The sequence below is a fragment of the Copadichromis virginalis genome, linkage group LG18 (genome assembly GCF_057382275.1).
Source record: "Copadichromis virginalis isolate Kocher_CV1m ecotype Utaka linkage group LG18, C_Virginalis_male_GT1.1, whole genome shotgun sequence".
In the NCBI taxonomy this organism is placed as follows: domain Eukaryota; kingdom Metazoa; phylum Chordata; class Actinopteri; order Cichliformes; family Cichlidae; genus Copadichromis; species Copadichromis virginalis.
The window spans coordinates 14,504,944-14,631,174 of record NC_140635.1 but is presented as its reverse complement, the minus strand read 5'-3'; the positions used below and the strand labels follow the sequence as shown (position 1 = coordinate 14,631,174).

Below are 126,231 nucleotides of genomic sequence, written 5' to 3'. Positions count from 1 at the left end.
AGTCCCGTCAAAACGGGAGCTGCGCTTCCACGGTGAGTCCGCTGGATCCATTACTGGTCGCGTCGTTCTGTCAGGGCTCTGTGTGCGGGCAGGCAGAGATGAGGATCCAAATGCAGGACTCAAACACAGAATTGAAACTCAAAAAACCTCAGCTTTATTGCTGGCAGAAAAACAAACATGGAGTGAGGATGGAACACTGAGACCAAGGACACACAGGCATAATTCTGAGGGTACGACGCGACACTGAGCATGGGAAAACACAGGGCTTATATACACAGGGTAGTAACGGGGGAATCGGCAACAGGAGGGAGACACAGCTGGGAGAGATCAGGGCTAACGAGACGGGGGAGCTAAGCTGCACACACTAACATAAGACAAAGACTTTCACAATAAAACAGGAAACATGAATTACAAAACAAGCATGCAGACTTTACACTGAGAGACAGACAGAATGACACATGGAATCTGAACTAAACTAAACGTGAGATATAACTGAGAACAAATCCTTAAGCACAGATAAACAGAAACAAGAAATAATCATCATCATCATCACTACGAGAAGAAAACAATCCATGAAGCAGAAATAAACCAAAACATAATAAACTCAAAATACTGGGTCCAACGGACCCAGAACCGTGACAGTTGGACTATTGCGAGACTAGGCATTCGGAAAATAGGAAGACAGGAAAAACTCAATAACTAAAAGATCAAAATGAAATCATAACCTAGTAATAAAAAGTAATATCCAATCTGAAACTACAATGTCAAGCATGTTTCATGTTTTTTTCCTATTTTCAACCCATATTGCTTTGAATTTCCTGTCCTTACACTTCACTTTTTCCTTTTATAACTTCCCCATTTTGTTTGCACATTCTCCAGATTTCCATTTCACCAATGCATGCAGTTATGTAGAGGCCAATGTAGGAACCAAAGATAAAGGACAAAGATGATAAGCAGTGTTGGGTAAGTTACTTTAAATTAGTAACTTAGTTACATTACTAGTTACTTCTATCAAAAGTAACTCAGTTACTTCAAGTTACTCGTTGCTTTCAGAGTAACTAGTTACTAGGGAAAGTAACTTTGGTTTTACTCAGAATTCTCTTGTTAATGTGTTGGTTCCGTAACTGGATACCCAGCAAGTTTGCCAGTCTTCTAGCTTGCTTACTTGCCACAAGTGCATTGTGCCACCTACCAATAGAAAGGAAAAAAATAATGTGCACATTTCCACAAGAGAAATCCCACGCCTGGACCGTCTTTGACCGCCGCATGATTCTAGCCTGTTTTTTACATCCAACACAAAAACTGCAGTTGAGGTGCTTTCGATTGTACTCAGAACTCGGAAATTCTGCCTTCTGAATAGGAAGATGTAGGTAACACCAGACTGCAGATGAGCTGCTTATAGGGCTGGACTGGAACAAAAAAAAATCGTCCAGGGGAATATGACTAGAGACCGGCCCACCATTATAGGAAAAATCATAAAGCCTTTGAATGAAAACAAACGCTGTTGTGACAGTGATGTTCACTATTCTGATGGTATATATGTATATATGTAGCAATCTATCAATCGTTTGATGTAAGACTCAGATAATTATTTTTTTTAAAAGCTAGACATTTTAAATGAGAATAAGAAAGAAAAGTATTTCCTTGTGCCCCCCTTTCCCTGTTAATGCCCTACATGGACCCCTGGCAACACTTTGCTAGATCCGCCCCTGCACCGTTACCAGATGTCAGCTACATAGAAAAGGATCCTGGTGTTATTTGTCTCTCAGAAACAGTTCATAACTTCCCTTCAACTCATTCATGTCACCTAAAAGGTAAACCTGTTTCTCCATCACCTGTTCAGCTCTGATGATTCAGTAAGGACATCTCCTGGTTTCATCTTCATGTTTCCGTCTCACCAGATAACCAAACCATATCATGACCAGCAGCTTTACAGCTGTGGCTCCAGCAAACATCAGCTGTACTAGAAATTAATATTAAATAAATTCTAACATCAGCTGATCAAGCTTAAATGTGCTGCTGTTGTTTAGCGCGGTTTCCTCTTTCTGGCGCAAAGTGGGCGATAAACAGACAAGAGAGAAAAGCCGATACGCTGATCACTGATCAGTTTTATGATTGAAGTAGAAACAGGAGAGGAGAGAATGAGAGAATAAGAGGCAGCTGTGCAGCGTAAACACAGAATAAATCCAGCTTTGTGTCTTTTTCATTGTAGCTGAAGTCCGGGACAAACTGTTCCTTTTCACCTCAATACGAAACACGTAATATTTTCTCTGAATACGAGACGATTCTGTTTTTTACGGGACGGTTGGCAACTCTAATAATTAACCTTATGAACAAAATAAAGTTCAACATCAGTAACATTATAGCACCCACCCAGCTGTATAGAAACTCTGTCATGCTAGCTAGCATGCAGTACGAAAAAGTCAGCACAACGAAAATAAACTCCAACTAAACTTGGTTTATATCTGACCCAGATGGACTGCAGGTCATAACTTCTTACCTGAAGTTCAGTTCACCTGATACTCTCGGACCAGCGCCCGCTTCGGGTCTCTCCTCTTGCCTCCCCTTTCTTTCATCCACCTGCTGGCCTCCACCACTTGCTAATGTTATTGAATCTGTGGAAGCTCCGCGATAGCCACCGCAAGAAGTAACGAATAACGAGCCTATCTAAATCCCAGTAACGAGTAACGCGTTCCTGATTTTGGCATAATAACTAGTTACCGTGCTCGTTACCACAATAATAACGTAGTTACTGTAACGCGTTACTTAATAAGGCGTTAGTCCCAACTCTGGTCCCTGACCACCGAGAATCCACACGTTAACTTTTATTGAGTGGGAAAAAGTTAGCGTTCATCCTCCAGCTTCACTGTTTATAATATGCTAACATAGCTGTGTCGCTAGTGATCACAAAGAACATCGTTATATACCAGCTAGCCAAACTTCAGTAACCCTACAAACGTCACTGTTGTTTAGTTTTCTGTCTTCATTTACAGTGTGGCAAAAAAGTATTTAGTCAGCCACCAATTGTGCAAGTTCCCCCACCTAAAATGATGACAGAGGTCAGTAATTTGCACCAGAGGTACACTTCAACTGTGAGAGACAGAATGTGAAAAAAAAATCCATGAATCCACATGGTAGGATTTGTAAAGAATTTATTCGTAAATTAGGGTGGAAAATAAGTATTCGGTCAATAACAAAAATACAACTCAATACTTTGTAACATAACCTTTGTTGGCAATAACAGAGGTCAAATGTTTACTATAGGTCTTTACCAGGTTTGCACACACAGTAGCTGGTATTTTGGCCCATTCCTGCATGCAGATCTTCTCGAGAGCAGTGATGTTTTGGGGCTGTCGCCGAGCAACACGGACTTTCAACTCCCGCCACAGATTTTCTATGGGGTTGAGGTCTGGAGACTGGCTAGGCCACTCCAGGACTTTCAAATGCTTCTTACGGAGCCACTCCTTTGTTGCCCGGGCGGTGTGTTTTGGATCATTGTCATGTTGGAAGACCCAGCCTCGTTTCATCTTCAAAGTTCTCACTGATGGAAGGAGGTTTTGGCTCAAAATCTCACGATACATGGCCCCATTCATTCTGTCCTTAACACGGATCAGTCGTCCTGTCCCCTTGGCAGAAAAACAGCCCCATAGCATGATGTTTCCACCCCCATGCTTCACAGTAGATATGGTGTTTTTGGGATGCAACTCAGTATTCTTCTTCCTCCAAACGCGACGAGTTGAGTTTATACCAAAAAGTTCTACTTTGGTTTCATCTGACCACATGACATTCTCCCAATCCTCTGCTGTATCATCCATGTGCTCTCTGGCAAACTTCAGACGGGCCTGGACATGCACTGGCTTCAGCAGCGGAACACGTCTGGCACTGCGGGATTTGATTCCCTGCCATTGTAGTGTGTTACTGATGGTGACCTTTGTTACTTTGGTCCCAGCTCTCTGCAGGTCATTCACCAGGTCCCCCCGTGTGGTTCTGGGATCTTTGCTCACCGTTCTCATGATCATTTTGACCCCACGGGATGAGATCTTGCGTGGAGCCCTAGATCGAGGGAGATTATCAGTGGTCTTGTATGTCTTCCATTTTCTGATGATTGCTCCCACAGTTGATTTTTTCACACCAAGCTGCTTGCCTATTGTAGATTCACTCGTCCCAGTCTGGTGCAGGTATACAATACTTTTCCTGGTGTCCTTCGAAAGCTCTTTGGTCTTGGCCATGGCGGAGTTTGGAGTCTGACTGTTTGAGGCTGTGGACAGGTGTCTTTTATACAGATGATGAGTTCAAACAGGTGCCATTCATACAGGTAACGAGTGGGGGACAGAAAAGCTTCTTACAGAAGACGTTACAGGTCTGTGAGAGCCAGAGATTTTCCTTGTTTGAGGTGACCAAATACTTATTTTCCACCCTGATTTACGAATAAATTCTTTACAAATCCTACCATGTGAATTCATGGATTTTTTTTCACATTCTGTCTCTCACAGTTGAAGTGTACCTCTGGTGCAAATTACTGACCTCTGTCATCATTTTAAATGGGGGAACTTGCACAATCGGTGGCTGACTAAATACTTTTTTGCCCCACTGAATGTCGGAAGTGATAGCTGTACATTTTAAAAGTTTCTGAAATCCCTCAGTCAGGACATGCTATATTGTATTTAGATGGAAGCTACCGTGCTAACTCCCTGCTAACTTCTAACTCCATTAAATGTCAAAATGTCATGAAAATTCCGTTTTCATGGATGCCTGGATGTTAAACTTAATTGTTACACCTGGTAGAACAGCCACACTGATCATTTTATAACAAATGAAAGGATTTAGACCAAGCCTATTCAAATGGCGGCCCGCGGGCCAAATGCGGCCCAGAAGCAACCTGCAAGTGGCCCTGCCTGTGGTCCTGGCAGAAACACAGAGAAAACGCAAAAAATTAATTCATTAATTAATTTTAAAAAATTAAAAATTCCTACAGCGTAGTGTAGACCATGAATGCAACACTCCTAGTAGCCTAGCAATATTTAACCCACAATGCACCGTGATGTAAACATATTAAACAATCATCGTAATATATGATGCGACAACAGCATGTCTTTCTCACTCCAGAAGCGCAAAATTGACAATGAAAACTGTCGGTTTAACCCTGCCTGGACTGACAAATACTTATTCATTTTACCGAGTTTAATAATCTTACAACCGGAGTTGTACTACCATGGTGAGGGTCCTGTACAGCCCAAGATAGAGCTGCAGCATCTTCCCTTCGTGTTTGCTTCTTGGCGAAGAAGAAAAGGCCTTTCACAGATTCTGAAACAATGAAAGACTGCATGCTGGCCGTGGTGGATGCGGTGAAAAGTGAGTGTGACATCTGCTATTAAAAACGTACCCCTGTAGGACAGTTCAAATATTCTTAGAATTGAAGTTCTGGCGTCAGACGAGTTTGAAATGCTGTTAGATGACCTGAAGAAAACTGATGTAATGTCTATAGCAGGAGATCACAGACAGAACTGATAATGCACAGTTGTGCGTATATGTCCGTTTTTTGGATGGGAAATTGCTCGGTTTACTACCGTTAGAGGGACACACAGCTGGCGAAATGATGTTTGAGAAGATTTAAGCTCTTTTTGAGGAAAATGGTCTGGATATGAAGCGTGTCTGTATACTTGTGACCGATGGGGCTCCATCCATGGCAGGAAAAGTGAGTGGTCAGCGAAATATTTATTTTAATTTGAAAGGAAATTATCAAAATGTTTTTTGTTATTATTATTATTATTTCAAATGTGCAAAAAATAGTTTAGTTATAGCTCCCTTTTTTTTAAATGGACCTTTTGGTGTGCATTTGTGAGAGGTCACCACCAGATTTACAGGGGAAAAGGAATAAAAAAAATACTTGTTTTTCAGTACAGTTGTGTGGGTTTGAAATTGATCATGATCTGCTGCTTACTGGCTGCAAAAAAAATATCTGGCCCAGATAAAGTCCTCGGTTTGAAAATCTGGCCCAACTAACTTCGTAGTTGAATAGGCATGATTTAGACAGTTTTTAACTCTCAGTTTTCCACAGTGATTGCTTGACTTATGGACCTGCAGCGGAGTTTGGGCCCAGACACGCAGTGTTGCCAACTCCTCAGTAAGGAAAATCGCTATTGGTTGTCCTAAAAGTCGCTAGAAGTCGCTAAATGACGTCATCGCCTAATTTGCATAATTGGTCATGCTAATCTAATTGTAACCTATGTTGTTGGAGAGCGAAATAACATCGTGGAAGAGACATAAAGTGAGTAAAAAATGTCCTAAATGCATTTAGAGTTTATTTAGAACTACAAATTAAATTTCTTTTAGCAATTGCTGTTTTTTTAATGTCACAATTCCAACCCTGCTCCTTTACCCGGGCTTGGACCGGCAAAAGTGACCCGAAATAGGCACTCTGGTGGAGTTACTTTGTGTGTGTGTGTGTCTTTATAAGTAGTTTTAAACCTTGTGGTCCACAAAACAGCATAAGAGTAAAAGAGTAAAAGAAGAACTGACTGCGTTACAGCACCCGCTGCTTGTTGAGAGTAAAAGCGATACGCACTTTCACGTCTTTTTTTAGCGACTTTTTTTTAGAAGAAAAGTCACTAAGGGGTCTGAAAACTCGCTAAATATAGCGACAAAGTCGCTAAGTTGGCAATACTGCAAACATGGCTAATGACGTCAGACTTAAAGACCGGATTAGAACAGGTTCTATAGACACAGAGACAACCATTCAAACTCACGTTCACACCAATGGGCAATTTAGATTTACCAATTAACCTAACCCCACTAACTGCTTGTCTTTGGACTATGGGAGAAAGGATGGAACTCAGGACCTTCATACTGTGAGGAAACTGTGCCACCGTCCATATACAATGTTTTAAATATTTACATTCAGAAAATAAAGTGTAGGAATGTTTAGCTGATTTAGAGTTTAGAAATGTGTTAACATAGAATGTAGAACTATTGTAGAGACACTGACCTTAATATAATAAAGGCCTCATTGTGTTGTGAACTTAGGAGTAGATTGTAGGAGACCCCTCCCCCACTTGAACTGTGAAAGTAAAACAGAGAGGAGTTAATGCTGAGTGGAAATTCCCCAGAGGATGTTTGGGTGGGGGTCTCAACATTTGTAACTGGATAACTGTGGTCTGGAAGGGAGATGGGTTTTATGACCTAGGGAGTCACCTACACCCACAGTGTTTTAACTGTCACGCACACTCACTCATGTGCATACACACATCCACACGCACACTCACTCATGTGCACACACATACACACAGGTATGCGTACACAGTCACACACGAGCACTCACATAGACACGCGGGAACGCGCACATGTAGGCATTCATGTGCTTGTGCACATAGACACAGACAGAGTTTGCAGCACACCGTGGGGGGTTTTATGATAGGGTCGCCCCTACAAAACTGTGTTTCACAGACAAAGGAGTGAAGATTTGGAGAGGGACACACCGGCCTCGTCTTCCCTTCTAGAAGATGCATGCTTAAATGAAGATGAGTAAAGATGAGTAAAAGATGAGTAAAGAAGATGAGTAAAGATGAGTAAAAGATGAATAAAGGTTTTGTGAAATGACTACTGAGTCCGGTGCCGTCTCTGGATGCTCGAGGAATAAAAAGAACCGGGGTAAAACTGATTTCGTAACAAAAGCAAATTTAATCAATTTTCACAGTCATAACATACATATTTGGTTAAACATTCTCCTGTGTTGTTTCAAATATGCTTTTAGCCATTTACTGCCACCTCAGCTCAAATTTTCATAACATACTAGGAATCACATGGGCCATGCAAATGAGCCCAAAATATTTAAATTACATACTGATTAAATCTCCAGTGTTCTCTTCTGCTGCATTCTCTGCCAGTATACTGGTGTCAGCTTGCTCAGGCTGTGACACCCTACTACTGAAGAAGAGCGGGTTATCGAAAGTGTTAGGGGCGGGTAACTGATGACCAAATTTCTTGAAGAAGAAGACAGCAGTGACTGCCACCACTGCAATCCCAGTAATGACTAACACAACTGCAGTGGTTATATAGACACGCTGATGATGAGGTAATCCAGTTTCTGTACAGAGTGAAAAAGTAGATGGTAATCAGCTAAAAAACATTTGTAATAATTTGAAACAAGATATGTAAAATAAATAGTTAAAAGAGGTGTTTCTTACTCGATGATGGTGATGGCTTTGGTAGCGATACTACAAAAGGGAAAAAAAGAACAATCAAATAAGACACTTTATCACAAAGTAACTCTACTTCATTTAAAAATAAAAGTAAATTGCTATGGCGTAAACAGGTATTTGCATTTGTAACACGGTAACAAGAGTTATTCCTTTTGGATTCATATGACTGTGTCATGTCTGTTGTGAACATCTTACTAGAGATTCATATCATTACAGAAAAGAAAAAGAGAAAACACTTTTATAAATAAAGATTATTTTACCTTTTTGTATCTTGCAGATGTAAGGTCTTTGAACCCACATGCCAATATCTGTCCATGTCCCATCTGATGTACTAATCTCTCCTCTGCGGGGTAATCTGCTGCCATTAACAGGTTGACCTTCAGCCCAGTTAGTGTAACTAATGACTGTTTTATCCAACCAGAGCCATTCCTCTGCAGGCAAATAGACAAAAACAACAGTGTACATCATTTAAAAAAAATATTTATTTTGAACTGAAAATTTGGTTTAAAAACAAATGATCAAAAAATATGTTACTATTGTTATTATTATTATTATTTACCATAAAAATAAATAATGACTCACCTTTGTGTTGTTTTTTAAACAGGCCAATCCAGAAAGATGTGTAGCCATCTTGAAAAGTTCTCAGGTTAATTTCTAGAAATTTTTGCTCAGAGGAATCTTCAATGCTGGCAAGCATTCCACCTTAACAAAACAAATCAGTTGTTAATGAAACTACAGCAATTTATTGCATAAAAGTATCTTTCAGATAAGTCGCCTACCATGTGCTACACAGCTGGTAGATGCTTCTTGCCAGCGCTTTTGCTCTGTAATAAAAATATAACAATAACCCCTGAATGGTACCCAGATATAGTTCTTGTTTTCTATTGTTGCCTCTGGGTCTAGAGGACAAACTCCTGGAAAAAGAGTTGACTCTGTTGGCAGCACATCTGTGAATGAGACAATGATGTCAATGAGATCAATGAATTACATCTTTTAAAACTCTTAAATGTATTGTTTTGACAACAAACGTGTGTGTGTGTGTGTGTGTGTGTGTGTGTGTGTGTGTGTGTGTGTGTGTGTGAGAGAGAGAGAGAGAGAGAGAGAGAGAGAGAGAGAGAGAGAAATTTTACGGACATCAGTACCTGTGATCTGTAATTTAAGCTTCTCAACAGTGATTCAAGTTTAAATGAAACAGACATGCCAGTCATTACAGGGTTATAGGGTATCTATTAGCCAGTGTTTGGTCGTACCTGTCGACTTCATGCAAACACTCATTAGTGTCTCATTACAGTGAGTGGTTTTCCATTTTCCATCCACATCCATGTATACACAACTTCTGTCCTTGCTTGGTTCATTTTTACCCCATCGACTGAATATTAAATGCCATCCATCAACATAGCGGAAAGAGCCATTGATCTGAAAGAAAAGATTAATGAGACAGCAGTTACCAATCAAGAAAACTAGCAGAACCATAGGAACCCTCTCATCTGTAATCCAGTTTTGAGATCCCTTCCCACACGCCTTAACGCCCTCTCACATCTTGGGTCATTTGATCTGAGTAACTCAAATGATAGGGTGGCGTAAGATCTAACAGTGGGTTCACCGGAAACCTTGGCTGATTGTGACCCACACCTGTTTTTATCTATTTTATTCGGCTTTTAGGAATATTTCCCTTAGTAAGCATAGCTGCACAGAGGATATAACAGTTGAACGGAGTTGACTCAAACTAACATGATAATCTATACTGCTCAAAAAACAGGTAGTCCAGCTCCTCCAGGATGGCAAATCAAAATGTACCATTGCCAGAAGGTTTGCTGTGTCTCCCAGCAGAGTCTCAAGAGCATTGAAGAGATTCCAGGAGACAGTTACTCTGGAAGAGGTGGACAGGTCTTTAGAAGGTCCTTAACTCATCAGCAGGATCAGTATCTGCTCCTTTAGCTAAGACAGCCGGAGCTAGGTAAAATGATGGAGTTTAAAGTAACAGTTTAAGAGTTTACATAAGAAGTGCTGCTGCTCAACATGCCTTCCTCACACAGAGCATCTCCCTGCTGGATTAGGGAGGCTGCACTGATCATGCCCTGGGTAAGGTAGGCACTTTAGTAAAACAGTGAAACTTTCCACAATGCTTATTTAATGACTGCTGCATTTAAAAGTGTTTATTTTTAATGCAGCATAATGTGCAACTGCTTCTTTATATGACCTTTATTGGCATCTTTGTAATCAAGTTAGCAAGTGCTACACAGCAACTTCAAATGTGTTTACGTGGTGCTGGCAGACGTATTATGAAAAGCAATAGCTAGATTTAACTGAAATGGATGGATGATTAATCTCAGTTCACAAATAACCGAATGATTGGATAAATAACTAGGCCAGTATATTTATCCATCAACGAAGATTTCATTTTCATAATTACAGATTATTTCGTTAGATAAAATCTTTGTTGAAATAATTTTTTGTGCACATAAGTAGATTTTTGATTGAATTTGCAGTCAGAAGTTTCGAAGTGGTTGGCCCTATTATTGAGTTATGAACTTTTTATATGTCTTCAAAAGTTTACCTGCGCTTTGTGTAATCCAAACCAAAGAGGAGCCTTGAGATTCAGCGCCAGGAGCTCAACATAAGCTTGCGTCCACTCATTCCTCAGGCTAGCTAGGAGGGCATCGTCATTTTTACAGTACTCTGCAGCTTTATCCCAATTCATTTGTTGAGGAACAACCTTAATGGAGTCATTGAGTATTTTGATGTAGTTAGTAGAAATTGTTGGTTCTGGAGAATCTGGTTGAGATGTGTCTGTTTAGGATGAGAATAGAAACTATTTTATTTTTTTTACATAATAAAACCCTCTGAATCATTCTTAAAAAGTTATTATAGCTATTTCCAGTGATGAATCATACCCTTGATCATAGATATTATTGTTATTATATATTATATATAGATATTAATTACAGGAATGAAATGTCAAAGCAAATTTTTAGTTGTTTTAGAAAAGCTAGAGAGAGTGTGATGGAGCTGCAGCTGAAGTTGGGTGGCAACAGGCCTGGGGTTAGAAATGGACTCACCAAGATTTCGATGACAGATAAATCCATTGGTGTCATTGCATGACTTTTGAATCCATTTCCCAATACCAATTAAAGGCTTGGTATTGATCACAAAACAGTTTTTCTGTGGAAACAGAGTTGGGTCAACAGAGAATAATGATACGTGATGATACAGGGAACTGTGTCAGGGAACACGGGGCATTCTTGGATCTTTAAAATTGACTTACCTTTTGTTTATAATACCAATACCAATGCTGCAACGTAAACACAAAGATTTTAATTATTTGTAAATACAAAAATATAAAGTTATGGATTATTTCAATGTGTCTGACCCTCCACAATAGGTAATATAGACTGTATCTACATGGTGCAAGTTCACTGCTCAAAAAATTAATGGAACACTTTTTAACCAAAGTATAGCATCGAGTCAGCTAAAGTTCTGGGATAGCAGAGCAGGTTGTTAATCAGTGTCAGCAACTTTGGGGTTAATGAAATTATCAACAGGTGCACTAGAGGGGCAAAAGTGAGACAACCTCCAAAACAGGAATGGTTTTACAGGTGGAGGACACTGACATTTTCCCCCTGCTCCTCTTTTCCGAGTGTTTCTTCACTAGTTTGGCCTTTGGCTAGAGTTAGTGTCACTGCTGGTAGCATGAGGCCATACCTGGATCCTACAGATGTTGCACAGGTAATCCAGCTCCTCCAGGATGGCACATCAATATGTACCATTGCCAGAAGGTTTGCTGTGTTTCCCAGCACAGTCTCAAGAGCATAGAAGAGATTCCAGGAGACCGGAAGTTACTCTGGAAGAGCTGGACAGGCCTGTAGAAGGTCCTGAACTCATCAGCAGGACCAGTATCTGCTCCTTTGTTCAAGGAGGAACAGGATGAGCACTGTCAGAGCCCAGCAAGTCATCTCCAGCAGGGCACTGGTGTAAATGTCTCTGACCAAACAATCAGAAGCAGAATTCGTAAGAGTAGCCTGAGATCACTACATCATGTAGGGTGGCCTGTGCTCACTGTCCAACTTCATTGAATTTGATTGGTATTTGCCATAAAATACCATAATGTTAAATCGTTCAGCATGACTAGTTTGGTTGTGGCTCTGTGACAGTCTGGAGAGGCATATCCATGGCAGGATGCAAAGACTTTTATAGGTTTGGCAATGGCACCAGTGTTGCCAACTTGGCGACTTTGGCGATATATTTAGCGAGTTTTCAGACCCTCTTTTCTAAAAAGCGACTAGTGACAAATCTGGCGACTTTTGCTGGTGTTTTTAGGAAGACTTATGACCACTTTGTGACGTGAAAGCACGTATCGCTCTTACTCTCAACAAGCAGCGGGTGCTGCCATGGGCACCTCGCCCGTGCCAAAGCGCTCACAGGCAGCAGATCATCCTCACACAGCAGTGTCCCCCAGCTGGTGTCAGAGCAGATGTTAACCCCTACGCGTCCAAACTGCAATGAATCGCGCATGAGCGAAGCCACTGCTCCAGCCCTGACTGTAACACAGTCAGTTCTTCTTTTACTTTTACTTTTTGTGGATCACAAGGTTTAAAACTACTTAAAAACACACACACACACACACACACACACAAAATAACTCCACCAGAGTGCGTATTTCAGGTCACTTTTGCCAGTTCCAAGCCCAGATAAAGTAGGTGGGCTGGAATTGTGACCAAAAAAAAACTATAATTACTAAAAGAATTGAATGTGTAGTTCTAAATATATTCTAAATGCATTTAGGGTGTTTTTTACTCACTTAATGTTCTGATGTCTCAAATCTGGTGGGAGACACCTGAAACACTATCAGTCGTGTCATTAGAAACATGCCCCAATATCATCAAGCATGTATACAAACATGCGGGGGCCATACAAGCTACTGAGTCATCTCTGTTCTTTTCCTCCTAGATCTTAGTGTGATACTGGTAAAAATATTAGAAATATGGTATCTAACCACATGCTTACTCTGGATAGCATTACCTTGGCCTCCAGAGACACTGTGATGAATCTTAAGAGTTGTTTTGACCAGGATATTAAACAGATATGTAAGACTGCTTTCTGGGACTCTCCACTGAAAAACTAGTTCATGCATTTATTACTCCTAGGCTTGACTACTGTAGTTTTTTTATTGTCAGGATGTCCTAAAAACTCCCTGAAAAACATTCAGTTGGTCCAAAATGCTGAAGCATGAATACTGACAGGGACTACAAAGAGAAAGCACATTTCTTTTATATTTGGTTCTCTTCACTGGCTCCCTTCTAAATCCAGAATTGAATTTAAAATCTTTCTCATCACATACAAGGTCTTAAATAATGAGCCCCCATCTTAGGTTAATGACCTATGGTACTGTATCACCCCATTTGAATTTGGCCACTCTCTAGGTTGACCATTTTCATTTTTGTCAAGCCAGGTGGCATCTGTTCGTTCCTGACACATTACCCAGTCTATATAGCTACAGATTTTCAGCATGATTTTTTTTACTCACTGAGAACAGATTATTATTTTCCCACTTACATCATTACCCAAATTGATGTATGACTTTGGTTGTCCATCAGTCCAGTAAGTTCTCCACTGTGACTGAAATAAACCAATCCACAAGTCTGTAGTAGGCGCATCAGCCATTTGAGACAGTAGAAACACTGAAAATGTAGACAAAGATTTATGGTTAAGATATTTTCTTGCAAATAAAAGTGCACCGTGGTATCAGCTCTAACTTGTGGGTATGCCAAAACTGCACAACAAAAGAAATTCAGTGGTAGTATCATAAATGGACCGCAAAAGACGAGAAGGTAACAAAATCGAAATACTTATTTGAGTGAAAAGAAAATGAAACAAACCTTCCACCTGTCTTGAAGTAATAGACACCAAGTTTCCACCCTTTTGTTTGCATTTTTCCCTTGCATCATGCCATGTTAAATTCTGATTGTCAATGATGCTGTAACACTAAAATTGAAAGATGAAAAAGATCAATATAGTGTTCCAAGCACTAAGAACATATTGCTTCAACAGTAAATAATAGAAAGATTAAAAGACATGAAAAGACATCTGACCTTAGAGTTACATTTTTTCCAGGGGTGTGGACATCCACCTTTTGGGGACACTGTAGGCACTGCGGCGGTGGTGTTTGCAGGTGTTGAGCTGCTGCGCTTACAAATGGACGCATACTCAAGCCCACAGCTGGAGTCATGCCAGAATCCTGCAGGCCAGGTCAGCAGATTAAATTAATAACATTATTGACTTGAATGAATAATTAAAAAAATCAACTTCAATCAATTTTGATATCACACACTCATTTTATCTTTTGTAGCATGTCGTCTTGAGTAGTTTCTTTTTCTACATACTTTTTACTTTTACTCCCTACATTCTTAAACAAATATCTGTATTCTACTTCTTACATTTTCAAAACAGACTCATTACTATTGCTTTAACGCTTTAGGGTCAAGTTATTATTTTGTCCCTGCGAGCCTCAAAACATCAAACCGATTTGAAGCAGAAGTCAATCCTGTTCATGTGTTTATCACCAGAGGATGACTCGTAAAAAGAGATGACGTGTGCCAAAGTCAGGGGTTAAAGGCGGGATGGTGTTTTTCTTTTTTTTTTTGTCATAACACCACAACAACTGCAGGTGTCCGTACGTTGCGGTTTAGGTACTTTAGCATCATAGCTAGTGCTACAATAGAGGAATGAGCATAATGGGAGTGACTTTTTTTTAAGTGGCAGGTAATTTCAAATTTCAAATGTTTCTATCAGCTCAGCAAACATCAGCAAACACACAAACTGTTTGTGTGCAGTTTTTTACACAGTGTGTTGCAAGCTAAAGGTCCAGCTGCTGTGATGAATTTAAAGTAAAACAGTGTGTGACTGTGACTACATTTCACTTTTTTTTAACTTTTACTTGAGTACGAAGTTGAATGTTTACTTCAACTCAACTTATATTTTCTAATAGTAGTATTTCTAGGATGTCTGTACTTTTGCTGTTCTTTGATATGTGTGTATGGGCTGTAAAGGATACGTATTACTGTGATAAAACTAGGGTGCCAGTAAAACTGAAGGGATAGTTGTGACAGGATGGCCTGAGTGCTATCACTGGGTGATACCACTTGTATGTATTTCAGTGAAACTGAATCGTATTTCGGTACACTCACCATTGTGATATGTCATGAAAGCACAGTTCTCATCAAAGTTCTTGAAGTCAGGTTGATTTTCCTGCCAACTTTGAAACAACAACTGAGAACCATCCATCCACCTTAATGTAACACAAAAAATAAATTTGTTTAAATATATCTGTAAAAGATTTGTGACAATAATACCAAGACAGTGGCATACTGGGTTCATTAAAGATACTCTTATCCTTCTTCTTTTTGGTCACACTTTTGTTGTTTTTAGCTGTAATAACTGAGTAAAATTGGTGGGAAAGATTACAAACAGGAAACTCCAAAATTTTACAAATACAGACAAAGCTTCGCAAATAGAAATGCAAATAGATCTGCATTTGCAGTTAGAGCTTAAAGTATTTGGACAATAAGACACATTTAATTTCCCCTTTGTGTATCAGAACAGTAGATTTTAAATCAAACACTCAAGATATGACTGACTGAAATTAAAACTGGTATACTTATCTGACATGCTGCCTTGCACTAAGTACTTTTTAACTTGCTGTTACATAAATTTAAGTTAATTGTAAATTGCATTTACGTTTTTGTCACTAAATTCATACTCACTGAAATGTTCCATCAAGATCTACAGATAGGCCAATCCAAGAATTCTGATAACCTGTTGAAATCTGCACAAAAACATGGATACATAGGAAAAAACTGTCGGTGTCTGGATGTTTAAGTTTTTGCAATTATAACTTAAATACCCATTGCCTTGGTAAATGTTTTACAAATGCCATTGCTCACCTGTTTCCATAAAAATATCCTTTCTGCTTCACTGTTGATAGATACCAGGTCACCATGCCTCTGTCTGCAGAACATACGAGCGTCCTCCATGGCCATCGCCTTTTTGTTAATGTAATACTGAGCCCCATTCCATTCTAGCCACCCATCAGATGTCGTGTTATATTCTGAGAATAGATAAGAAATGCGCAATCTATTTCAGTAAATGTGCAAATAGTATGACCCTCTTTTTCAAAAATTTCAAAGAAAACGTTATAAAAACATGTTTGGAAACTGCTGTAAATGTGTTAGATAAGCAAGTCTTAAAAAAATAACTTTTTTCATGACAAGCTCATGTTTTTCCAGCTGTTCACAGTGAGGCTTTAAAATTATGAACAACAACTGCATGTTTTCCATCTTTTCCTCAAACTACACAATCCAATCTTCCTTTCTTCACTGTGAGGTTTATGCTCATACAGTATCAATGAGATCTGGTTGTGGCAGATGGCCCCGCCTCCCTGAGCCTGGTGCTGCCGGAGGTTTCTTCCTGTTAAAAGGGAGTTTTTCCTTCCCACTGTCGCCAAAGTGCTTGCTCATAGGGCCTCATATGATTGCTGGGTTTTTCTCTGTATGTATTATTGTAGGGTCAACCTTACAATATAAAGCACCGTGAGGCAACTATTGTTGTGATTTGGTGCTGTATAAATAAAATTGAATTGATAAACAAATAAACAGTTCAACTATGAAAAAACAGTTCAGTCTAATTCAACTGATCCTTGCACCGTCAGATACAGAGAAAAATAAAGGATGGTCAGCCATTAAATCCTTTCAATGGGCTTCACACACTCATAGAACTGACTTTCTATTTACTATTACTATTCTCACAGGTTTTTATCTTGTTTTGTTTTTTGAAATCATTATTCCATTATCTTTTGAGATTTCAGAAGAGCAAGTCTAGGTTCTGTAACATATTTTGGATTTGTTGTTGGATTATGAATGGTAAACGGCCTGTATTTGTATAGCACTTTATATAAAAAACGCATTTCATATGAGTTCATAAACATTCATACATTCATATATTCATTGTACATGTGTCCTAGCAGACACAGCTATGGTATCAATTTCAAAAATCAAAAGTGTTTTCTTGAGTTATCGCATTCACAAACACAACACCCATCCATCCCATCTGCCTGCCCAGTGGGGGTCACAGCAGTACCCCATCAGCCTTTAACAGCTTAGTGGTAAAAACAAAACAAAACACAATAATATTATTCAGCCTATTATTATTATACTTATTATATTATACTAGTTTCAAATATTTGCCACGAAGAAAATCAGCATCCATGAGACATCAGTTTCCCTGTCAGCATAGTATGAATAATGGTCTCAGCCTGGTAATCCCAATAGAAAGTCAACAGTCATGTAAAGATGCTGTATGGCAGTATGGTCAAATTCCTCAACGCACTGGTGCACTTACCAGGGGTGACAGGGTCTGGAGCCGGCTTTGGGGTGACTCCTGTGAAGGAATAAAAACAGAATAGTGTTGAGTTACTAGTGACCAGCTTGACATTGTGAGAATACATACAATAATCTTCTGGTCCAAAAAAAAATGCTACAAAAGAATTGTATAACTGTGACCATGCTGTACCTGCGTGGATCTGACAAATCCAGTTATTGTACTTCTCACAGTGCACATCACTCCAAAACAAAGTTTTCTCCCAATAATTGGGTTTTATTTCAGCACATGATTCGGCGTTATTTTCATTGTTTGGCTCTCCATCACTCCACTCTTGAAAGTTTACCTTTATACAAAAATAAGATAATTATGAATAGTAGTAGTAGTATTTGTAGCAGTAGTAATAGCAGCTGTAACATCAGTAATATTAATAATCATCATCTTGATCGTTATCATCATTTAGGCTACATAAACCATTGTAGAGAGTTAAAAACTGTAAACTCACCGGGGATCCATCGCTCCATACATAACCTGTGTCTGGGTCAGGAGCACTAAGTCCAATCCAGTATTGATTATGCCTATAATGGACAAATGTATGTTCCAAATGTTTATACTTGTGTAATTTCTTTTTCTTGCTCAAAGACCTTTTATTTACTTATTTTGTGTAAATATTTTGTAAAAACATGTTTCCTTTTTTCTATCAGTGATTATGCTAATACGCAACTCATTGCTTGAAAATGATAAGAATCTATGACTGCCACTAATGTGTGACTTAGGCTGGAGGTGTACTTTACGAAAGATTTTTATCTTATGTAGCTCTGATTGTAGACCAGATAACACCATACCATGAAAATTGCCTTGGTAGTAAATCAGCACTGCTGTGAATGCTGACTAGGTCTCCTCCAATGGCTCTGCAGTAATCTCTAGCCTCGTACCAGGTCTTTCTCTTTTCTGAAGCCTCTGGAAAGATCTATAAACAAAATATAAGAAACTGAGTTGTGATCTGAAGCTTAATAATATTTGTACATTCAGAACTACATGCTAAACATGGGCCGTCATCTCTGTTTTTATGTCATCCTTGTTATGAATAAGATCAACAGAATAATCATATCCTTCTACAACAGAAAGGATTATGAGTATGGAAGTGACAGAAACCCATGTGCAGAAATGATCAGAAATCACTAACAAAAAGGAAAGTCAAGTTGTTGGCAAAAAGTCACAACTGTCACAGATATTATGAAATTGATGGGACACACACTCAAAACAAAATTAACATGTTTTTCCTCTGCTTATTCAGCAAGAGTTTTTTGGTTGTTTTTTTTTTTTTTGGCCAGTTTTGAAGTTAGCTCTGCAATCCAAACGGTGATGTTGCAGCTAAGCTAAGAGGAATACCATCTATATTTACATTCTGGGATGTTATCACAAGTAGAAGCCTCTTGTCATGTGTCAATGCATACTTTCTTTTGCATAAATGATGCAAATGACAAGTGTAGTTTGGTTGGAATGAAATCTTTCCTACATAAAACTGATCACAAGGTTGTGAGGCTTTTCTTTATTTGTTTGGTTTTTTGGGGCTTATAGCAGCACAATGCATTCTGGTTTCAATAATTTTTCGGAGTAAAATAACATCGGACATGTCTTTACCCGTTTATTCTTTTAACAAAACCAGTTAATATTGGTCCTCTGCTACTGCCTTGAATCAGGAGGAGCTCAGGGTAACTTACTTGTTTATAGTGCTACTATACTGCTGCTCTTGGTAACTCTACTGTTTGTAAAGGGCTTGTGAAAAATAGAGACTGCAGAATACTTAAGTCATGTACCACTGTGGCAGCCACAGTACCTTATAACAGATGCCTCTGGATTGCATCTTAATCCATCCATCTGTGCAGTTAGGCGTGGCAGTGGTTGGTGGAGCTGGGGTTAAAGCTTCCCCCTCTGCCAGGTGTTTACAGATGTATTTTTCCTTATTGGTACAGGGCAACACATCCCAAAGGCCAGCAGAATGCCCAGTTGCCATAGCAACACAACCCTGCACGTTACCTTGTGTTATAAAAGAAATTGTTAGCTGTCATTTGTGAAGTCATCTCCCAACTATAGTTTACATAGCGATTCACATTTTGCATTACCTGGCATATGAGTGTTCCAGTGAGTATATCTTGCATAGGCATTGTTGGTCCACATAAAATATTCTCTGTTTTTCAGGTTTGAGAGACCTATCCAGAAGTGTTTCTCTGGCCTCAGCCCCACCAAGCTTACAAGGAAAGCATTATCCACCCTGGAAATATTTACACAAGTCACATTAGAGGCTGCCTGATGCAAAATTACATATACTTTTTTTTTTATGAAAACTATTTTACCCAGTTGAAACGTCAGCTAAGTAAGAGTTTGAGCTCTTGCAGTCATCGTTGGCTTCATGAAACGTCTTTGTCTCAGTCCCTAGAAAGTAGCAGTAGGATCCATGTCTTTTCCAACCCTGCATTGCAGAGAAACAAGTTGGAGAACTATTCAAGCCTGTCGTTAAATGTTGTCTTTCTGTCTTTTTGTGATAGCAAGGAGTAAAACACCAGAATGCAGAATCACACTGCATCAGTGTGACTACTTGTTTACTCTACAGGAATGTTTTTTTTTCCTAAAAATGCAATGACTAAATAAGATGTTCTCTTAATCTTTTTACTATAAACAGCACCCAAATACAATGTTTCATTAGGCATCATACCTTATGTGTATGCTGCTTTCCTAGATATTTCATGGACCACAGACACAAAATTAAATTTAGACATTGTGCCATTTGAAATATACAACAGCCTTTACAAAACAGAAACAGATAACAGAATGTGTGCATTCGACCAACCAGATGCAGACATTCTTTGGAAAATATATGAAAGGTTCACATACAGTTTTGCAGCCTGCGTTCAGCTCCACTTCATCTCCAGAGGGTTCAGAGTCACTTGTCTTCATGCAGATAAAGCCATGTTTCTCATCACACACACGGTCAGCCCAGTTTCCATTCTGCAAGAATGAAAAGAGCAAAATATATGTGGAAACTGAAATTAACAAGAGATAGACAGGCTACGGTGCATATCATAAAACAAAGACCTAATTTTCCTGGATATTAATGAACCTTCCTGGCATCCAGTGTTCTTTAACAGAACTGCATAGTTTTACAGAAAAAAGCTGGCGTGTCACATTCATTAATAATCTCTCCCACACTGTGCACCTTACCTCCCCTCTGATCAGAACACAGTCTTCTTGTTCAGAGGTGACAGTTGGTTCCCGAGAGTCCCAGCTAGTGTAACTCACAGGAGAATGATCACTCCAAACAAACAGCCTCTCTCTGTTCCTATCGTTTAGTCCAATCCAGAGTTCATCAGTGGATGCTGCAGACAGAAAATAACATTAATTGTTGTATAATCTTCTTGATAAATTCTGCTCATTTGCTACTCTTTAGATGTTACTTTTGCACTTAAGTTTTAGACTGCTGCTAATCGTCTGCCAGAATTGCTGGACTTGTAAACAAACTTCATCATATGTGAGATGTGCAGTGATACAGGGATCAGTCAACAGAAAGTGACTGAATGCTTATGAAGTGACAAAATCAAAAACCTAGTTTTGTGTCCAAAATAGCAGGATTCCCAAAGTGACCGACTAATGAACGGTCATTATTCTAAAGAGGTAGTCTGCATGGTAGGTCTGAAGTGACTGTTAGCTGTGGTGAGAGCCCTGGATTTTCTGAAGGTGGTGGACGGCTATACATTTCCAAGAATAGATTGCTCACAATTGTATTATGTGTGTAGCTATAAAATAAGATATTCATTAATATCTGTGTTTGAGTGTGTTTTTAACTTTTCAGTGTGATGTTCAAATTAGACATTTTAACAATTAAGGAGAGACAACTTCTAATGACTTAATTACAAGCTGAACACTTCCTGTAACTTTAACAGTTAACTTGATATTTATGTGGGATTTGCATCTTTCAGTTAAATGGACTGAAGTGAATTTAGGGCTGAAGTATAAAGGAGCATAAATTTGTTCAATATTCAATCACCTGACTTCTTGTGACTTTAGTTTTATGAGGTTAAATGTGTTCTCAGAAATGGACTATCTGATATAATCATGTTAAATCGAAAATAGAATTGAATTTAAAATCCTTCTCATTATGTACCAGGTCTTGAATAATCTGGCACCATCTTGTCTTACTGACCTTATCACCCTATTAGAGCACTTCGCTCTCAGCCTGCTGGCTTACTTGTGGCTCCTACAGTAAAGTTAAACTTCATTCAGCTTCCAAGCCCCCTCGACTATGGTTCAGAGAGGTAACTGTTGCTGTGATTTGCGGTATATAAATTACATAAAACTAAATTGTTGGTCTTTTTCTTAGATCAACATGTTTGTTTGTCTAGGATTCACACTGTATATGACAAATAACATTGTTATGATTTCACAACTTTGCAACTTGGAAAAAACTTGCGTTCGGCATTGGTATGTGATCATTGTTAAGGTTTGGGGTGTAGGGTTAGGGTTTGGTGTGTGGTGTGATGGTGTTTCCACATCACAACATTATGACATCACTGCAATGTGATTGATAACTTGCAATGTTGAAACTGGACAAACATTACTTTTGTTGATCCAGGAACATACCAACACAATCATATTAGATCGTGCCTCAAAAATATTTCAGTTACTCACCAGCAATTGCATAAAAATTGCATAAATATGAAAAGTGTAGGGTGAAGATTATGTTAAAGGAATGCAAATGGTGCTCAGAAGTTTTTATTGCCATACCATATCCAAGTTGAGAGATGATGAAGCTTTGGTCCTCTACATTACGAATAGTTACTAGGTCTCCTCCTTCTTTACGGCAAGCTTTCTGAGCATCAGACCATTTTTTTGTTTCATTACGATAAAGGTAAAAGCAGTGGCCATTGTAGGGGATCCAGGGTGCTGTACAAAATCCACTCTCGGGAGCTATGAACCAAAAGAACAAAAGAAGAAGATCAAAGAAATAGAGTCAATCAAGTTTTTTAAGAGAAGGGTAGAGAAGGGATTTTTTTCTATACCTTCAGTAGGTGCATCCAAAGGTCCTTCACTGTAGCAGATGTATCCCAGTTTCTTGTTGCATTTTGAACTTTGCCAAGAAAGCTGAACAGCGCCATCAATAATTCCACACTTATATCCTGGATTAGAAACTGGATGTCCTACGGAGCAGTGATGGTAAATGAAACTTGTCACTTATGAGATGAGACTCGGCAACTTTCAATTCACAGGATTCTCAAGATATTTAGAAGCATGGTGTGTATTGTGTATGAGCATTTTAGTTTTCGTGGAAATAAAATAGAAGCCTATGATTTCTACCCAAGAGTGATAAGGTTATGTGACACACAACGCCACCACAATAATTTAGCGGTTGTTGAAATTGCTGAACAATAAGAGGTTCTCTGATTATTGCTATATCTGCAGTGTGACTGGCACGCCTGCGTGGAAGACATTTTATAAAAAATAGGGAAAAAAATATTGACTTGCTGACAGATAACATTTCTTATATCAATAAAAAAAGATGACAAACATGATCAAGATGACTTGCTGAAATATTTTAACAACAGTAATGTAAATTATCATCAGAATGGTAACACAAGCTCCTGAAACTTGAAAGAAAACTTACCTGAGTCCCAATTCAGATATGCATAAGGATTCCCATTAGACCACTTCCACACATAATCTAAATGCTGGAAGATCAGTCCAACCCAGAGCTTGTACTCCTGTCCCCAATTTGTCCCTAATAGTGCTGTCAGTAGAGTTTAACAGACAAAAGAGACAGAGAAAACAAAAGTTTACAAGTATAATACTCAAAACATAATCATCAGCTGGAGCAGTGTCTACAGTCTACAGACCACAACAACTTTAATGTTTCAAGTTTTAGCTATTTGTAAAACTCTCTCAGCTTAAATGAATTGTTTTGTTTTCAATATATTCAGTGTAGTGTGGAGACTTTTCTCCTTACCTGAAATATAAGCCTGCTCATGAGGATTGCTGATACTGAGCAGGGAGGCACTCTGCTGTTTGCAGCTGGCATCAGCCTGATCCCAGGTCAGCGCTGACTGTGTGTTCAGCTGATAAGATGCTCCTGTTGTAGGGTCTTTGTTCCAGGTTTCTTTGGCTGTGACACAAACACAGTTAAGGTATTATAGTGTTACACTGAACTTGTACCTCAAGATGGCGTTCCTCAACATTTAAATTTGGATGTCCAGGTTCTGCTTATTACTCTGAAAACCTGTATTAGAATTTGTTGTGTACTTACAGTTAGTTGGGCAGTAACCCCAGAGTTCATGATCATATTTTGTTTCAACCGCACACCATTTACGGTTCCCTGGAGACTCAAATGCAGTGCACTCCGAATACCAATTGCTTTTGTAAAAGAAAGGAAACATGCACGGCCTCCCAGCTGCATTTCCTTCAATGGTGTAAAGTTCTGAAGGACCAAAATAAGGAAAACATATAAGAAAAGAACAAAGAATAGCTTGAATAGTTTAAGCAAAATGATACTTTTATCATTTATCAACATCTTGTAATCATTTGACACACTATCTTTGCATTACAACTGTTTTGGAACTAAATATGAAAATCTACAAATTTATTATGCCACTAATATTATTTCCATAAAAGTTATTATGAATTACTTTACAATGTATTTGTTTTTTTGTTTTCACTTACCTGTATATGTTCTTGTGCAAGCACCACTGGAAGTCCCAGAAATTGTAAGGTGGCTACTGGGTACAACTTTATTTGAGAGCACGGCTGTGTTATCGGCAGTGAGGTCAATGTAAAGTTCTTGGCCTTTGAGAGCGATCACAGTTTCATTCATGCATTCCCACTTTTGGAGCTCACTGGTTTCATCACAATCATACAGGTTTACTTCACTGCCCACAGTTTTTCCCTGAACACCCAGGCACTTGTTCTTATTCTGAACCAAAAGTCGATCCCCAGATGTCCAGCGAATGTCATTGCAGTGGTTATTTAATTTTACCAAACAAAAACCAGTGGCCCTGTTAATTAGTTGAAATTGGGAATCTGTAGAGAAAAAAATATTGAAAAACAGTACTGTTGGAGATGTAAAAAAACAAAGAAAATCTTCATCCATTTATCATACTTGCTTCAACTGATTTTTATATTTATAATTGCGGAAAGTTTACTTAAAGAACAGTTTTTATGATAAAATCACGAATAACTCATTGTAGAATTGTAAAAAAAACCAAACATAAATACAGGAAATGATGGAGGACACAACAATCTTACATTTAGTGCAGACAGGCAGGACGCACGATAGTCTGTTAAAAGCCTTAGCAAAAAATACAAGAAATAGTTGATTACCATCTGAAGCCAAACAAAGAAATGTTTGGATGAGAAGCACAAAGACTGTAGAAGTTATCCTCATTGTTAGTATTCCCATTCCTGTATCTTATATTTTCATATAAGCTAGTTGCACAGAAGCAAAACACAGGGTGTGAATGATTGTCAACCATGACTCTTTATATCATCCTGTCTTGGGTCATCATGATGAGTGATGTTTTACAAGAAAAAGGAGGGGAGGGTTACTGTGAATTTTGCCTCACTGACTTGTATACTGATTTTCTAGCTTATCCAAAGAAACAAAAATGTAGACATTTTCCCTGTAGTCAAGAGAAGTAGGACGGAGGGAGATTTAACTCAAAAAAATGTATGATTTAGTAAAAAGAAGTTGAATTAAGTTAATTGTTGTTAGCAAACAGAGTTTTAAAGGGGGGGTGGGGGAGTAAAATAAAGTATTCATATATAGCTGTATAGCTGGATTAAAAGGGATCATATTTAGTACCAGCGGAATGAGCCACTGCTCAGACTGTGAACCTTTGGTTTTGTATTTTTTGTTTTTTTCTCTGCTAATTTTTGCCATGCTAGAGTAAGGAATCAAGAAGATTGGGATTTCCACTCATAAGTGCATCTTATGATCCAGTTGTGCTTATCCTCAGATCTTGTTTTTCCCCATTCAGCTGACTCTTCAGGACCTTGATTTAGCGCTTTGATTTAATTCAACATTGTGATTTACCAATTGTGTTAGAAGGATACAGGGATTCAAATTGTGATTTAAGCACAGCAAAACATGATCCACAGCTGCTATGATTGGCAACTCCAAGCATAGGGTAATAATTGCAAAAATTAAGCTTTCATTATTCTGACGGTCAGAATTTGTTAAAGTGGAAAATTATGAAGTTTTTTTTTTAAAATATCACTCTAAATTATGTTTGTTTGTTTGTTTGTTTGTTTGTTTGTTTGTTTGTTTGTTTGTTTGTTTGTTTGTTTGTTTGTTTGTTTGTTTAATCTAGAATTTATGTTCGTACTTAGTTTTTTCACTGAATTCGCCACAAGCTCTGATCACCAAGTTCTGCATTGGTGATGTTAAGGCTTATATGTTTAATGCAGTTATCAAAATACCTGCTTAATAAAACTGTTTCAACATTTAAAATGTCTGATAATAGAAAACCCTTTGAGCTAGCTATATTTTTTATATAGTCCTACGTTTCCCTGAATCTACATGCATAAGAAGTATAGAGGCCAACAAAGGATGACACACATAGGAAGTTTCAAAACAGCTCTGGTTTTCTGTTGTAATAACCACAACTGTATGTAATGTCAAGACTAATGATGCATAATGATGCATAATGATGCAATAAAAAAAAATCAAAATGGCTTGAATGAGCATGATAATAAAACACACGTAAAAAAAGATATATGATATATGAATCTCTTCAGCTGCAAATAGTTTGTCATGTAAGGATGTGAAACTGCCTGGATTTAGACTTTCAATTAGGTCTTTTTCTCCTATGCCTTATAAGGCACCCGTATGACGATAAGTTTAAATGGGTGAACTACTGTATGTAAAAACACTGTGAAATTGTTAGAAAATCCTCTGCTCACACTGTTAGAAAAAACATCTTAAAAAAACAGTAATATTCCAGCAGCTGGGGCGCCAAAATAATACCGTAAAATAACAGAAAATAACTCATAAAAATATGGTTTTTTCCAGTAATGAAAATACAATTTGTTGCCCTAATTTTACATGGGATTTTGCCTTTTTCAAGTGCTTTTAAACATTAAATTAGGAACAATTTAATGTGATTAAACAATGAAATTACCTATAAACAAGGTCAATGAATGCGGCAATATGAATAATAATACTTAAATGTACAGTTAACAGTTGGTTTAAATAATAATGGATTGCATTCATATTGCACTTTTTGAGACCCTCAAAGTGCTTTACAATTCCACTTTATAATTCCCCTCTGGCCATCACCTGTAGGTGGTAGGTGAAGTGCCTTGCCCAAGGACACAACGACCGAGACTGTCCGAGCCGGGGCTCGAACCGGCAACCTGCTGATTACAAGGCAAACTGCCAACTCTTGAGCCACGATCGCCCTAAATAGCAATAATTATTATTATTATTTGATGTAAAAAAAGTTTATAAGACTCATTTTTTATATTTTTCCACATTTTTTACATTTGAATTTAACAGTTCAACCTTTCAAATAACGGAAAAATATTTGTGAAATTATGATACATTTGTGAATGTATTTTAACAATCTAAATATGCATATGTACAGACAAATACATTTAAAAAACAAGAAAATTATGTTTTATTACATTACAGTGATTTTACCTTAATTTACATTTGAAATGTGAAATCACAGTCTATTGATGTAAATTTAATGATATTCTAGAAGAACAGTACAAAACTGTAAAATACACAGTAAAATACTTTTATATTAGGATTTTCTTTTACAGTGCACAGTTCTTTTACCTTTTTTTTCCTGTTTAGCAACCCTACTCTCATGATCAGAAGTGACGTACTATGCATTTGATCATGTCAGAGTTGACTGTAAATAGAATGACTTGCTGCACTGATTAATTGTTCTTCAAAAAGAGGAAGCTCTTATTTCTGACTGATACTGTGTCATGAGCCGATGTTCTCACAATTACTGGACCCAGAAACAGACTCAAAACAAATTAAGCAGCAAACTATATACAAAGTTTAGTTCATGTATGTCTCCAAAAGTTGATTCTGTTCATCTGGACGTAGCGTTTTGTGGGAGAAACGTTTCGTCATCATCCAAGTGACTTCTTCAGTCTCAGCTGACTGCAGGTTTCCCCAATCTTATAAACAGTACATTTGCATAATGACTGAAACTAGCACCACTGAAGGAACAATGGACTGGGAGGTCAGTTCCTTAATTATAATTATGCAAATTCTCATGACCATTGATCAACAACCACTGACCAAAACCCACTGATCAAAGACCATGAGTACCATTCACAGAGAGTTGGGGAATGGCTGCAATCACAGCATTGTAAGATGGCGAAAGATGTACCCTTAGGCCCCCTCCTCGATTCAGAGATGGTCTTTCCCTTTCCACGTAAATGGCCTCCTTGACTCCATGCTCAAACCAGCGTTCCTCCCTGTCCAGGATGTGTACATCCTCATCATTGAAAGAGTGTCCACTGGCCTGTAGGTGTAAATAGACTGCAGAGTCCTGGCCTGACGAGGTAGCTCTTCTGTGTTGTGCCATCCGCTTCGCCAGAGGTTGTTTGGTTTCCCCGATGTATAAATCCTGGCAATCCTCCTGGCACTTAACAGCGCACACTATGTTACTCTGTTTGTGTCGGGGACCCGATCCTTGGGGTGGACCAATTTTTGGCGCAGCATGTTTTGGGGTTTAAAAGCCACAGGGCCCAGGCCCCTGGTGTTTCTTGTATGAGAAAACAATAGCAAACTATGAAAGTGAAATTTAAATTCAGGCCAGAGGAAACGGAGCAAATATGGAGGTCAGTGCCGAGAGAAGCCATGATTGGGACTGTGGGAAAACTGCAACAGAAGAGGAAACAATTACTTAACTGTGGGAGAATCTAGAGGGATGAACTGACAGAGAGTGTTATCCAGCATGCAGGGCAGGCAGGAGGACAGGCAGGTGAACAGGCAGGTAGTATTTCCAGCGAGCAGGACGGAGACCTGAGCACAAGGGAGTAGAATTAAACCCGAGCAAAAAACCAAAATGGGTACAGAGCAGTTAGTTACCACTAAGAGTGACTGAACAGACTGGCGTTGAGCAGCAGACCATGCTGCCTGAAGTATTCCTCCTGTGATTGCCTGTCGATGGAATTCAGGTGTGACGCTGGTGGCCCTGGCCCAGGGCGTAGCCAAAGAGCGATCCCGAAACACTCCCCGCATGATTGCTCCCACGGACCATGACCTCCTCTTCCTTACACACTGCTGAGTTTGTCCTGGTGTATTATCAGGGGTGGACAGCCTCCGTCCCATCAGCTCTCCGTCAGAGATGATCACAGATGATCTGCAGCACTGTTTTTCTGAGTCTGTCCTGAATCTGGACACTTGCAGTTTTCATACATGGAAATCAAATGTGTGATAAGCTGCAGGATTAAAACACAATGCATGCAATAACAATGAATGTATGCTCCTTCCTCCGGCTTGGCATACAGTCCCAGAGTGGTGGACAAAGCATCTCCTTGGTAAATCCTGCATGATGACTTGTGCTATAGGCTTGAAGTTGGCCAGTGTTGTTCACCATATCCCTGTTGATCTTATATAGTTTTAGGCATTCCAGGATCCATGCGTGAGGCAATTCACTTCAATTCAATTTCTTGTAGTCAATTCAGGTGGTGCACGGGTCTTACAGTCTCAAGCGAGTGATCTTTTTACCTGTAGCTGGTATTTTGCCCCTCTGGTGTTTTTGCCTTTTCCTTATCTACCCCACTCATGTATTGATCCATGTACAGGCGTGACAGCATCGTCCATGTGGTACTGAGGGAGGTTATTGGTTGATAGTTGGATGGGATAGGTCCCTTCTGTGGAATCCTTGGGGATCAGGCCCATTTGGCCTTCAGTTAGCTGTTCTGGGTGTGTCTCATTCATTAGCATCTGGTTAATGAACATTTAATGAAACATTTTTCATTAATTACATTTAATATCTCACTTCAGCTGTCTCTTGCGAGCTCAACATGCAAGTTGTGTAAGGAGAAAAAAGGAGAAATCACAACTCTAAATAACAGCAGCATGGAGCATAATGACTGATTTTGAACCAAAATAGCGTTCATCATTTAATTTACATTGTACATATCATTGACTTGTTGTCAATCATTACTTCACAGATAAAATTCAAAAATTAAGGAAAAATTAGTGCTTGGATGAATTTGTTTTTAAATTTTTTTTACAAAGATAAGATAGATGTTCAAGTTGAAGCTGACATTCACATACACGTGAAGAATGAGTCCCAGCCTCTTCAAAACAATGACAAATAGTAGGACCTGTACCCATGGCGGGTAGGAAGGCTTACACAATAGAACCTGAGCCTTTGTTCGCTCTGTAAAGAATACACAAAGCGCATACGTGAAAAAAAGAGGGAGAATTCATGAGGAGCATGTATTCTTGCTTTTTTTTTTTTTTTTTTTAACTAAAGGGCAGCTACACTAATGCTTTCTCATGAAACTGGTGGTGAAATGTTTTGTTCAGTTTTGTACAGTGACTGTAACTATTTCCTTTAAGGTATACTGACAGACAAAGACTAACAAAATCCAACGATAAATGAGAAGTGGAAACCAGGTTGGCAGAAGCATGAGAGCCTAGAGCAGGGGTGGGCAACTCCGGCCTTGAGGGCCTTTAGATCTCACCCTGGGTCAACACACCTGAATCAAATGATTAGGCCAATTATATTATATTATATTATCCATCCATTCGCTTCCGCTTATCCTTTTCAGGGTCGCGGGGGGCGCTGGAGCCTATCCCAGCTGTCATAGGGCGAAAGGCGGGGTACACCCTGGACAGGTCGCCAGTCTGTCGCAGGGCCAACACACAGGGACAGACAACCATTCACACTCACATTCACTCGCACATTCACACCTAGTGGCAATTTGGATTATCCAATTAACCTATCCCCACAAGCTGCATGTCTTTGGACGGTGGGAGGAAGCCGGAGTACCCGGAGAGAACCCACGCAAACACGGGGAGAACATGCAAACTCCACACAGAAAGACCCCGGCCTGATGGTGGAATTGAACTCAGGACCTTCTTGCTGTGCGGCAACAGTGCTAACCACCGTGCCACCGTGCTGCCTCTATATTATATTATATTATGTTATATTATAAATAGAATTAATCAAAAACTAAGCCATCTGTGACATGACATGGCATGGCAAAGACATATTAAAAATAAATAAAAGAAACAAATACATTAAACTAGTAACACTGTCATGAACAGAAGTAGGCAAAGATCTCTTGTGAGATTGAGAGAAAAGAATGCTGTGGCAAGTTAGAACACTGTGTCCATCTTGAATGAAGCAACACAATATCCTGTTTAGGGATGGAAACAGTCAGATGTTTGCTCTTAAATTCTTCCCAAACGTCTGTCATAGCATTTTCAGTTCCTGTTTTGCTATCAATCTTTCTAGCACAACATTGTGATAATATATGAAGCTTTGCTACCACAGTAAGAAAACCCCTGATATATATATATAATTGGAACAATCACTGCAGTTTTTCAAATCTCAAATATATCAGAGTTCATAAAAACATCTTTTCATGTATCTCTTTTCTGGCATCTATTCCCTTTCTCAAATACCCAGATTAAGCAATGGTTTTAACAGCACAAACAGGGTTTCGGCATTTAGAAACTACCGTATTTTCTGGACTATAAGGCACACTTTAGTATTCTCAAAAATCGACAGTGCACCTTAACGTAACCCGGTCATAGATTACATATTGTTATAATTACACAAAATGTGTTCTTCTCCAAGCCTTGTAGTTATATTCATTATCAGTTAGAGCATCTCCTCATTTTTTCTTCTTCTTCTTTGGTGCAACCGTATAAATACAGTTGTCGTGTTCAAATTCTTGGGCTGCATCCTCCTGAAGACCCGGCCTGCGCGGTCTACGTGAGCCGGGTCCTCAGAAGGTCGGGTAGGCCGGAAGTAAATGGCTGTGAAATTGGACAGTCTAGCCTTCTGATTAGCGTCACCACTGTCTCGAGGGAGTTTAATAAACTCAGCCGTCTGCTCCTTGCTATCTAAAATATAACAGGACACTGGTGTAAATTCTCGACCATCTCACACTTCTGTTTAATCAGTTTTCTGTTTGACGTTTACTCAGCTGAGTGAAAACCAAGGAGGAACCCACCTGGGGGATTAATAAAGTTTTATTTTATCTAATCTAATCTAATAACTTTAATCTCAGCCAAACCGATTTACTCACAAATGAAATAAAACACTGAAAAAAGCCAAACAATGACAATTTTAGTTTATCTAAGTGACATATATTACGTTTAACCTGAGTAGCGAAAGACTGCAGTGATCTGAAAATGACGTGCCTGGAGTTGTGCCATTCTCAGCGGCTCTAGTAACCCTCGAGCTCCTGGCTAGCTATCAAGCTGGTGGATAACGGACGTCTCCGAATACGTCGGAGCACTTTTGCAAATATGTGAGAGCTTGATAAACCAAGCAGATATTTGAAGTTTACACAGCTACATTCTCGCCTGAAAATATGCTAAAAGTTTGTTTTGTGACCTGGAAAGAGTAATAAGAGTAATATTAAAAGCTTAGTAGCGGCCGCCATTGTTGAAAACTGGAATTGGCTGGGCCTTGCTATGAATTCTGGGACATGGTGAGCCATGAAGGATATACACGACCCATCCTTCAAATGATGGAAAAGGAAAAGGAGGATACTGTCATGGTCCGGAGTCTGTGACTCCGTGTTTATGTTTAGTTTATTAGTATTCTGTGGTTTTGGTTACCTTGGGTGTTTGTACTCTTCTGTTTCATGGTTCATGTTCCTATGTTCTGTGTCCCCCAGTCTGTGTTAAGTTGGTGTGTTATGTCATTGCGTGTATGTGTTTCCTGTTTTATTGTGAAGGTCTGCGTCCTATGTGAGTGTTTTCAGTTTGCCTCCCTAGTCTCGTCACGTTAATCACTCCCAGCTGTGTTCCCCACCTGTGTGTAATCTCCGTGTGTAATCTCCCTGTGTTCTCTGAGTGTATTTAAGTTGTGTCTTCTGTCATAGTAGTTGCTGGTTTGTCTGTGTTGTTTCCCCTCGTCTCCCTGCGTCTCTCCGTATGTATTTCCTCGGACCTCCCTGCATCTTCGTTTCTGGCTTGTTTTGCTAGTTTTACCCAGTTTAGGTTTCCGGTTTCATGTTCACCCACCATTGCTGTTTGTACCCACTCCTGTAAATAAATACTCACCTGCACCAGAGCTGCCGCCTTTTGGGTCCTTTCTCCAACTCCACACGGCTTGCAGCGGCAAACCGTGACAGATACATTTGTTGGCTGCATTTAGAGGAGTCTACGAATTTGGACAGCCTTTGTCGCGTCACTGTGATGTAATCGGCCTACAAATGCGGCCTCAGGAGGATGCATTCCATGAATTTAGACACCCCCAGTGTACCCCTTTGGCCTCTCCCGTTTTCTACAATTCCCCCGTGGGAGAGGTTGGTGTAATTTCTTTCCCAACACTGTAAAGCGATCATATAATGTATATTTATCCACCCTGATGCTTCTGATTGTGATTTTAGTTCAATTATTGTCATCATTGTGCCTGTTTTTGTTAGATGCTATAAATGTGTAGTATGTGTGTGTCATAAATGTGTTTTAGGCGCCGTTAACACTAGCATTAATATATAATTCTGGCTAGCTTGGAAGTTGTGATGGGTTGAGCTAACCCTCTCCCCCACTGTTGTATTTGGTCATAGGAGCTGGAGCAGGCAAGTTATTTACTTGGAGGTCTTTCTTTCTTTTACCTTTCTTTGTCAGACACAACGCAGGAACACATCGGTTACACACCGTATGTATCAATTCTGGTTGTGCTTACTGACCTCGAACTGATTTTGTGTGGTACACGGTGCTCAAAAATCTCTCAAAAAATGTTTTAGTACAACTTTGGTGAGCTACGAAGCTGCACCGCTTGATGGATTGTCGGAGCATTATGGCTACCGTTGTCAGAAGCTTTGCGGAGTAAACAGAGTTCAAACTCTGCTTAAGGTCCCAAAGTCAAACAAACACTGCGGCATCACTTAGACTTAAAATCTGCCTAAATTCTTTCATCTTTAATAAAAGGATCACCGTTGCTGCTTCACCAGGTGTAACAATTAAGTTTAACATCCAGGCATCCATGAAAACAGAATTTATTAAATTTAATGGAGTTCGAAGTTAGCAGGAAGTTAGCTTGTTAGTTTCCACCTAATCAGTGATGCTGCAGTGTTGGTTTGACTTTAAGTGGACTGAGTTTAGGACCCAGATTACTCCCAGATTTATGAGCGCCTTAGTCCAACAAATACGGCAATAATGACGGCCCGCTTGCATGTTCTACAAAAAATTTGCTTTGTAGTGTATCTGACGGGGAAACACCAAACCAGTTCCACATCACTGAAGTGGCACCATTTTTACAAACTAATGCTGGTTCATCCGCTTCACTCAACGATCTGCTTTCTCCCTTCTCATTCTCCGTTGCCGCCATGCTTGTTTGGCCATGTGCGTATGAAAACAAAGGCACTGCACATGCGCGTTTTACCCATATTCTATTGCGATATTTCATTTTCTTATCGTTGCCTAACATTGTAGCGGTATTACCGTGAACGGTATAATATGGCCCAGCCCTACCTCGAACCAACCTGAGTAAGAGTCAACTACAACCAGGTGATGTTGACCATTCCACTCAAAGATGTCAGTGGCGACGGTTGACCAGGGTAACTCCGGCACTGGATGTAGCTTGAGTGGCTCCTTCTGTTGATGTGGCCTGGTGCTGTTGCACACTGGACACACAGTTGTTTCTTGCTCTATATCTTCAGTCATTGTGGGCCAAAACACGATACCACGGGCCCTTTTGCAAAGACTTTGGGATCACTGTCTTCGGGCCTTTCATGACAATGCCATCTTCTAGGGTGAGTTCATCTCGATATGGGTGGTATTGACGAATTTCTGTGGGCAGCTGAGTTTGTCTGCAAGGCCACTCATTGTGACATTTCTCAGTTTCTGTAGCTCTGGATCAGAGGCAGTGTGTTCCTTCAGCTGGGTCAGCCTAGAAGAAGAGATTTGTTGGATCGACATGATCTCGTAGTCTGCTGTTTCATCACTGTGCTGACCTGTCAAGGTTGTGGGAGCACGGGACAAAGTGTCGGCGAGGTACATCTGTGAGCCTTTTTTGTACACCATCTGAAAGTTGTACTTTCATACATGCAGTATGAAAGTCTGAGCATCAGTCTGAGCAGTCTGAGCATCATGCGCTGCAGTTTGGCTGGAGCTGAGTGTATGGGCTTGTTCAGGATAGTGACTAACGGCTGGTGATCGGTTTCGATTTGGATTTGCTTTCCATAGATGTAATCATTGAACTTGGAACATGCAAATACAACTGCAAGAAGTTCCTTCTCGATCTGCGCATAGCGCATTTCGGTCTGTGTCAGAGTACGAGAGGAGTAGGCGATTGGGGCGCCTTCCTGGAGGCATGCAGCCCCGAGTCCATACTCCGAGGCATCACACGTTAGCGTGACGGGTTTCTGGACGTTGTAGTAGCTGAGAGTGGGTGGACTGGTTAGGCTCTGTTTTAAAGCATCGAATGCATCCTGATGCTGCTTCAGCCAGCACCACTGAATGTCTTTTCACGTTAGCTCCCGAAGTGGGGCTGAGAGCTCACTGAAATTAGGAATGAACATTCCTAGGTAATTAATCATCCCTAAGAAGCGTTGGAGACCTGTGACATTTTCAGGTGTGAGCATCTCCTTAATTGCTTTAGTCTTTGCTGGGTCAGGCTTTAAGCCCTTGCTTGTGAAGACATGACCAACATAACAGACTTCTTTGAGAAGGAATTTGCACTTTAGGGGGTTGAGTCTCAGCTTGACTTCCCTTGCACAGTCAAGTACCTTTCTGAGATTCTGTTCATGCTCTTTCATATCTCTTCCGCCGATGATTATGTCGTCGACGATGACAGCACAGGGGTATCCAGCAAAGATCTGCTCCATTGCACGCTGGAACACTTCGCTGGCTGAGTTTATTCCATACGGCATTCTGAGAAAGCGGAATCTGCCAAATGGAGAGCTTAAAGTCATGAGCATGGATGATTTGTGTTCAAGCATTACCTGCCAAAAGGAGCATTTTGCATCCGGGACAGAAAAGACTTTGGAGTTAGCCATTTGGGCGGCTACCTCCTCTATAGTATGCATAGGGTGATGCGGGCATTTCAGCGCTTTGTTTAGATCTCTTGGATCGATGCAGAGTCTGATGTCATCTGAATTTTTTTTGGTGGGTTGCCACCATAGACAACACCCATTCTGTTGGCTCGGTGACAGGGGTGATCACACCCAACTTGACCATGCGGGTTAATTCTGCTTTAACCTTGTCTTGCATTGGAACTGGTATTTTACGTGCAGGCTTTACTACTGGTGTGACTTCTCGGTCTATTTTCATGGAATAGGTAACCAGAAGCTTACTAAGTTTATCTTCGAAGAGATCTGAATACTCTAAGAAGATCTTTTCTGAAAAGGTGCTTTCCACATCCATGGCTACATGGTGGACTTCTTTGTTCAATGTGATTAATTGTAAGCGGAGTGAGCCTGGTAAGCCAAGTAGGGGTTGTACGTCCCATTTCACTACGAAGAACTGCAGAGGGTATTCCTTGCCTGCAGAGTGGCATGAGAGTGTTGCTGTGCCAGCGGTTTGATTTCCTCACCTCCATATGCCACCAGTTTAGTTTTCTGTGATGGCAGGAGTTTTTCATCTTGTCTCAGATGTTCAAAAAGGTCAGCTGGCATGACATTACATTTGGCGCCAGTGTCCACCTTGAGCTCTATGGGTTTTCCATTAATATACACTGTGGTGAAAATTTCATTCTTGTATGGAAAGCAGGGATTTATAGTGTCTATATTAATTCCAATCACATAGAACATTTCCTCATCGCTGCTAGGCGCTTGCATCTCAGTGTGGTTAATGGGTCTCTTTTTGAATTGCCGTGTGTGTGATGACTTGCAGTATTTCTGGAAGTGATTCCATTTTTGGCACTTATGGCATTGCTGGCCATATTTATTATTATTAACCTTTATTTAACCAGGAAAAGTCCCATTGAGATTAAGAACCTCTTTTTCAAGGGAGTCCTGGCCAAGAAGCGACAACATGTTGAAATTATTATGCTGGGCATTTGTCTCTTTTTGCACAGTTTCCGAAATTTGCGCTTGAGAAATTTGCGCTTGAGACATTCCGGGTCTTCTCTCGATTCTGCTTCTCTCACCAATTGTCCTTGTTCTCCTTCCCCCGCGTGCACAGCGGGTGCATAAACGAAGGCGCGCTCCCGCTCGATGGCTTCAGAGCTGGCCAGGTTTAGCAGGATGAACGCTCTAGTTCGAGCATCCTTATGCTATGAATATGTCGTATTCCTGCTCGAAAACACGCCACTTCTCGGCGATGTTTCCACTGAACACCAATGGTTCTGGTCTACGGAATCCGTCTGACATGGTCATTGATGCTTAATCCGGTTGTTCAGTGATGACGCGACGGATCCTACTTCCGGGTCTAAAGTAGTCTGCGTTTAATATGGCTTTTGTGTTGTTAACATGTTTAATGTTATGTATTTTCTTCTATTTGATCTCAAAAAGCTCCTAAAACAGTCAGTGATCACTGTTGACCTCTCTCGGCTTTTATTACCGCTAATCATTTATTTAAGCTCAGTTTTTAAAACCTTAGGATGTAACTACAGCCCAGCCCATGCAGCAGTATATGAATGACTAACCTCGTATTGTGGATGGATTATCTCAGTTGTTCTCCTGGCTGAAGTTTGGTCCTTTTACAGCATCCTGCCATGCGATTACATTTGTTCCTGACCACCGAGAACACTCACGGTAACTTTTATCGAGTGGAAAAAAAGTTAGCTTGTTTATATTATGCTAACGTAGCTGTGTCGCTAGCGGTCACGCAGCACATCATTATATACCAGCTAGCCCAACTTCAGTAACCCTACAAACGTCACTGCTGTTTAGTTTTCTGTCTTCATTTATGCTGGAAGTGATAACAGAGCTGTACGTTTTAATTTGTTTCCAAAACCCCGCAGTCAGGACATGCTATATTGTATTTAGATAGAAGCTAGCGAGCTAACTCCCTGCTAACTTCTAACTCCTTTAAATGTCATAAATTCCGTTTTCATGGATGCCTGGATGTTAAACTCAATTGTTACACCTGAGCAGAACGCTGATCATTTTATTAAAGATGAAAGACTTTAGACAGTTTTTCAACTCTCAGTAATGCCATATGATCGTTTGATATATGGACCTGCGGAGTTTAGACCCAGACACGGCTAGTGACGTCAGACTGAACAACCGGATAGCCTTTCCTGCGATAGCCGAGCAACGCTAGCTGGTTACTTGCTTGCTTCATCTGCAAAGTGCTGAGAAAACTTTGGCCTTACCACTCTGTCAGCAGGGCTGTAGCACACGACCAAACCACAACTTCTGACACCATGTTTGATGTTCAGCAATGACTCTGGATTCGATTCGTGATTACTAGCAAGCTTTGTTTTACTACGTAACTGAGCAGACATTACATGTAAGCAACTCCACACCCGGGGCGGGGGGGGGGGGGGGGGGGGGGGGGTAGGAAAATCACTATTGGTTGTCCTAAAAGTCGCTAGAAGTCGCTAAATGATGTCATCGCCTAATTTGCATACTTGGTTATGCTAATGTAATTGTAACCTACGTTGTTGGAGAGAGAAATAACATCGTGGAAGAGACATAAAGTGAGTAAAAGACATCCTAAATGCATTTAGAGTTTATTTAGAACTACAAATTAAATTTCTATTAGCAATTATTGTTTTTTTTAATGTCACAATTCCAACCCTGCGTCGTCATAAATAAGTCTCCAATAACACCAGAAAAAGTCACCAGATTTGTCGCTAGTCGCTTTTTAGAAAAAAAGTCGCTAAGTTGGTAACACTGGGGGGGGGGTCTCACCTTCGCGCTGTATCGCTGCATGCGTGCGCAGCGTACTACTCGGAACAGGTATATGAAAGCGGCATTAACGAACAATATTAGTCAGATGTTCTACAATGACTGAAAGGCACAGACTGTCATGGAACGCTGTGCGGCAGGCAGGAGTAGGACCCAAAATGCAGGACTCACAGGCACGAGGGAATAAACTCAAAAGGCAGCTTTATTGCGTAACAGAAGATGGTAGGCGATACAAAACTAGACTGGGGAAAAACTAACATACGCAGAGACACAGGGAGATCCACACAACATGAGGGACGACGTCACGCTGAACAGAGGGAGACGCAGACAGAAATACACAGAGGGTTAACGAGGGGAGTGGGAACACACGGGGAACACAGGTGACACTGATAATCATAACGAGACAGGCGGGGTGAACTGAACACTGACGGGAGAGGTGAAACAGGAAGTACAGAGGAGAGAGAGCACGAGTAGAACACCAACGTAACGGGCAGGGGAGACACGGAATAAACACGAAAGGGGACGAGGGCTCATAAATACATAGAGGGCACACAGGGGGAAGAGAGAGCACGGGGAGAACTTAGACATAATGGGCAGGGGAAGCATGGAATAAAACATAAGGAGAGACGAGGGCTCACAGATACACAGAGGGGCACACAGGGAGACATGAAGGGCAAGGGATCAAAACTAGAAGCCATAAAATAAAATCACACACAAGTACAATAATACGAAAATCACAAAGAACTAAAAACGCTGGGTCAGGAGACCCAGGACCGTGACAGTACCCCCCCCTCAAGGGCTGGCTCCAGACAGCCCAAACACAGAAAAACAAAACCAAACAGAAAACAACCCAGGGCGGGCGGCGGGGGCCCAGGACGGAGGGCTCGGAACAGAAAACAAAAGAAGAGCACAGCAAACACCGGAGCCCAAGAAAATAACTCAAACACAGAGCAGTTCAGGGGGCCGACCATGCGCAAGGCAACGGCGGAGACGTGAAAACAGTTCAGGAGGCCGGCCGTGCGCAAGGCAACGGCGGAGACGTGAAAACAGTTCAGGAGGCCGGCCGTGCGCAAGGCAACGGCGGCGGCGAAGGAGACGACGGAGCAGTTCAGGAGGCCGACCGCGCGGGAGGCGGCGGCGACGATGACAGCGCTGGTCCGGGGGCCGGCCGTGCGGAAGGCGACGGCGGCCACTCAGGCGATGACGGTGCAGTTCAGGGGGCCGGCCGCGCGGAAGGCAGCGGCGGCGGCTCTCCAGTGTCAGGCGCACCGGCCGAGGCCCGGAGGGCACAGGACCAGGCGAAGCACAGGCTGAGGAGGCTGCAGCAGACGAAGACTCTGAGGAGGCTGCAGCAGACGAAGACTCTGAGGAGGCTGCAGCAGACGAAGACTCTGAGGAGGCTGCAGCAGACGAAGACTCTGAGGCCGGGCCAGGCGGAGCTGCAGAGGCTGAGGCCGGACCAGGCGGAGCTGCAGAGGCTGAGGCCGGACCAGGCGGAGCTGCAGAGGCTGAGGCCGGACCAGGCGGAGCTGCAGAGGCTGGCCCAGGCGATGACGAAGCGGTCGCAGATGGCGGCTGGACAGGCTCCTCGGGCCCTCCAGCTGATGCGGCGTGAGGCTGAACGGGCCCCTCGGACCCTCCAGCGGAGACAGGAGGCTGAACGGGCCCCTCGGACCCTCCAGCGGAGACAGGAGGCTGAACGGGCCCCTCGGACCCTCCAGCGGAGACAGGAGGCTGAACGGGCCCCTCGGACCCTCCAGCGGAGACAGGAGGCTGAACGGGCCCCTCGGACCCTCCAGCGGAGACAGGAGGCTGAACGGGCCCCTCGGACCCTCCAGCGGAGACAGGAGGCTGAACGGGCCTCTCGGACCCTCCAGCGGAGACAGGAGGCTGAACGGGCCTCTCGGACCCTCCAGCGGGGACGAGGAGGTGCTGGCCGGGCTCACTGGAACCCCCAGCGGATGAGGCAGATGGCGGCGTGGGAGCCACGGAGTCCTGGATGAGCTCATCCGAGCTTCCAGCAGGAGCTGATGTAGAGCCAGAGAGGTTTGGGACCCCTGGCTGAATGTTAAGCCGAACAGAAGACCGTATTGCTATCGGGGACTGGGCCAATGGTTCAGGTGCGAGCTGAGCTACTGGGGGGGCGGATGAGAGTGGGAGCTGAGCTACTGATGGTGGTGAAGTAGATAACTGCACGGGGAACTGAACTGAGGGCGTCTGCACTGGCACAGGGGACTGAACTGATGTCTGTAGTAACGGTGGTGGTGAGAGTGGAGTAGGTGGTGGAGTTAATGACTTCACAGGGGAATGAACTAGAGGTAGTGATGGTTGTGGTGCTGGTGGTTGAGTGGGAGACTGCACTGGAGACTGCACTGGAGACTGCACTGGAGACTGCACTGGAGACTGCACTGGAGACTGCACTGGAGACTGCACTGAGGGTGGCTGCGAGGGAGCTAACTGAGCTATGAAGGGCTGCGAGGGAGCTAACTGAGCTGTCGATAAGGCCGATGATTCCTCTACCAACTGAGCTATTGACTGGGCTAAGGATTGAAATAAGGTTTGTAGTAAGTCAGGCTGTGGATGTGACTGTGCTATGGGAAGCGAGGCTGAATGTGGTGGAGGTGGCGACTGAGCTTCGGGCCGGGCGGCTGACAGAGCTTCGGGCCGGGCGGCTGACAGAGCTTCGGGCCGGGCGGCTGACAGAGCTTCGGGCCGGGCGGCTAACAGAGCTTCGGGCGAAAATGGTGGTGGTGGAGTTGGTGTCTGGGCTACAGGCGGCTTCTGAAAAACAGCGGACTCAGGAGCAGAATATTGTCCGAGTTGGTCCGACTTGGAAGTGGCATGGAAGAAACAGTTAGTGTCACTCACCACCGGAGTTTGCTCAGAAACGTTAGGGCGGCGGCGGCGTGAGCGCCGTTTTCGCCGAGAGGGGGGAGGAGATGAGCCGGGCCGCGAATCCTCCAGCGGACCGGGCTGAACGTCCTCCGACCCCTCACACTGGAGAGGCAGCTCCGGGCGGACGCCTACGGTGGAAACAAGGAAGTCCCGGATGTGGGGGTGCAGCGCGCCGAACAGCCACGGGAGTCCGGACACCATCCGCTGTAGACGGGCGGCTACGACCTCCCGGTGTTCGTCTCCTGGCAGCGCCTCCCACTCCTGACAGTGGTACTCCACCGTATAGATCAAATCCTCCCGGAGCTCAGCGGAGGGGTTGTGAGTTGCTGGGTCCATTACTGGTGACGTCGTACTGTCATGGAACGCTGTGCGGCAGGCAGGAGTAGGACCCAAAATGCAGGACTCACAGGCACGAGGGAATAAACTCAAAAGGCAGCTTTATTGCGTAACAGAAGATGGTAGGCGATACAAAACTAGACTGGGGAAAAACTAACATACGCAGAGACACAGGGAGATCCACACAACATGAGGGACGACGTCACGCTGAACAGAGGGAGACGCAGACAGAAATACACAGAGGGTTAACGAGGGGAGTGGGAACACACGGGGAACACAGGTGACACTGATAATCATAACGAGACAGGCGGGGTGAACTGAACACTGACGGGAGAGGTGAAACAGGAAGTACAGAGGAGAGAGAGCACGAGTAGAACACCAACGTAACGGGCAGGGGAGACACGGAATAAACACGAAAGGGGACGAGGGCTCATAAATACATAGAGGGCACACAGGGGGAAGAGAGAGCACGGGGAGAACTTAGACATAATGGGCAGGGGAAGCATGGAATAAAACATAAGGAGAGACGAGGGCTCACAGATACACAGAGGGGCACACAGGGAGACATGAAGGGCAAGGGATCAAAACTAGAAGCCATAAAATAAAATCACACACAAGTACAATAATACGAAAATCACAAAGAACTAAAAACGCTGGGTCAGGAGACCCAGGACCGTGACACAGACAGTTATTTTTGCAGGTTTTTCGACTGTAATTTTAAATCCGAATTTACTTGACAGGTTAGGCACAAAATTTGGGATTTAGTCTGCATTTGGTCTTATTCAATGTCAGGCACAAAAGCATTAGTTTATTGTGTGTGTGTTTGTCTGTTTTTCCAATAACCTGTCCAATCTGTACCCCACTGTCATCCAATGCTAACATTCACACCTACTGTCAGTTTAGAATCACCAGTTAACCTAACTTCATGCATGCCTTTGGGTTGTGGGAGGAAACCTCTCAGACACATGCGAACACCACACAGAAAGCCCTGACTTTACACCCATGAACTACTTGCAAGAGGCAAGAGGTACTAAGTACTAATCACCAACACCATGCTGTTTCATATGTAGATCAAATCTGTTAGTCCAAAGTGTGCCTGAGAAAAAACAAATTACACGGTAACGCTAACACAAATTTTGCTTTTGAAAACTAGAAAGATAGCAACTAAACATACTAAATACACATTAATTGTTTATTGCCAAGTTTAATGTTTATTCAATACCAACAGGCAGTACATTTATGTATTTCAAGACTACAAGCAATGAACAGCTACTAGTGGATCTAAGCACCACATGTAATAATTATATACATTCAATCACAGGGATAAAGAAAAACAAATTGTTATGGGGAAATGTTTTTATGCTTCGCTTCATAATAATAGTGTTCATATTTTACACTGTGCAGCCCAGCTTCTAAACAGTAAACTGTAAGCCATATAAGCCATATGATAAGACCACATGAGATTAACACACAAAGCTGAGTTTTGCAGAATTTGACTCACAAACAACACCCACACACGAACATGAAAAACAGGAACTGCTATGCTTGTTAAATAAAGGAAACGCCTGCGACTCGGTGTGAGTCTCTCTGTTGAGCTCTCACCCGTGCACGTTAAAAATCTCTCCAAGTGTCTAAGTGTTGTTTCTTCACCTGAGTGTTTGATAATTGTTGATATCCTTGACACAAATCAAATAATAATCCTATTCATACAGACATCCTAGAGCTTAAATTGGTCTGTAATGAGGTTGCCACCTCCACTGAAACTCACAGTTAGTGACTTACTGTTAAATAATTGCATGTATTTACTGCATATAGTAAACAACCAAATAATAAATCATCAAAGTGTAATGCATCAGTTTGGAACACAGTAAAGTTTATATCCTAATAGACCCTACCTAAAATCACAAAGTTAAAACTGGTTCAGGGTTTTCTGCATTCTCTATTAGTTTATTGGTGTCAAGCACATCAGGTTGCGATCGTTCACCATTGAAGTACAGTGGATTTTCAAATGTGGGGAAGGGACCAGGAGACTTCTTGTAGAGGAAAAATGCAATGACTACCAGTGTGGAAGTGATCGTAATCACCAGTACAACTACCACAGTAGTGTGGACACGAGTTTGATGAGCTTGATCTCCATTAGATCCTGCAGGTTTAAGCAAGTAAGTTCAGATTTTAAAACATGATTTAAATTTTCACAAATTTTCACTAAATTTTTCACATTATTAGTAGTAGTATTGTTATATAATTAAACAACACAGAGCCATATAAAGACAGAACTTACCATCTTTTGATCCTGAAGTTTGAGGCATCACTAGTGGCAAAAAAACAAAGGAAAAGAAAGAAAGAAATGGTAAAAATGCAAACATATAGGTTTATTAGCTCTCTCTTTCCTGTAAACCATAAAACTTTAGCATTAATGTAAAGTAAGATGTAAGATATCCAATGGTAGATGGCATCTGTGTGGTGTACTAACAAGCTGCTTAGTAACACATGTAATGAGTATTATTAATTATAAATTATTATAGTTGTGCATTTGTTAACATTTTCCTTCAATAAATAATTGGATATAATTACTTCACATTGACACAATTATTTTACCTTTGGCTGTTTTACAGATATATGGTCTGTCGTGCCATCTGCGACCCGAGTTCCAAGTCCCATCTGAGGTTTGGATTGCTCCAAAATCAGAATCCGGCTCATCTGGAGCCCAGTTAGTGAAGTCCAAAATAGTTCTATCCAACCAAAGCCATGTCCCTAGAGACAAACAGAAATGTATTCCTTTTTTCACTTTGCTAACTTACCAATACCCCACTGAATGTGGCTACACAGTTGCTGACAAGAAAGACATGATAAATAGTACTGATTTAGTGGTGATTTGAGGTTATAGTTTGTTTCTTCAATTAAGTCAATAAATTGTTAATATGGTTTCATTAAATAGTTTTTCTATAAACACTAAAAGATTACACTTATTGTGGCCATACCTTTATGAGTTTTAAACAGACCAATCCAGAAAGAGTTGTGTCTGTCTTTGAAATTTGTCACAAAGCCTTTGATGAATTCTTGCTCGGAGGGATCTTCAATGCTAGCCAACACTCCACCTTAAAAACAAAAATCGACTGGTTGTGACAATGTTGAAAACACATATTAGGCTTAATCTTAACACCACATATTTACTGTATAGTGATTCTAAAATTATTCAGCATGTATCTTACCATGCCTTACACAGCTGCTAGCTGCATCTGCCCATTCAATTTCATCTTGGATAAACAAATAACAATAACCCCTATACGGCAGCCATGTGTAGCTCTGTTGGTACTCTAGATCTGTATCTTCAGGACAATTTCCAGGAAATATTGTAGACTCAGTTGGTGCCACTTCTGTGAAGAATAGAAGCAATAATGCTCAATGAATCACAAAATGTTTTACTGTGACTTGGTGAAACGGTTATCTCCTGGGATCAAAATGTTCTGCGATGTCTGTTACTGTAAATTAATGTAAATAATAAAAGAAGAACACTTGAGCTGACCAACAGCCAGCTAAGGAAAAAAGGCCCTCTGAAATAGCTCTTATTTAATGGACAGTAATGGGTCTCAAACACTCACAGGCCATCAAAGTTCTGTTCTCGTTACTCTCACATGATCAGAACACAGAGCACTGAAAATCCTGCCTCTTACTTTTAACTACATCCTTCTAAAGACATTAATAAGCAGAGATTGCTTGACATTGGCCAGTTACCTAGCAGTTGCCAATTTAGTGATATCTAATATAGACGTTAAGACGTATAATCAAGATGCCAAAGATGTAGGAAAAATCATTAACTTGTTAAAACATACCTGTAGACTGCATACAGGCACTTTTTATGGTCACATTGCAGAAAGCGGTCCTCCATTTTCCATCCACATCTACATACACACAAGGTTTGTCCCTGCTTGGTTCAAATTCAGCCCAGCCGGCATTGTTCAGATGCCAACCATCAATATATTTAAAATAACCTCCAGTCTGAAAATAAACATGGATCAGATGTTGTCAAATCAATAGTTTTGTGGGGGATGTTTTCTGTCTGTCATACCTTGTTAAAACTGCTTCTGCCAATATGTGTTATATAGATTACAAATTTTGATTTTATTAAGAAGTCAGCAATCTTGGGTCATATGCCATTTGTCATGATTTTCCAAAATAAGTCATTTAATAACTTTATCACATCTTATTTCATACATAACCAAGAACCCTGTATAACTCTTATTTTCAGGTGTCCTGTATGTTTAATCATTTTATAGTACTTTTTATAGTTTTTATAGTAATTTTGGATAGTTGCAGCCTTGTACCTGCTGTTTGTTAAGTCCAATCCAAAGAGGACTATTGAGTTTTATAGCCAGTAACTCAACATATGCCTGTGTCCAGTCATTTCGCAGGCTGGCCAAGTTGGCTTTCTCAGCGTTACAACGTTTCTGGGCATCATCCCAGGTCAGATTTTGAGTATTAATCTTGATGCTGTCATTTCCCAGAGTCTCATAGATATTATAATCTATGGTTTCAGGTGGTGCTTTAATGTTTGGATCTGTTAAGAGCAAAAATAAAATTAGACATGAGATTAATTCACATTTTTTGCACCACTGCAAACATTATAACTGTCAACAGGACTTTTTATTTATTTTGTTGTGCATTATTTGCAAATTTGTTCCCCATAGCAGGCCAAACACATTGATATGAGTGAACTACCACTGGAATGCAGTTGTACAACAACAATTTAACTTCTTAACATCCACCAGATCTCCAACGACCTCATTATGGGTTAGAGCTGGGTTTACATCAACCTCTCTATAACATTTTCACCTGTTTGCTCAAATGTAAATATAATAATAGAATTAAGGCTTATGTTTGAAATGAAGCTCTTTTTGAATTTGGATCAAATGCTACTTAACACTACCCCTAAATGGTGAGACTGCAGGAGAACAAAATATTTTATGAACTATGTTTAGCCTCTGAAAATGTCTACTCCAAAGAGATGAACTCACCAAGATTCTGTTGACATATATATCCATTGGTGTCATTGCAAGACCTTGTTGTCCATTTACCAATCCCAAAAACAGGATTTCCATTCATTACAACACATTCATCCTGGGTAAGAATGGTAAGTGAACATGATTTTAAAATCTATTTTTTTAAAATGCGCAATTAATTAAGATTACTTGTTGCATACAAACAGTGGTGACATGCTTAAATTAATATGGAAAATCATTACCTCATTCCATCTTTTATAAAAGCTGCCAGGATGACGATGAAGTCTCTGCAATCAAAATGATCATTATTAATATTTCATTAACATTTCTATTCCTGGGAGAAGAAAAACTTTTGGTTGGAGTTTGACATTGACCTCTGACCAAGCCCAGCATCACTGGACACATCTCTAACCACACCTACCTGTCAAATCACAACGCATAGCTCAAACTATGTTTACCTCATTCCATCTCGGATACACCATCCCAAAAGGTTGTTCACGTCTCTAAAATCAAAATTTGCTAGTGTAAATATTTCTTTAAAATGTCAGTGAAAACTCAAAAGCTGGTCAAAGCTTGACACTAAATTCTGTGTAGTTCAATTAAATCATAGCATCACTGAATATATATCTGTAACTCGACAAGAAATGCGCATTGGCGACTGCTGCTGTGATTTGGTGCTATATAAATGAAATTTAATTTAATTTAATTGAAAATGTGAAATCATGATACAAAAGCAAGCTGTAAAATGACAATACAGCTACTGATAGTTGTACAAAGGATTAGCTTCACATTACACCTGTATGAGATTGAATGAACTCACAGAATAGCCCCAGTTGGTGTATTGCCTTTTTTTCCCATCGGTCCAGAAAAATCCCTCTTGGCTTATAGCATTCAAACCAATCCACAGGTCTGTAGATGCTGTATGAACCATTCTGGTGATCAAAAATGCTGAAAATTGAAGATACAGACACAAGATATTAAATGTAGGTTTCTGGTTTCTTTTCCATTTTTGGTAAAGTATTCACATCTTCATAAGCTGTATGATATGTTTAACTCTTTCCTCCATAATGACCTCCCCTGTGCCCTTAATGAGGAGTTTTGAAACCTTAATATACACCAATAAAAATGTGGTTTGACAACCATTTGAATGGGCTTTAGGTTTTTCCAAACTTAGCCCTAGAAATATGTAGCGCTAAGTACAGACAGAGATCAACCACACTAACTTCAGAAGCACACCCAGTAATTTTGTTCTGGAAGCAGACCTAAAATATAACAGAAACCATTGAGTCCAGAAAAGAGAAACGAGGGATACACCTAGTAGGTATTTAAGGGGGAAAGAGTTAAAGTTTAAATCCAAATCTGAATAAAACACAATTAGAACTCACCTTGCACACTTCTTGTAGGTATAGAGACTAAATTGCCTCCCACCTCAGTGCATTTTGACCGTGCATATTCCCAGGTGATCTGCCTTTCGTTAAAGATGTTGTAACACTGCAGAAAAGAAATGTAATTATTATTATGATAAGACTTAGGTGAAACATTTCACCACTGAAACCTGTGTATTTTAGATGATCTCATTTATAATTAGTACTGAATGAAGTACACAGATGGAGGGGTCAAAATTTGCTGACTTTTTTTAATGCCACTCCACATTCGACAAACTTCTTTCTGCTTCCTTCATTCTCCTTCATTCGTGTTTTATTTAGTTATTTATTACATTTTAAAGAATCAACTTGACATTTGAAGCCAAATAAAGGCTCAATGTAAAATTTGATGGTGGGCCTCTGCTGTAATGTTGTCATTTTAAAAACTTCTCTGAAATAAAGGTTTAAAAGTCTGACCTTTGTGCCAAATTTCATCCATCTTTTTGGGCAGCCACCTGTTGGAGCAACTGTTGGGGCTGCAGTGGTGTTGGTTGGCAACATCCTTCCTCGCTTGCAAATAAATGAAAGCTCTCTTCCACAATTAGAAGTCCTCCAGAAGCCTATAAGATCAACAAAGAATTCATTAGGAACATTATCCTAATCCATTAATCAATTATTTTAATCCAGACATCGTGTCTAGATTTGATCATTTTTCAATTCAAGCGTTCAGCGCATTTTTACTCACCCATGTGATAAGACATAAAAACACAGTTTTGATCAAAGCCACTAGTGCTGGGTTGATCTTCATCCCATCTTCGAAATGACACTGGAGTACCATCCATCCACCTTAATGTAGAGAATTATGGTTAAATTTTTAATTGTATCATATGAAAATATTCATCATTTGATGTTAGACTTTTTTGTATTATGGTGTCACTATTTCTATTCCATAATAAATAAACAAACATGTGACCACATGGATTTAGTTCACTGATGGCTAAAAAAGAAAAATCTTCTTTAGATCAAATGACAGGTCTTTTGAACTGATATCTGAAACTTAACCAGTAAAAAAAAGGAAATGTACCTCATTACAAATCTAATAGGAAATGCACTTCTTATCAATGATCATGAGTTGGCCTAAAAGCTCCCTTTTCCCCTTATGGCATTAATGATTACTCACCAAGCTGACCCATCAAGATCCACAGACAAACCTATATAATAACGCCCATAGCTTCTGGATATCTGTAGACACACACATAAATATGCACAATTATCTCTAGTGTGTGTCACATTCTAATGTTTTCAGCCTGCTCTAATGTATTAATAAAACAAAACAAAAAAGTACAAATTAAATACATAGATATTTACCTGTTTCCATAAGAAAACATTTTCCTCTTTACTGGTTATAGATACTAGGTCACTGTGCCTCTGCTGACAGAAGTGACGAGCATCTTCCATGGGCATTGACATTCTGTTAATATAATACTGATTCCCTCTCCGCTCCAGCCAACCATCCGAAGTGGTATTGAATTCTGTAAAAGTTTAGAAATACATTGATAGACTTGTCAGTGTTCTACCGTATCTTTTGGTCAGATCCGTTTGTCCAAGGAGACCCAACCTTAAAAAAGAGCAACTAAAACACCTGGTGGCCACATCAGACTTTTGAAGAGGGCTGAAGGTACACAATGAATAAAAAGGTATAAAATGTAAAATCTATCCCATTGATATTCAGATCATCCCAAATATTTTTCAACTAAAATTTATTTTTATTCATTAATTTCTTCAGTGATGTCATTATCAGAGGTGGAGCAAGTAAAGTACAAGCATTCTTTACCCAAGTAGAAGTACAGATATATTTGTTTAATTAAAAAAAGTACTAATTCAATACTAATTCAAGTTCATTACACACTCACTCAATTCTACCACCTATTTTTTATGCAAAGGTAACTGAACCTTGTCCTGTATTAATGTCATTCTAAAATAATATTATTATTACATGAGAACACAAATGTTATTCCAATCTAAATCTAAACCTAATGAATGAACTTTGCTTAAATCTTTTATGTAGGACACAAGTAGTTAAAAAACATTTTTTAAAATAACCATTTTCAGTTGTCCACATCGTAGAGCGTGACTTTGCCTCCACACCGCCACCAAATAATTTTTAATGTGTTCTCCAGTAGATTTTCTTAATGTGCAGGGTTTGATCACTTCATCACTTTGTGGATTTACAAAACTGAATTCAACATGATGTATGCAGATGTTTCACAGCTATACTAACAGTATACTGTATATTGTCCTTATACTAGACCTTTAAAGATGGTAAAAAGGTGGATGCTTAATCTAAGCATCACATGCTTAAATGCAAATTAATATACTACATTTACATAACACTGATCATGAGCACCACAATATGAAAATGGATAGAAATTATCAAAACACATCATATACAAATCCAATATGTAAAAATGCTGATGATTACATGCAATCAGTTTATGAGGTGTCACTAAGCAGTCCTTATCTTTAAATATAACCTCTCTTTTTCCTCCTTAGTTTTTTTCTATATTGGTCTCATGCTCTATAAAAAATACTGTTTATAATTTATAGTATAAGTTTGTTTATTTGAAAGGTAACAATGAAAATGATTTATCAGACTGCTTTGGGAAATTGCAAGTTTGAGCTACAATGCAAAACCACCAAAAAGGATGAAGCTGTACTCGGGCAAATCCGCAATCCAGGTTTTGTAGTGCATATGTGTTATTCACCCAGGTTATGTTCAAGGTTAATTCATGTGAACTTACCCACCACAGTATTATTCGAAGGTAGTTTTGGAGTCACTCCTGCAAGAACACAGACAGAAGTCCATTTTATTCAAAGGAAAGGAAAGCAACAGTAAACATGTGGTGGCACTCTGTAGTCTACACTGCGGTATACTGTAATGCAGTCATTATTTTTAGTCCGAAATGTGTTTCAACAATAGTGACAATTTCTCCAATCATATACACTGAAATCATGGCAAGAAGAGATTACATAATATTGTGAATATTAACAATAATCTCTTCACCCCTGAAGACAGAAAAGAACATGCATATGAAAGTTAGTTAAAAAATGTTCCAGCAGTGAGACTGGTCAGCATTCAGTCAACTATACCTGCACGGATCTGACACAACCAGTCATTGTAACTGTCACAGTTCAAATCATTCCAGGAACCTTCTTCATCCCAGTTATGTATCACAAACTCAGCACAAGATTCTGCATTGTTGAAATTGTTTGGTTCTCCTTCCTGCCAGTGCTGGAAATCTAGCTGTTAACAATAAGAAACAACAATATTATGTTGAGTTATTGTAAATATTTTATTAAAATAACATTTAATGATTTAATGACCAAAAACAAAAGAACAACAAGAACAGAATGCCATTAACTTACTGGGCTTCCATCAGTCCAGGCATAACCAGTGGTTGTTTCAGGAATGTGAAGTCCAATCCAGGCTTTTCCACCTCTGCTGTACAAAAAAGGAAACGACACTCTCACTGTCTTCTAAAGTACTAAAACAAACATTTTAGCTACATTTGCAGTTAGCTGATGGTGTCAGTCTCATCAGAGACGCTAAAACATGTCCATATGTTTTCACCCTACAGGCAAGATGTGGTACTTCAGGTGATGAAAGTCGAAAATATGGTGCATCTGAATTTGCTACTGCATAGAACAGCAGTCCCCAACCCCCGGGCCTCGGACCGGTACCGGTCCGTGAGAGTTGAGGCTCAGGTGTGAAATGTATGGTTTTCAGCGTTATTTTGTTATCGTTTTTATCGTTAACTCAGTTTTCCTGGGTCTTTTCACGTGTGTTATGAATAAATCTTCTTTTTTTCGGTACCGGTACTAGTTGTATTTTGTTGTATTTGCCGGTCCGTGAAAATATTGTCGGGCATAAACCGGTCCGTAGCGCAAAAATGGTTGGGGACCGCTGGCATAGAACACAGGTCAGATAAGTAGGTGTGAAATGTACTACTATATGAATGCTTTTTTTCAGTAGGTTAAAACACCAACATGGTGTGTTGTGTGAATGTGAAACATATTTGCCAGCATGCTGAATATTTTTAAACAGGATTATTTCACATAGATGATCATTGTCTAGAGTTTGATCTTATGTTAGGATAAACTAATGGTTGTATGATTTAGACTGGAAAATAATTGACAGAAGATATTATAAACAGTAGTTGTTATTGTAGACTAAGTCATGCTGTACCTGAACAGTCGTAGCTCAGCAGAACTGTGGATGCTAAGCAGATCTCCTCCAATGGCCCTGCAGTAATCCCTGGCCTCAAACCAAGTCTTTTCTTCTGAGCGAGGACCTGTAAAAAACTTCAAACGCAAGACAACAACTCTGTAAATTTCTCAACCGCAGATAGTTCATGCAATTGAAGGTAATTGAATTTAATTTAATTTTGTGAGCACAACACTGAATGGAGTCCTGAGGAATAAGGAGAAATAGAATGCAAAACACGAAGAACAAGTCCCTATCGTGATGAATGAAGAGATTCTTAAAACTGACAGGTTGCTAGTGTATCATAGGACTAACACACAGAGACCCAGTTACACTCACATTCACACTTATAGCATATTTTGGCTGACATCGCATTGCTGTAAAGTGCCAGTGCTAAATACTCCACAATAGACAAAGTTTCTTTGAGTTCACTCAAGGCTGACCGAAGGTTGTACCTTAGCGCACATAGCTCTCGTTCCCACTCGAGTCCAACCCTCTGGACATTTAGGAGGAGCTACAGTTGGTGGTGGAGCAGTTGGAACCATCCCCTCTGCCATGTACTTGCAGATATATTTTTCTTTGTTGGTGCAGGGAAGCAGGTCCCAAAGTCCAGCCAAAACCCCAGTTGTCATGGCAACACAACCATGCTGGTAACCTTGGGGCATTGAGGAAAGCAATAGTCATGTGCAACTTATTGGGCTGCAGTTTATTCCTGATATTTAAGTACAGAAATTCAGATGCTTCCATACCTGGCATTTGACTATTCCAGTGAGTGAACCTTACTGTGGGTGAGTTGGTCCACTCAAAAACATCAATATTCTTTTGATTTGAGAGCCCTATCCAAAAGTGTTTCTCTGGTCTCAACCCCACCAAGCTGACAAGGAAGGCATTATCCACCCTGCAAAAATGTATACAATTCATGGATTTCTTGTCATTTTTAATATACCGTGCAGCACATGCATCTGCATGCATGTTTGTGGATTTCCCAAAGAAGTCGTTATGTGATTTATAACAAAGATGAACTGGTTGTTTTCTTACCCATTTGAAACATCAGCTAAGTATGAGTTTGAACTCTTGCAGTCTTCACTAGCTTGACTGAAAGTCTTTGTCTCAGTGCCTACAAAGTAGCAGTAGGAGCCATGTTTTTTCCATCCCTATAGGAGAGTAAATACATCACAACTGAGGAGTACATTAAAATTTCATTTATCTATTGTTAATCTGTTTTTTAGAATGTACTACTGATTTCACAAAGTGAAATTTGAACCTTAATCATGCTTTGTTATTACTCACGGCTTTACATCCGATGTCTATATCTGGTTCATTTCCAGTGCTTTCAGTGGAACTTTGCTTCATACAGATAAAGCCATGTTGCTCATCACATGACCGATCTGCCCAGTTCCCGTTCTGCAAGAACAAAAGCATTGTAAACACTTGCAGATTTGTGGGCTGGATTGCTGAATCAATAAAATTCAAATATTTAAAGCACTGTAATTACAGTTACTCCAAGGTTCTTTGGTATATTTCTCAGAATGCTAAGCACTCAAAGTGCTTATATTTGCAGTAAAACACTATCACATCCAAAAAGCCTGTAACTTGCCCAAAACCTTTAAATCATGAAAGGTTTTAAAGTTTAGATATTTCGTAAGAATGACACATGGCTATAGAAGTAAATGCATTGCCTTCTAATTCTAAAGGAGTCTTGTCGTGTTTTCTCTCACAGTGAATCTACTTTACCAGTCTACCACACCTAAGATACTGATTTCATAACATTCAACTTTGTAAACCAGTGTGGAAACTATGAAGAAAAATGTCGGAAGAAAATATTCTGCAGCTCACAACTAAGTTAAAACGGTAGAAAAATATGTAAAATATCAGTATTGTAAAACATGTACTCTAGAAACAGCACAAAAAATACAGTTTAATATTTCTTGCAAAACTTTTTCTTGAAGATCAATACATCAAGGGTAGTGGATTATGCTTCCTCCATGCATGATTTGTCTAGCTAAACACATATAGATGAATAAATATGCACAAGGTCTTACCTCTCCCCTGATGAGAACACAGTCATCTCCATCAGTGGAGAGTCCTGGTTTTCCATATTCCCAGCTGGTGAAGGACACATGAGACTGGTCACTCCAATCAAACAGTCCCTCTGTCCTAATGTCATTCAGTCCAATCCAAAGCTCATCAGTGGATGCTACAGAAAAATAATGGACCAAATATCAGCCAGAAGCTCAAATTTCCCCATTGCACTGAAAATTACTTGTACAGTTCATAGACTGGTAAAGAGCGACAGGCATTGTCTAAATCGTACTTTAACATATGAAAAAATCAACAGCTCACACATGCGTGGAAATATTTGACATAGACTCGCAGCAAGCTAGAGCTGAATGAATGACATGATCTCTATTGTCACTCCTAAATGTACAGTCATGCTGCCAGTTATTATGTGTAAAGTGTGCATGTCATTCTCATCTGTTAAGGCTTTCTTAATAATTAGTCTTTTATACAAAATTCAGTATTTTTTTATTATTTGCCAGAGTAAAAACAATTATGATATAGGGATGAATACAGCACTCTCTCAGTGATATTACAAAGTGAAACTGTTATTCATATATTGTTATTCATATATCACTGGCTGTTTATGTATTAGTAAACATTTTGGTTTTAATTAAAGACAAACTTGAATAAACTCAGTAGGTGTAAATAGAAACTGGATTAGGTGGAATACACATTTTGATTAGGTTTAGGTGAGATAGACAGTTTAGTTAGAGTTTAAAAAAACACGATTTAAATTAAATGCAAATAAAAATGTTGTGACCTAGCCTGTGTACTTTTTTTAAACCACAAAATATCCCTAAAGTTTACCATATCCTGCCACAACAATAAAGAGTTTAATGATGCTATTAGTGAATTACAAACTGGAAACTGATGTGTTCAATCTCAGCACATGTGCACCTTGTCAAATGTATGAAATATATTTGCTGTTGGGAATCTGTTTTATATTAACATTATTTCTTGGAGATATGATTGCCACATACCGTATCCAAGCTGAGAGATCACAAAGCTTTGATCCTCCACATTTCGGACGGTCGCTAAGTCGCCGCCTTCTGCACGACAAGCTTTCTGAGCGCCAGACCATGTTTGAGCATTACGCTGAAGATGAAAACAGTGGCCATTGTAGGGAATCCAAGGTGTTGAGCAAAATCCTTGTTCAACTGATGATGAAAAGAACAAATATATAAGAACTTCACTTCTGATGTCCCCCAAGAAACTACTGCAATCTAGAGAAATATTCAAATCGCGGTAAAACAGAATCGAATTTTTTTATATACTTTGTGGAGGTGCTGGTGGGACCCCATCTTTGTAGCAGATGTAGCCCATTTTCTTGGTACAGGATGAACTTTGCCAAGAGTGCTCTCCAGCAGTGTCAAGAATTGCACAGTTGTGTCCTGGATTAGGAAGTGGATTCCCTAAATCAAGATAATAATGATGATGGTTAACACTCACACATTACCCAATCATGCACAATAAGAATTTTAGGAGTACTTTAAATCTTTGAGTAATTTGTAACAATATTGGTAGTATTTAGCATTTAGAAAAACTAACAAAAGACGGATAGAAAATGAAAATACTGTATTAGTTGTTAAAAAGATAAAAATGTGTAATAATTAGCCGAAACTTGGAGACATGAATGAATATTTAGTTGTTGGTTTTTTTAGGTTTAGACTGTTGTACTTCTTACGTACATGAATTCTTGAAAAACCTTTTACCCTAAGAGTCTAGTTGTCACAGGAGTTAGGCTAACAGATTATATTTGCTTAACACTGTAATTTTCTGCAACTTTTCAGTTAATTTCCAGATCGCTCAGATGTTTTGAGGATTATTGCTGAAAGGAACTTCGTCCTTGCAGGGAGGACTTACCAGAATCCCATCGCAGATAACGGAAAGGTTTGCCATCAGTCCACTGCCAACCATGTTCTGGGTCCAAAACTAACCCAATCCAAAGTTTTTTTCTCCCTGCTCCCAATAATGCTGTGTGTTCAAGTGTTTACGAGACAGCGGGACGAAAAAAGAAAAGCACTTATTTTTCTTTCCTGAATTAAAATATCAGCTTTACAAAAGTCAGTTGGTAGGAATAACACAGATAAATACTAAAATATAGTGCAGGTTCATGCAACATCAAAAGTATTTGTAATCCAAAATCTTGATTATTTCATTTAAAATTCAAAAAGCTGCATCTGTTTGAGCTCTGGCAAATATCCACCAGGTGGCACCTCACCTGAGATCAAAGCTTGCTCACTGGGCTCCACAATACTGACCAAGGAGGCAGCCTGCTGTTTACAGCTGGTATCAGCTTGTCCCCAAGTCAGAGATGACTGTATGTTCAGCTGGTAATATGCTCCTGTTATGAGATTTTTTCTCCAGTGATCTGTGGCTGTATTTTGACAGAAAAAAAATTAATTCAAATAATTCTTACATTTTCACTCCAGTGATGTTGAAATTTGACAAACTCACAAGTGGTTGGGCAGTATCCCCACTGTTCACGTTCAAATTTTGTTTCAACTGCACACCATGGTCGCTTTGTTGAGGAGTCAAATGTAGTGCAGTCTCCATACCACCGGTCTTTGTAAAGGAAGGGAAACATGCAGATCTTTCCTAATGCATTTCCCTCAATGGTAAATAACTCTGGAGGTGAAAAGAAAAGGCTTCAGGTTGGGTCAAGTGGCTATAGACAAATGCACACTTACACATAAAAGCATATGTTTTATACTATACCTCTGTATGTTCTTGTACAAGCACCGCTTGAGGTCCCTGTAATTGTGAACTGGTTATTTGGTCCTGTTGTTTTTGAGAGAGCAATTGTTTCATCAGCTTTCATCTCAATGAATAAATTATTATTTTTGAGGGCAAGCAGAGTTCCATTCCTGCATTCCCACTTTTGCAGGTCGCTCTTGTCATCACAGTCATACAGGCTCACTTCACTTCCTATACTTTTGCCCTGAGCTCCCAGGCATTTTTTAGTTGTGGTAACATAAAGCCGGTCATCAGTCGTCCAGCGTAGGTCAAGGCAGCGGCTAACCCTTTTCAGCAAACAAAAACCAGTGGCTTTGTTCATGAGTGAAAACGGGGAATCTGCAAAGGGGAAAGTTAAAAAAAAAGATCAGCCTGTTGCACAAAGTTTATTCCAGTATGGATTCAAACAAGCCTTTAATGAAAGCCGTGTTTGAATCAATAAACATCCTAATATATAAATATATTTCCCAAACAATTGTGGGGTTTCTCAAGGCTTGGTCATGACAAATCGTTAAATCAAATGTTTGAGCTTATACTGTACCATTTGTTGTTGAGCATTGGCATGTTGTGATGAAGAGGCCAAAGACTGCTAGAGATATTCTTGGGAGCATCATTCCTCCAATCAGTCTCAGAGCAGCAGACAATGTCCATGCATTGCAAGCAGAGGACTTATGTGCCTGAACATGAAAAGGAGGCAACCTTAATATCTCTGACATGACTTTGTTTCCCCCCCTTCATTGAGAAAGTCTCATGTTTCACATTGGCACATTTCAACATTTTGCTACTGGTACGTGGGTGGACAGGAAGGAAGGAAGGGCAACATACACAAAAGCACACAAACACACACTCTTTCTGTTAGACTCCAGACACGGCAAAAAGCTGTCCCATTCACTTCCCCTCCATAGGAAGAATGAAATGTGTAAGACAATTTGCTAAACATGTTTCATGAATCAGCATTAGTGATCCAGAGAAACAGTAATTCACAAGCTTTGATGCAGTACATATGGATTTATAGTGTTGCCTTTGACATCTTCCTTATGATTAAGTAAGGGTCAGAATCACAAAGTTCCTCACAGTACTACAGTACCATAATACTGTAACAATGTTATCAGGATAAAGGCATTCAGCAATATTCTACACAGCCCAAAATTGTCTACTATCACACTCAGTGATATATTTGTTACGAATTAAGAATATTGCTCTGAAGAGGCAAAGGCAGGAAATGTGCTTCTATTTATTTGTACACATATATTAAATTCATAATGAATTTTCTGTGTAGAGTTTGCATGTTCACTGCAAGGCTGCGTGGAGTCTCTCCAGGTTTTCTGGCTTTTAAGCCAACAAGTAACGTACCCAATGGCATGTTAGCTTATCTTGTGATTCTAAATTGGCTGTAGGTGCAAATGTGTGCAAGTGAATGGTTACCCTGTGTCTCACCCAATGAAGCTGAGGTGACTGATGCTACCAATGCTATAATTCATGATGTTATGACAGATCCGGGGGGGGGGGCTGTGTGCATCCTGAGTGTAGTAACATAATGTCCTGCTTTACGGAGTAGGCATTCAGATGTTTTTCTTTTTGTTTGGTTTGTTGTGTTTTGTTTCCAGTTCTTCCTTAATATCTATCACTGCATTTTGTATTTTCACTTCCCCTTTGGTTATTCTCCTTTTTGTGGTGGCACATTGTGCTGAAGTATGAACCTTTGTTACCACGATGATGTTTTTATGATGCCTGGATGAAGCTGCTACACTAATAAAGCTCGAGCTTTTGTTAAGCAAAAAATAAAATTATACTTTTTTCAACATATTTAGAAACAAAACTATTATTGTAGGGTAAATCAAAAGAAATACCTTCAAGAATATAAACACAAATGCTTTGCAACAAGGTGCAAACTATTGTTTACACAAAAAGCCCAGATTAGACACAAAAATATCTAAAATAGAGTGCACAGTTCTGAAAAAAAAATCTTTGGAGAAATGAAAGTAAGATAAATTTGGATGATGGGAAAAGAAAAATGCAAAGAAAGAGAAAAACATTAACGATCCGAAAAATTATCCGACAAACATGGTGAAGGCAGTGTTATGGTATCAGCATGTTTGGCTACCAGTGGGACTGGGTCACTGGTGTTTATTGATGATATTAATGCTATTGATGATAGAAGCATCCGGATGAACTCTCTGCTCAGATTTAGCCAAATCCTGGAAAACTGATCGGACAGAGCTTCACAAATGGATAAAGTAAAGCTGTTGGTTATTTAAGATGTTCTTAAATAACCAAGTCAGTCAGCTGATCTAAACCCAACAGAGCATGCTTCTCACAAGCAAGCAGCAACTAATGGTGGCTGCTTTAAAGGCCTGGCAGAGCATTATTAGGGAATAATTACATGTGATGTACAAGGGTAAAAGGTGTGTTATTTCAATTGCTATCCAAGTATAAAAAACAATCCTTATATCCTTATATTAGTTTGTCCAAATTTTCCTGGAGCCGACCCAGTTAGAAGGTCAGATCAGACCCAACAGGCTTGACCATTACATCTTTTAAACAGGAAGTTTACTTCACAAAAAAAGTGAGAGGTCTCCACTTTTGTATATTTATATCAATTTTAATAACAACGAGACACATTAGTAAGACCAAAAGAAAAAAAACACTTAAATGCTTGACCATAAACCATGTTCTCAAGCCATTAAATGCTTTTATAATCTACAAAATATAAGTTAGCCATGCATTACGAGTTATGATTTACAAGCAAATGATAGAAATGCAGTGTCGCTCATTGAGCACACCCTGGACTTTGGTGTTTGATAAGGTTTCACAGTCTCAGCTCAGCTGTGGTAATAAAAGCTGATGTCCAGTATTTCAGGTACAAACTGAAATACTGGACTTACACTGTAACCTGGTTATGATGTTGAGATGTTTCTCTTTATTTGGACTCCTCACGTTTCTCTTGTCATCTTTGTTTAGATGTGAAACAAATATTTGCTCTGCTTTCAGGTATGTTTCTCTAATCTGAAATTGCTTGCAATATATTTTTTGTACATCCTGAGGAAATAAGGGGTATAACAGTGAGGGAGAGCACTCATGACTTGTGTAACCTCTGACAAATTGTGCAATGTTTGCTGTAGACGCTTTAAAATGTATGAATAAGAGTAATATAAATAAATATGCACCAATAAACATGTCTCCTTGATATCTTCTTGTAATGAAACTGTCTTCACAGTACTGTTAGTCATCGTCTCGTCTCGTCCTGATGAGGAATTTAACAGTAATTCTGGTGAATGTGTTCCTGCTGGCCTCAACTGTGATTTCAAAGAATTGTGGCGACGGCTCTGATGAAGAATTTTGTGGTATGTGGTCGTTCTACACAAGTTAAGCTGAAGCTTAAATTTATATTTTAGTGTCAGCTATTTAAAATTTACCTGGAGAAATTGTGATGTCCTTGTCTCATGCACACGGCCAGTTTAACATGTGTTGAGTAACTCGTGCATCTGTTAAGATTTTTAACTCTTTGACTACATCATGATCATTATTTTCAGACCTGTTGCAGTCTGTGAGAAATGTAAACACAATTAAAGCACAAATAAACAAATATAAGCGATCATGTGTTCTACTTACTGTTCTACTTTGAAGTGACTATTTTTCTTTTTACATGAGTAAATTTGTTCATTAATTTACAAACACTGGTCGTGAGATGCTATGTAAAAGCTTGATATCAGAACTTTTTCTTTGCACTTTTAGTTTGTAGCTTTCAATGATAAATCCATAATTTGATATATCATCTAAAAGGCTCATGCGACTTTGAGGATCACTCCTGTGGTTGGAAAGATGTTAGTCAGACCTCTTATTCCTGGAGAAGGCAGATGGCAAACATTACCTTAATACCTGGACAGGACCATACCACAGGAAGTGCATGGGGTGATTAGTATAACTTCCTGTCATATTGTTGATGGCACATTTTAAAGTGGATGCAAAAACTACTGAGATCCATTTTTCATTTGATTATGAGATTTAGCCTGTTAACACTGGATTTTTTTTTCTGATTGCCACAGGTCATGTAATGCATATAGATGGTAAGGAAGGAGGTGGGGTTTTTTCAGATGCTAATTTGGAATATTCTGTTGACCAGGGAGCTGCTCTGGGATGCCAGATTAGGTACTAAAAATTAATCACAGCTGAGTTCCTGATTGATAGTGCATATCAGTATGCCCCATGCCAGCAGTTATCTGTTTTTATGTAATCTGTCTGTTAATATGTTTCAGGTTTTGGTACCATATTTATGATCAAGAATCATCATCGCTCCCATCAAGATCAGCTCTTACAGTAAAAGTGATCAGAGACCACACTGAAACAGATTTACTGACGATTTCTGGTGAAACAGATGGTTGGGAGAATGCCACAGCGCTAATTGGGAATCAGCCAGGAGGATACAAGGTTAGCAAAGCATCCTGTAGACTTTAACCAATACACAGAAAGTAACAGCAAACATTTAATTAAGGTTAATATCTTTTTAGTTCCTCCCTCATATTATATTGATCTTTATCTGATCTTTAACTGTTTCATGTTCTTCTGGAACACCTCTGCATCTGGGGCAACAATAAAGCATTTTTTTCACTAAAAATGCAACACCATAGCACTCAGAATGATGAAGATGCTTTTGTAAATTAAAATACACATCATAATTTCAGGTGAACTTAAGCAAACAGGCCAACCAGGTAAAATCCGGATGCTTTCCATTAATCAAAGCAACAAATGTATCAAAATTTAGATGTACATGAATGTCAGTGACCTAAAGTGTTATTAAAAAAAGAGATTACAGTAATACTAATTTTATGGCTGTTTGTTCTGACGTATCGACCAAAGTAGTTGTCATTGTTAAAAAATATGCCTTTAATTCTTTTAATTTAGTAATCTAATCTATTCTTCTCATTTTGTCATGTATGGACCCAATAGACGTCTTTTCTACTTGTAAAAAATGTCAACATCCGTCAGTTTTTTCAGCTATACTGGAACCCAGTAGATCACATCAGGGTTTCAACCGTGTTTTCATGGCAAGATGAAAGTGTCATGTTTTCAGTAATTTCCTACTGTACTTAAAAGCAGCAGTGTACAAACAGTACAGAGAGTTTAAGGAACCATTTCTTCATTTCTGACCCTCTGCAATCATAACTAAGAGATTGTGGGGGGGTGTCTTCAAAGAAATGCAGTAATCTTCTCTTATAAGGGTGAAAAAATACTTTCTAACTTTTGATTATGAATTTAATACTGACTTTTCAGAACAAATGAAGAGTAAAGGTCTTTTTCTTTTTGCAGCTACTGTTTTTATTCAGTCTTTCATTTTTGGAAAAACTGGATGTTATGTTGGATGATATCAACTTTGAATACTGTAAAGAAGGGGAAGTCCCAGCTGGAGGTATAGACAACCTTTCATGTGACTTTGAAAAGGATACCTGTGCATGGTACCATGACTACAGAGCCAGTCTCTTGTGGGAAAAGAGTAAAGGTGGATATGATCTCCCAACTGGGAATGGTGAGTAGCCTACTGAGCATTAACATATAGGTTTAATATTTTGGATCTTCCTGGGTGACATGGATTGAAATATTGTGATTAATAAATAATATTAAAGCCATCATGAAACTATATACAGTAGCAACACAGTTTAAGTAAACTATAAAACCATCCAGAGTACTATGCATGGCCTCTGATGTGTCTTTTAGGTCATGTGATCTTCTGTAGTATTAATAACGCAGTCATTATCTTAAATATCTGCTCACGTGTAAGATTTATGTATCATCTATTACAAATTGCAGTAAATTCAAGTGAGTGTATAACTTGACTTTTGCATCTCACTCATCACTTCAAAGTTTATGAGATTGCTCTGAGTGTATCTCCTGTTGTGTTTTGTTTTTCTTCTGCAGGCTACTACATGCTCATAGAAGCTAAACGAAACCTAAACATCTCATCAGCAGCCAGACTCATTAGCTTTCCTCAGCCTGCGGGTCAAGTGCTTTGTGTGAGTTTCTGGTACCACATATTTGGCAACAGCATTGGTACGTGAACCGCTGTCCCTAACTGCACTTGGAGGCAAATTTTATCTAAATGCACAGAGAGATAACAATATGTATTTTAATGAATTGAGATACATTTAATGTATTGCTGTTCTCTCATCATCAGGCTCACTCAAGTTTATTGCAAAGCATTCTGGTGAGCCAGAGACAGTTATGTGGATGAGAAGCGGCACCCAAGGAAACAAATGGCATTATGCTGATCTTACCTTCAACAGCAACAAACCAATACAGGTATAACTGATGCTTTTGTAATTGCTATAGCTTGTTTGTTTGTCTGTTGGCAAAATCTTTTTCAAGAAATACTACTGGAAAAATATTTTGTGCAACAAAATCTGATGTATACCTGTTTTCCAGTTTATTATAGAAGCTGTTACGGGAGGTGAACAAGGGAGCATAGCCATTGATGACGTAGTGGTGTTCAGTGGCAAAAATGGTTCTTGTCCACCAGAGAGAGAGTGCACCTTCCAGGGCTCCCTTTGTGGTCTGCTGCCTCACCAATCTGCAAACTTCAGCTGGGACCGGATCACCGGAGAGTCCCAACCATCCCTCTCTTCAGGCCCCAGAGTGGATCACACACTGGGGACAGATCAAGGTATGCAAATGTTTAGAATAACGATATACGGTTGATTTTCAAAACCACACATATATTAAATGTTTTGTGTTGTTGGAATAAAGCTCAGTAGATCAGTTGAAGTGATATGATTCATCCTCTGGGGAGTATGAATGAATTACATTTTATCAAGGCCAAAGTCCACTTTATTGTCAGTATTTGTTGTTTCCTTTCCAATCTTGAAGTTTAAGGCAGGAATAGAGATGCAGTGCATGTGTTGTGTTTATTGGCACATGATACGTTTTCAGTAGAAATATTTGATCTTATTTGAAAGTACCTGCAATGTTTTTTTGAGGATGACGCATTGTCACACATGATATAGTTAGTGATTTCATAAACACGGTGCCTTTCCAAGCTAAGCAACCTGTGCACAAAGATAACTATGCATTTCCTCAAAATAAAGCAGAATGTATGATAACGCCACAAATTTTGTAGGTTATTACCTGAGCGCCCAATTGTGGAGCCATCCTGTGGGGTCCAGAGGTGCAATGACGAGCGCGGTGCTCGAGCCTACCCCTTCAAAGGGGGAATGCCTAATGTTCTGGTACTACATGGAGGGAAGTGGCGTGGGAGAGCTAAATGTGTATCTTCAAACCCCCGACAGCCATGAAGATCCCGTCCAGCTCTGGACCAGAGCAGGTGATCAGGGGAAGCACTGGAGGCATGGAAGAGTGACACTTCTCAGTCCTCATAGCACATATCAGGTATGTACACATAGACACAATGTTTTTTGTTTTTTATGTCATTTTATATATTTTCTGTAGTTTGTCTAATAATATAATATAAAATATATACTGTTTTGAGGTTTTTTCCTCTGGCACAATATTGTTACGCTTCATCTAATACTATATATATCTATAAAGATTGCCACTGTCGATTAACTGATTTTTTTAGTTATGTTTTCTCCTGTATGGCTTTTTACTTGTGCCTTGTGTTCAAACATTTTATATATTTCAAGGATAATGAAACACTTAAAAAAACACTTACTTTCATCATTTTAGCAATTATACTTTAAAGGATGTCATGTAAAAGACAGAGCTATTACACGACATTTGTGCTTTTGAATTCGAGGTGATTTTTGAGGCGATAGTTGGGGATGAACCAAGCAGAGATATAGCCATTGACGACCTCATAGTCCTGAATGATGCATGCCCTCCGACGGGTAAGTAGCCACTGTAGATTTTAGATAACAAATTAATCGTAGTGTTTATTTGTTCGATTGATTTGATTTGATTACACTGTGTGTATCCAGCTGTATAATGTGTCTGTGTATTTCTTTGAAGGTTTTTGTGACTTTGAGAGGGACTTCTGTGGTTGGGTCAACAATCCTCCCCCAGAGTTTGGAGTTGAGTGGGATTGGCTCTCTAGCAAAAGTGATGGCTCAATGATTCCACCCAGAGACCACACCACAGGATCTGCTTTAGGTAATTTACATGTCACACATGTACTTTAACTATAATGGCAGGCTCACTTCAATATTACTGTTATAGCATTTGCTCTATAAGTGAAGATATCCTTCAAATTCTTAGGCAATGTCAGAAGATGCCACTTTTTAAAAAATAAATATGTTTTTCAGGCCACTTTGCATTTTTCATGGCATCCGATTCTGATAAAGAAGAAATTGCCCAACTGGAGAGTGAATCAATGGCAGCTGTTGACCAAGCTTGTCTGGAGATGTGGCACCATGTTGGAACATGGCTATCAAGTAGTGAGTACAGTTTGGTTTTTTTTTACTTTATATTAATCTTGTTTTATTAACAATCTGCAAATATGTGGTGTAAACAAGATAAGGTCTGCTTTTCTGCAGTCAAACATGAATAGTTATCAACTTTACAATAACTTAAAGACAGAAACTACCAACATTAATGTCAGTCATGCCATGTTAGTGTTAATTACACAGTGTAACAGTAATTTCATGCTAAGTCCAATGCCAGTCATGAAAAAACTCAATCCAGATCTTAGTACAGTTATCAAAATTGACATTGTAAGTGGAAAATTTATTTCAACCTGTCAAGAGATCAGTGAATCTACTGTAGTAACATGTGGATACAAAATAATAGCATCAATGTAACTACTAGCAGCTATAAATTGAAGTAGCAAAAGCATTTGTGTGAAAATTAGCATGCAGTTGAACCTTCACTTACATTCATTAAAAGACCCAAACAAAAGTCTTATCATTAGTGGTGCTTTGTGTTAGAAAATTAAATTGCTGTCGTTATTTAAACCCCTAAATAAATTGTCACATGTTGATTATTGAGGCTTGGATCCGATACAGACAAGTGAGGCAGAGCCATTTATTGAGGCTGAAGTTAAAGTCAAAAACAGCACACTGAAGTTGTTCAACCAACTCTAGAAAAAAAACTGAGAGGAAAGACTGTTTATACACATAAGGGGTGGAAATACCAAAGTAGCAAGTCACAGCTGCAAATAGTCAAGACAGCAGGGGAGGGAGCAAAACCCAAAACCAGGCACAAGAGTTAACTAATTAATAAAGTATAACCAGTTAACTAATTAATAAAGTATAACCAGTAATGAATGCAGAGACAAAGAAATAACTCCTCTGTTAAGCATCTCCTCAACAGAAGGGATAGCACAGGAGAATGAAACAAAGGGAAACTAGTAAGGGAACTAATAAACTCCACAATTAAGAAACAAATAAAGGCTCCAAATACTAAAATAATAATAAAACTTTAAATAACTTATACATAAATAGTAAACATAACTAAGAACCAAACAGAGAACCTCTAATAACAAACATAGTATAAACAAAGAAATAACACTTAATTATTCTCTTGATGACCCAGGGCCTTCAGCCATTACACTGACGGTGTTTGTCAATGAGCCTGCTGGACTGCGTGCTGTGTGGAATACAAGTGGATTTTCTAATAACAATTGGATCAGAGACAGGGTGGATTATAGCGCATCAGGCCCTCACCAGGTAAGAATTGCATCATTTTGATGTTGATTTTCTCATGAAAATATTGACCAATGATAAATCAGCGCAGAGTTTTAAACTTCTATTGTTCTTTATCGCAGATTATTTTGCAAGCCAGGTGTCCCGCCTCAACAGATGACAGCTTTTCCCTGGATGACGTTCACATAATCAGGAACATGTCTTGTGATGACCTCATTCCAACCACTACACCATACCCAACCACCACCATGACCAGCGCTCCTGCCTCTGCCATGGACTGCACCTTTGAAGAAGGTAAAAGTGCAAAATTTACCAGAAATTTAGCAGAAATAGCTTCATTTGTTAATAGTATGCTACAAAATGAAATGCCATTCAAGTTCTTATGATTACTGGCATTAGAGCTTACAAATCATGGTCATGATAATGAAAATGTTAGACATAAAATTACCTTTAAGAGCTTTTTCCACAACTAAAAGCTCATAATCATTGCCATTGTGTTTTTCTTTTAATCATCAGTGACTTTGAAATATATGGACACAACTTAGCTCAATGAACAATAAAGAAATATAAATGAATTTACAATATTTGTTGGTATTATTGGTATCCCATCTCCTTCATGCCCAGTTCAAAACACCGGGCTTCATAACACGACTTCGCTAAGTATGCATTGGCTATATCCATCACTATATATGATCTATAACATATATAGTTATATAACTATAACTATATATGATCTATCTATAACATTTTAAAATATTATAGATATGAATGTGTAACCACTCCTACATGCATTTTTCTCAATTTGAGTATGTCAATTTTTTCTTTCCTGCTCATGTACTTATATCGTGTTTGAATACTCTCTTGTAAAAACAGGTCTGTGTAACTGGGTCCAGGAGGCCAATCATGATTTGAACTGGACTCTCAGTATTGGACTTCCAGTTGAGCAACCATGGGATGGACCTCAGTATGATCATACTGTTGGGAATAATGAAGGTATTCATTATTGACAGTAATATAAGCACAGAGGCAGTGCATTTATAACAGAAGTCTAGTGATACACCTTAGCTGAAAAATAATGAACAACTTTGATACCCAGTTATCCTTTGTCTTGTTTTTCTAGAGAAAGTCTTTCTTTCTTTCTTCTTCTTCTTTTTTTGGCTGTTCCTTGTAGAGGTCACAACAGTGTCTCATCTGCCTTCAACTCACCCTGTCCTTACCATCCTCACCTGTCACATCAACCTTCTGCATGTCATCCTTTACTACATCACTACTTCTCTTTCTGTTATTCTCCTGTTTAGAAGCTCCATATTCAACACCATTCGGTCACTATATCCACTATCCCTGTTCTGCAAATGTCCAAATCATGTCAGCCTTGCCTCTCTAGGTTTTTCTCCAAGCTGATCAACCTGAGCCGTCCATCTGATGTACATATTTCTAATCTCGTGTATCACTCCCAGTGAAAATCTTGGTACCTTCAACTCAGCCTCCTGTCTTCTTGTCAGGGTCACCATCTCAAACCATACATGATTACATCATACATCTCACAACCAACTTGTAAAGATTTCCTTTCTCTCTTGTTGGTATGTTTCTGTCACCTCTGACACCCATCTCCATCCACTCCACCCTGCCTATACAGTATTCTCCTGTTTTCACAACAGCCCGGCCTTTTATTCTCATCTTCATCCATTTTCCCCTCTCTATCAAGGTTTCTTTCTACTTATTAATGGATTTGGATCTAAGAATGGTGAAAAAGCAGTCATCTCTGTTCCTGTCATTACTCGTGCGTCACCAATCTGTGTTGATTTCTGGTATCACATGCTCGGGCCTTCAGTGTCAAACCTGGATCTGCTGGTTCAAACAGTATGTAACCTTTTTAACACAACTGAACCTTCAGTTTCAGGCTGTGCTTTATATCATCTTCAGATTTCTTCACATTCCTTTACATAATTTTTTCTAGCAATCATCTGAACTCTTAGTTTGGACTCGTCGGGGAACGCAGAATCCAGAGTGGATGAATGCGAAAGTAACCCTCAGCATGAATGACATAGTACAGGTAAACCTCACCTTGCCATAAAAATGTCAGTCAATTTTCAAGTAATTTTTTAGCTTCTGACTCTGAATAGAAATGTCTCTAATTCAGAAACATTTAATGTAGCACTTTGGCAGCATTAAACTTTGCATCATCCTTAATTCACAGATTGTGTTTAGTGGTCAAAGAGACACCAGCAGTCAAGGATTCATTGCTATTGATGATGTTAAAGTTAAAGAGGGGGCCTGCAGTAATCACGGTATGTAAACATTAACTCAGTACTCCCAGTTATCGTCAAATAACATCAAATCAATATCAAATAAATAAATAAAATAAAACTTTGCAACCTTTTTGTTTTAAACACCATTTAGATGTGTGTGGGTTTGACTCGGACTTGTGTGGCTTTGAGAATGATGTGAGTCATTTGGGTCGCTGGATTCGCAGAAAAGGAACAAAGCATCATGTGGATCACACATATGGAACTGAGAATGGTGAGTGCTGAACTGTGCCACAGTGCCACTGCACAATGTGGGATTAACAGAGCTGAGCAGTCATGGTCTCACTCCTACAGGACAATATTTATGCTGTAACTATAATGGTAATATATTGTAAGTCCTAAGTTTGTCCCTTGATATCAACTTGTGGATCAGAGCTCTACAATAATAAGTCACAATAAAAATGCGACTCATCATCTTGTAAAATAATTATCAAGAAGGAGTATGTTGCATAATGTAACACATTGTTTTAATGCGAAAATACTGCATAGCTTTATTACTCAATCCAATCATCTGTATTTGATGTGTTATATCTAATATTTCATACAACTCTGTTTAAAAAAAGGATTCTGTTACTTAACAGGCCTGCAGGATTATCGAGGTGTAGGCTCTTCTTTTAGCTAATCCTCTGCAGTGTTTGACACCTTTTAGATGGCAGCTAAAGCTTAGACGGCTGTTACAGACAATATAATACAATACAATATTTTACCACTGAAGCAGGAATGTTATAAATTGCCATAAGCTGATTTTCACAATCAGTCATAAGTTCAACAAATTGTCTGAAAGTAGCAGCATTGTTCTCTGCCTCAGATTTTAGTCATCGTTTCTCAGAAATGTCCCAGTCAACAGTCGTCTTTGCATTTTTGTCACAAAACAAATTTTGTTTTTATAGGTTTCTACATGATGGTAACATCAAATTCTACACAGGATGAGATCGCTGAGCTGTTCACACCAGATTTACCTTCAGCTAAAGAAATGTGTGTGCGCTTCTGGTGAGTTCAAAGATCCATCACAGATTTACAATTGGAGGTTGAAGACTGGTGCACATATTACTGTACATTTAATGTAAATGTACTATTTTAGGTACTGGTTACCCACAGACTCCTCTAGCAACCTCGCTATCCATATAAGACAAAGCGCAGAAGTTGGTGATGTCCTCTGGCAGCAGACTGGAGGGCTCTCTGCAGGCTGGGAGGTGGCAGAGGTCACGGTGTCATCACCTACAAAATTCAATGTAAAAGCATTTGTTTTCTTTTCTGACAATCAGACAGTCTTATTCTTCCAGTATGTTTCATTTTGTATTTTTCTTTATCTTCTGTGGGAATTCTACCTAAAACAGCTGTGTTGCTTGATCAGGTGGTGTTTAAGGCTGTTCATGTGCATGGCACGAATACCACAGTGAAAATTGATGACTTTTCTGTGAGGGACGGAGCCTGTAGTCCTCTGGGTAGCTGTGACTTTGAGTCTGGACAATGCACCTGGGTCAACATCCTCCAAGAAGACGGACATGACTGGGTGCTGGCCAGAGGAGGCTTCCACGGTCCACCAACAGACCACACCACTCAAACCCCGGAGGGTATGGCCTTAAACAAGGATTACTGAGTCAAGGTTTTAGCCACAAAAATGTGATATACAGGGGAAAAAAAAACTAGATAAGCCAACAGTTCTCTTTGATACATTTGGATAAAGATTCTTACATGTTGGGTTGGTTTTCCATCGTCTTGCAAGACTTGGTACAGGACTTACAAGGATTTATATGACCTCCATTGCATTTTAGTCTGATGATATCAGCTTTTTGAGCCTTTTAGGGAGATTTGCATGCACATTTTGCATATTTGTGCATATTGAATAAAACAATCAAGAAACCACTCTTGGTTTAGAAAGAATTTATTTTGGTTCAAACTCTAGTGGCTGACAGCTCAGTTTTTCATTGATATCCGCATTGGCATAGACAGTATTCAGACTTATTTAAAATACATTTAAATCCTTAAAACTGCACTGACCAACATTTTTTATTTGCTTACATATTTTATGTATAATATTAAAGTGGTGACTCTTGGGATTCCCATCAGCTCTGCACTACTTAAATGTCTTCTAGCTGACACTAGCGTTACAGTTTAAGCTCACCCTTACTGCTCTTATCTGCCTTACAAATAGCTAAAGCTAAACACTCAGAAAGTCAACCAATGGTGTGGATTTCAGTTCCCAGTGAACATTTTGTCTTTGTTTGAAGTTTCAAAATGTGACAGATGGTGTGAATCATCTGAAACTTAGTTAATTATAATCAAAAACTGCTGATGTTGCAACCTGTTGATGTTGCAACCTGATCTATGTGAACTGAAGTTAATTTTTAACTGACATAACATAGTTACTTGAAACATACTTCTCTTTTTTTTATCCCTGACTTATGTCCTGTTGCTGACCTAACCTCCTCCCTGACTAGATGTAATGTTTCTAAATTCTAGATGCTCTCTATTTATAAATATCTAAACCTTAACAACTGCATTAATATCATTAGAAAATAATATGTTTAATCTTTTAACGTTTATGCTGGTGTACCCCAAGTTTGAATTGTTAAAACAGCAAAAGGAGCAGCATTAAATATTAACTGTATTTATTTATTGTGTGAATTTTGTTTTCTTTTTGCATGGAGGTCGGTTCCTGTTGAGCTCGTCACCAAACCAAAGTCACAGCAGTGTTGCACAGGTAGTGTCTGAATGGATCCAACTTAAAGACACCACATCCTGTCTCACTTTATGGTACCACATGGACAACAGGTCAGCAAAAAAAAATCAGGTTGCACTTTATCCTGTTTATCTTGTGTAGTTTCCTCACTGACTTCCTCAAGAAGTGTGCACAAATGTCATGTATTCGTGAATCACCTGCTTTACTTTGTGCAAGACTGAGAATATTCTGTGGCAGAGTTCAGTTTGTTCCAAAAAGAGTTGCACTACCAACAGTGAAACCAGCAGCCTTTTAACCCTGTAGCAGAAAGATGCCATTATTAGTTTTGGAAATGAAAAGTGTATATTTCTTGTTTTTAACAAGAATCTCTCTTTTTTTTCTCTCAACTAAAACAATTTTCCTGTTGTCTATCAGCGACTCCGGGACTTTGCAGGTGTTCATACATTCAGGGCCGTCAGACGAGGATCTGATGTTCCACAGTAACAGCAGTGAGAGCCGCTGGGGCAAGTTCTCTCAGTCTGTAGAGACATCCAAACCTTTCCAGGTATTGCAAACAGATTTAGCTGTTACATTAGAACCCAGGAATATTATATACATATTTACATGCTCTCTCAAAAACAGCTGCTGATCGAGGCAGAGACTAGCAGAGGATTCATTGCCATTGATGACATTTTTCTCACACCAGGCCTCTGTCAAGGTACAGCTATTCTTTTTTTTTTGTTGCATTCCCTTTTTTCTTAGTAAATCAAGTTACACAAAATATTTTGTTTTCTTTTTGACACAGTTAATGAAACAGATTTGGGGTTTGCGGGTTGCTCGTTTGAGAATGGCACATGTAACTGGGAGGACATCAGTGTTGGCCAGTGTCGGTGGATGAGAGGAAGGAACGTTACTGGGAATACAGGACCACCCGTGGACCACACTCTGGGCACTAATCTAGGCAAGGCCAAATACACACACTAAAGATATAATAATACATTTACACCAAGCGTCAAATCAAACTGTCTCAGATTACTTTTCCTAAACCTGGACTCTTCTTACAATCTCAGCCGGCTTTTGTCTTTTTGTACAATTTGGAAAGTCTTAGCAACACTTGTGTTTATGCAGTTTCACACTGAGATAAGTGTAGACAATCAGCAGTTTTAAGTAGGTTCTGATCTGATGTTTCCAGGTTGGTACATGGCAGTGGAACCTAACCAGGGTGATCAAATGAGCCCTGCTACCCTCCAGAGTCCCCTTATGAAACAGGCCAGCACCACCTGCATACTGCACTTCTTCTACAACATGTATGGGGAGGGTATGTTTATAGGATCTATGTCTTCAGCAAATAAATAAATAAATAAATAAATAAATAATACAATTCAAAAAATTTATTCCAACCTTTGCAACAATCAATCAACAGATGCAGAAGAGCTGAACGTGCTACTGAAGGAGGGATCCAGGACCACCAGGCTGTGGTGGTTATCTGGTAACCACGGAGATTCATGGCAACACGGTGAAGTAACGATTGGCAGAATACCTCAGGACTTCACCATCCTGTTTGAGGCCTCCAGGACCTTCGATATACCCGGATACATCGCTATTGATGATGTGGACTTCACCAACTGCAGCTTGCCTGGTAGGCTACCTGCTCACCCTGTGCGCTCTGATGTCCTCTTTACTATTTTGTCCCTTCTGGACATTTATTTTTTATCTTTTTAAAAATTATTATTAGAGCCACACCCTCAGTGTCCTGAGGGTGTGTTCACATGCAACAACAGCGTGTGTGTGGACACCAACCATGTCTGTGACTTCAGCGATGATTGTGGGGACTGGTCTGATGAAAACAACTGTGGTGAGAAAAGAAAAAATGCTCTGTGGTAGATTTTGTACTTGGAAACTGAATTTTTGTATTAATTACATTTATTTTTTTAATTATTCACTTCTTTCTTTATCTGCTAATCACATAGAGCTACAAGGTGTGTTGGAGCGCTGCAGCTTCGAACACGGCCTGTGTTCCTGGGCAGCAAGCGATGTGGACACACCCGGAGCTGAGTGGACATATCACAAAGGAGAGGACGCCTGGCCCCACCACGGACCTCACAGGGACCACACACAAAATTCTGATGCAGGTCTAAGAGTTAAAGTCTGAATTAACTTTGCTTTGAATCAGTAATGGTATGATTTATTTTAGTTTTTAATTCCGTCTTATCCAAACAGGTCACTACATTATACCTGGAACTCACCTGAGTGCAAGTGGCGAGGCATCAGAGATTCTGTCCAAAACTTTATTGCCCAGCTTTAATTGCAAAGTGAGTTTACTGTATGTAAATTAAAGTGTTGTTTACAGAAAAACACCACCTTGTGTTTTTTAGGGTACTGACAAGTCATGTCATAAAGTTCCATAAAAGCTAAAAAATAAAAAAAATCACCAAAATGTCAAATGGGGAGAAAAAGCAGGCAGTTAATAAGCTTTTAATAAGCTGCAGTGGTTTCATTAATACAGATAATAGTAATAGCTGATGGGGGCAAAATCTTGACAGATTGACAAACTGCAGGAGATAATAATAATAACCTTTGATGTATTTAATAGCATCTATATGAAGCACTTATGGGGCACAGTACAAATAAAACTGCTGAACACTTCTGTAATTATACTACAGTAATTAACAATGCTTATCTACACATATTTTTATTACCTTTCTGATTCTTATCTTGAGTAATTGCAGTAAAGTATTAACTACTCCTGCAGGTTGCTGAGTCTACAAGAATTCTTTAGCAAACACCATCCTGTCGTCAGCCCGTTCTTTTTATGCTCACGGTACTGTTGTAATACTTTCAGGTGAGATTCTTCTACTTCAGCCTGAATGATGCTTCAGGCCGACTGACTGCACAGTCCAGGACTCTACGGTCCGGTAGTGACGACAGAGTTTTATGGACCAGGGAAGCATCACAAAGCTACAGCTGGCAGAGAGCCGAGGTTACGTTGTCCTCCGCAACCAGCAGCAAGGTTAGTGAGGACACAAGCAGTTAATTGAATGGCAGCCACTGCCTCATGTGTATAAATGCTGTTAGACATCAACTTAAATAATAGCCTTAAATCCCTGAAGCTTACAGACATTATTGAAATTATAAGACCAAGAAGACTGTTGAGGCCTTTGCATAAAAGTATCTGTAGACGAATGAATACTTCTTATATGTACAATATAATTATGTGTTGTATCAGAGCAGTTCCCCGGCAGAATAATAGCTAAAAGGCCACAGTCTAATCTCTGTTTTATCCTCAGATTGTCTTTAGGTATGAGCTCGGCGACGGTCTCAGAGGTCTGGTTGCACTGGACGATGTATCTTTCTCCAGGGATTGTGTATTTGACCCCAACAACAGCGAGCTACCTGACCTGTCGTCAACCTCTGCCCCACCATCAACCTCTAACACACCCACTTCTCCACACTTGACCTCTACTGCACCAATAAACCCCTGTCAGGTAAGCTGCAGAATCTGACTTTATTTCTGTGATAGCAAACTTAGGAAACATAAATTATAAACAAGTCTAAATACACAGTGGGTATTTGTCTCTTTTTTTTCCTGATGCAGGATAATGAGTTTTTTTGCTGGCAGTCACAGGGAAAAGTGTGTATTCTGGCTACCTTACAATGTGACTATCATCTAGACTGCCCGCAGGGGGAAGACGAAGCCGGCTGTGGTGAGAGCTGCATATTGTATTCAAGTTTGTCTTGAAAAAAGTGTTATTATCAAAGTTGTGGCAAAAATCCATTTAATCACTGTTTTTCCTGAATGTGGCTAGTTGCAGAGGTCATTTAAAACAGTAACGCTGCCATAAAATACACTTCTGTAGTCCTCTAAATGCTAATGTTGCCTACTGCGACAGTCCTTAAAATAATTCCTCCTTTGCAATGGTTAAAATGGTTTATTCATCCCATTTTAAAGCCTGCATGTTGTGGTGCTGCTGAATTTCATTATTAGTGTTTTTACATTTTGACAGTAAATATGGTAGAGTAAATATTACCAAACAGTATTATGAAATTTCACTCTTACTTACAGTGTTTATCCACTGTATAAAGATAGTTTTATTCTCAGGCTTTTTTTTATGCCAAATATTCATTTTTTTTAAGCCGTGCTGTATAAAAAAGAAGCACTGGAATAGTTGGGAAAGTTTTCATAAGCGCAAGAAATCAGATACAGATGGACTCTGCATAGAAATGAGTTGCACACTTATCCCCAAACAGGTCATGTGCAATTTCAGCGCCAATGAAAGAAGAAATTTAAGTCCTCGCACACTTATGCAGTGTTGTGATTTGTAAGCCTTGATGACAATTTCAGTGCTTTGACATAACCCTAAATAGGCTGTTTGTGCTAGAAAACCCTCCAATGTGGTTGAATTATAACAATTCTGCAAAGAAGAGTGGGTCAAAATTCCTCCACAGCAATGTGAACGATTCATTGCCAGTTATCGCAAACACTTCGCTGCCGAGGGTGGTGACTTACAATTATTAGGTTTAAGGGGTGAGTACTTTTCATATATGGGAGACTAGTAGGTTTGCATAGCTTTTATTCCCTTAATAAATGAAATCATCAAAACTGCCTTTTGAACTCAGGAAGGGGGCAAAACGTTTTCACAGCACTGTAATTGCCACCAAAACCAATTGTATGCCTTTAACAGGAGAAAACTGGATCAGTTATGCTCTTCTTTCTTTTGAGGCTTGTGTTTGGGCCCAGCACCTGTTTTTTCTTTGGCCGTGATGACCATGAATATTGTGACTGTTTTATCAGCAGAAATTCCTTTGACTGACGCACCTGCATACAACACAAAATCTTTTAAAAGCGGTTTACTTCTCTCGAGTGAGTGATTTCCACAGCAGTGTTACATCTCTTGATTTGAACCCTTCAGGTCCGTGCACATTTGAGAATGATCAGTGCCGATGGACTGATGTTAGCGATGGACAGAGCAAGTGGCAGAGGCAGCGAGCCAGTAACAACACTGAGCCACCCACTGATCACACTGCAGACACAGGTGGCTGTTATTGAGTAGTTCATTGATGTTATTGTCATAGCTTCACTTCACAGCGTGTTTAATCACCACGTGTCTGTTATTCTCAGGCTACTACATGAGAGTTAATTTCAGTAAGGGGTCTACACAGAGTGAAGCTCAACTCCAGAGTCCCCCGCTGTCTCCTTCGTCCCCCTACTGCCAGATTCGGTAAGCAGTGATGCGCAGACAAATGATCGCGTCAAACCTGGTTATTTTGATGGATATATTTGATGGATATGTCCGTGTATGAATTGCTCAATGCTTCAAAGCTCCCCTCCCCTCTTTCTACCATGCAAGTGTCTTCCCAATCCAACGCTCTCTCTGCGTCTTCCTTCCTTCTTTCCTACACACAGGTTTCACTTCCACATCAGTGCAGAGAGCGCTGGGTCACTCAGAGTGCTTATGCAGCAAGCTGGAGGGAGTGAAGCAATCTTGTGGTCACGTAGTCACAGCACCGTCTCTCATTGGAGCCCGGAGCATCTGCCTCTCGGCCTGCACCAGCAGCCTTATAAGGTGTTTGATTTTGCCTCCTCTCAACAATGAAAAATGTACACAGGAAGCAATGAGAACAAATGAGTTTCATATAATAATAAATAATAAATACTAATCATTAAAAAGTGCCTGACCATTTTTGTCACCAGGTTTTGTTCAGTGGCATGAATAATGCAGCTGCTTCTCATGTTGTTGCTGTGGATGATATCTCTTTCCTAAACTGTGAAAAATCCTACCAACCTCCAGGTAAATAAAGTTAATTCAAAGTGACTGTTAGTGAATATATGACATGAGAGGTAGGGGAATGAGTGTGGTGCATGTATCATTTTATATCCATTTTTGTGCCATGTTCAGACTTCCAGGATTATTTTTGTTTTCCTTCCCTTCTCAGCTCTGGCGTCCTTTGGCTGTTCTTTTGAAGATGGTCTGTGTGCTTGGGTTCAGGGGGCTGAGGATCAGCTGGACTGGCTTAGCGGGGCAGGTCCCACTCAAACCTCTAACACCGGGCCTGCAGGAGACCACACCAGCAGCAAAGGTCCTTTTACCTCATGCTAAATTTTCATTATGCTAGTCTGTATATTTATGCAAGTGCCAGATGCCTTGTGTCCATCAAGGCTGGCCTTTGTAACCTTTGCTGAGCATCAGCCACTGTAACCACAAGAGACCATTAATGTAAATTGACTGTTGACATTATAACAAGTAGAACTGAGTGAACAGGACAGACTGAGTAATGTCCATCACAAAATGGCAGAATGCACATAAAAGACAAATCCTGCAAGACTAACTGCAAGATGGTGCATCTTAATTCCACAGTTAAAGCTTAAAATTGATTAACTGGGGAGTTTTCATAAATTGTTATAAACATTAGCTTAGTTTTTGGGACTATATAACCAAAAAGAAATAGTATTGTATTGCTTGAAGCAGTGGCATGATACATAAAATTATAGTCTTACAAAATGTCTATTTCTTTTTACCTTTAGCATTTATCAAATTTTGGTTTCTAAAATTCTCTCTTTAAACTTTTTATGGCTCAGTGTGACACAATGTGAAAGTGGAGCATCACTCCTCACATGCCACATATGCAAGCTTAGGACATAAGTTGCAAATTTATTTTTATTAAAAGGTTGAGACCTTGAAGTTGTCTTGTTTTTGTTTCACAGGGAAATACCTTTACATCGAGAGTTCCTCACCGAGCATAAAGGGTGATTCAGCCCAGCTGAAGTCTTCACTGCTTCCACCTGCTGGTGAAAAAGGATACTGTTTTTCATTTTGGTACCACATGTTTGGAGCCACTGTGGGTTCCCTCAAGATGTTCCTGCAAACATCTGATCCCTTAGAGAAAACTCTGGTAAAAATATGCATGAAATTAGTCATTTTCTCAATTTATTTTATCCAGTGAACGCCAAAAAATATGGCAGAGGCCTTAAGAAGGCCACTTAGGTTTTTTTTTTCTTTTTGTTAGTCATGCCGTTTTAGTCTGGACACGTTACTTCCCTTTACTGCAGGAAAAAAAAGGGAAAAAAACGTCTGTGTGGCCGATTGAGAAATATTTGCGGCTGTTTCCACTGTGTTTTTCTCTGTGTTATTATACTTTTCACATTCTTGTGAAATGCTGATTGCAAAATCACATTAATGCATGGCATAATGAATGCAAGATGCACACTTTCAGTGCATAACACTGAGAACCTTAACAGACAGTGCATAACACTGTGTTGCAAAAATCCTCCTCACATCCTTATTGGGATGAGTGAATCAACATTCTGTCTTTCCTGTAGGTGTGGCAAAAATCAGGAAACCAAGGAGATGAGTGGCTGCAGGTTCAGAGCCATGTGAACCTGCAGAAAGTCCACCAGGTTGTTCTGGAGGCAGCAGTGGGGGGAGAGGCTGGAGACATAGCCATTGATGACATCTCCTTGAGTCCTGGAGCATGTCCTGTTTCTGGTAATGGAGCTGAAAATGATAAAAATTCCAAGCAACCACATTAATGTCTGTTATTTGCTATTTTTTGCCACACATGTTAAGTAATTATATTGTTCCTTTTCAGTTTACTAACTGTATAGATCAAATAAAATGCTAAATGGGGGCGTAATAGTCATTTTGCAAGTATTCATTTAAAAAATGATGCAATAAGTGTATAAAAACATACCAGGTACTTCACATGGGCATTTCAAGTTGCCCTGCCTCACACTCTCCTCTCCCCAGATACCAAAACAAGCCCTCCAAAATTTGTGAGGAAGCTGCCAAATTTCTATTTCATCCTCTGTCAGCTGCATCTCTCTCTGATGTTTCAAACTTCCATCATCCCAACATCCACCCCTTGGCTCCAAAGAGATGTTTACTTAAGTTTAGACTCCAATTTCATTCATTTGCTCTATTAGAGTTCAAACAGGAGCTCTCTGACCAAAATACAAAATAGTTTAGCAGCTCACTGAAACTGCAGCAGAACTAGTCTTATCCAATGCACAGGGAGCTAATTAACTGCAACAGATATTACAGTGTTAATCAAAAACTGTCATGTCTAATGTCCTCAGATTAAGTTAAAATGTAATAATGTTGTACAGATTTGTGTGACTTTGAGGATGGGAGCTGTAACTGGGAGCAGCAAGCAGCCAGTGATTCTGAGTGGATCAGACATCAGGGATATACTCACAACCCTTACACAGGACCGGAGAGCGATCACACCACCAGCACACCTACGGGTCACTACTTCTACCTGCCTTCATCGTCTACTGACCGAGCTGGCCAGAAAGCTGCAATGTTTTCACCTCTGTACCCAGCGGGTGAGAGACTCAGCAGTATTTTTATATAATGCAGACAGGGGCCCGCGTTCAAACAGGGCCAAAACAGTTCAGGGGATTCAGATGTGATTTTTTTTGTCCTTCAGACAAAGGATCTTGCGTGCAGCTGTGGTACCACATGTATGGCAAAGGAATGGGGACACTAAATGTTTACCAGCAAAGTGAAGATGGGAAGGAAGCTCTGATTTTCTCTCAGACAGGAGACCAGGGCCTTCTGTGGAGGTTCGCTCGGGCTTCTCTTCTGCCTCGGCTTCATCCTTACAGAGTGAGTCACAAAGATCCATCCAAACTAGTGAACAGAGCAATTTAAGTCATAAATAAGTTATTTAGTCCAGTGAGAAAATTAGTTTTGTGTATTCAGTACATACAGAAGCAGAGGGCAGCGCTCCAGCTGTAAACCAGTGCCTTGATCAGAGGCACAAAAACAGTTACATAAATAAACACGTGTGAACAAATAGATGCACAGACAACAACAAAAAAGCAGTACAGTGTCTAAATACATTTTTAATTTTTCACACACACACTTATTCTAATATAAAACATAGTTAATGCTTTTCTGTTAATTCAGTAATTATAAAATATTAGTACATTTTAATACAGGTTTAACCCTGCTGTGGGTCATTATGTCCCCATAATCAGTATTATTACTCTCCACTGAGGTTGTTCTTTTTTTTTGATGACACTGTACTTTCACTTCCACTACATTGTGGTATTGTTACACAAGTAAACTCTGGGAGTGTTTTTTTTTCCATTACTACAACTGTATATATTTGTAAGCCATTTCCTTTATGTTGTTTTCATATGCTGCTTAATTTGACTGTGTTTAAACAACATCTGTAAATATTCAAAATAATGTAAGAGGTGTCATATTTTCATTTAATCTTTGTGTTGTGTAGAAAAAAGAGTTGTTTTTGTAAAATGGAGTTGAAACGCATGCACTAATTGTTCTCCGAAAACACTAAAGTGTTTCCTGGTAATAATGTGGTGAATTAGAGTAATCTACAAAAAACAGAAGACCAATATTTCAAAACCTGATCACATAAAACTGCATAAACACATATTACTGTGAGAGTTTATTTTCTTGGGCAGACAAAAATTATGGCACATTAATTGGTAACACTACTTTGAGTGTACAACAGTGCAGTGTCATGGAAATGATACAAAAATATTTAAAAAAACACTAAAATAACTCTTCCACTAAGATTTTTTAAAATCTGGTGTACATGCTTTGTGTCTCAGATTGTGGTGGAAGGTGTGAAGGCCGGCCCTACACAGGAGGGGGACATGGCTATTGATGATGTACAGCTGACTGATAATCAGTGTCCTCCTCGTGGATTTTGTGACTTTGAGGACACAATGTGTAGCTGGAGCAACCTGGGTGAAGGAGTCGACCAGGGAGACTGGCTCCATGGCAGTGGTGGTTCCCCGAACCCACATACAGGACCCAGTGTGGATCACACTACTAATTCCACACAAGGTAGTAACTATACCGGATAGAGACAAAAAGTAGACTTTACAGATGCACAAAAAACACAATTGCCATGAGCAGTGTTGGTCAAGTTACTTGAAAAATGTAATCAGTAACTAATTACTGATTACTTCCCCAAAAAATCCCGTTACTTTACTGATTACTTATTTTCAAAAGTAATTAATTACTTAGTTACTTCGTTACTTTTTAAAAGCACGATTTACAACCTGAATAGGTGATAAAGCAATAGCTCTTTCAGCCCAATTCTACTTTTTTTTGCATAATCCATCATACAAAATGTAATCAAATGGAAAAGTCTCTATTTAAAACTTGTTTTATTAGTTTTAATCTTTTAACTTTATGCATCAAGCAAAAATTTAATTATATGTAAAATTCTCTGACTGGAAGAAATTTGTTTAACATTTAAACCTATTTTCTGCACATTCCAGAACATAAAATAAAAATTTTTTTTGTGTTTACACTCACTCTTTCAAATAGATGCAAGTGAAACACAGTAGAAAATAAATAAAATCAAAGACTAGCAGCCCTGTTGCTCTATTTTCACCTGTAAAGCAGGACTGCGGTAGGCGGAGGTTTACCCTGGTGCAGGTGTGCCGCAGCGGTCAGTGGAAGAATCCGCGAGTTTCTCTGTGAATTTCCCATTACGTGGTTGCGCACTCGGTGCTTGCTTGGAAGTTTAGGGGTTTTTTTCGCTGTAAAAAGAAGTTTTCTTCCCACGCACAACGGACACTAATGTTTTTGTCACTTTTTACGGAATCAAACTCAAAGTAAGGTCAGTACTTCCACGCTTTAAACGCTGCACACTCATACTCTCTCCCACAATCGATATATTATCCTTTGTTGATCTGCACACAGCTGTTGTCACGAACGTCGCACTCGCTTACGTCACTGTCATGAAACATTCTCGCAAAAAAAATCACGGTTTTAGTAACGCAGTAACACAGCGTGCTTACGGGAAAGTAACGGTAATCTAATTACCGTTTTTGCGATAGTAATCCCTTACTTTACTCGTTACCTGAAAAAAGTAATCGGATTACAAGTAACGCGTTACTGCCCATCTCTGGCCATGAGTTCAGTTATACAGGGAGTGCAGAATTATTAGGCAAGTTGTATTTTTGAGGAATAATTTTATTATTGAACAACAACCATGTTCTCAATGAACCCAAAAAACTCATTAATATCAAAGTTGAATGTTTTTGGAAGTAGTTTTTAGTTTGTTTTTAGTTTTAGCTATTTTAGGGGGATATCTGTGTGTGCAGGTGACTATTACTGTGCATAATTATTAGGCAACTCAACAAAAAACAAATATATACCCATTTCAATTATTTATTTTTACCAGTGAAACCAATATAACATCTCCACATTCACAAATATACATTTCTGACATTCAAAAACAAAACAAAAACAAATCAGCGACCAATATAGCCACCTTTCTTTGCAAGGACACTCAAAAGCCTGCCATCCATGGATTCTGTCAGTGTTTTGATCTGTTCACCATCAACATTGCGTGCAGCAGCAACCACAGCCTCCCAGACACTGTTCAGAGAGGTGTACTGTTTTCCCTCCTTGTAAATCTCACATTTGATGATGGACCACAGGTTCTCAATGGGGTTCAGATCAGGTGAACAAGGTGGCCATGTCATTAGTTTTTCTTCTTTTATACCCCTTCTTGCCAGCCACGCTGTGGAGTACTTGGACGCGTGTGATGGAGCATTGTCCTGCATGAAAATCATGTTTTTCTTGAAGGATGCAGACTTCTTCCTGTACCACTGCTTGAAGAAGGTGTCTTCCAGAAACTGGCAGTAGGACTGGGAGTTGAGCTTGACTCCATCCTCAACCTGAAAAGGCCCCACAAGCTCATCTTTGATGATACCAGCCCAAACCAGTACTCCACCTCCACCTTGCTGGCGTCTGAGTCGGACTGGAGCTCTCTGCCTTTTACCAATCCAGCCACGGGCCCATCCATCTGGCCCATCAAGACTCACTCTCATTTCATCAGTCCATAAAACCTTAGAAAAACCAGTCTTGAGATATTTCTTGGCCCAGTCTTGACGTTTCAGCTTGTGTGTCTTGTTTAGTGGTAGTCGTCTTTCAGCCTTTCTTACCTTGGCCATGTCTCTGAGTATTGCACACCTTGTGCTTTTGGGCACTCCAGTGATGTTGCAGCTCTGAAATATGGCCAAACTGGTGGCAAGTGGCATCTTGGCAGCTGCACGCTTGACTTTTCTCAGTTCATGGGCAGTTATTTTGCGCCTTGGTTTTTCCACACGCTTCTTGCGACCCTGTTGACTATTTTGAATGAAACGCTTAATTGTTCAATGATCACGCTTCAGAAGCTTTGCAATTTTGAGACTGCTGCATCCCTCTGCAAGATATCTCACTATTTTTGACTTTTCTGAGCCTGTCAAGTCCTTCTTTTGACCCATTTTGCCAAAGGAAAGGAAGTTGCCTAATAATTATGCACACCTGATATAGGGTGTTGATGTCATTAGACCACACCCCTTCTCATTACAGAGATGCACATCACCTAATATGCTTAATTGGTAGTAGGCTTTCGAGCCTATACAGCTTGGAGTAAGACAACATGCATGAAGAGGATGATGTGGACAAAATACTCATTTGCCTAATAATTCTGGACTCCCTGTACAGCATGAGTGACTCAAGCAGCATTCATAAAGAATCATTGTGCGAATAAAGCACTTTACAATTATTGGCTCGTGAGAAATAGCAAATGAGCGCTGACTGTTTGAAATTTCATGCATGAAACACTTGGCTCGGTGCCTAATGCAGAAGCAAGCTGTAAACCAGACGACAAAACTGTTAGCAGGAGGTCACTTTTTACACAAGCAGAAAATGTAGAGCTAAGTTTATTCAATGTTTGCATTAACCTGATGTTCTTGAATCTAACATTCACTTTTTTTTTTACGTCTCTTTTGGGTCTCCTTTGGTCCTGGAGGAACCTGGAGGAGTTCTTACTTGCCTGAGTCTATGATAGACTCCAGATATATAAAAAGATGAATTAGATTAATTCTAAATAGAATATAAATATTAATTGTAGCAGTTTTATTCGCCAATAAGGTTCCGCATAGAGACAGAATTGATTATATAGAATAATTTGTCATCGGTAGACTGTGTTTGGCCTAAAGGAAGTATACCATCTGATAAGATAAGATAAGATAAGATAAGATAAGATAAGATAAGATAAGAGGAACTTTATTTATCCTGAGGGAAATTCTTTTGTCGTTCATTATTTTGATATGCATGCTTGTTTGAAATCACAGTTCTTTATGACACTGGCTGCTATTGTTAATCTGAATGTGCTTGCTGTGTTTCCATCAGGTCACTATGTTTACGTGGACAGTTTTGTGGGTGAGTGGGGAGTCTCATCCTTTCTGGTCAGTGATGTTTTACAGCCCTCCACACGAGGGCACTGTCTCACATTCTGGTACCACATGTTTGGAAACCATGTTGGGACTCTCCGTGTCTATATAAATAACAGGTAAATACTTCTGTCTGAAGATCATTAATATTAAACAATATTATTATACGAATGAAATTTTCTGCATTACATAAAATAAATGGGTGTCATCCTGTCTTGCAGGAAAATGCAGGCTGGTGGTGATGAAGTGGGCCTATTGAAGTGGACTGAAACAGGAAACAAGGGAGAAAAGTGGCAGATGGCAAATGTGTCTGTCACGCATGATGAAGCATTTTGGGTATTACTGAGCTTGTGATAAGTTTCATGTGGAGAAATACACAAAATATAAAAGTGAAAAATGAAATGTTGATTTTATATTGCAGCAGATTACATTACAGATTACTTACCATTACAGAGAAATGATTCACAGATGGACACAAGTAACACATTTGGAACAAAAACTCTTATGACTGCTTTTTGATAAAGCCCATTAGCCAATTTTTATGATGACTGTCAACAAAGGCAGGAGTTGACTTTAGAAGTCTAAAATTACTCCATTTTAAAAAAATATATACATATAATAATAATAGGGGTATGGGTTGTACAGTGGTTACCCACTTTGTACCTATGGACGTAAACAAACCCAGGTCCTGGTGACTCAGGATTTAAACTATGTGCTTTTCAGATGTGGATCCCAGGGCCCCACATCACATGAAAATGTTTCTGTTAAAAAAAAAGGCTTTGAGTGCTAGGTGAGAGTAATTGCTATATAAATTAATGCTGCATTATCACTACGTTTGATTTATTTGTTTTAACACTTACAGTTGTAATATTATATTCTTATGGTATATATTTAAAATTATGACTTATTCAGTTTCATCTTATTCAGCGTCACGACGTGGACGTGTGTATTGCACTGCTTTTGTCGTTATCAGTCGATGAACATTTGATGACCTGATTGCTCCTCGTGTTTTAACTTTGCTCTTTGATGCGTAACAGTTCTTCTCAGTTGGTTCTTTATAATATTTAATGATAATTTTACTTATGGATGGACAAAATGTTAATTTCAGTTATGCAGAGAAGGTCTGACAAGGATTTTTATGCAAACCCTTCATGAACCTCAGCATTAACAAAACACTGAAATATTAAACTAAAAGCAGCACTTAAGAGATTATGTATTTGAATGGGTTTACTGAGGATTTATATAATTTGTGGCTGAGTATTTCACTTTCTCTCAAAGCCTTCATTGTCTGGGAATTTTGACAGATGTCAGGAGCAAACGTTTGAATTTATAGGCGATGGCATACATGCTGTAAATGCACTTGTATTTATGGGCTTTAAGACTTTATTTACATTTAAATTACAGATTGTTTGTCAGTTCTTTTGTTAAACCTGCGACTCACCGACTTCATTCATGGAATTGAGCACTCATATACACCCATACAGTGATATACCAATCCCTTTAATTTAAGCAGTCTGGATCATAATTTTGTTTTTGCATGGAAGTAATATTCTTCTTATGTGATTTGTACACAGTTGTGTGAGCTGAGAGGTGGGCAGCAGTATATATTTGACAGCTACATTGCCTCGCTACAGTCTGCTTCATGTTTTTTTTTAGATATTTATGTAACCTTTAAACTTCTCTCTCTTTCCTTGCCACAGTTTGTGTTTGTGTATCAGCGAGGCAGGATGGCAGGTGGGGATGTTGCTCTTGATGATATCACCATCATCCCAGGCAGCTGCTACACAGAGCCTTCCATTGATCACTCTGACAATAAGGGTAACTGTAACTTCATGAATACATCTTACTATTTTTTTTCATAGAAAACTAGAAGAAAATAATTTCTTGTACTGTGGAAAAATGCTTTTCTTATGTAAAAAATGACAAATTATTTGTGGGTTTACATATGATCCCAAATGACCATAGCAAAACACCTACTTGCATTAATATTTGGGGCAGACACTGTCTCTTTTTTTTTCTTCTTTTGCACTTTATAGCACAGACTGCCAAGCAAGGTTTACTCCCAATTGTTCAAATCAAGATACTTTAAATGGGTCACGAATATTTATCATTTGATTTTGGCAGCTTGAAGTTAGTGTTAGGATGCCTGGGTCGTTGACCCAGGGTTTTTGAGTTTATTATATTATGTATACTTTCTAGTCTTTGGTTTCTTTGAGTTCTGTCTTATGGTTTATGTCTCTGTCTTCTTTAATGGCTCTGTCTCCCCTATCACCTGCATCCCCTTGTCTAGTTCGCGTCTATGTGTATCCTAAGTTCCTATATCCCCGTGTTCAGTCAGTGTTTGTGTCTGCCGTGGTCCCACGTCTCTGTTCCCTTTGTAGTGCCTGCATGTGAGTCTGCGTCTTTGTTCAGTCTGTGTTATGTGTTTCCTGTTTTACTTTGAAGGTCTCTGTCTTTTCTCAGTGTGTTCAGTTTACGCTTCTTTGGTCTCGTCAGTTCTGATTTGCCCCAGCTGTGTTTCCCTCCTGTTACTCATTTCCTGATTGCTCCCTCTGAGTATTTAAGCCCTGTGTTTCTTAGTGTCTGTGTCGCGATCTATATGGGCTCAAAATGTAGTCATAAATATTTTGTACTTGTAAATCGGTTTTGTACTTGTGAAAAAGATTTGTGTGTGCGTGAAAAAGATTTGTGTGTGCGTGAAAAAGATTTGTGTGTGCGTGAAAAAGATTTGTGTGTGCGTGAAAAAGATTTGTGTGTGCGTGAAAAAGATTTGTGTGTGCGTGAAAAAGATTTGTGTGTGCGTGAAAAAGATTTGTGTGTGCGTGAAAAAGATTTGTGTGTGCGTGAAAAAGATTTGTGTGTGGACTTAGCCAAAAAAACCCTACAAGTTACAAGTACGAATTTTGACCCTATATTTCTTCCTTTCATCTGATTGGTGAATGTCATGTCAATCACAAATGTAACAATCCAATCAGAGAACAGATGGGTTTGGCTCTCAGAGGGGCGCTTTTTTTGAACTGCAGGTCTTTGAAGGGAATAAATGCCCTTTTACATGCCAACCCAGCGTTTACCTTCATCACCACGAAGGAAAACAGTCTGTGGTCGTCCGAGTTTGGTGATTTTTGTGTCACAGGACTACATGTTTAATTTCAGGGACTTCCACAGCCTTTTCAACAGTGCTGCGGACAGCGCTGCGGATGCGGGCCAGTGTTTTGGAAATGACAGTCTTCATTACAAAGCTTTCTTCGTTATGGATTAGCATACATGTTTTTATTGAACTTTTGAAGAACCAGCAAAAAACCTCCACAAACTCTTGTAGTTCACATAAAGTCAGAGATAAAAACGACAAGGAGCAGGTGCATCTAGTACAGGTAGAGCTGCTGCAAAAACCCACAGAGCCCAGCAGCCAGCAACAAATTCTGGATCCTTTGCTTTTAGTTAGCAATTAGCATTAGCAGCACATCCGATGCGTCTGATGTGAAAGGACTTTTATGCTGCGCGCTGTGACTCACAGCAATGGTCCCGGGTCAGCCCTGACGTTGTGTTAAACTAATCCTAAAGTAATAATGGTATTTCTAACCACTGATATACCACAACTTAATCCTTTCAACAGCTGCTGAAAGTAAGGGGACCTAACTGCTATCGGATATTTATATAGAGATTACCCTTCAAGGACCTGCAGTTCAAAAAAAATGCCCCTCCGACAGTCAAACCCATCTGTTCTCTGATTGGATTGTTTAATTTGTGATTGACATGACATTGACCAATCAGCTTAAAGGAAGAAAAATAGGGTCAAAATTCGTACTTGTAACTTGCAGGGGTCTTTTTGGGCTAAGTCCACACACAAATCTTTTTTACACACGCACAAATCTTTTTTACACATACAAATCTTTTTTACGCATGCACAAATTTTTTTTACACATACAAATCTTTTTTACAAGTACAAAACCGATTTACAAGTACAAAATATTTATGACCCCATTTTGAGCCCATATGTTTACCTCCACCGGACAGTGTGTATTTGACTAAACAATGACCAGACAGTGCTGCTCATTTATGTGCTTTTATCTGCCTTCACTGATAAGAAGAACATCTTTGAATACTGTCAGCTTCGTCTTTCAGAAAATTAAATATTGGAAAAACAGTCATCTGTTTGAATGTGCATTCATCATGGTTCTCTTTGTGTGCAGGTATGATTGTCGGCCTTGCAGTTGGGCTAATTGTTCTTGCTGGGATCATCATCTTCATCGTCCTTGTTATGCTGAACCAAAATCATAATAAAATGTAAATTTAACAACAGTGATTAGGGATTCAACATCAGGTGCACATTAATGATTGCTCGTTTTTGATGTTCAATAACATTTGTACTTTGTGGTCAGGAATCAGCAGCTATTTGTGAACGATGACGATGCGATTAACCAGAACTCAATGTTTGACCTGTATGACTGCAGAATAGATGTAAGTAAACATGATGTGGTAACAGGAATCCTGTTTTTTTTTTTGTTTTTTTTTATCAGATTATTTAAATATGTTTCTTTTCAGGGCACGCAACATGGCACTGAATCTGACTTCTCCTTCTTTAACAAGATTTATGATCCATCGCCGCAAGCAAGGGAGGCCACCACTTCATCGACTGACGCTTAGGACAGATGTTTTTCTGTCAAAGTAAATAAAATAAGTAAAATCGAAAGGATTTTCTCTTTATTGAATAGATGTTAATTTCATGAAATCAAGTAAATTACGTTGGAATGTGCATGTGGGACTTTTCTCAGGAGAGAACATAATCAGTAATTCCTTAAGTGTAGGATGCATCCCCCTGGTGGGCCCTGAAGATACTGCAGGTTGGCATAACAATCTTTTGCCTTTTAAATTATTCACATAAAAAAACAAAACAACACTAAAAGAAGACAACCATTGTATTTAAAAATGAAGCATTACTCTTGGTTTTCTGAACCATTTTCCCATCTTTAGCATTCACTTGTAACAGGAAAAACTAAAACAGGGGAAATGGCTATCAGGTGCAAGAAGTAAAGCTGCTGCCAGCAAGTCGAGACTAAATCAAAGTGAATCAGTGAAAAATACATTGAAGAAAAAATACTCTAGCTTCTGCCTGTGCTGAGGTAAAACCTTTGCAAAAACTTATAGTATTCTTATTTTAGGAAACTATACATTTTCCTGTCATTGTGTAAGGGCACTTTTTCTATAAAGGATCTTATGATGTCCAAAAGCAGCAGCTTCTTTCAAGTCTTTTTATTAGACAAAGTGCAATGTATAATACAAAGCACTTTCAGAATTTCTACATTCTAGTTCTCTCCTCGACCATTAAACAACAAAGAAAAACACACAACCAAACATAAAACAAACAAACAAAAATCAGGAACAATAGTCGTGGGCCTTTCAAAAAAAGTCCAGAAAAGGGGACCACAGTTTATAACATTTGTTTTTTGGCCCACAAGAGATTCAGGGTAGTGGCTCAGTTTCTGACCACATTACTGAGGTTTACTACAGTGTCAAGCTAATATACAGTGGTGCAGCGGTCTCCATTCCACATGTTTTCTATGGTTATATTAGCATCAAAATACACTTGAAGTGTTTGAAGTGCTACATGTAAAAGGCTTTCCTTATGGAGGATGCATATTTTCAAGAATGATGTTTGGTCCTGAGTTCACCCACTTTAACAACTGTGTCCGTCCTGATTGTCCATGGGAAATATTCAATTATCAAAATAAAAAAAGAATTCATTTGTTTTCTTTTCTAAAAACAAATATAGAAGGTATAATTTATTAAGTTAACATAGGCTAATTCTGACTAATTACAACAATCCATTTCACACTGATCAGTAGCTGCACTTCATGTTCCAGAGGTTGTTCAACAGAATTAAACTTAAAAACATTCAGTTCTGTTATTTCAAGGCGCATCCTAATTTATTTTTGCCTATCCAAAATGAGAAACCCATCCAAGTCAAGTAAAATACTTTTACCACAAAAAAAGAAAGAAAAAGAAAAATATTTAATTTTTAGGATGATGACTGAAGTACTCTGGTCTTCTGCAGGCACATCCTTTACTACTCAGTTTTTAAAAATCCTGGAAACACCTGCTTTCAAGATTACCTGTCTGCATAACGTAATAATCTGTGTGTGCAAGAGAAAAAAAATGTCTTCTAGAACATCGAAGGCCCTTTTTTTTCCCATTGTGATTCATTTATTTGATTACTCAAAAAAAAAAAAGAAAACTGGATCTTCATGGGGCCCCTGCTTGGGTTTGAGAATGTCACTACTACGCCCCTGTGTCCGCTCAACGAACCCACTAGGTCGGGAAAAAATCAGTAAACTGCATTTTTAAAGCCAAAGATTGGCTTTAAGGCTCCTTATTTATTCCCACCGTGGCATACATCGAGCAGCAGTTGAAGACAGCCGCGTTTTTTTTTACGGCTTTTAGCCCACCAAACCACTTGGGACGTTATACTCGACGGCTTCATTGAACGAGCTCACAATCAGAGAGTACCAGGAAGACAGACAGAGGGAGAACTGTGCTGAAAGAACAATGGGAGTAGACGTCGAAACCCTCAGACCAGGAGACGGTAAAGCTTTTTTTGTCCTCCCCTCTTTGGTTCCAATTATTCCGTCCGTTTAAAACTATATTTGCCTTTGGGTGTATATCAACCTTCGTTTTCTTTCTTCAGGAAAGAATTTTCCGAAGGAAGGATCGACAGTTTCAGTTCACTATGTCGGTAAGCCTCGCCTCTTTTTGACCATTTATTCATTTACTTCGAGGTGAAAAAATAAATATGTATTAGTATAAACTGGGTTTGTAATAAGCATAATTTCTCATTTCGTGGACCTGCGGACAATTAAATGAGAATTTGATTGGTGGCAGCAAGCTAATTCTGTAGCTAGCACTGCTTAGCTTAGCTTAATTTAGCGTAGCATAGTTTAGCGCCTGGAAATGAGGGGGCGGATAGCCGGACTCTAAAGACACCCTCTCTGTAATTCCTTCCCACCTTTAAGATTGCCTCGTAATACCTACAATAAATAAAATGCGAGAAACTGCAAACTATCGCTAGGGTAACGTGTGTCTTTATTCTAAGGATTTGTGCTAATGTGAGATATTCTAGCCGCATCCTGACGGCAGCTTCCGGCGTCCTAAGATGTCGAACAATTCCTGCTCAAACTAAGCTGCACCGTGTACCCTCAGCAGTACATTTTTACCCAGTCACCCTGTGTGTGAATACAACATGACAGTCACTCGAATCTTTTAATTTGTATCGTTTGGCTTCGCAGAGGCTATCAGGCTTTGACTTTATTAATTTGGGGGTGCTTTCCGACAGGCACCCTGACAAACGGCAAGAAGTTCGACTCCTCCAGGGACCGAGGATCACCCTTCCAGTTCAAACTGGGCGCAGGTGAAGTCATCCGTGGTTGGGATGTAGGTGTAGCTAAGGTAAGTGGAGCTTTGAAGGGGCACACTGATCAATGTTATGTTAAACACATGAAGATACGTTCGGTGCCTTCGTTTTGGCAATAGCTCCGAGTCATTTCCCCCTCAAAAATAACAAAAAAATATCACTGTGGCTTACTTTAGTGTTTATGTGTAAGATTATTGTAAGTCACAAATGAATCTGTTAAGATGTTTCTGCCTTTTATTATCAGAGGCTGCAAATATGAGCAGAAACCAGGCCATCCATTATCTACATTTTACACTCTGAGCCATTTTATCTGATGTTTGCTAGCAAGCCATTTTAATTCTGTTATTTCAGTACTGCTTTTTAGAGCTTATGTTTTATCATATAGATTTTATTTAATATTTGCATACTTATTTTAGTTTACATTTTCATTTCAAAAGGATTTTATTTTTAATAAAGTAATGGTCTGCCAAAAATACCAGAGATTTCATTGCTTGGCTAGATTATGAGGTAAAATTGTATCATAAAGGTATGTCAAAGATCGTAATTAGGATTGGTTGTTTTTTGCTTTTTATTTCATGTTTCTTATTAACTTAGTCATGAAGTGCACAAAGGCCAAAATACTACTGTGGTTATGAGGTGTATAAGTTTAAATATTTCAAAATACAAACACAATCTTCTACACAGAAAAAAAAACCACTTTGCGATCGGTTTGGTTGCCAGCAGCTTGCTGCTGTTGCCTGAAATTTGCAAGGAAGACACTGCCTTTTCCGCAATCACTCGCCCACTACTTGCTGCACAGTAGTAAAGCACTAAAAAGTGCAAGGTGCAAACAGGCAGTGCAGAGCCATCAGTCATGCAAACTGCAGCTGCTGCACACACAGTGAAACTGTTCATGCTGCATGTTACAGTAACAGAAAATACAGGCAACTTTCATCTGGGGCCTTCAGGCCTAGTATTTGTTGTTGTTTGTTGCTGTCTCATATGGCTTCACTCATTTAAGCCAGCGTGAAACGTCTAATGAACTATATTCACTTGTGTAATTTTTTTTTTTCTTTTCTTTTTAACACATCTTCAAAGCTGTATCAATCACTGGGAGGGCTTTTAAAACAAAGTAAACTTTGTTCATTTCACTCACCTATCTAACTTGGTCTTCATCTCCTCCACAGATGAGCCTGGGCCAGGTGGCCAAGCTGACCTGCTCTCCGGACTACGCGTATGGCAGCAGAGGATATCCACCCCTGATCCCTGCAAATTCCACTCTTATCTTCGAAGTGGAGCTTCTGAAATTCTGAGGGTTTAAATTGAGTGTTACTATTCATTTTTTTTTCTTCCTCATCCTTTCCATCCACATTTAATAGTTTGATCAAAGGTGCTGTCATTATCATTCTCAAACCCTGATTATTGTAGAAAGAATTTGTCTCAAATACATCTTGTGTAGATGTATTTGAGACAAATGAGAACAGGCAAATAAGCGTCTTAAGGTAGTGAGATGATTGTGAAGTCTCTAAAATTTGAAGTAGTAGTAAAATAATTTGGGGAAATGCTGGTAGCTTTCTTGCTGGAAGTTGGATGACATCGGTAATACTTTTCTCTGTTCAATAAATATGAAAAACCCAGCTTAAGACCAGAATTCAGCAATGTCTCTGTTCAAAGAAATCAAAATCCACCAAGGCCAGTGCTTTATCTTGTGAATTTTAAATAAAATTATTTCAGTTGTTTCTTTCTTTGACCATGCTCAATCTCTCCACTGAAGTGACCAATAGATTCTGGGTTTTGTTTTTTTTGTTTTTGTTATTTAAAACTCTGTGTAACAGCACTGAAAATCTAACTAATTAGTGATCTAGAGGTGTTGGTAAATGACTTTACTGACCTTTTAAACAGTAGGCTCATATTTACCAAACGCATATGAGCAATATTGATCTCATCTCACTTTATGTAGAAAGTCTTTGCCAAAAAAAGCCTGTTTAATAGGTTTCAGATGAATTTAAACTGGCATTGGACGAAAAAAAATCAGTATTAAAGGATATGATTGCTGAATCTGGCCAGTTTATATTGGTAACCTGAAAATGACAATTTAATGCAGTCTTGGATGCTAAGTGAAATTTGAGGATTTATTTAGCCTTATTTTCTGCCACTTGCCTGTTAAATTTTTAAGTTACCTGTTTATCTGCATCTTACCTATTACTCAACACAAAGGGCACACGATAGCACGCCAAAAAACAAAGTAACATTTCAAAGCGTGTTGGATATCAGTCCTTTTTAGGAAATTTTCATATTGTTCAAGCGTTTTTAAAGTAATGTGGTAATCCCTGTCAAAACACATATAACACCTTTTAGTAATTTTTTTTTTTCTGAGTAGATTTATCCCTTCAATAAAAGTATTGATTTCACAGCTTAAACAACCAAGAAAAAAGGAAACCCTTTCTATGTTTGGAAATAGTAATGCACGGTGACCTGTTCAGTTTCAAACCTAATCATGCCATTTATATTGTTGGTTACATTTTACGAAACCTGTTCTCCTTTAACTTTCCTCCTGTATCTTTGAAGTTACAAAGTGTCTTTGTCTTTTGTCATAATACAGTCACATTACTGGTAGTGGGGGGGGTTTCTTCACTGTATCATCCATTGGAATTTGTCTTATCTTTGGGAACTGCATTCTTGAATTAAAAGCGTAAACTATAAATGTCTCATTCATTGCTACACCAAGTCTCTTTGGGAATTCTAGTTTAGAAGACTGCTGTATTTCCCAGAATTGGTGCAGATTTCTAAATGACTAAAAATGTGTTTTTGTTCTGCTTGCTTAAACGTGTGTCAAAATTGAAATCCTTAATAGGAAAGATTTCTGCTCTGTGGGTTTACTGGTTGGAGTTAAACTGATCTGTAGCAGTTTAATGATAAATCCTGACCAGGAGTGTGAATTGCATTTTTTTACTTAGCAATACTTTAAGTGTGCTTTTTTTTTATATAGGAAAGAGATGAGTTTTTATAAAGTGCCTATAAACAAAGAGTATTGTTAGGCTAATAGGCATTGCATTACTGTAATTAAAAGCAGTTGTTTAAGTTTTATCATATTAATGCCTAATTGAACATGTTAATATTATACAGCTTCTTCAGTTAAAGACAATAGTATTTGAGATATATCCATTTATTTGATGTCATATATATATATACACTGAGTTCATGGGTTTATTTTTAGTAAGTTTATCAATAATTTAATGTAATTATGCTAATATATCTGTAATAGCTATTTTATAATACAGCAAAGCAACACCCAGGGTGCTCCTGCTTGTGTTGAGAGCCTAGCATAAAGTCACACAGGTGCCGCAGTTTCCTTGATCTCGTCTACATGTTTGTGTCCATGATGCACCGCCATCTAGTGGGGAATAATTGAGTTGCATTCACTTAGACTCAGTAAGCTACCATCATATATATGTCATAAGATTTCAAATCATTTGACAATGGCTGTTTTATAGTCTGTTGTGTAAAAACACAAACAAAATAAACCCCAAATAGTATTGATATTTACTGCAGTTTATGCCCCTAGTAACCTGCACCACCTAACGGATGAAAACAGGAAGTCACTGTAGTTTTGAGAAAACTTTTATGATGACAGAAAAATTTCAAGCATCAACACGTTTTTCAGGTCATAATGAAACAGCATTGCATAAAATACCATAAAGAATATATTGCAAAATCAAAGTGAATTTACTCAAGTACAGGTGTTAGAGCACATCATCTCATGTGCCACTGTGCTTTTTTTCATTGTATATTCTGATCTTGATTTGTTGAGCTGTAAAGTAGAATTTAGCAACAAACATATACAGATATACAGCCATTAATATAGTTATATAGCATAGCTACACTTTTACTGTAATGCACACGATGCTGGAGAAACAAAGCAGAGTTCAGCAATAAACAGAAATATTTGGGCACAGCCTGGTGGATCTGAATGTCTCAAGATTACTTTATGTAAGAAGGATCCATCAAGTGGAACGATCTTTGTTAAAAGGATCCCGGTCATTCGATATGTGTTTGGGCTTTTATGAGACCTATTTAACAAAGCCCACCTCTGCAGTCAGTCACGAGCTCTCCAGCTAATGATCCAGATGATAAGTTTTAGCCCGTTACACTTCCACTTACTAATTTACCTGTATTAGCTCATTTAATATAACATGATTTTCCTATATTAGATCGAACTCTATAGTATTCATTATTTTCCACTTTCTCCGGAGCTACATACAGGTTTTCACTTTTTAGCGTTTGTGTCATCTAGCAATCACTTTCTTTATTGCAGAAGCATCGTAGCAGAAAAGAAAAATAAACAGATCTTCAGTACAAGGCGTGTAGTTTGCCTTTCTGAACACTAGAGGGCACTCTGGTACTCTGGAGTTCATGAATTCAGAAGGCTATATAATAATCATTACTGTAATCCAAGAAACAGATTGCTACAGCATTCTTAGTGTGCTCTTTGTTCTCTGGCTGGGGAATCAGAACTTACATGATCAGCTGCTAATTTCATTGAACATGAGTTCAAAGGTGACAAATGTTAGCTGGTTGCTGGCAGTTATTACTTATCCCTTTTTTTCTACAATGACCAGTAGATGGGAAAATATAGTATTATAGTATTAGTATTATAGTATAGTATAAGATCAAAACATCAAGAAAATAATTTTCTTCACAACACAGAGAGCTTTGTGATCTGGTAGGTGAAAGATCTCCATAATTTCCACTCTTGATTTGCTTGTAAGAGTCACAATCTCAGGCCTTAGAAACTGAAATGTTAAGAAAACACAAATACACTCAAATGTATGCCATTCTACTCCTCCTTTTCATTAGGAATCATATGTAAATGATGAAAATATGTTAGTTTTTTTAAATTATCATATTAAATGTAATTTTACCTTTTCTTCACAGGAGGTTGGTGACTTTATTCCTGTGTGGATCATTTAGATTGTTGTAGCCCTGGTTATTGATCCACTCAGTAATGGTAGTTAGATGGTCATTTCTCATGACACCTTTGTTTTGAAGCAGAGAAAACCATGTCTTTACCATCTCTGTGCTGTGTTTCTGAAAACTGTTTTCGAAGGTGTCAAGCCTGGTTTTACTCATTGGGTTGTTCTGAAAGTTTTTCAAGTCCTTTTCACTATCCAACCAGAATGTTGGCATTGCACCAAGGATCGTCAGCTTGAAGGTTCCCACAATATCATCTTTACTTATTGTGTTGGCCAAGTGTGTTTGTGATGTTGTACTGGGAAATTCACAATGTATTTCTTTAGGCACGTAAATGATTGGGCGTTCACCGCCATGATATTTGTGTACATCAGAAATGTTCCCAGTAATTGAGTTTGTTGCCATTTCAAGCATGGCTTCTGCTAATCTGCTATTCTGGTTCAATTTTCTGGCCATCAATATGCTACTGACTGGTGGCTGGTGATCTGCATTGATGAAATGCCCAATTCCTTTATTTTTTTATTGCATATGTTTTCCATTCTTTGCATAATTTCACTTTTCCAACTTCTTCCTGATGTAACTTTTTGCTTTCTTTTATGACTTTTCCAGAATTGCTTTTGCTGTTCCTCCAGTGTGTGATTTAGTTTTTTCAATCACTGTGTAGAGGGATGAATTCAGTTTGTTCTGCCAGCTGAGGTCTTCATGGAATGGCTGTATTGCAGTTTTGCTTAACTCTGTGAAAACGGCCAGCAGCTCTTTCAAAGTAAAACAGAAAACATAACACAGAAACTCGCACTTGACACGGGGATACAGCAGACAGAGGAGGCAGCAACTATGGATCACAGAAAGAAAACCAAAACACTAAAAGTCTAAGAAAACCCACACAGAGAATCTAAACTAAGAATAATCCTATAACCCATAAGACAAAGCTAGAATATAATGAAATAAACAAAATCAAAGAACCAAAAACACAAAACACTGGGTCAATGAGCCAGGCACCCTAACAGACTTATGGCCAATATAGTAATTAAAAGAGAGGAAGGCCCTAACATCGGCCAGTGAGAGAGTGGGGGAGGCCGGCTTTAACCTGACGAATGGGAAACAACCATTGGGGGGCTTTGACACAACACCACCCCCCGCCCCGGGTGAAGGCAGAGATCAGAGAGAGACTCGAACCTAGCATGCCATTAGATTCAATTACAGGAAGAGGCCCCTGAATCCCACCCACAGCCAGGATATGGATAGAACACAAATAAATAATGAAATGAAATAGACTGAAAATTTAACTGAGTAATCAGGAAGCCCTGTGTTTGGGTCCAATTTTCCGTAAACCTGACATTTGTTTCTTAGTTGCTTCACACTAACGGTGCCTATTCCATCTAAAAACAGCAACATGGTTTCCATATGACACAGAGTGATGACTTTGAATGAACCTGGTTGATTGAATCTTGATTAAATTTGTATTGTTGCTCTGACCACTTTGCAAAGACAAATTAAAAACTCACAAAGACAACCAGCTTGTGTGTAATTCTATTTATTTCAGAATGTTCATAACAGTGGCCAATTATGTTTATAGGCCGTTTTCACCAATATGTTTTAAATATATTTAGATAAACTTTTAAAGTATGTAATATCGTATTGGTACATTTACCTGCAGTTTTATTGTCCACTATTGTGTAAAAACATTTCCATAGAGATAATATATTTTATAATTTCACTGTTAACAACCCCCCCCCCCCCCCCCCCCCCCCCACTACCACCTTCATAGTTACACTGAATTAAACAAAAATTATACACCGTTTGCATGATAACGAATAGGATGCTGCTGACAGTGAACTACATGCAGGTTTTTTTTTCCTGTAGCTTCTGTGATTCATCAAAAGCAGTTTCTTTATCTCCAGAGCTCCTTTCACAGTCAGGCTCTGCAGAATTACTCCAGCTGTCACCTTGTGCTCCAACCAACAAAAAAGAAAATCAAGCTGCTAGATCTTAATATGACACATGTGTAGTTTGTCTCTTAAAAACACTAGGGGGCACTCAGGTACTCTGTGGATGATTTAGAAGCCTTTCAGAGTGATTAGTAATTTACTACAAGAAATACTTTGTTGCATCATTTTAGTGTGCTCTTTGTGCGCAACAAAAAACAAAACCTGTCATAAGCAATCTACATTAAGCTATAATGGCTAAACAAGCAGTTAGGACTTTCTTTTTTTTTTCTGTGATAAGCACAAAAATTAAGTTAAAATTAAACCAAAGGTACAGAGAGCCTTGCCGTAATGGTCCATTTGATTCACCTTTTATTGTTTATTTTATTTTCACTTACTGAATACGGGACAGACTTGACTGGGGGAAAGAAGGGGAGAAAGAAAGAGGGAAAGAGAAACAGCTGAGAAGAGGGACGGGGGAGAAGGGCAAAAGACAAAAACCAACAGAATGAGCAGAAAAAAAAAGAAAAAAATGCATATATCAATCACCTGGATCACCTGCTGAGAAAGAAAAAAGAAAACAAGCAGAAGAGAACAAGAGTAATAGAATAAACAACATCACAATGATATATGGGAATATGACAGTAAATACTAAATATTAAACATTATTGTGCAGCACATAAGATCAACAGAACACAGTGTGCTTTGAGGTAGGAGCCAAAAAGGGTGTAGTTTGTGGGTGTGATCACCCGTGTGTACACCTGTGAGCATGGACGCGCTTGTTTTTTCAAAAGGTTCCTTCATGTAATGATCTGCTAGAGGGTGTGGGGGGGCCACAGCCCCGTCCTCCAGGGCATGAAGCAGGTATGGAGGAGATCAAAACTCCAGACATCCAGAGGCCCCCAGAACACAAGAGACCAAGGAAGACCAACAGAGGGGCAGCCGCGCCACTGTCCCAGAAAGAGCTGAGGAGAGTCCCAGATGAGGGCTCACTCAGCAGCCGCGGAGCAGAAGCCAGGGGGGGTTGCCAGCCATGCCTGAGTGACCGAGCCCCAGGCCGAGAGGCTGGGGGCACCCCACCTCCGAAGTGGCCCGAGCGAGCCCCAGGCTCCAGGCCCCGATAAGCGGCCGCCAAGGAGTGAGCCGGTGTGTACCTGGACACCCATCCCCGGACACAAAGAACCACCAACGCACCGATGTCTGAGGGCGTCTGCCACTGGTAGGGAAAGTGGTGGGGGGAGATAAGTCTCCAAACCTTGGAGGGCCTAAGATGTCCCCAGAGAGGTGGCGCCTGATACCCAACCTGACATATAGACACAGAAATACAGGCACACACAGACACAAACATCCATTCCCACCCTCATGCTCTCATATGCACTTACTCCACACTCAACCAACGTGGAGACAGACATAAAGAGACGCTGTACACACGATCACACTCCCCAAGCGTACTCTACAAACCGGGTCTAGGTACCCTTGCCCCTGGAGGGGGGAACTGCACCCAGACCCAGGTGGTGTTACCCTTTTCCCTGCGGTGGGGGGAGGCAGACCGCCCCGACTCCGCAGCAGCAGGGAGGCCCCACACTCCAGACCGCAGTCGGACGGCCAACTCCTCCTCCTAGCCCCCCCGCTCCAGCAGGTCGCAGAGAATGGGGGTGAGAGAAGACTCCAAACCTCCCTCCACCCGCTCATTGTAGTGTTGATGCATGTGTGTTCTAAGGTGCATTTAAAACCCAGGAGGGCATGGAGCTACCTGCCAGAGAGCAGCAGGTGAGCGCATGGTCCCTCCTGCTAGCCCTCAATGTCTACGTGTATTTAACATTGAGAGGTGGGCAACGACGCCAGGGGTGGGGTGTACACCCTGATGGTACTTTGGATTCCGTGTATCGTGCCCACCCCCAAGATCCTATATGTATGTGTAATGAGAGTGTGAGTAATGTGAATGTCTAAGTTGTGGGATAAAATTGAGGCAGAGGCAGCCAGAAGGGGACAGGGGGGGTGGTAGCCTCCTCTGAGGAGAGGAAAGCTCCTGCGAGATGTGACAATCTTCCCCACCAGTTGAAGAGCCCCCCAGGTGGCTCGATGCACCGGCGGCACCCTGCTCCAGGGCTGGGCCCCCATGCACCCACCCGCCCACAACCAACACACCAACCAGGACCCAAGCCCCCGAGGCCCGGCCCGGGCCCCAGCCCAGAGACGGAGCGCCCCCAGAACCTCACGCCCATCCCGGACCCACCCAGGGGCAGCCAGGCTACCAGGTCAGTAACCCACGTCCGTCAGCACAGACCCTCCCCTAGCCCCGCTGCACGCAGCCGCGAGGAAACAGTCACCTGAGAGCCAACAGAGCCCCTAACCGGACATGACCGCTACCCCGGGTTGGGCCAGCTTTAACCTGACGGATGAGAAACAACTATTTGGGAACTGCGACACTGCCTCACTCCACCCCGGCTGAAGCTAGAGATCAGAGAGAGACTGGTACCACTAGCATGCCATGAATTTCAACTACAGGAAGAGGCCCCTTAATCCCACCCACAGCCGCGATCTGGATATTGCACAAATAAATAATGAAATAAAATAGACTGAAAGTTTAACTTAGTAATTAGGAAGTCCTGTGTTTGGGTTCAATTTTCCGTAAACCTGACATTTTGTCTCTGTTTTTTTTTTCTTATAACTGTTGCTTCACACTAACGGTGCCTATTCCATCTAAAAACAGCAGCATGGTTTCCATATGACACAGAGTGATAACTTTGATTGAACCTGGTTGATTGAATCTTGATTAAATTTGTATTGTTGTTCTGACCACTTTGCAAAGACAAATTAAAAACTCACAAAGACAACCAGCTTGTGTGTAATTCAATTTAATCCAGAATTTCATAACAGTGGCCAATTATGTTTATAGGCCATATTTTCACCAATATGTTTTAAATATATTTAAATAAACTTTTAAAATATGTAATATCATATTGGTACATTTCCCTGCAGTTTTATTGTCCAGTATTGTGTAAAAACATTTCCATAGTAGTAAGGGAAATTACTACAGTTTACAGTAATCTGCACCACTGGAAGAAAACAGGAAATCACTGCAATTATTACTACTAACTCACTTTTATTTTGACAGAAATATTTTAGAGATATGGATATATGGTTTTCAGGTGAATACAGATAATATGTATTATAATTTCATTGTTAACCTCCCTCGCCACCACCATCATAGTTACACTGAATTAAACAGATAACGAATGGGATGCTGCTTACAGAGAACTACATGCAGGTTTTTTTCTGTAGCTTCTGTGATTCATTGCAAGCAGTTTCTTTATCACCAGAGCTTCTTTCACAGTCAGGCTCTTGCAGAATCAGCAGTCACCTTGTGCTCCAACCAACAGAAAAGAAAATCAAGCTGCTAGATCTTAATATAACACATGTGTAGTTTATCTCTTGAACACTGGAGGACCCTCAGGCACTCTGGAGTTAATGATTTAGAAGCCTTTGAGAGTGATTATTAATGTACTTTAAGACACACTTTGTTGCTGCATTTTTGTGTCCTCTTTGTGCACTGGCTAAGGAGTCAGAACATGTGTGACCAATTTCAGCTGTTCATATATTTGAACATTGAGTTAAAAGGTGACAAATGTCAACAGGTCTCAGGTTTTAAAATCTTCCCTTTTTGTTATTGTCAACATTGGTATTGAAAGATTAAAACTATCACATCTAATATCACCACACTAATTTGCTGGACACAGTGTAATTATTGCTTTGCTACAAAGTCTAAGCAAGTTAACAAATTAATTTACAATCTATACTGAGCTAAAAATGGCTAAACAAACAGTTTTTTTCTGTGATAAGCACACTGAATACAAAAATTAAGTTAAAATTAAACCAAGGCACAGAGATATCTGATAATGATGATTAGGCAGGTGGAAGATCTCCAGGTTTTCACTGTACTTCATTTGCTTGTAAGAGTCACATTCTCCTCTCTCGCAAACTGAAAAGAAAACAGAAATCCACTCTGGTCAGATGCTTACCACAATGCATGCTACTCCAGGTACCTCCCATCCCTTTCATTATGAATCACATATAATATGATGTAAAATTTGATGTTACCTTTTCATCAGAGGAGGTTGGCAACTTCTTTCCTGTGTGGATCGTTTTGATCTTTGTAGCCCTGGTTAGCGATCCAATTATTAATAGTAGTTAGATGGTCATCTGTCATAACACCTTTGTTTTTAAGCTGGTCAGACCATTCCTTTACCATCTTTTCACTGTGGTGTGGAAAACTTTTTTCAAAATCTTTAAGTCTGCTTTTGCTTATATTTGTATTCTGGAAGTTTTTGAAGTTCCTGCTACTATCCAACCAGAATCTTGGCATTGAACCAAGGATTGTCAGCTTGAAAGTACCCACAACATCATTACTACTTATGGCTGCAGCCAAGAGGTCTCTGAAGGCTGGTGATTTTGTACTGGGAAATTCACGATGTACTTCTGCAGGCACATAAACTGTTGGAAGTTCACGGCCATGATATTTGTGTACATCAGAAATGTTCCCAGTAGATGAGTTTGTTGCCACTTCAAGCATGGCTTCTGCTAATCTGCTATTCTGGTTCAATTTTCTGGCCTTCAATATGCTACTGACTGGTGGCTGGTGATCTGCATTGATGAACTTTCCAATTCCTTTATTTCCTTTTGCATGTGTTTGCCAGTTTTTGTATTTTTCTACTTGGCCAACTAATTTCTGACGTAACTCTTTGCTTTCTTTTATGGCTTGTTTGGGTGCAGTTCCCTCTAACATGTACCAGTCCCCTCCCCTGATTGTTTCAGTTAATTCTTTCCGCTTGATGAAAGGCTCCCATTGGCCTGGGTAACTGAGGAGAGCATCAGCCTCCACAGATCGAAGACGATTTGCTTCCACAGTGATCTCTTCTTCACTGGCTTGTGGTTTTATTCCACGTGCCCAAGCAGAAAACAGACAGCTCTTGCCTTTGTTGTCTATGCTCACTGTCTGGTTGTTGATGTGCACATCATAATGGCCATCGGGGTATTGGTCACTCTTTGGTCTGTAGATCAGGGTCACAGTTTGACTGGCATGTCGAGTGTCTGGGCTCAGCTCCTGCATTTTGGTAAGTCTTCCATTGCTGTCCTCTGTTAGGATGACAACTTTAGTGCCAGTGGCTTCTGACAGGACTCTGATATCAAGGATGGTGCCTGCAGTCGTGGAGTTCTTGATCTTTTCAGCATGTGATCGTGAGCGTTGACCTGCCTCTCCTTCAACTTTTAGGTTAGAATTTGGGTGTTTTGGCATGTATGCAATGTATCTGTTGTCCTGTCCAGCTCTGAGCTTTTCCTCTGTTCTGTCAGTCTTTAAACCCTTTCTCACATATTTACCAATAACACCATTTGCCTGGTCTTTAACAATAGAAACAATGTGACTGGAGAACTTCTGGTGGAAAACTTCCACCAAAGCATCAGCCAATAACGTACTGATGGTGCTGGCTAAATCCTGCTTGAAATCTTTCAGCAGTTTAATGTCTTCTGCAGACAGATCACTTACATTCACAGTCTCTGATTTTCGTTGCTTTTCTTTAAATATTTTCAGCTGTTCATGAAAATTTGAAAAGAATTTGTCTGACAGGCTGAGCACTGCACTGATGGCTTCCCCTGCCAGTGTGACCATGTGGACACCTTGTATAACTGTCAGAATTGCTTTTGCTGTTCTTCCAGTGTGTGATTTAGCTTTTTCAATCACTCTGTAGAGGGATGAATTCAGTTTGTTCTGCCAGCTGAGGTCTGCATAGAATGGCTGTATTGCAGTTTTGCTTAAGTCTGTGAAAACGGCCAGCAGCTCTTCCTTTCTTCTCTCGTCATTCAGGAGATCATGAAGTTGTTTTTTGTCCTCAAGTTGTGAAAGAATAATGAGGTCTACTAATGAAGATGACGGCTCTTTTTCTATTTTTAATTTCACATCATGATCAGTTCTCTCTTTCACCTTGCTTTCGATTTCTTCTAATATTTTTTTAATTATTTCATCTTCTGCCTTTCCCAGTCCAAAGGTGATGAGTTCTTCTGCAATTTTTTTAGCTGTGTGTTTTACTGCATTCCTCATATTTGTCTTTAAAACAGTACTGAAGCCATCTTTAGCTTGTCTAGAGAGAAATTTTGGCATTGACTTAAGCTGTTTGCCAAATTTAACTAAGGATTTAAAACATTTGAAGCCCTTTGAAATCAGCTTTCCAACTCCAAACCCAATGAGAGAGACACCAATAGAAATGGCTTTTTCTATAGCCCATGACTTCCAGCTGAATTCTCCTGTCACCATGGCCTCAATGCCAGTGATGCAGTCTGATATTCCCTCAATAATCAGTCCCATTCCAACTTGAGCAAATGTTCCAAATGTAAATGCAGTGAGCAGTGCTCCTCCAACAATCTGTAAAACTCCAAGAAAGAACACCAGCAGACCTTCCCATGAGAAACGAGGCTTTTCTTCTACAGAAAATACATATTTCAGACCTCGTCTGTAGAGATTGTAAGCTTCATCTTGGAGATCTTTATCAGCATCTGAAAATAGTGAGAACATTGGGGATTTTGGGGCCATTGCATCCCTCCCTTTCTCTCTTATTTCTCGTAACTTTTGGATGGCCTCAGTAATGTTTTTTTCAAAGTAACTATACATTGTGGACCTGGTTGATAACTGTTTTTCCAGGCTGGTTGTGTTGCTGTTGGCTGAGTCTGCAGAGGACATTTTTACAAACTGAAGACAGACTATTAGTTCCTCATTAAGAAACTTCAAAGATTCCTGTGCCTTTGTTAGATCATCTATGGCCTTAGTGAGGTAATCTGATTTCTTTTGTTGTATAGTACAGTATGCATGATTGTAAAAAGCTACAGCTGCCCAGCTTTCATCCTGTTTCATGGCTTTTTCAAACAGTCTGGCTGCAATATCCCACTTTTTTTCATCCAGTGCAATATTTCCAAACTTGATGTAGTGATAAATGCTGGAACTTGGTGAAGTCTGACTTTCAGACTGACTTTTTGCCTTTGACAAATCAGCTTTCAGACTCTCTTGCAGTTCATTTCTTTTCAACTGATCAATTTCTTCTGATTTAGTTTGCAGCCAAATCCCCCAGAACTCATTCATGATGGCAACAACAGCTCTTTCCTCGTCTCCATCAGTGGTGTCATAAATATCTTGTAGTGTTTCACAGTATTCTGAAAAAAGGTCCTCCCGCAGTTTCATCTCAGCAACATCGTTCATCATGTGTTTTATCTTTTCTGCTGCAAGTCTGTCTCTTGTGCTCTTGGCTTCCTCCAGAGAGGACATTGTGTGAAAAGATGGCTGCAGGTGTTCAGTGGAAATGATTATCTGAGCAGATCCAGGTTTACCTTTGCGTGCAGTTCGTCCAAAAGCCTGGAGTTCCACCCTCGTATTTTCAGAAAGGAAGGAGAGGATCACAAATAACCCTCCATTATTGTTCACCTTTGGGGACACTTTTATGTCTGTGCCACGGCCGGCAAGGTTTGTGGCAACAATGACATCACCAGGAAGCAGCTCCTTGTCTATTTTACTCAAACTGTCTCTGTCACTGCGGCAGTAAAGAATCAATTTTTTATTTGGGATGCAGCTCTTCAACTCTTCGTAGATCTCTTTGGCTTTGTTTATAGTTTCACAGATCACCAACGCTGCTCTTCCTTCTCTGTATGAATTTGGGGAAATCTGAGCTGTGACCACATCTTTTATTTCAGATTTCCATTCTTCAGCTGTTTTTTTCAGAGTACCTTTGACCTCAAATAACTTTTTCCTGTTGAATGTTGACATTTTGCACACAGAGAGATTTGGATACAGGTCCTGCAAAAACTGAATGTCTGCTTTGCTCCCCAGTGTTCCTGTTGATCCGTATATTTTTCCCTGGTATTTCTCAAAAAACGAAACGTTGGAAATATAATTTGTCACTGTTGAAATTGTGCTCAGTTTGACTTGGTGTTTAATCTCCACAAACTGCTGCAGACCATCCCCCCATTTCTTATTCAGTTCAACAATACCAGTGGATCTGAAGTCCACTGGACAGACGTTGTCATTTTCTATGACATATTCTCGTCCTTCTTTCAGTAACATTGCCAGAAAGGCATTCTGAACCCACACTGAGACTTTCTTCTCCACCAGAGTCTTCAAGAATCCAGGAACGCTGATTTTTTCTGTATTGTTTTCACATGGGGTGTACTGAATCCTCTCAGAGATCATTTCTGCAATGGGCTTGACGAGAACTTCTTCTGACTCATAGAGAGGACAACACAATCCTTCCTCCAGCACAAGAAATGAAAGCTCTGGGATGTCCCGGTCATTATATGGACTGCACTTTTGAAGACAGAGTAGTCTCTTGTCATCTAGCGTGTAAACAGTAAAGCCATAAGGCACATAGTCCTCAATTTCTTTGAAAAAGTCTACCATAGCATCCTGACTCACTGTTTTCAGTTTACTGAGAATTTCATCTTTTTTCATTTTGTAGATTTCTTCTGAAAATCCTTTTGGCACAATGTTGGATTCTTCAGCAATAGTTAAAATGTCCATTGGATCATTAATTTCAGTGTCTTCTGTGTTTATTGAGTCATAGATGGCCTTGAAGAATGAAGCAGGAGGACCTCGTACAAATGTCTGATGTCCTGTAGATAGGAAGCCATACTGACTGACGTGGCTCCAGATCATGGTGAGAATAATGTTCAGGTGCTGCATGGAGACCATGTGGCTGGACAGGTATGTCAGCTGCACTCCCTGATCCAGCAGCAGTGAGTCCACTTCATCGATAATGATGCACTGAAAGTTACGATCAGGCCTCACATCCTTCATCTCAAATATTTGGCGAAGGTGATCAGCAGCAAAGGCTTCAATGGTTCCATACACCACGTCCTTCTGATAGCATTCTTTCCGATCTTTATCCTCATTTTTATTTGTGTTTGTGTCGACTGTAATGCCAAAGTATTTGTAAAATTCTGCCCATTCTTCAGCATCTCTTTGGCATAACACAGAAGAGCTGGACACCACATCCACCTTTTCACCTCTAAGCACACGCAGCACTGCAAACATCGCTATGACACAAGACTTTCCTTCTCCAGTTCCCATCTCCAGGAGCTTCCCAGTGTCAGACAAGGCCAACAGGCACCAGCTTATCATCTGAGTTGTCCTGGGAAACCACTTCCTTTCAGCTTTGTGGAGGTGTACAGCATTGCATAAGACTGCAAGGACCTGCTGTAAATCCCCAACCTCCATGCTGTGACTCAGAGTCCTAGCTCGCTGTATGTCTCTGTGTTTTTTAATTTCACCAGTTTTGATTAAGTTTGTTACATGAGTTACTATGTTGTATGATTTACTCAGTGTTTGTTCATCAATTTCTTTCATCTGCTGTATTTCATAAAAAAGGTTGTCAATGCTTTTAGTTTTCTCATCTTTAAGGCTCTTTTCTAGATGCTGGATCAGATTCTTAGTTGTGCATGAATCTATGAGCTCAAGGAGAGATTTATTGTTTTCATCTTTCCACTTAGAGGAAACCTGATATGTTTCCATCAAATGTAAAATCTTCATGATGAAAATACAGTTTTGATCATAGTGGTGGTCAGTTAATGTTCCAAGAAGGTTTAAGACCTCTACTGGTGACCAAAGTCTTTGTTCCCCAAGATTTGAAACCATCTTGAAGACTTCTTTGGTTTCTTTGTCTAAGTCTTGGAATTGTTCCACACAGGCAAATAAATTCTCCAAACACCATTTGCCTGCAGGAGCTGTCATGCTTTTAACAGCTTCTGTTTCTCTAGCAAACACTTGCAAGAGATTTTCAAGAAAAGTCAAAATAAAGATCTCATTAGAAAGCAATTCCTTCCCTGTGATTTTCTTTGAGATGGTGATGATTTTTGTGTCAGTGGTTGTATCTTGGTTTAGATTGCTGTGGAGCACCTGAAAAAGGGCCTTAATGAACATGTGTTTCAGTCCCACATCTTCACTGTGAAATTTACTCATGAGGTTCTGCAGGACCTCCGCAGCAAACACCAGAGAGTCATCGTCTTTGAGTCTTGAAAGCTCCAGAGCATGCAGAGCACTGAGACTTTGTTTTTCAATAATAAATCCACGACTAAAATGTGTATGCCCTGTTTCCATTGCCTCTATGCCACGTTGAACATAATCTGACACAAAATCATCCATTGTACCATAAACAATGTCTGCTTCATAGACATCCTGGAATGATGGATCAGTCTTCTTCATGTTTGTGTTAAGTGAAATGTTAAGGTGCTTGTAGAAGTCAGACCACTCCTTTGTTTGCTCCTCTGAGTGAACATCAGAGCTCAGCACAATGTCCAATTTGTTTCCCATGCAGACTTGCATGGCTGCAAACATGGCTGTAACACATGGGTCTTCTTCCACACCAACCAGTTGTACCACTCCACTTTTCTGAGTCAGCACCAGTCCACACCACCGCACCATCTGCCTCACTGTGGGCCACCAGCCTTTTATATTAAACACTGCTTTGCAGAGCTGACACAGACACTTCTGTATGTTGTCTGCATTCAAAGATTCACATTTAAATGAATCTTTCATAAAAGGTTCTTCTTTTGGTACATTTTCTGTATATTTCAGGACACCAGTGTTAATGTTTTTTATCATATCAATGACAGAGTCATTAAAATTCCACAACATCTTTACTTCTGCTAGAACTGCAGTTACACTGTTCTCATCGTTTCCTCTTAGAGTCTTTTGGAAATCCTGACAAAATCGCTCAGGAGCAGCAGATTCAAGGAGCTGGATTAGAGAGTGTCCACAGTCATCTATCCAGTCTGGTGGTATGTCATACACTTGTACCAAGGAAAGGATTTGAGTTATGGAAGCATCATCTGCACATTTCTGTGACAGTGCTTTAAGCAGAGTGACTGCTTCCATTGGAGTCCATTGGTTTCTTTGCACAAGTTTGAGGAGCATTTCAGTGGACTTTGAGTGGGCTTCTTTTCCATTTAGATCTGTGAGTGTGAATAAGAGAAGCTTTAAACACTGGATTTCCATCTTTAAAGTGAACACAGAGGCTCTTCCAACTGCACTCTGCAGTGATGATGTAAGGGTGCTCAGGAATTCAATTACAAAGAGGTTCTCAGTGGAAATCTCATATTCAGCCCATTGTTTGGCTATGAGGACAGCATCATTATCAGATCTGCTACCGTCATGGAAAAAGTACATCAGGTTCAGATACAGGGCTTGAGTCAAGAGGAAACTCTCAAAAACACCACATGCTGATTGGCTGATGGATCCCAAATGGGACTGCATATGATTGGAGATGGTTTGTAGGGAAACTCCTTCAGATATCTCCAGAGACAGAGCACAGAGCTCTGTGATGAACACCTGAGTGTGCTGCAGAGTGCTGATGGATGGAGGAGCACTGATCCACTCGTCAAACAGAAGTTTGTCCAGGACTGAAAGGATCTCACTGAGCTGATCACCTGTGAGCTGAGTCAGACTGAGATTTGAAAGTGGAAGACTGCATTTCACTGATAGGATTTCAAGAAACGCATCACTGTCACTGCCTGATTTATAGTTAGCTTCAAACTCATCCAGATGCCCTATCAGAACATCTCGCTTGGACTCACATTCATCTAAGATGTGGCTACTCAATTTTTCCTCAAACTGCTCTTTAGCTTGTTGGTGAGATTCTTTTAGTCTTTGATTCAGTTCCTCTTCTCTTCTCATTTCCTCTTGATCTCTGATTGGCTTATTAAAGCAATAATCACACTCATATGCGTCATTGTAACCAACTGGTCTGTAGTATTCACCTCCATTGAACACATGTACGTGTCGCCCATGAATAGTACTTTGGTATAAGTTATGAAATGCTTTGCATGGAGGCAAGACTTTAAAACATTTGCAGCATCTCAGGCAGCTTCCCGTGTTACTCTCCTTTGGTAATTTATTACCCATTTTTGATGTTTTGGTGTTTTCTGGAAGAAAAAAAAGAAAGAAAGAACAACTTAATGATCACAGACTACCCCAAGGCAGTGCCAGAGCATTTAGGCAAAAAGTATCACTCAAGTGCTGTTTTAGGTCATCTCCCAAGACAGGATCCTGGGATCAATTGGGATAGAAGGCAGAGGCAGTGATACAGGAAACAAAAACGAGCCTGCCAAGCTGGTGAGTGAGAAAGGGTAAAGAAAACACTGCACAAACCTACGCTGCCCAGCCTTTTCCTCACAAACGACTATTATTAACAAAGGGGATGAGCTGAGGCTACAGCTGGAAGATAATAGACTCACTGGGGACTGCTGCAGAGGATTTACCCAGCAAAACCCAATGCACTTGTCAATACAGAGACCAGAACTCAAAGAAACAACAGCAAGATGGGGGTCTTTCCCTTTATATTAATGAAAAATGAGCAAATAATACTAAGACTGTGGACAATCACTGCTCTCCAGACTTAGAGTTTGTGAGATTTTTCTTCCTCGTGAGATTCAAGTTATTCTGACCACGGCACTAGATATAGCTTCCAATGCTAAATCTAACTCAGCCCTTAGCCTTCTACACAATGCCATTCACACCCACCTGAATAAGAAAGATGAATAAGAAGCAGCACACATTAAAGCTGACGTCTTTAATCATGTGGACTTAAAAGTAGTGTTCCCCAAATTTCACTTGCATGTAAACTGTGCTACATCTGCGAAAAGGATAAAATCTGCTCCAACATTAAACAGAGCTACTACAAAGCCTCACCATCACCCGCCTGGGCCAGTTGGACCACATATCCCTGTTTATGTTGCCAGCTTACATCCCCCTCTGGAAATGACACCCCCCCCCCCCCCCCCCCGCCACATTTCTTAAACAAAAAAACTGTTACTTTTTTTTTTTACAATGTATAAAAATAAAACTGACACTTGTAAGACTTCATTAGAGGTGTAAGCATCACAGAAGGCACCTTTTTTTCTATCCTGCCTTTTTATAGCAGATAATCCCTTAAAAATATTCTGCGCTAGATCAAAAATGGAAGAAAACCATGAATCAACATATGAACATTGCCTGACGCTGAACAAAGTTTCCGAGGTTTTATTAGAGACATAGGTAAGCATTTTCAGCAGTTTCAATTTCTCTGGTATTGAACAGCAGAAATTAGGCTTTTTTGAAAGAAGTAAATAAATAAATAATAGTGGGCGACAGTGCTGTAAAGAACAGTAGACTGGTGAAAAAGCTTGCACACAATTGCAGCCAGTGACATATTTTCCAAAAGAATCTTTGAAAAAAGTGGGATACAGTAATATTGTTTTCCAATGGAAACTAAAAAACAGGTCACTGCCTATTCAAATACACTCAGCACTGAAGTCATTAGACTTAACCGAGTAATAAAACAGATTTGCTCCTGGGATACACTGCATTGGCTGTTGGAGTCTGGGGCTCAAGCTCATATATGTGTGGAAGTAACAAAATAATTTCAGAGTATTTATCAGATAAATGTTCAGTTTATTCCAAAATAGAAAAGGCTTTTACTTTGAATTACATCTCTGCTCTCCTTGTAATATGTGCATTCAAATAAAATAATTTGAATGCAGCTAAACAGAAACAACATAAAAAAACATTACATTTTCAACTTCGTTTAACCCGATTTAAGCCTAGAAGTCTTTTACCACATGTTGTGGGCATCTGTTGAATTAACAGCAGCCTTTTTCTTCTTTTAAAGAAAGACATAAACTCATCATTTCAAATCCTGTTTGTAAATTGCTTCCATTTTACATTTTAAGCACCCCCAAAACAAAAGCTTCCCTGTCAACTTGTGGCATCACGGCAGCATCTTAGTACCATCTAAGTATGTTTCTCTAAGTAAAAAGGTGAATGGTGATACTGTCATGTTGGGAGTTGGTTCAAGTGTGGACCCAAAAACAGACAGAGGAGGAGGCAGATTGCAAAGTGAAGCACAACTGAATACAACATACATGAGACAAGAGTTTCCAAAATAAACCAGGAAATAACTAAAGCATGAGAACACCTTACATAGAGATGGAGACTTAACAAAACATGGGAAAAACAGGGAAGGTGGTATAGACTGAAACAGTGACTATAAGCAAACTATAACCAAGAACTAAACTAGATAGCAAAACTGTAAATAGGAATAGCCCAAGGATGAAAACAAAGAAACTAACCATAAATATTTGTAATAGAAAACTCCAAAAACTCAAAGCACCATAACACAGGACACCCCAAAATAAACAAAAGCAAATGGCAAGATTTTAACTAGCTGTCTCTCCAGCAATGTTATATTGTGGACTGTATTGTGGACGCTGTCCCCAAATCTTAAATGAATAAATAAGATGTCATTAATACAGCAGTAGGACAAGGCTATAACTAAACAATGGACACGCCATGCAGTTATGTCTTACATACTTGGCTTTGAAATGACGACTCTGGTTCAGTTTTGTTGAATTCCTATTTCCCGACTCCGCACTCCTTTGCTTGTATCTGTGAGGATGTAGAGACTGTGAAGAGAGAATGGGGGACTGAGAAACAACAAGGGAAAAGCAGAAGTGCAAAATGCTAACCGGTGTCTTATTTTACGAGTAATATCTTTGACAGCCCATGTTGTTCATATGCAGAGGAATTTGGCTGAAAGTCTTTTCTCCTCAGTGCATCTCTCCATCAGTATTTTCTAACTGTATCTTTGGGAAATATAAACATGCAAAACAAGTCCATCTAAACAACACCATGCAGCTCTGTGTGTCTTCATAGCTCCAAATTAGGTTAACTTAGTGTGTGCACAGTAACATTATTGCCATCTGTCAAACAGACTATTTAATAGCCAAATCTAGAAATGAACACACACACAACACACAAAATACAGCACTTACTTTCTTGCTATGTCAAAATAAAAGCAATACGAAAACAACTTCTCATCATTAAATCAACTCCTAGTAGTTAATAGCCCTACTTTATGATAACCTCTTGAAGTAAAGCTAAAAGTCTGGGCATAAATCACATTTTGACTGAAGAAATGTGCATTAAAATCAGTCATTTAATCAAATCAAATTTGATTATTGATCACATATAAACAGATATGAAAGAAACTCCTTAGCTCACTCTGGATGTGCATGAATTGTTCTGAAGTCTGCCACATATAAAATAACACATTTATGCTTTTCACCTGTCTCTTGGTGTGATTTCCTGCTGCCTCGACGTAAAGACAAAGGTACACGTCTTTGCTTCAGAGGATGTCCAACACCATCTGGGCTTACAGCTGTGTCATCCAGAAAACCACAGTTTGTGTCCCCATTGGAGCTTTTATTCTGCCCGTGAGTTTCGTTTTGAGTCGTTGTAACGGGACATGTTATGCTTTGTACGTTTTTTAAACTTTCTGTTTTGGGGTTGTTTCACCAGCTATTTACTTTTGCTTTCAGAGTTAGTCATTTGAGCTGTCTGCAAAGGTCAAGGCATGTAAGGGCTTAGAAACGTGACACTGAAAACAAATGTTGACTTTTCAGATTAAAGATATTTTCACTTGGACTATTCCACCAGGCTCCTCTCACAGTGGTACATCCTGTCTTCCCAATATAGAAAAGTCACAGGTTTTCTGAGAAATTTTGTTGAAATGTCCTTAATTTATGGTTGACCATAAAACAACAACGATGCATATTAAGTAGAAAACCTTGAATGAATAAATAAGTGAGTATAAAAGTTTGTTATGTTTTTTTTCTCATTATATTTATTCACTTATTGCTTTTGGTTTTTTCTTTTGTAGATGGAGTGACTGAGCAAATGGGCTGGGTGGGACTCTCCTTTACAGATATGATCCAGACCAGTTGGAGGCAGAATATCATACAATTAAAACAACAACAAACAAAAACAAAAAAATTCTAAATTTTTAATATTGATTTAATAAAATGAATAAACCTGTGATTTTAATGCAAAGCTGCCTCTTGTTATTTACATGTTAGAATCCTAATGTTTAATGGTAAGGTTAAAAAGGTTAAAAATATTTAAAACAGCATCATCACAACATTCATCCTGGCCATACATAAAGAAGCACAATAGTTTAAAGTGTTATTAGTAATTTGCTGTGTATCAGCAGAAATACCATTGAAGTCTTACTGCACTTTAGCAGTGACCTCGCTGCTGTTTCAGTATTGTGTTAGGGTACAAATATGATCAAGGATCAATGTCAGACTTCAACATATATATTCAGTTAAATTCAGTGATGGGAATAACAGCTTTATAAGTAACGGTGTTACTAATGGTGTTACTTTTTTCAGTAACAAGTAATCTAACTAATTACTATCGTTACAATGCCATTACCGTTACTAACAAGAAACTTGATACTTCAAGATGACAAAGCAACAAGGTGATATATACCAGTTTTTAAACTGTGTTGATAGGCCACGTAAAATCAGAGTCATGATACAAAGTATATACGCGGGGTTTTTTCTTAAATACTTTCATAACGTTTACTTTCTAAGGACAGCGCTAGCAAGCACTCTATGCTTTTGACCCCAAAAAAAAAAAAATGAAACAAAACAAAAGATACCACAAGTGTGTAGTTAGTGTGTTGTCTTGTGTAGTTAGTGTGTTGTCTTGTGTAGTTAGTGTGTAGCGTAGTGGATAATTTTGTGTTGTGTGTCAAAACAATGAGACGACTGCTGAATGACGCAGGTGCTGCTAAAAAGCCACCAAAGGTCTGTCCTGCTGTTTGTGAATGTGTAAACATTTTGAAACTTGCATAAATAAATACATTTTTTAAAAAAAGCCACCAAAGGTAGATTACAGTGTAAACAGTGTCTCCAGGTAGAGAACAGGAGGAGTGACACACCTGTTGCTGTCAGACCTGCAGGTATCAGGCTGTGATGTTCTCCTTTATAGTGGACAGAAATTATTTTTTTGTGGCACAAATAATTTGTGTGGCATCTTATTTAATGCATTTATTTAATACCTGATTGTTATGTAAATAGTTTGAAATGGCTGCAAATAACTTTGTTTGCTAAACTTGTGCATAGGATTTTAAAATTTACAATTTATATTTGCATTTAAAGTTATGAAATATGATTCATTAAACATGTTTGTGGTTGTTACAGTAGAAAATATAACTTTTTCTACTCTGATTTTATGTTTTTTGTCTGATTTTAGATCATGTGTGTTAATACAGTATGTCAAAATGAAAACATAACTGTAAATTCAGATGTGAGGTTCGTGTTGAAAAGAATGATACCAAACAAAGCAAAGTAACTAGTTTTTAAAGGGGAAATGTAGAGATAAAAATAAAAGTAGTCAAAAACGGCCAATTATACTCTGGACCCCAGAGGGTTAAACATTTTTTAAAGTAAGGCAATAGTTACTTTCCCTAGTAATTAATTACTTTTAGAATCTTGTAACTCAGTTACTAACTCAGTTACTTTTGAAAGAAGTAACTAGTAGCTATAATTAACTACTTTTTCAAAGTAGCTTGCCCAACACTGGTTAAATTAAATATTCAGTTAAATTAAACCTGACAGTCGGTTTTCATACCATTGAAGTCCCATTGACCTTCAGTCATGATTTCAACATCGTTTCAGTATAGACTAGTGTGATTTCACAGTGATGTAACTTTAAACTTCATATTTTGGATATTTACTCTAATTGACACTTTTCTGAGCAGTGATGATGGGAAATCAGTTGGATATTAAATAGAACAAGTTGAGTGTTAAGAGGAACAATTTAGTGGTAAATGAAAGTCAACCACTGACCTGAGTTTGACCTCAGTTTCAGGGCTGAGAAATCACAGTACCAAAAAAAGATTTTGTTAGATATTGTTACTCGTTATTCTGAGAGTCAATCACTTCCTTAAACTTTGTTCCAGTTTTGTTAAAAACGTTCCACTCAGTTTGAGGCAACTGGAAATCCCTAACATATGCAAAAGCAGTACTATTCGGCATTATAGTATTATAATGTTCCATCTAGCTTTCACTCAACAGTGTTGTCACAAGTGGTTTACTTTGGGCTGCCTTTGTTTGTCCCACATTCTAGTGGCAAACATTTCAAAGACCCATGAAAGTCTCGCCAAAGACGCACAAAGAAAACCTCTGCTGTCTTCCCAGTCTAAATCCCAAACTTTACTTTAAATCCATCATCTTTTTCTTTCAGTCAAAGTAGCAATACCACAGTATAAGAACCAAGTGTTGAAATTACCTTCATAAATTTAATTTAGCAATGTAGTATTAATCCTTCGGGATTAATAAAGTATTCTGATTCTGATTAGTATTCATCACCCTAGCTCACATAAATGTTGCTGGCCCATTTTGTTGTTTTTATATCCCTCAGCTGTTGAGATCATGTGAGATTTATAGACTTTAATTGAACTAAAGCCAATTTTATTTCAGGGGCCTCATTTATGTCATGAGATGGAATCGGCTTGACTGTTTTTGAATTCAAAAGCACAACCCAACAACAGACTCTTCCTTGTTTCCCAACAAGTTTATTTAGAAGATCACTCATCAGTCACCGGCATTTTAGGGACACAGTTCAGATGGACGAGGACAGAGTGGTAAGTTAGAGCCAGAGCAGATGTAAAGCACTCCTTCCTCAGGGAATGCAGACCAGCTCAGAGTTTCCAGGGAAGGCTGTCACTGAAGGTAAATGGTTTCGCTGACAAAGAAAGTAACATATTAACAAAACAACGATGGCCCCACCTTATCATGCGAATTCCTGAGGTCAGACCCTGGGCTGTCTGACCTCAGGAATTCGCACGTCTGACCTCAGGAATTCGCATGATAAGCCTTATCATGCGAATTCCTGAGGTCAGACCCTGGGCTGTCTGACCTCAGGAATTTGCACGTCTGACCTCAGGAATTCGCATGATAAGGTGGGGCCAGGTTTCACAATGAGCTCACCCGAAACTCTGGCTGATTGGGACCCACACCCAGTTTCACACCTTGGCTCAGGCGATTAGAGGATCATCAGGGGGTCCTTTTGTCCCTCTGTGGGGGGATACTCCCACTAGGTTTAAATCTGGGACTCCCCACCATTTGACCTTAGAACTGAAGAAGCTTCTTGGATGAGAGGTGAAATGTCTTCAAGTAACTTAAAGAAGTCCAGACGCTTTTCTTTGCAAGCTCCTTTGACTACAATGTCCTGGATGACTGAGAACCTTCACAGACATCTGTTAGATCGATCAAACTAATCTCGCGGGTGACTGCATTCAAGAGCTGTCTGAGTATTAGCATCTTGAACTTGTACATTCATAGATACTTGTTCAAGACTCGCAGCTCGCAGGATGGGACAAAGTCCTTCAACTTTTTTCGAAACAACAAAATAACAGCTGTACCAACCGTTTTATGTCTCTGACGCAGGGACCACTCGTATTGCTCTTTTCTGCAATAGCACCTTTATTTCTTCCCTCAGTATCATTGCTGCTTCGATGCCAATGGTAGTGTTTACAACTCTGCAGAAAAGAGGCGGCTTGACCCGGAACTGCAACTGGTAACCCATAGCAACAGTTTGCAGCACCCACGGAGAGGGCGCAAGTGCGTCACTGAGGGAAGTGAGCAGCCAGCCAGCTGGCTTGCAGCACCTCGGTGGGGCATGTCGTTCCCGAGTGTGTCTGCAGGGGAATGCATCACCTGCCTGACCTGGCTCATTCTGCCTGCATGCTGAGTATTTGTGATTATTTGACAGTAAACACTCTTTATTGATTGTAAATGGGAATATGCACATTCATATATTTTGATGGAGGCAACTTTCCAGAGTTACAGCCTGAGGCATTTTGTGGGCATGGGGTTTGTGCTTGGGAGACAGTGTTAGGAAAGTGCGGCGCCTTCTGGGGCTGACAACCTGAACAGAACTTGGACGGCGACAGAGGGGTAAAAGCAGCATCTCCCTGCCGCTGGACTCTTTCTTCACTTAGAACCAGAGCTGGGAGGGCTGAGGCTTCTTCCTCCTTGGCGTCGGGTCCCGCCGGTGCCCTTTGCTCCAGGCTGACTGGCGTGTAGATCAGACTGGATCAGTCGGCAGAGGAGTGGCGGGCCTGTGAGAGCTAGCTGTGGGCTTGGGCTTCGTCTGACGTGTGGGGATGATGTTGCACAGAGCTTCTGTCTGCTTCTTCCTCAGATCAAACCTAGCCTGAATGGCTTCAAGTGAATGTCTGAATAACCCAGCTGTAGACACTGGTTCGTCCATATATACAGCCCTGTCCCTCTCCGGGACATCAGAGAGGGTCAGCCATAGATGCCCCTATATGCCACTACTGTCAAAGCCATCTTTCTGCCCAGGGAGAGCGCTGCACAGCGGGACTGACCACATTAAGAACAGGTGCCAGCGGGCTGTCATCAGGAACCAGCGACCCGAGCTCCACCAGGCACATCGCCTGGTACGTCTGGAGCATGGTGACAAATCATAGATGTCCAGGCTGATGTCCAGCGTGCTGGAGCCATGCTCCTGCATGGTTCTGGCTTGTCTTTGACTAACCCCTCAACACATTCCATGTGGTAAGCCCAGCAAACTGCGGGGACATCGACCAGGCTTCAGGCTCCGTCAACGCTCCCCTAGCGTGGACGATCCCCAGACAGAGCAGGCATTATGCTGGCTGTTGTGCAAAGAGAAACCGCATCCCTGAGGACAGGGGTGAAGATTTCTGCTTTGCTCGCTTCGGTTTGGAGTCCATTCCAAAACACAAAGCAAACCGCTGCCCAGGAAAACTCGAAATTACCACTCGAACGCACCAACTGCACGGTGGATGCTAAAACCAACAGGGGTACTTAAGCTAAGTTCAAGTCAGTGGTCAATGGTCAATGGTAACTTTATTGTCCTTAACGGGAAATTGATTTGCAGTATGTCCATACAGAAATATAAAAAATAAACAAACACATCACATACACACAAAAAAAAAATTTATTTGTGTCTTCTTCTGTTTGTCTACCACCACTATGTCCGGTTGGTTAGCCACCACCATTTTGTCCGTCTGTATCTGGAAGTCCCACAGGATCTTAGCTCGGTCATTCTCCACCACCCTTGGGGGCATCTCCCATTTTGACCTCGGGACTTCTAGGTTATACTCGGCACAGATGTTCCTGTACACTATGCCGGCCACTTGGTTATGGCGTTCCATGTATGCCTTGCCTGCTAGCATCTTGCACCCTGCTGTTATGTGCTGGATTGTCTCTGGGGCATCTTTACACAGCCTGCACCTGGGGTCTTGCCTGGTGTGATAGACCCCAGCCTCTATGGATCTTGTACTCAGAGCTTGTTCTTGTGCTGCCATGATTAGTGCCTCTGTGCTGTCTTTCAGTCCAGCTTTGTCCAGCCACTGGTAGGATTTCTGGATATCAGCCACCTCCTCTATCTGCCGGTGGTACATACCGTGCAGGGGCCTGTCCTTCCATGATGGTTCCTCGTCTCCCTCCTCTTTCTTGGGTTTCTGCTGCCTGAGGTATTCACTGAGCACTCGGTCAGTTGGGGCCATCTTCCCAATGTATTCTTGGATGTTCCTTGTCTCATCCTGGACTGTGGTGCTGACACTCACCAGTCCCCGGCCCCCTTCCTTCCGCTTAGCGTACAGCCTCAGGGTGCTGGACTTGGGGTGAAACCCTCCATGCATGGTCAGGAGCTTTCTTGTCTTTATGTCAGTGGCTTCTATCTCCTCCTTTGGCCAGCCTATTACCCCAGCAGGGTACCTGATCACGGGCAGGGCGTACGTGTTGATGGCCCGGATCTTGTTCTTACCATTCAGCTGACTCCTCAGGACTTGCCTGACCCTCTGCAGGTACTTGGTGGTTGCAGCCTTTCTAGCGGCCTCTTCATGGTTCCCATTTGCCTGCGGGATCCCCAGGTACTTGTAACTGTCCTCTATGTCTGCAATGTTGCCTTCTGGTAGTTCAATCCCCTCAGTTCTGACTACCTTCCCTCTCTTTGTTACCATCCGACTACACTTCTCCAGTCCGAACGACATTCCAATGTCATTGCTGTATAGCCTGGTAGTGTGGATCAGTGAATCGATGTCTCGTTCACTCTTGGCATACAGCTTGATGTCATCCATGTACAGGAGGTGGCTGACAACTGCTCCGTTCCGTAGTCTGTATCCGTAGCCAGTCTTGTTAATGATCTCACTGAGGGGGTTCAGGCCTATGCAGAACAGCAGTGGGGACAGAGCATCTCCTTGGTAGATCCCGCACTTGATGGTAACTTGTGCTATGGGCTTGGAGTTGGCCTCTAGTGTTGTACGCCACATCCCCATTGAGTTCCTGATGAAGGCTCTTAGGGTCCCATTGATCTTGTACAATTCTAGGCATTCCAGTATCCAGCTGTGGGGCATTGAGTCATAGGCCTTCTTGTAATCAATCCAGGCAGTGCACAGGTTGGTCAGTCTGGTCTTGCAGTCTCGGCTGATTGTTCTGTCTACCAGTAGCTGGTGTTTTGCACCTCTGGTATTCTTGCCAATTCCTTTCTGTGTCCCGCTCATGTATTGACCCATGTGCCTGTTCATCTTAGCCGATATGATGCCTGACAGGAGCTTCCATGTAGTACTGAGGCAGGTTATTGGTCGGTAGTTGGAGGGGACCGGTCCCTTCTTGGGGTCCTTGGGGATCAGGACCGTCCGGCCTTCAGTTAGCCATTCCGGGTGTCTCTCGTTAACTAGCAGCTGGTTCATTTGTGCTGCCAGACGCTCGTGGAGTGCAGTCAGCTTCTTCAGCCAGTAGGCATGAACCATGTCGGGCCCTGGTGCTGTCCAACTCTTCATACTGGAGACCCTTTCTTGGATATCTGCCACTGTGATGGTTACTGGACCCTGTTCAGGGAGGTCGCTGTGGTCTGCCCTCAGATCCACTAGCCACAAGAAGGCATCGGTGGGCAAGGGACAAAAACAGGGCGTTGTTGGAATGCTACTACGCAAGTAACCCCGGCGGAAGGGGCTACATGAATAGGATGAGGGACCTATGGATTCTTCGATACCCAACATCCACAATGACGGCGAAACAACTAGTAGCTCAGTGTTCCAACATTCGAAAGAAGGGACTGCTCTCACAGCTAGAGATTGACGAGGTACAACACAAATGCTACGGCAAGGAGGAGTCAGGACGCCAGGTCAGGGGGGAGATATCATCACCCCCACCCGAGATTGGGTACATAGCCCCAAGTGCGATAGGAGAAGGATCGTTGAGTGCGAGAGGAACTGACCTGAAAAATAGGATCATGGCCAAGCTTGAAACCTGGATCCCCCGTAGCCGGTTACCAAGATTACGTGAAGTACCCTCAGAAGGTCTGCTAGATGATGTTAATGCAGCACTACGGGCAATACCTACAACCACGATTACCGACACTAACAAGCTGATCTACAATACGGCAGCAGTGATCAGTGAGATGCTTGGCTACAAGTTGAACAGCCACAAGGGGCAGTACCCTCCATGGAGAAGGAGGCTAGAGGGCAAGATCAAAGTAGCACGGAGGGAGGTTAGCCAACTAACAGAGTTGCAGAAAGGTGCGACAAATAAGGTGCCTAAGAAATACAGCAAGCTGTCCATACCTGAGGCCTTGGAAACTGCCAAGCAAAGACTCACAGCCTTGGCCAGCCGCTTGAGGAGGTACACCAGAGAGATAGAAGGCAGGAGAATAAACCAGCTGTTCTCCACAGAACCAGCAAAGGTGTACTCTCAGTGGCAAGGGAACAATAAGAGAACAGCACCACCAAGGCTGGAGACGGAGCAATACTGGAAGAGCATATGGGAGAAGGATGCAACCCATAACGGCAATGCTCAGTGGCATATATATATATATATATATATATATATATATATATATATATATATATATATATATATATATATATATATATATATACACATTGGGTGAATGTGCAGTAGTAGCAGCAAGCAGGTGAATTCTGTACATTAATATGAATAGACATCTGACTATTTTACAGGATAGACAATATAAACATATTTAAAATTAAAGGAATTGAAATGTACATTGTGCCTTGGTTTAGTGTCTGGAAGAGTCCTGACTCAGTCAATTATAGATGATGTGAGAGGGCGGGTGTGTGTGTTTAGGGCACGGATGGCTTGGGGATAGAAGCTCCTCTTGAGTCTCTCTGTCCTTGCCCGGAAGATGCGGAACCTTCTACCAGATTGCAGAAGTTGGAACAGTTTGTTGCCAGGATGGGACGGGTCCTTCAGTATCTGCGCTGCTCTAGTCCGGCATCTCCTGGTGTAGGTGTCCTGAAGCGGGGGGAGAGCAATCCTGCAGCAGCGTTCTGCTGTACGGATCACTCTCTGGAGAGCTTTTTGGTCCTTGACACAGCTGTTCCCGAACCACGATGTCATGTTCTGTGTGAGGATGCTCTCCACAGCGCCTGTATAGAAAATCCTGAGGATCTTTGGAGAGACCCTGAACTTCCTCAGTTGTCGTAGGTGATACAGGCGCTGCCTAGCCTTTTTGGTCTGGACCTGAATGTGGGCAGCCCATGTCAGGTCTGAGGAGATGTGGACACCAAGATACTTGAAGGACTGCACCCTCTCCACTGGAGCTCCATTGATGATAATGGGCTTGTAGTCTCTGTGCTGACCCCTTCTGAAGTCCACCACCAGCTCCTTGGTCTTGCTGACGTTCAGCTGGAGGTGGTTGTCCTGGCACCACGATGCCAGATTCTTCACTTCATCCATGTAGGCCGCCTCATCGTTGTTGGAGATGGCACCCAACACCACTGTGTCGTCAGAAAACTTCACAATGGTGTTGGAGCCATGGGTGGCCACACAGTCTGAAGTGTAGAGGGAGTAGAGCAGTGGCGAGAGGACACATCCCTGAGGTGCTCCTGTGTTGATGGTGATGCTGTTGGAGAAGCACCTGCCCACCCTCACCACCTGAGTTCTGCCAGTGAGGAAGTCCAACACCCATGCACACAGACGGCTGTTAAGTCCCAGATCCCTCAGCTTTGTGAACAGTCTGCAGGGCACTATTGTGTTAAACGCTGAACTGTAATCAACAAACAGCATTCGCACATAGTTACCCTGTTTCTTGTCCACATGGCTGAGAGTGGTGTGTAGGACGTGGGCGATGGCATCCTCTGTGGATCTGTTGGATCTGTAGGCGAACTGCAGCGGATCTGTGGTGTCTGGGATGGAGGAGGAGATGATGTTCTTCAGCAGCCTCTCAAACACCTTCATTACTGCCGAGGTCAGTGCAACTGGCCGGTAATCGTTCAGGGATGAGGGTTTGCTGTTCTTGGGCACAGGGATGATGGTGGATCTTTTGAAGCATGTGGGGACCACAGACTTCGCCAGGGACTCGTTGAAGATGTAAGTGAACACACCTGCTAGCTGGTCAGCACAGCAGCGCAGCAGACGGCCGGTGATGCCGTCTGGCCCCGCCGCTTTCCTTGTGTTCACTCTCCTCAGTGCCGCTCGGACGTCATGCTCCGCGATGCTGGTCACCGGTCTCTCGCTGATGACGTCACTGTCCTCGGTAGTCAGGCGGTAGATAGCATTAGCCGCCTGGCTAACCTCGAAACGGGCGTAGAACTGATTCAGGTCGTTGGTGAATGCAGAGTCAGCGTTGATCAGCGCAGTGTCCCTGGCTTTGTAGTCCGTAATGGTGCGTAGTCCGTGCCACATACTCCGTGTGTCGCCCTGGTGGAAGTGGGACTCCACACGTTCCCGGTACCGGCGTTTAGCATCTCTCACCGCGCGCCGCACGCCGTATGAGGCCGCTTTGTAGGCGCTCATATCGCCAGTGGCGAGACCCGCGTTGTAGGAGGCGGTCCTGGCGTTTACTGCAGTGCGGATCGATCTGTCCATCCATCTGGTTTAGTGTTAGTAACCATGATAATAGCAGTAGGTACAAAAGACAATCTATGTCTCTTTGTCTTCACTGCAGGCAAGTTTAAAATCAAGTTTAAACTGGTTAAGAACTTTATCAACTAAAAGATGTGGCTGGATAGTATTAAAAGCTGAAGAAAAATCAATAAATAAGAGCCAAGCATGAGTTTTGGCACCAACAAGATGGCGATAAAGGAAATTCAACAGAGTAACCACTGCATCATTAACACCTCTACGAGACCTGTATGCAAATTGTAGTGGGTCGATAAGCTTTTCTACTTGCTGCAGGATCTTCCTGACAAGTTTTTTAAAGGACTTCATCACTAAAGATGTTAAAGCGACAGGCCTAAAATCATTTAATGATGTAGGTTTTGTGGTCTTAGCAACTGGAGAAATAATTGCTTTTTTCCATACCTCTGGAACCTTCTGTTGCTGAAGTGATAAAATGTATAGCATGTTCTAAGCACCTGGGCACATATATTATCAGGACCTGGACTTTTATTAGTCTTACTCATTTTAAAAAGATTTTCCACCCTTCTTTCATCAAAGAACAAAGCTGGGGGGCTCTGGTGCTCTCTATTAAGAAATCAAGTGTATTCCTAAAATTATAATTATCATTAAATCTCAAATAAAATCTATTCAGCTCATTGGCTAACTGAGAGTCTGAACTAAAACTAGGGAGACTTATCTTATTACAGTCACTGTAACAGTGACCAGTCATGTGTTTCATGCCTGCCCAGGCAACCCTTATGTTATTGCTACCCATCTCTGCCTCTACCTTATCCTTGTATTTTATTTTGTCTTTTTTAATTTCTGATCTGATCTCCTTCCTAATTTCTCTAACTTTCAAGATATTCCCTTCAATAAAAGCTTTTTTCCTTTCATGAATCAGCCTCATAAGAGCTTTTGAAGACCATGGTTTGTTATTAGGGAAAAAATGCACAACCCTTGAAGGGATAATCATGTCTCTGCAAAAGGAGATATAGCTGCAGACAACATCAGTGAGTTCATTAATGTCTCTACATGATTCTGTAAACACCGACCAGTCTGTACAATCAAAGCAGCCCTGCAGGGCTAAAGAGGCGTCGCCACTCCAGACCTTTATGTGGTGTTTCCTCACCTTCTCAGCACAGTCTTATAAACTGGCAGGAGATGCACCGTGTTGTGATCCGAGGATCCAAGGGCGGGGCCAGCCA

General features: G+C 40.1%; 6 protein-coding genes across 10 annotated transcripts; 3 read left to right on the top strand and 3 right to left on the bottom strand.

Annotated features, from left to right (window-relative positions):
• Positions 1–7,727: 7,727 nt before the first annotated feature.
• LOC146687491 (macrophage mannose receptor 1-like) lies at positions 7,728–25,014 on the bottom strand. The gene is made up of 31 exons (XM_085438432.1): positions 24,936–25,014; positions 24,279–24,635; positions 23,866–24,036; positions 23,569–23,724; positions 23,230–23,352; positions 22,628–22,765; positions 22,353–22,535; positions 20,793–20,947; positions 20,466–20,579; positions 19,928–20,043; positions 19,697–19,845; positions 19,411–19,610; positions 18,401–18,540; positions 18,076–18,148; positions 17,763–17,916; positions 17,592–17,630; positions 16,139–16,302; positions 15,959–16,020; positions 15,383–15,483; positions 14,288–14,433; positions 14,075–14,180; positions 13,752–13,876; positions 11,464–11,490; positions 11,258–11,360; positions 10,756–10,988; positions 9,449–9,614; positions 8,978–9,145; positions 8,781–8,900; positions 8,459–8,629; positions 8,184–8,213; positions 7,728–8,083 (listed from the first exon to the last, which is right to left on the bottom strand). The coding sequence occupies exons 1-31, from the start codon at positions 25,012–25,014 to the stop codon at positions 7,833–7,835; spliced, it is 4,320 nt and encodes a 1,439-aa protein (XP_085294558.1). The 3' UTR covers positions 7,728–7,832.
• Positions 25,015–42,995: 17,981 nt separating this feature from the next.
• On the bottom strand, positions 42,996–57,948 carry LOC146687490 (macrophage mannose receptor 1-like). Of its 4 annotated transcripts, none has more exons than XM_085438723.1 (32): positions 57,774–57,948; positions 57,215–57,571; positions 56,954–57,124; positions 56,718–56,873; positions 56,360–56,470; positions 55,771–55,908; positions 55,477–55,653; positions 54,478–54,632; positions 53,726–53,839; positions 53,474–53,589; positions 53,185–53,333; positions 52,891–53,090; positions 52,418–52,533; positions 51,598–51,673; positions 51,322–51,475; positions 50,973–51,011; positions 49,540–49,703; positions 49,352–49,413; positions 48,917–49,017; positions 48,649–48,791; positions 48,193–48,298; positions 47,628–47,755; positions 47,266–47,310; positions 47,050–47,094; positions 46,823–46,925; positions 46,133–46,365; positions 45,641–45,806; positions 45,020–45,184; positions 44,789–44,905; positions 44,406–44,561; positions 44,089–44,118; positions 42,996–43,950 (listed from the first exon to the last, which is right to left on the bottom strand). In XM_085438723.1, exons 1-32 carry the CDS (start codon positions 57,946–57,948, stop codon positions 43,709–43,711), a joined length of 4,410 nt encoding a protein of 1,469 aa, XP_085294849.1. In that variant the 3' UTR covers positions 42,996–43,708. The 4 variants fall into 4 exon arrangements, with proteins under 4 accessions (XP_085294849.1, XP_085294850.1, XP_085294851.1 ...); XM_085438724.1 differs by having other exon boundaries at positions 51,598–51,670; positions 57,774–57,913; XM_085438725.1 differs by lacking the exon at positions 47,266–47,310 and having other exon boundaries at positions 57,774–57,913.
• A 4,636-nt stretch (positions 57,949–62,584) lies between these two features.
• LOC146687489 (MAM and LDL-receptor class A domain-containing protein 1-like) lies at positions 62,585–72,771 on the top strand. The gene is made up of 20 exons (XM_085439532.1): positions 62,585–62,756; positions 63,146–63,277; positions 63,402–63,526; positions 63,650–63,887; positions 64,341–64,609; positions 64,977–65,067; positions 65,189–65,329; positions 66,710–66,843; positions 66,942–67,113; positions 67,693–67,812; positions 68,796–68,872; positions 69,017–69,107; positions 69,220–69,339; positions 70,016–70,115; positions 70,207–70,357; positions 70,480–70,699; positions 71,777–71,900; positions 72,223–72,352; positions 72,430–72,505; positions 72,593–72,771. Exons 1-20 carry the CDS (start codon positions 62,585–62,587, stop codon positions 72,769–72,771), a joined length of 2,862 nt encoding a protein of 953 aa, XP_085295658.1.
• A 208-nt stretch (positions 72,772–72,979) lies between these two features.
• LOC146687488 (apical endosomal glycoprotein-like) lies at positions 72,980–89,681 on the top strand. 2 transcript variants are annotated; one of them, XM_085439656.1, is made up of 24 exons: positions 72,980–73,105; positions 73,211–73,426; positions 73,523–73,642; positions 73,767–73,919; positions 74,008–74,099; positions 74,630–74,797; positions 75,075–75,272; positions 75,383–75,491; positions 76,698–76,820; positions 76,907–77,006; positions 77,192–77,351; positions 77,480–77,576; positions 77,722–77,865; positions 78,491–78,678; positions 79,106–79,271; positions 79,892–80,110; positions 80,215–80,393; positions 81,368–81,605; positions 84,957–85,116; positions 85,219–85,333; positions 86,698–86,815; positions 89,188–89,281; positions 89,377–89,455; positions 89,540–89,681. In XM_085439656.1, exons 1-24 carry the CDS (start codon positions 72,988–72,990, stop codon positions 89,639–89,641), a joined length of 3,456 nt encoding a protein of 1,151 aa, XP_085295782.1. In that variant the 5' UTR covers positions 72,980–72,987; the 3' UTR covers positions 89,642–89,681. The 2 variants fall into 2 exon arrangements, with proteins under 2 accessions (XP_085295782.1, XP_085295783.1); XM_085439657.1 differs by having other exon boundaries at positions 72,981–73,105; positions 73,758–73,919.
• Positions 89,682–91,296: 1,615 nt separating this feature from the next.
• Positions 91,297–94,131, top strand: LOC146687487 (uncharacterized). Its single transcript, XM_085438438.1, has 4 exons — positions 91,297–91,577; positions 91,680–91,727; positions 92,325–92,437; positions 93,569–94,131. The coding sequence occupies exons 1-4, from the start codon at positions 91,541–91,543 to the stop codon at positions 93,692–93,694; spliced, it is 324 nt and encodes a 107-aa protein (XP_085294564.1). The 5' UTR covers positions 91,297–91,540; the 3' UTR covers positions 93,695–94,131.
• A 7,998-nt stretch (positions 94,132–102,129) lies between these two features.
• Positions 102,130–111,218, bottom strand: LOC146687486 (uncharacterized). The gene is made up of 2 exons (XM_085438437.1): positions 103,379–111,218; positions 102,130–103,259 (listed from the first exon to the last, which is right to left on the bottom strand). Exon 1 carries the CDS (start codon positions 111,210–111,212, stop codon positions 103,386–103,388), a length of 7,827 nt encoding a protein of 2,608 aa, XP_085294563.1. The 5' UTR covers positions 111,213–111,218; the 3' UTR covers positions 102,130–103,259; positions 103,379–103,385.
• Positions 111,219–126,231: the final 15,013 nt, after the last annotated feature.

Coding starts and splice junctions, on each gene's coding strand:
- LOC146687486 (XM_085438437.1), bottom strand. CDS start 111,212: ATGGGTAATAAATTACCAAAGGAGAGTAACACGGGAAGCTGCCTGAGA.
- LOC146687487 (XM_085438438.1), top strand. CDS start 91,541: ATGGGAGTAGACGTCGAAACCCTCAGACCAGGAGACG. Junction 91,728..92,324: donor AGTTTCAGTTCACTATGTCG/GTAAGCCTCGCC, acceptor GCTTTCCGACAG/GCACCCTGACAAACGGCAAG. Junction 92,438..93,568: donor GGGATGTAGGTGTAGCTAAG/GTAAGTGGAGCT, acceptor TCTCCTCCACAG/ATGAGCCTGGGCCAGGTGGC.
- LOC146687488 (XM_085439657.1), top strand. CDS start 72,988: ATGGCAGTGGAACCTAACCAGGGTGATCAAATGAGCCCTGCTACCCTC. Junction 76,821..76,906: donor TGATCACACTGCAGACACAG/GTGGCTGTTATT, acceptor TGTTATTCTCAG/GCTACTACATGAGAGTTAAT. Junction 77,352..77,479: donor TGCACCAGCAGCCTTATAAG/GTGTTTGATTTT, acceptor TTTTGTCACCAG/GTTTTGTTCAGTGGCATGAA.
- LOC146687489 (XM_085439532.1), top strand. CDS start 62,585: ATGTTGGATGATATCAACTTTGAATACTGTAAAGAAGGGGAAGTCCCA. Junction 66,844..66,941: donor GCGCATCAGGCCCTCACCAG/GTAAGAATTGCA, acceptor TCTTTATCGCAG/ATTATTTTGCAAGCCAGGTG. Junction 71,901..72,222: donor TGGTACCACATGGACAACAG/GTCAGCAAAAAA, acceptor GTTGTCTATCAG/CGACTCCGGGACTTTGCAGG.
- LOC146687491 (XM_085438432.1), bottom strand. CDS start 25,014: ATGGGAATACTAACAATGAGGATAACTTCTACAGTCTTTGTGCTTCTC. Junction 23,725..23,865: donor GGGTTACTGCCCAACTAACT/GTAAGTACACAA, acceptor TTTGTGTCACAG/CCAAAGAAACCTGGAACAAA. Junction 8,084..8,183: donor AAAGCCATCACCATCATCGA/GTAAGAAACACC, acceptor CACTCTGTACAG/AAACTGGATTACCTCATCAT.
- LOC146687490 (XM_085438723.1), bottom strand. CDS start 57,948: ATGTCAGAGATATTAAGGTTGCCTCCTTTTCATGTTCAGGCACATAAG. Junction 49,704..50,972: donor TTCGAATAATACTGTGGTGG/GTAAGTTCACAT, acceptor AAACTTTTACAG/AATTCAATACCACTTCGGAT. Junction 48,299..48,648: donor GGATGAAATTTGGCACAAAG/GTCAGACTTTTA, acceptor TCTTTTCTGCAG/TGTTACAACATCTTTAACGA.